The sequence below is a fragment of the Perognathus longimembris genome, chromosome 5 (assembly GCF_023159225.1).
Source record: "Perognathus longimembris pacificus isolate PPM17 chromosome 5, ASM2315922v1, whole genome shotgun sequence".
In the NCBI taxonomy this organism is placed as follows: Eukaryota; Metazoa; Chordata; class Mammalia; order Rodentia; family Heteromyidae; genus Perognathus; species Perognathus longimembris.
The window spans coordinates 2,839,965-2,944,229 of NC_063165.1; the positions used below are offsets into that span (position 1 = coordinate 2,839,965).

Below are 104,265 nucleotides of genomic sequence, written 5' to 3' on the forward strand. Positions count from 1 at the left end.
GCAGAGGAGGCCTGGGCGAGTCTCAGCCGCCACACCCTGCCGGGGCCCACGGGAGAGCCACGGCCGCGTACCACGCCCGCCGGCCCGCGGGGGAGCCCGTGTCCCAGAGCTGTTTGCAGGGCCGGGATCCAGTCACGGTCACCGGGCCTGGCTTGCGTCCAGTCCCCTCCCCGTCTCCTTACCCTCCGTAGCTAATGGCTTTACGACGTCTTGTTTACCCTCCCATGGTGATAACAGCCTATAACTGAAAATAGGCGTGTGTTTATGGTTCCTGCTGCTTGCCAGAGAGAGAAACGTAGCACTGATACCCACTCGTAGGCATTTATGATCCCTCGCTTGTGTGTGTGTGTGTGTGTGTGCGTGCGTAGCGCATGCCTGGAATCCCAGCACTTTGGGGGCTGGGGTGGGAGGAGGGGAATTCGAGGACAGCTTGGGTGACAGAGAGACACCTTGTACCATCGCCACACCCGAGCCATCCGTCCCTGGGCCTGGGCAGCGCTGGGCCTCGGCGTTGAGGCTCAAGGCTGGCGCTCCCCCTCTTGAACCACAACTCCGTTTCTGGCCTTGGGGTGGTTCCTTGGGGTGGAGCGTCTCACGGACTTTCCTGCCCAGGCTGGCTTTGAACCGTGATCCTCAGCCCTTACCTCCCGAGTCGCTGGGGTTCCAGGTGCGAGCCCCCGTTGCCTGGCTAGACTGGGTTACTCCCATGTCCTGTCTGGCTCCCGGGTGGAGGTGTGAGTTGGAAATCGACGACCCCCTGGCTGCAGTTGCGTGTGACGTTTCTCCGGGCTGCCCGGGTGCCTCGCCTCTCTCCGAGCAGTTTTCCAGCAGGATGTACCCCGCCCTAGTGGCTTCTGATGGACCCAGTGGAGGGGGAGGAAGCGGCACCTCTCTGAGGGCCTGTCTGGGTCCGAGCTGGGGGCCACGAGGGGCTCCGGTGCCCCCCCGCCCCGCGGCGCCGTGGCAGGCTCCGTGGCTTCTGCGTTCCCTGTGCGGTCCTGCCGGGCGTCCTCTCCTCGCAGGTGGGCGGTGCGCTGGGCGCGGGGTCCCCGGCAGCCCCTCGGGGGGACCGTGCCCTGCCCCCGGGGCACGGCCAGGTGTGTGCGGAGCCCTGCACGGAGCCAGCCAGGCCTCGGCAGGCAGGGTCGGGTCCACCGGGTGTGGCGTTCAATCAGCCCAAGCTGGCGCTGACCAGATCCAGCCGACCGGACGCCAGGCCTTCCGGGCTGGACCTACACATGGGGGTTCAGGGTGACTGGCTCTCAGCGATGCCGGGGTCACCCAGGGAGCAAGAAGAAAACAAGGCACCGTGAGAAGGGGGACCCCACTTGACACGGACCCCCCCCCAACCCCGATGCCCACATGCCCACTGGGCAGTGGGGAGGGTTCCCCAGCCACAAGGGGCTCCATTACAGCCATTCCCAGGGGAGGGCAGGGCAGGGGAGGGGAGGGCAGGACTCCGGAGCTCAGGCCCCGGCTCTGCTGGGGGTACCTGCGGGTATGGTGTCCCCACCAGGGCCTGGTTATGGCCAGAGCCCCGCCCAGCTCCCGTCCCGTGCGGTGTGACCGGAGATGACATTTTTGTGGCTCGGTGACCCCCCGGCGTCCCCGGGTCTGCTGCTGTCCAGTCTAGGTCAGACCCAGTGGGAAACAGCTCTCGTCCAAAAGGACAGTGTGACGGGGGACATAACATTGGCCCGCTCCAAGACGGGCCCTGGTGGCTCACGCCTGTCATCCCAGCTACTCAGGAGGCTGAGACCTGAGGGTCACGGTTCAAAGCCAGCCCTGGGCAGGAAAGTCTGTGAGACTCTCATCTCCCGCTGACCACCAAAGAGCTAAATGCAGAGGTGTGGCTCCAATGGAAGACCGTTAACCCTGAGCACAGCAGCGAAGGGACAGAGCCAGGGCCCTGAGCTCATGCTCCGGCACTGGTGCACGCATGCGTGCGCTCACATGCACACACACACACACACGCACACACACACACTGGCCCAGCCAGTGGCGAAAAGCTGTGGTACTGGCAGTGGGGCTGTATGGAGTACCACGCTCGGCAGCCCGGCCCGCCGCCTGTCTTACCTTTGAAGTTTGGTCACCTGGAAGGGTCTCCAAGTGAGAGAAAGGGAGCCCTGCTCTTGTCTGGTGCCCAAGCCCCGCCTGTCACCATCACCTCTTTTTGTTATTTTGCCAGTCCTGGGCCTTGAACTCAGGGCCTGAGCACTGTCCCTGGCTTCTTTTTGCTCAAGGCTAGCACTCTGCCACTTGAGCCACGGCGCCACTTCTGGCTTTTTCTGTGTCTGCGGTGCTGGGGAATCGAACCCAGGGCTTCACGCGTGCGAGGCGAGCGCTCTACCGCTAGGCCGTATCCCCAGCCCCTCCCATCACTCTTCCCTGCCCGCCTCACCCAGGGGCTCCTCGGGGATCCGTCACCCTGGCTTCGTGGGCTCTCATGGAAAGGGCCACCCAGCTTGTCACAGAGCCGTCTGCCTGGTCTGGGAACATGCCAGCGTCCCAGCCCCGGGGGGTGGGGGAGGGGAGCAGCCTCCTCCCTGCCCCTCCCCCCAGCGACGTGAGCCACGCCGGGCAGACTTCCTGGGGACCGGTGGGTGCGGCGGCTTCCCGGGGCCTTGAGAGCCACAAGCAGAGGCTCCCCGGCTGCGCTCGGCCTCGGCGGCAGGTTCCTGAGCGTCCCTCCGTCAGAGCCACAGGGGAGCGGGAGGAGGGAGGGAGGGAGGGGCGGAGAAGAGAGAGAGAAGCCCTGTGCCCAGCCCCCCCCCCCCCCCCCCGTCACCCCTGGAGGAGCCAGACGACCCAGAACCGGCCTCTGCTCAGGAAGTCTGCCAATGCCGTGCCAACCCCTGGCCGCCAGCCCGGCCCGGACAGGGGCAGCATGGCCGAGGACCGGCCAGGCCCCCGCCACCGCGGGCCTCTGCGCCGGAGAAGCCGGGCTCCCGGCAGCTGCAGACAGACACACGCCGCCGCGAGACAGACAGACACGCGCCGCCGCGAGACAGACAGACACACGCCGCCGCGAGACAGACAGACACACGCCACGAGACAGACAGACACACGCCGCCGCGAGACAGACAGACACACGCCGCCGCGAGACAGACAGACACACGCCGCCGCGAGACAGACAGACACACGCCGCCACGAGACAGACAGACACACGCCGCCGTGAGACAGACAGACACACGCCGCCGTGAGACAGACAGACACACGCCGCCGCGAGACAGACAGACCCACGCCGCCGCGAGACAGACAGACCCACGCCGCCGCGAGACAGACAGACACACGCCGCCGCGAGACAGACAGACCCACGCCGCCGTGAGACAGACAGACACACGCCGCCGCGAGACAGACAGACCCACGCCGCCGCGAGACAGACAGACACACGCCGCCGCGAGACAGACAGACCCACGCCGCCGCGAGACAGACAGACACGCCGCCGTTCTTGCTTTGTGTTCCTGAGGGAAGTGAATTTGCGTGAAGGAGCCGACTGACTTCCGCAAGTCTTGCGCGTTCCGGATTGCGGCGAGCGGGCAGGCGCGGGGGCGGACGCCGCAGACCCCAGCTGCCGGGGCCCGAGGGGCAGGGCTGACGCCGGCACCGGCGGGCGGGCCGGAGAGGGGCGCGAGTCCCGTCTCCCGTGAAGCGCCACCGGTCGGAAGCGTGCGGTCCGCGTGGCCCCAGCGGTCAAGCGTCGGCCCGGAGCAGAAACAGAAGCAAAAACGAGCTCAAGACACCGTCCAGGTCAAGTGGGAGCCCCGGGAATGGCGTGCACACGCGCATGTGCGCACACACACACACAGAAAGCTAAGCCGTCGGAACAGAAGCAGTGCTTGGGGAGGACACACTCCGACCCGGTGGGAGGAGGTGGATTGCGGTCCGACCGCCATTGACAAGCCCCCCCCAGGGCCGGCACGCAAGCAAGCATCCTGGGGCCCCAGGTGTGGAGCCGCCAGCCACCCCGGGAGGGGCGCGCCTGACCTCAGGAGCCCCGCGACGACCCAGCTGCTCCAGGACCCCCGTGACCGTCTGTCAGCCCGTCTGCGAGGCTCGAGCCGCTTCCTCCAGCGCGCGGGGGGCATCGTTGGGCCGGCAGAAGGCAGCGTGACCCTCAGACCCCACACTCCCACAGTGGGGTCTTCATGTCCTCCCCCCCCCCACACCTTGTAGAAAGCCCTAGCTGCAGGGCCCGGGCCTCCCGCCTCCTCTCCTCAGCTCCGGCCCCCGCTCCCCACGCCCCCTGCTGCGTGTGCAACCCCGGCTCGGCGCCCTGCCCGCCCCCCCCCCGTCCCCGCGGCCGGGTCTTCTGGGTTGTGACTCCCCTGATCCAGCCTTGCCCCCGCCGTCTTTGCAGAAGTCACCGGGCGTCCCCATCCTGTGCCTTCCAGAGTCCACGGCGTCCAAGCGGCCGGGCTGCCGTCTTCTTGGGCTTCCCGCAAAGCATGCTGGGAGGAGGCCGGGCCAGGCAGGCCTGGCAAAGCCTTTTGCGGTCTCCAGCAGCAGAACAAGACGCTTGTGCCACCTCACACTGACTCGACCTCCTCGCTCCTCCCCCGACCCCGCCTCGCCCACCCCGCCCCTGCCCCGGCCGCTCTGGCCTCGGCCTCCCTGGATGGGGCTCAGCCTCCAGGCCCCGGGCAGGTCCTGGGGCAGGGTCCCGGGAAGGGAGCTGCCCACGAACCCCCCTTCTCCTCCACGCCCCTGCTGCTCTGCCCCCACTACACCTTGCCCCCAAGACCCTGCGCTCATGGCACTGCCAACCCAGCTGTCCACACCCCAGCGCCTGGCCCAGGGTCGGGGTGCGTGGGGCGGAGTCACCCTCTCCACGGCTGGGTGAAGAGATGCTGGGGGGAGTTGGTGGGGGGCGGGGAGGAGGGCGATGGGGAGGGGGAGGCTGGACGGCTTGTGGCGTTCTTCCTCTGACAGCCCGCTCTCTGCCTCCTCGCAACACCGGCGAAGACCAGCTTCTCCACAGCCCGCCGCGGACCCTCGACGGCCTGGGCGGAAGCAGGGTGCGTGGCGGACCTCCTCGTAGAACCCCAGGCCTGCTCTCATCTGTAAGCACAGGTCCGGGGTCCCCCCCCACCCACCGGATGGCGAGGGACGCAGAGGGCTGGGCTGTGTGAGCCATCGCCCATGCTTTGCCCCTGGCGTTTAGCAAAGCAAGCGGCTCCAGGACGTAAACGGAGACGGGAATCCAAAGAGACGCGGCCGGCTCCGTTCCCGAGAGGGGCGAGGGCCAGCGTCAACAAAGGGCCGCGTGGTCAGGCGGGAGGCCACGGGCGGGGCCTCCACCATCCTGCAAAGCCTTGAATTTGGAGGCCAGAGGGTCACACCCGAGGGACGAGAAGCAAGCCGGGGTGCTCATGGGGACCCCGCCCTCCCTGCCCAGCCTCCGCTCACTCGGGTGGCCCTACAAACATCCACTACTGAATCTGTATTTAGGGGACCCCTGGCGGATGGCACCTCCAGGCATCGGGTGGCACCAGAAAGAAATCATCTCTGGACAAAGCTGGCATCCTGCCACGCTCCCTTCCACACACACTCTTGCACGCGGCGTCGGGTGTTCGCCAAAGACAACCGGAAGCACAAGGAGATGTGACCGCAGGAGAGAGAGTGGGCGGCGAGCAAGAGCGGACGGTAGCGGTTCCGGGACTCAGTGATCAGACATGGTGTCCAAAAGAGTGCTGCTCGTGTGGTTCGAGGGGAGGAAGGAGAAGGCTGGACACGTCAGTGCGGCGCTCTTCTCTGCGGCTCCCTCCCTCCCCCCCCCGGCTTGCCTCGTGCACGTGGGCCCCACTGTTGGGGACCCCTTCTGTCCCCTCTCCTTAGAGAGGCCTCCGGGACGGAAGTCTTCGAAGTGGCGAGGACAGGCCCGCCAAGCCGGCCTCGAGGGACCTGGCCCGTGGACTTTGCCACCCGCAATCCCAGCCATGACGGGATTGATATCTTGGCTCACCCTCCCCGCCGCTGTTTGCTCTGCTCGGCCCGTAAAAGTGAGCTTCCCCCCCACCCCACAAGTCTCTGTAAAGAACACAGTGAACCCACCCCACCTCGCAGGGCCTCGTAAACAAACCCGGCACCCACAGGTCTTCCTTGAGGGCGTGCCCAGGCCGTCCTGGGGTGCCCAGGCAGTCCTGGGGTGCCCAGGATATTCCGGACAGGCCGGCCCCCTGCAGCCCTCCTTCCAGATGGCTCTGTTCTTCCTGTGTCTTCTCGATGTTGGTGTCAGTTTGTCCGTGATGCACTGTTTCCATTTGAAATCTGGACGCAGTGCTACCAAAGATTAGACCAGCGAGCTGAAGGAGGGCTCGCCCCGGAAGCGCCGCGCAAAGCCACGCGCGCCAGATCCACAGCAGGGGGCTAGTGCGGGAACCCTAGGCGCACAGAGCTCCGGGGCGAAGCTTTGGCTGAGCACAGAGCCGAGGGCCGGGCGCAGCCCCCGGGGGCAGGCTGACCACCGGAGTCTTGGGGTTTGGAGACACTGGGGCCCCCGCTGGAGCCCCGGGAAGTTGGAAGGTACACCGCAGCGAGGGGCGAAGGTTTATTATTACTCTGGTTGTCGTTGTGATTGCTGCTACGCTCTCCTGGGGTCTTGAACTCGGTGCCGGGCTGTGGGTCTGGCAGGCACTCCGCCACTCCAGCTGTCTTTGGAGCAGGCTCTCCCGTCGCTGTCTGCGTGGGCCCGGACCACGGTCCTCCCGTTTAGACTGCCCGTGCAGCTGGGCTACCGGGCGCACACCACCCCCCTCGGGGTCTGTTGGCCGAGACGGGGGGGTCTTGTACGTTTTTGCTTGTGCCGGGGTTGCTCTCACACCGGGATCCTCGCAGCTCGTGCTTCTCGGGCGACCCTAGGACCGCAGGGCCCGGGCTCCCCGCAGCCCGGGAGCAATGTGGCCGTCGGAAGCCAGCTGCCTCTCTCGCCGTCTGCGTCCAGGGGTCAGAGCGGGTGAGCGGGTAATAAAACCCGCGCCCGAGTACGGGAGGCGGGTGAGGGGCGCCCTCGATCCTGCCCCGCGCGGGGCTCGCGCTGCGCACGGAAACCCGGCTGTAAGATTCAAGACGCGTCGTGGCTCACGGCCCGGCTGGCCTTCGCACAACCCATCGAATCTCCGTAAGCCGCAATTTCCGCAGCTATAAAACGAGACCGGGCGCGGCTCCCCGGCTGCCGGCGTCTGAAGTCCCCGCCGCCAGCCCTCGAGGCGCCGAGGACGGTGGCCGTTCAGCGTGGCCGGCGGCACCTGGCTGGGCCCGTGGCTGCCGGCGAGGGCGGGCAGGGCAGGGGCTGCGGGCCAGGCCGGGAGGGGCCGCCCCCCTGCCCCCCGCCCGGCCCCGGGGTTCAGCAGCCTTGGGATTCTGCGTGGGGGAGGGGAAGTGGGCTTGGAGCAGAACCGGGGTGTCCGCACCTCAGCTGGGGGTGGGGGGAGTGGGGGCCTGGCTCCCTTGCAGAGCCAGCACAGGAGGGCCAGACTACCCCGAGCTGACTGCGGGGTTGGGGGGTGCCTCCCGCCAGGGGCAGCTCAGGCATCCGTGTCCCCTCTCGCGTCACCCCTCGAGTCAGTACAGAACCGCTGTGTTCTCTGCCGGTCGTCACGGGCTGATTCCTGTAGTCTTGTAGGACGACGTGACACTAATCAAAGATGCTTCCGGAGCGTACAGAACGCGGCTCCTTCTTCTCACAACGCAGGTGACGCCAGCAACCCTGGGGTCTGTGCGGTGTGAGGGTGTCCCAGTGCCCTGGCGTGAGCTGTGACAGCTGCCTCTGTGTGTGTGTGTGCGTGTGCACAAGCGCATATGTGCGTATGTGTGTGCCCGTGTGTGTATGTGTATATGTCTGCATGTGTACCTGTGCGTCTGTGTCTGTGTCTGTATGTGTGTATGTGTATGTCTCTGTGTGTATATGTCTATGTGTGTGAGCACATGTGTGTTTGTATGTGTGTGTATGCATGTGCGGGTGTGTATGTATGTGTATATGTGTGTGTGTGTGTTTGTGGATGTGTGAGCCTGTGTGTGTGTGTGTGTGTGTGTGTGTGTGGTGCTGGGACAGAACCCCGTGCTTTCTTTGTACACCCGAGCCGGGCACTCTACCATTTGAGCCGCATCCCATCCCTTTTGGCTTTCTTAAAAGTTTGTTTCTGAGGGGCTGGGGATATGGCCTAGTGGCAAGAGTGCTTGCCTTGTATACATGAGGCCCTGGGTTCAATTCCCCAGCACCACATATACAGAAAACGGCCAGAAGGGGCGCTGTGGCTCAAGTGGCAGAGTGCTAGCCTTGAGCAAAAAGAAGCCAGGGACAGTGCTCAGGCCCTGAGTTCAAGGCCTAGGACTGGCCAAAAAAAAAAAAGTTTGTTTCTGAGGCTGGGAACGTGGCCTAGTGGCAAGAGCGCTCGCCTCCTACACATGAAGCTCTCGGTTCGATTCCCCAGCACCACATATACAGAAAACGGCCAGAAGGGGCGCTGTGGCTCAGGTGGTAGAGTGCTAGCCTTGAGCAAAAAGAAGCCAGGGACAGTGCTCAGGCCCTGAGTCCAAGGCCCAGGACTGGGGGAAAAAAAAAAAAAAGTTTGTTTCTGAGACAGAGTCTGGTTGCTACCTTTGCCTGGGCTGGCTTGGAACTGGCCATCCTTTTATCTTCACTGCCCCCCTCCCCCCCCAAGTAGCTGGGATTACAGGTGTGTGTCACCAGTCACCAGGGTCTACCTGCTGATGTTAAACCCAGCCTTTGGAGAGCACAAATGAAAATACACATTGACAGTTTCTTCAAGGACTGCACAGATATCCCACAATACCGAGGAGCTTGGATTTCACTTCACTGGATAAAGTCTTTGAAAACAAAGCTGGAGGTGTGAACACTGACATTTGCATAAATGCCGTCAAGAGAAGGCAGGCGATATTTGGTGAGAGGGTAGAGATAAGAGGGTACCAGAGAGAGAGAGAGAGAGAGAGAGAGAGAGAGAGAGAGAGAGAGAGGAGAGACAGGGAGGGAAGGGGCTAGAGAGGGAATGAGGGAGGGAGGGAGAGGAGGAGGAAGAAGAAAAAGAGAGGAGAGACAGGAGGAGGAGGAAGAGCTGGTGGCTCACACCTGTTATCCTAACTACTCAGGAGGTTGAGATCTAAAGTTCATGGTTCGAAGCCAGCATGGGCAGGGAAGTCTGTGAGGTTGTGAGGTTCTCATCTCCAGAACCTAACCACCAAAAACCTAGACGTGGAAAGTACTAGCTTTGGGCAAAAATAGATCAGGGACAGCACCCAGGCCCTGAGTTCAAGACCCAGGACTAGTACTGAGGAGGAGGAGGAGGAGGAGAAAATGCAAAAGCAGTTTCAGGACCATCGGCAGTTATAGGGAACGGGGAATAGCTGGTGGGTAAGGCCAGTTTGGGGGCCCGGGAAACCCAGGCCACACTCTGTTTGAGGCACCAGAGGAGGCAGGCCCGGAGCAAAGGGGACAGAAGGGGGCCCGCCGGGGAGGAGGCACGGGGCACTGTGACCCCTAGAAGTTGTTTGAGGAGGAAGCTATAAAAAGTGATTAACCGCTCAGCAACAAGGAAGCTACCGGGTCTTAGAGAACAGCACTTTGTTCTGGCTTCAAGAAGGAAGTGAAGCAGGAACCCAGCTGGTCACCGCCAGAAACCAAACACTTCCTTGACCCGCGGAGGAGACAGCTGGGTGGTGTCTGGGAGGGGGCTGCCCTGGGGTCTTCAGGCTCCTCTGTTCCCACCCCCCCCCCCGCACCTGCCACTCTCCCTGCCTGGGGAGGGCTTCCCTCCCCCGTCCCCCCCACTCTGGTTACTCTCCAGTCACCGTGGCCCCCTGGAGCGAGCTCTGGAGAGACGTCAGTCTGATGATGGGTTTACATCTATTTATCCTCCTTGCTCCTTAGGGGAATCCTTCCACTTGAAAAAATAAAAATCAAAAAACATGCCTTCCTTCCATTTTTCGGAAAACTTCCAAAAACTGGCCGCAGCCTCCACTTCCGGTGACGCGGGTGTTGGCAGGCGGCGTATTTTGCCCTCCACGGTATCTAAGGCTTTTCCGTATCTGTGACCGCGTCGGCCCTCTCCGGTTGGCGTGACTTCCTTGGTACAATCTTCCATTTCACGAATTCTCTCTCTCACTGAGCCGGTGTCCAGTGCTTGGTTCCCAGGATCCTTCGTTCCCCTTCTCTGTCCCCCCCCCCACTTTTGTGTTTCCTTTCCACTGCTCAAGTTACTTTGTAGCGGCGGGGTGAGGGCCACGGGAGCCCATGAGTCCCCAGGCGGTTTGCTCTGTTGTTTGGATTTCCTCGGGAACATTCTCCACTTGGTTTACTGTAAATATTTTCAAGGTATTGCTTTCCACCCTGGCGTCGTCGCAATGTTGATTTTCAAGTGGCCGTTGCTTAGTTTTCTCTGAAATGCTCTCTCCTGGCTGCCGGGTGGCACCTGGCAGTCCCGGTTACCTCCACCCGTTCTCTGCCGGCAAAGCCCACAAAGAAAGCCATTTTTTTTTTTTTTTTTTACATCACGATGCAGCCCTTTACGCCTGCAAGACCCAGAGACCAGGATCCCCACTGCGCAAGGCAAGCCGTGCCCGTCTGGTCCAGGAGTTGACCACGCGGGCCCGTGGGCATCAGCGGGCAGGTGAACCGTGGGGAGTGTGTGTGCAAGTGTGAGCAATGGGAGTGTTCACACTGCGCGCCCCCGTTTGCCAGATAGAGGGAAAGGAGGCTGGCTTACCCGTCACGGCAGCCGCGGTGTCCCGGCCCCCCGGCCCGTCTTCAGCCGTCACTGGGGGGTACGGGCCTCAGGTGCCCCCTCTTGGCTCTGTCTTGGCTTCCACGATGGCCGTCCCGGGGCCGCTGGAGGGCCTGGCGTAGCCCCCCGCGCGGGTGAGGCTGGGACCCCGGCGATCGTCCGTCCTGCTCCCGGGGACCCCGCAGCCTCCGGTGAGGAATCGGGGGTCCTGGGCGCAGGCGGCCCTCCCGGCCCCGGGTTCGGTGCTTCGGGGGGCCTGGGAAAGGGCGGCTCGCGCCCGGTAGCGGTGTCTTGGGAGGTTGAGATGTGGAGGATCAGCCGGAGTCCCATCTGGGCACAATGTTACCGTGACTGCACGTCAGTCCACGTCCGTGGGCGGGTGACCGGCCAGTGCTGGGCGAAGCACCGGGGCCCTCCCTGAAGGAGAAGCGACGTGGGGGGCTGCGGTGGGGGGGGGGCGGCGGGAGGCCCTCCGTTCCGACTCCACCCTAGGAAAGAAATAAGAAGCCTCAAGACGCGCCTCTCCTTGGGCCCGGGGGTTCGTGGGCCGCGGGGGCGGGGCGGGGCCCGTCTAACTGGAAAAACCCGCGCTCCCAGGCTCTGGGTGAAGGGTGAGAGGAAGCGGAAAACTGCCCCTGGCTGCAGCCAGCGAGACTTGAAGCCCGACCCTTCCCGAGCCCGGGGGCCCCCCCCCCCCCCCGGGCATGACGGGGCGGCCAGCCCGGCGGGGGGGGGGGGGCGGGGGCGAGGCCCCAGACGGCAGCCCAGCTCCCTTGGTAGAACGGGCTGGCGACTGTCTCCGTCAACCTCGCCCTGACAGCGCGTCCTTGGGCGGGGGGGGGGGGGGGGGGGGGGGGGGGGGCGGGCTAGCGAGGAAACCAGAGTTTTAGGGCAAAAAAGCACCCGCTCTGGCGGCCACAGTGGGGGTCTGGGCGCCCGCACCCGGCCGTCCACGCTGATCAAAGAGGAATTGTGGAGCGGCAGGGGTCGCGTATTGACGTAACCCCCGGGGTTAAGCAGGAGGAAAGCCGGGAGCAGGGCGAGGGGATGAAGTGGGTCCCGGGACCCGACGGACCGACGGTGATCCTGGCTAGGGGGTGGCTTCCGTGTTGGTGCGGCTTTTGTCACCGACATTTGCTCACCAATCCCGAGGGGGGAGAGAGGGCCGGAGAGGTTAAAGGACCAAGTGAAGTTGGGGGCCCCGTGCGGGTCCACCTTCAGAGAAGCCTGGAGCTGCCCGGAGCCAGCGACCCGCACGGGCTGGGTCAGCCGAGCGCGGGTGCCCCCGCTGCCGTGCCCAACCCCCCAGAGGAGGGCCGGGTCACAAGGGGGGGGCCCGGATTCACTCACCCAGCGGGGAGAGCGAGGTGACGCCGTTCACAGAGAAAGGAACGGGCCTGGAAAAGTGAGGCTGGGCGAAGTATGTCAGCGCCCCCCCCCCCAGCCCCCCACGACACAAAGGGTGTTTCCTTTCATCCGTGGAAAGTGGGGGAGGGCCGCTTTGGGGGGGGGTCCCCGAGAACAAAAGAAAGGTGAGGGCTTCTTTGGATAGGAACCGCCAACCTGGCAGCCCCAGCTGTGTTTGTTCCACCCTTGAAGATCCGGGGGTTACTTGCTAAGAAGAGCAAACGCAGCAGGGAGATTAGTGGGGCTCCTGTGGGAACCGGCGGGGATGGTCCTGGGCTGGCCTCTGGTGCCCGAGGATTTCCTCCTTGCAACCCTCCCTTCCCTTGCTTTACGTGGAATGGCTTAGAGACACCGTCCGCACGGACTGTCCTGCCAACCGGTGGTGGAGACTAACTTCTGGACTTGCACTCCTGTGTGCGGACACCATGCACCAGCTGCCGCCCCCCCCAGCCCAGCCCCCCCTACCGTCCCCAGCCTGCCCTGCCTCTGCCTTGCTTCTTTTGTGGGGGGAGGGAGAGCTGGGTCCTGGGCTTGAACTCAGGCCCTGGGTGTGAACCCTGAGCGTTTGCTCAAGCCTAGCTGTCGACAGGCTTGAGCTACAGCTCCACTTCTGGATTTCTGGTGGTTAACTGGAGATAAGAGCCTCATGGACTTTCCTACCAGGCCGCCTTCAAACTGTGATCTTCAGATCTCAACCTCCTGGGTGGCTAGGATGACACACTTGAGCCCCTGGCCCTGCCCCCAGCTTGTTCCGAACACAGCAGAGTCCTTGCCAGTGAGGACCAGTGCCTCGTGCCTGTCATCTGCCCAGGGGGCAGAGATCTGAGCATCCTGGTGTGAACGCTTCTGGGGCAGAAAACTCTATGGGGCTCTGGTCTCCACGGAACCACCAAAATGCTGGAAGTAGAGCTGTGTCTCAAGTGTAGTAGGGCATAGCCTTGAGAAAAAAAAAATCTTAGGGTAGTACCCAGGCTCTAAGCTCAAGCTCCATGCAATGTGCACGCTCGCGCGCACACACACGCACACACACCCCTCTGCCAATTCTTTCATTCCTGCTCTTTAGCCATGTTTTAAGTCAAAGCCCAATTAAGATGCAAAGACCCTGATCCAGCCTTGGCGGTTCTTCCGATGATCCCAGCTATTCCTGAAGCAGAAACTGGGAGGACTGTAACTCCTCCGGCCCAGCCTCGGCAAAAAGTTCAGGAAGACCCGTCTCAGGCAACAAAAGCTGGGTGTGTAAATCAGAGATCACTGTCCGTGCTGGAAATGTGAGGTGTGGCTCCAGGGGTAAAGCCCTTGTCTAGCAAGCGACAGCTCCGAGTTCAAATCCCAGCACTTGAAAAAAGGAAACTTGGGGCTGGGCTGAGCGCTATCAAGATCTGGCCAAACCCGCTGCAAGATGGGGTATGCACGGATAACCTCGCCAGGGGTTTATTCCAGCTCTGGTACAAATCCAAATAAATCTTTCACAAGACACTTGACAGTCGGCACTGGAAAACCGTGGTGTTAAAATGTCTCCCAGGGCCACGGGTGCGAGAGGCAACTCCTCCCTGGGAGCCCCCGTCCCTGCCCAGGGTGAGGAGGTCGCCCAGCCCGGCCCCCTCCTGCACCGCGCCCTCGCAGGCGGTCCCGGTCCCCAGTCCCCTCCGCAGCTACTACGTCTTCCCCTTGTTGTCTGGCTGACTCCGCGCCACAACCCCGACGGCTGCTGCCGCTCGGGGTTCTGCTCCCAGAAGCCAGGCCCGCTCCCCGCGGGAGCCCGGAGTCGAGGTGGAGCCAGGCATCCCGGGGCCGCCTCGGGGCCTCCTCCACCTCCTCCTCCAGACGACCCCGGCTGGCCTCTCCCCTCTCCCTTAGAGCAGAAGGCTCCGCTGCTCTCCAGCTGAAAGCCTCACAAAGCCCCCGACGGCTTCCCTTACTGCACTGGCTTTCCCGAGTGACGCCCATGACAGCTGAGCGCTACCAGACCTTTCCGTCCGTGGGTCTGTCACGGTCAGACACCTCACCCCCCTGGTTTAGTAAGCGGGGGAAGGCAGGGTGCCCTCCTCCCCAGAGCCCAGGAGTCGGAGCCCTTCAGCAAGAGGGGTGGGGGAGAGCTGGGGCCAGCTGGGCGGGGACTGAGGGGAGTCAGAGAAGCTGGGGGAGGGGGCGCTGCTGGGACCCCCCCCCCGACGGCCTCGTGGGTGCGTCCCCGTCCCCTTGCTGTTCCCCTGGGGCCGTGGGCGGGCCACGTGCCTCCCCGCGGGAGTCCCCGCCGTGGAGGGTTTGTGAGCCAGGCGTGGCACTGCCACCCCCGGGGACAGCACGCCACCACGTCCACCACACCCGCCGTGACCACGCGGCACAGCGACCGGCACGGGCACGGAGGGCCCGCACGCTCGGGCCCTGGGTGGCGGGCTCGATTCGTCCTGTCTGTGGCGGGGACGGGGCCCCGGGCCCCAGAGAAAACAAGCTTCCGTGTGCCAAAGCCAGCAGGAGGCCTGTCTACCCCGGTCTCCCCGGGAGGATTCCAACCCTCTGGGGAGTCGTCACAGGGTCTGTCCCCGCTCACGGGACCAGGGAGGGCCAGCGGGCCCCCTGAGTCCTGCCTGGCCCCTGTGCAGGGAGCTTGTCTGACCAGGACTCTGGCAGTCAGAAACTGAACCCACAGTGAGCCTTCAGTGCCAGGTGTGGGGAAAGCCTGCACCCCCAGATCTGCCCGGGAAGACCTGCGCCCCCCCCAGATCTTCCGGGAAGGCCTGCACCCCCAGATCTGCCCGGGAAGGCCTGTGCCCCCCAGATCTGCCCGGGAAGGCCTGCACCCCCAGATCTGCCCGGGAAGGCCTGTGCCCCCCAGATCTGCCCCAGAGATCCTGCACCCCAGATCTGCCCGGGAAGGCCTGTGCCCCCCAGATCTGCCCGGGAAGGCCTGCGCCCCCCAGATCTGCCCGGGAAGGCCTGTGCCCCCCAGATCTGCCCCAGAGATCCTGTACCCCCAGATCTGCCCAGGAAGGCCTGCACCCCCCAAATCTGCCCCAGAGAGCCTGTGCCCTTCCTGAGGCTGCTCCCCAAGGCCCGGCCAGGGCTTGCAGAAGCTAGAGGCGCGGTCTGACTCCCCAGATACTGGCGCCTTGAGGGGACAGGGCTGGCGACGGGCCAGGAGGAGCTCCCAGGACAGCAGGAGAGAGGCGACTTGCCGCTCCCCCTCCCCCTCCTTCCCGCCTCCTCCCCCTCCTTGGGGGCTGCTGGGCAGCCGGATTGCCACTCCGGGGCGTGGGCAAAGGGCCAGGGGCCCTGGAGGATGGGGGCTTGAGGGGTAGACTCTGCGCTTCACAGCCCTACCTGCCAGTGACACCATCAGTGCTCAATAAACGGTCGCCGCTGCTTTTACGGTGAACACCCTGAGCCTTGGAGACCAGCCCTGCGGCTTACCTAGACTGCACAAAAACCAAGAAACATTAAAAAAGAAAAAAGCTTTTCCTTATTGGAACAACCGGGGTCTGAATCCGTGTGGCCGGCGTATTACGGGAACTATGGTGTTTGCATTCATCTTTACTTTCCCAGCAGTGGCGCGGAGATTGAGATGTTATCCATTTCCCGGGCACGGGGCCCAAGGCCCTCAGCACACCGGAGATTTCCTGGGGGATCTTAAGAGAAGACCAGGCATTGGGCCGAGCGCCCCCACAGATCACTTCAGGGCTAGGAGGGAATTCTCTGTCTCCGCCTGTCCTGTGGGTAGTCCACACCTGCAGGGATCTGACCCGGTTCAACAGCAGAACCCAAGTGCAGCCAGGGGCCGGTGGGTTCACGCCTGTAATCCCAGCTACTCAGGAGGCCGAGACTTGCCTGTTCGAAGCCAGCCTGGACAGACAGATGGATTTCAGAGGCTCTGATCTCCAACTACCCGGCAAAGACCCACAAGTGGAGCTGTGGCTCAAGTGGTAGAGCACCAGCCTTAAGTGGAAAAGCTAAGGGACCAGTGCCCAGGCCTTGAGTTCAAGCCCAGGACAGACAGACAGATGCACACACACACACGTACACACACTCACACACACACACATGTACACACGTATACACATATCCTTTCCTTGAGGAAGGTAACTCCAGTAGAATTCCTGCTTCCTTCTCCCACCTCACTTTTAGGGTAAGGCTTCCCAGGGTTTAGTCCAGAGTCGGCGCTAAGTGTATATATACACACACGCACACACGTGCGTGTAAGCCCCACACCTCCCGGGGCTTGAACTCACATACTGGGTACACTCCCTTAGCTTTTCCACTCGAGGCTGGCGCTCTTCCACGGAACGGCAGCTCGACTTGCGTCTTTTGGGTGGAGAGGAGAGTCCTCATGGACTTTCTTGCGTGGCCTGGCTTTAAACCGCAGCCCTCAGATCTCCTCCTCCTGAGTAGCCACAGGGAAGAGAAGTCTGATATCCAAGCCAGCCGACCTCGCCTGGCAGACGCCCGTCCTCACCCACCAGACTCAAGAACAGGGCGACGGGGCGACGGGGGGCTGGGCTGGATTCCGCTCGCTGACCCTGGGCACCGCATCTGCCGCGGACGGCGGTCCCTGGCGTGACCGCCCACTCCGCCGCCCCCGCGGCCCACTGCCACGCCGGCTGGGGGCAGCGCTTGCTCTCGTTAGAACGGGACAGCGCTTGCGCAGGAGCTGCCCCACCTGTGCTACCCACACGAGAGCCTCCGTGTCCGGGTCACACGAGCCAGTGCCGTGCTGTCCACAGAGGGAGGCTGCTTCCACCCGGGACACCAGGATTCCACGAGTCAGCGCTGAAGTTGCCGCCTGCCCAACCAGCAGAGAAGGGCATGGCGGTGCGGGCAGGGAAGGACCGGACCCCTGTCCCCCCCCCCCCCATCCACCACGGAGGGGAGGCAGGGGAGGGGCCTCAGCACCGGGGCCTCAGGCAGCTCCTAGTTTGACTGGGCTTGCGAATCTGGTCGATGGAAATCCTTGAGGACCCAATCCAGGCGTGCCCACGAAGGGCCCAGAGTCTTCGGGAAGGAAGGTGCGTGACCCACAGGTACACACCTCCACACCCGGGGCGCTGGCTGAAGGCCGCGGGGGGGCAGGGGAGGGGCGTTGGGGCCCCACACAACCCGGCACAGGAAACGCCACGTAGGCATTTATTCCTCATCTTGTTCTGAAAACATTTTCAGCACATGCATGTGCCTGTCTGTCTGTCTGTCTATCTATAATCTATCTATCTCCACTTACCATGTAACAAGAGATGTACTAGCCACGTGCTAGTGACTCCCCCCTGTAACCCTAACTACTCAGGAGGCTAAGATCCAGACGACCACGCCAGCCTGGGCGGAAAAGTCCAAGAGATTCCATCTCTAAACGAATTAGTAAAACGTGTGCTTGAGACCCTGGCTCAAGTGGTAGAGGGCCACCCCAGCAGCCAAGCAAGCATGGTGCCCCGAGTTCAAATCCCAGCACCACCAACAACAAAGAGATACACCGGCTTTCTACCAGTGTGTCAAGTGTTGCTCATTTCATATCATAGGACTTATTATGGAATAGCAAACAGAAGCATACATATCACACTAGGCCGACATTCTAGGGGTTAGTACATTTTGGGTTGCGTACAAATCCTTGTCCTGGATTTGGCAGAATTAGAATGTTGTTATCTTATCATCTTTATTTGGATATCAAGCGTGGGTATCGAGTTGACAAGAATGGAATAACTTTGTGTGTGTGTGTGTGTGTGTGTGTGTGTGTGTGAAAGAGAGAGAGAGAGAGAGAACGCGCACGCATCAGTTCTGAGGCTTGAATTCAGGGCCTGGGTACTGTCCCTTGGCTTTTTGTCCAAGGCTGGTGGCGTTCTACCACTTGAGCCACAGATCTACTTCTCGATTTTGTTAGTCAGAAAGTGTCTTGGACTTTCCATTTGGGGCTGACTTTGAACCACAATCCTAAGATCTCAGCCTCCTGAGTAGCTGGGGTTACGGGTGTGAGCCACTGGCCAAGGGTGGGCTCATTTTACCTATCAAATTAAACAGGCAGGGGATGCTCAGATGGTTGGTTAAACACTGCCGGTGGACACGCATGGAGGGGAGGTTTCTGGAAAACTTCAGTGTTCGGGTGGGGGGGGGTGAGTAAAGCAGAGGTCCCCTTCCCCCAGTGAGTTTCTTCCCATCTGTTCTGGGCTTGAGTAGAACCAAAAGGTGGAGGAGGGCTGAACTTGAACTTGGCCCTCACTGCGTGAGCAGGAATCAGTCTTCTCCAGTCCCCCGCTTTCCTGGTTGGAAGTCCCCCTCGTGGGTACTAAATGCTGCACTATTGAGTCTCAGGCTCTGAGGCTCATGAGCTATCACAACACAGGCACATAGCAGCGCCCATAGCAACCATCGCAGGGCTTCTCTCTTCCCAACAGTGAGAGCCAACTCTATAATAAACATCCCAAACGCCTCCTGCAATCACATCTACTCGGGATACTGGGATTGCTCCTGTAATCCCAGCTACCTGGGATAGAGATCTGGAGGACCACGGTTCGAAGCTAGCTGAGGCAAAAAGGTAGCAAGATCCCAGGGCAACAAAATGGGTATGGTAGTGCACACCTGTAATTCCAGCTACTCAGAAGGAGGATCAGGGTCCAAGGCCAGCCAGGCAAAAACATCAGCTTCTATGAGAAAACAAACAAGCAAAACCACACCAACCACAGCAAAAGGAGGTGTGGTTCACAAGGTAGAGCACTGCCAGTCTAGCCTGAAGGCCTTGAGTTCAAGCCCCCAGTACTCCCTGACCCTGGCAAAAGGAAAGCAGAAATGGCTGGCAACAGTTTAGGTTTTCTTCACTTGGTTTTGGAGCAGTTCCTGTTGATTGCTGTCGCTTTGTGTCTTGTCTAGGGAGGAGAGGCCTGTGAGCTAAATCGACACAAGGCAGACTGATGGAAGACGGATCCGCATAATTTATGTGGGCATGGACAGATGTCCCGGGAAAAATGTGAGACTTGGGTGGGCACCCGTGGCTCGGGTCTGTCATCGTAGCTACTCGGGAAGCTGAGATACGGCCATCTCTGCTACAAGCCAGTGCAGGTACGGAAGTCTGTGATGCTTATCTCCAATGACCTGGTGTAGACTGAGTGGTAGACTGTCAGCCTTGAGTGAAAAGGCTAAGATGTAGTGTCCAGACCCTGCTGAGTTCCAGTCACACACACACACACACACACACACACACACACACACACACACACACACACACACTTAAAGAGATTGGAGAATGACTGACCCCTCACACCAAGCCGAGCCACAGGGAAACCAGGGTTCGTGGGCTGGTGGTGGTGGAGGCTGGTGTGGGAGGCGGAGGAGGAAAGGCAGGGCCACCCGGCAGGGCCACCCTGGCGGTGTCCCAGGAGAGGACAGTCTTCTGGAAGCCGCATGCTTCCTGGTGCAGACACAGCCGGTGACAAAGTCGGTACAAAGGGCGGCTTTTCAGGGCGATTCCAGCCCCTGCAGGTTCTCCAAGCCCCCAGGGAGCCTCTGAGGGGGCTGGCCTGGTCTCCTGCTGTCAGATTTGGGGGCCATGGATCGGGACACCGCACGGGTTCCCGCGCTGGGACCTCTCACGTCGGGGGAGGGGCGCTCCAGTCCGGCCTGTGCCCGCCCTCTCCCCCCCTTCCTGGGGAAGCTGTGTGGGTGAGCGGGAGAGCGCGGGCCACGGGCCGGAGGTGGAAGGCACGGGTGGGCGGCTGCCGGGAGTCCGGGGCTCGCCCCGGTCGGCACCCCGAGGGGAGGGCCGGGAGGTGCCCGGAGGTGCCCAGGCGTCCCGGCCGGTGTGCCGGGCTTCCCTGCGGGTGACTCCTCCTCCCGGGACCGCGGCTCGTGCCCGCCCCCTCCCCGTCCGAGGTGACCCAGGGCCCCGCGCTTGGGGGTGTCGCCCGGGGCGCCCGGGACGCCGCCTCCAGAGATTAAAGCGCGGGCGAGCCGGGGAAGGTCGGGGCTGGGGCGGCGAGCCGAGGAGGCGGAGACCGGGGAGCAGGCGAGGCCCCGAGCAGGTGAGGGGCGATCGCCGCGGCCCGGGGCCCCGGGGTCCCAGCGCGCGCGGTCCGGGCCGGGAGGGGCGGCGCGGGGCGGCGCGGGGCGGGCGCGGGGCGGCGCGGGGCGGCGCGGGGCGGCGCGGGGCCCGCCAGGTGCGCGCGGGCGCCGCAGGTGCGCGGTCGGCGGGCGCAGCGCCCTTCCCGGGCCGGCGGGCGCGGCGCGGCGGGGACCCTGGCCGTCTGGCCGGGCGCGGGAGCCCGGGCTGGTGGTCCCGGGAGCCCCCGATCGCAGGTCGGGAGGGGAGACGCCGGGGTCCCCCGGGGTGGGGCCCCCGGGTCGCCTCTGGGGGGGGGGGCGGGGACCCCCTGCCGGGCGCCGGGGCGCGCGTCCCCTCGGGGGGGCGCAGACGGAGACGCTCGCCCCCCCCCCCCCCCGCTCCTTTGTTCGGGGAAATCTCCGCCGCTCCCCCGGCCGTCACCTGAACTCCCCCTGCCCCCGGGTCCCCACCGAGCTGGCGAGAAACTGGAAACGCCGAGATGCCGGGCGATAGGGCCGGCGCGGCGGCCGGGATCGCCCGGGAAGGGGCTGCCGGGGACCCGGGCGGGGCCGCCTTGGCACCGGGCGCCCTCGGGCGCCGGCCGGGGAGCAGCTCCGCCTGCCGGGGCGAAGGCCTAGCCCGGCCCGGGGCGCTTCGGTCCACCGCGCCCCGCGGAGGAGCCGCCCCGTGGGCGCCGCGCGCGCGGCCCAGCCGGTCCCGCAGCTCAGTCCCCGGTGGGGCCGGCGGGGGGCTGGGTTAGGGGGTGATGGGGGGGACGGGGTCATCCGGGGCTGGGCCTGGAGATTGCTGCCCCTTCCCGGCCGGTGGCCCCCGAGTCCCCAACCCTCGGGACCCCGGTGGAACAGTGGAAAATTACCAAGGCGGCTGGCCTGGGAGAGCTGGAGTTTACCTGGCCGGGAGGTGAGGAAGGCCGTCCAGGAAGTGAGAGCCCGGGAAGCCGCTGCCCTCCCCCCACCCCAAGCCTGGGGGCTGGGCAGGTTTTCCCCGGGGTCCCCTACCCCCACCTCTCCACCCCTGGAAGGGGTCTCCAACCCCAGGCCCCGACACTGTCCTTTAGCGGGTCTTTATCACTCGTTCCACAGCTCCACTTGCAGCTTAAAAAAATTTTTTTTTCCCTAGTAGTTAATTACAGATAAGAATCCCACTGGCTTCCCTGCCCGGGCTGGCTTCAAACTTTGACCCTCAGATCCCTGGGTCCCATCTCCTTAGCTCTGCAGTGCGTCCTGAGAAGAGGGCGGGGAGGCTCCTCTGAAGAGTTGCTCCCGCCCCTTCCCACTAGAGGCCCCTGGGGCTCCAGGGACCCTCGGAGGAGGAAGGAGCCCAGGCCCCCGCGGAGGGGAGGGGAGGCCCCTTGGGCTGGGACCTCGGTCTGGAGATGGAGGCTCAACACTTCAGTCTCTGGGTCTTTGAAGCTGGTAAAGGCCGCCCCGTCGGCTTTATCTTCGGCTTTATCCCTCCCTGCCCGCGCTGGAGAGTTCAGCCAAGAGGGGCATCACAGTGCAAGTGGCAGGCAAGGCTAGCGCGCCAGGAGCCTGCCCGGTCTGTACCACCCAAGGGGCAGGGTGGCGGGCAGAGAAAGGAGACTGTTACGTGGTGATGCCACGGGAAGGTAGCACGTCATCGGCCACCTGCGGGGTACGGATAGGAATGCTAGGTTTAGATCGAGGAAGAATTAGGGGTCAGGGGGCGAAAGGTATGGATCAACAGGCCCAGATGCTGGTGTGTGCTGGTCGGTCCTTATCTCAATCCTGGCCACTGGGGTCTGGCCACCAGTTTAGGGGAGCAGTGTGATTCTCATGAGTTGATTCCTCCTTTTCTGGGGGTGCAGCCTCATCATTACAGGTCATTCTCCTCGCTTGGGGGTGGTCTGTCCTGCCGGGCCCTGCTGCTTGCTCTTTTGAGGTGGTTTCAGTCTCGGGTGGGAATGATGTTCTCGAAGTGACCGCAGAGCAGAGACACATTCAACGTGGAGGCGGGGACGCCAAGCTTCGCTGGTGCTAAATTTTGTGAGTTCTTCATGGGCCCAAGGAACTGAGCAGAGCTTTTCAGCAGAAGTCGTTTAGTCAGTACCTGTTGCAAGTATACTCTCCGTAGATTGAACCCTGGTCGTCTCCGGGGTGAGGAGCACAGAATAAGCGTTTGGGATTTGAGCCCTTGTTGAGTTTGCTTGTGAGAAATTCCTGCCCTAGGTACGGCCTACAAGGCTTGTGGCCTGTGAGCGGAAGTTGAGTTACTGCAGTGTTCTCTCTGAGTCCCTGTGTTCTCCGCCTCCCGAAACCACCAGACAGCTTATGTCTCTCCTGACAGGCTTTCCCCACTCGCTTTATTTTGTGCTGGTTCTGGGGCTTGAACTCAGGGCCTGGGTGCTGTCCTGAGTGTTTTGTTTCTGCTCAAGGCTAATGCTCTAGCCCTTAAGCCATAGCTCTACTTCTGGCTTTGTTTGTTTGTTTTAGTGGTTAGTTGGGGATAAGAGTCTCATAGGCTTTCCTGCCCAGGCTGGTTTCAAACTGCTGTCCTCACATGTCAGCCTCCTGAGAAGCTAGGATTACGATTACAGGTGTGAGCCCCGGGCTCCAGGGTTTATTCCCCACCCTGTAAGGACTGGAGGCCTGGAAGAATTTTCCATTTGAAGTTTTCTTCGCACATCTCACTGGTCCTGGTTAGCAGTCACTTCCTTCTCCGTATACCCCTAAGGTTGATTTCCTAAGAACAAAGTTGGTTTCTTGCTGGAGCCAAAGGCTGAGCTCTGGGGTCTACTTGCCCTTGGCCGCCTGACCTGGTGATGGAAGGAGCTGAGTTCTCTCACACAGGCCTTATAGTAATCACTGCAGGTATTCATTCACGCTCGATTTCTTTTGTCCAGCCATGCACCTTTATAATGTATTCAACTCAGTTATAGGGAAATCAAGGCGGAGAGGTTAGGTGACAGCACCCAGGGACTCCTAAGGAGCAGGGCGGGGGGAGGGGGATGGGGGGCTCCAGCTCCGTGATCCTCCTGTTGGGTTAGGAGTGGGGTGCAGGGAGCTTAGAGGGGATGGGTGACCCTTGCCTTAGCATCAGTCCCGAGGTCAGAACGGCACAGCGGGTAGAGAGGAGAGCTTGCGGGGGGGGGGGGGGGCGTAGCTGAGGAGGTCCAGGGAGTCGAGATTCAAACCCGCTTTCTCTGCAACTAGGCTGATTTTCTCCCCAATCTCAGAGCTGAGCCTTCCTGCAGCCCCACCCGGAGCCCCACCTGGGGCCTGGGCTGCTGCGGCGTGAGGACCGCGGGCCCCGGGGCTCCGTCGTGGGGGGGCCCGTGTGGCGTCCCAGGTGACGGGAACATGGGAACGGGCAGGGAGGCAGTGCCCTCGCCGGCCGGTCGCCGTGATCTCCTCGCCGAGTCGGCTGCCCCAGCTTGGGGGCCTCACGGAGGTTGGACTCTTCCAGACAGTGGGGATGAGCCCCCCACCCCCGCCTGCAGTCCCCATCCTGCTCTGTCTCCATCGGTGGGGTGACTCCTGGGGAGCTGGGAGAGCCTGGGTCAGGGACCCCTGTGCAGCCTGGTGGGCGGGGAAATGCCCTGCTGGGGGCGGGGGGGGGGCAGCGGGACGGGTGGTCTGGGGCTGTGGCGTCCCTGGCGGGGGGCTGCGGTGTTGGGGGGTGGGGGGCTCTCCTTCCTCTGCTGTCTCTCCTGGCTGTCCTGTCCCTCAGCCTACAGTTGCTAAACTCCTTCCCGTGTTCCCTGCCCTTCCTCCCTTCCAAGGTCACCCACCAGGAGCCCCCCCTTCCCCCCCGCCCCCACCACACACACGCATACTGGGTGGCCAGAACTAGCTGGGGGGGGGTCTTTGCCAGCTGGAAGGGGGTGGGTGCAGGAGCATCGAGAGCCCGACGCCAGGCTCAGCCCCGAAGGCTGACCGGGAGAGAGCTCAGCCCCTCGCCTGCCCCGCAGGTGTTGTGGATGGAGGAAGCTGGCTCAGGACCCCTGCCCCGGGCCAGGAGCAAGGAGATCAGAGACCCTGGTGGCCCCGAGGGGTGACCTGAGTGGGGCCGGCTTTCCCCACGGCCACTGGGCAATGGGCAGGAGAGGGGGCGCGGGTGGGAGGCATCTGGGTGGACAGCGGGGCAGCCCCGGGGCCGCCGTGTTCCGAGGGGGCGCACGGGCCGTGCCCTGCGTGTGCATGGCTGGGCGTTGAGGAGGGCAGGGCACGCGGGGACGGGCTTCCGCTCCCCGTGGAGGCAGGGGCAGGCCAGGAATGCTGGGCACTTTGCGTGTGTACACAGGTGAGCTGGCGGGGCGGGCGGCGGGCAGGGCAGCCATAAGGAAGCACAGAGGCTGGAAAGGCCGGCCGGCCCGCGTGCCTGAGCTCCAGGGGCTTCACGCGGGGCCACGGGCCCGGCAGATGCTCGGTAGGACTGAGGGGCAAGGCTCTGGCAATGGGGCAGGGGTGCTAGGAGCATAGTCCCTCCCTCCCTCCCTCTCTCCCTCCCTCCCTCCCTCCTTTTCTTTTTTGCTTCCCCCCCGCCACCATGTGTGTATGTGTGTATGTGTGTGTGCTGGTACTGGGGCTTGAACCCAAGGCCTGGGTGTTGTCCCTTGGCTTTTTCACTCAAGGCTGACGCTCAACCACTCGAGCCACAGTTCGACTTCCATTGTTTTGGTGATTGATTAGAGTTAAGAAGTATCATCGGCTTTCCCGCCTGGGCTGGCTTTGAACCTCGATCCTCAGATCTCAGCCTCCCGAGTAGCTGGGATTCTAGGTGCCCTCGGTGCCTGGGCCTGGCTAAGCCCAGGCTTTATGATGGCTTGTTTGTCAGGAGGTTTGAGACCTGGTGTCAAATTCCCCTGCAGGCCATTGCGTTCCCAGGGGCTGTCCCGGCAGGGGTGTGTGTGGCAGGGCAAGACGGAGGAGGAGAGATCTTTCTAGGGATGATGGAGTTAGAGATGGTCCTGGAGAATTCTGGTTACAGGATCAGGCCCTGACTTGAACTTCCTAAGTGTTGCAGACGGCTTCCTGAGCTCCGTCCAAGTCTGTCGTTCCGATACTTCCTGCTCCCGACGGCGGCGTCACCGCGGGGGGGGGGAGGGGGGGTTCATGGGCGGTGCTGAGCCCCTTGTCCACATAGCGCCTTAGATACGGATTGTGAACCGCGTCTGCTGTCGTGATATTCTCCCTGCGTGGCCCTCGGGCAGCGAGCACTGACTTAGGGAGCTTGTCACCCGAGCCGTGGTGTACCCAGCCGTGGGTACTGTCCCCAAGGAGCACTGGGACCGGGCAGGCGGGCGGGTGCTCACCCTGAGCTGGCCGCCTGGGCATACCAGGAGGTCTCTGTGGAGGAGCCGGGCACCACTGCACCTGCCTGGTGGTCTGGGCACCCATGCGGCTGGATCCGCAGGTGACCGCGAGGCTGGTGATGGGCTTCCTTCTTTTTGTTCTATTTCCTCTTACTCATCCAGGCAGGAGACAAAGAGAGAAAGAGAAAGAAGGAAAGAAAGAAAGAAAGAGCAAGCCAGACTTGATTCCTGCCCTAAAAAGTTGGTAATCTCCTTGGGACAATGACGCATTCATAGGAAAAGGAACTCGGATGGTACAGGTGAGCCTTTTGTGAGCCCCCCCCCCCCCGTTTTCCCCGCCTCCTCCCCTCCCCTCCCTCTTCTTCCTCCCTCCGCCTGCTCCTCAGCCCTTTCCTCAGTCACGCATGCCTTCACGGGACGGGCTCGTGCTTGTTCCTGTTGGACTGGCACCGAAGTCCCGCTGTAGTCTAACTGTAGCCCAAGGGGTGCTAGCCCCGAAGGGGAGGACTGTGCGCTGGGTTAGTGCCCTGGGGACACAGGAGGGTTCTCTTCAGCGTCGCTTTCTTGGAGGGGGGTGCTCGTGAGTGGCAGTTGCGAGACCTTGGAGGTGGAACTAAGGGCGCAGACCGGTGGCTCCCCTGTACCTCCCGCAACTTGAGCAGCGTCCGGTGCGTGGGCCTTGGAGGGGGGACAGCAGTGCGTGGGGTGGTGATGGGGGGTGGTGATGGGGGGACCTCCATGCTGCAACTCCCCCGTGCCCCCCACCCCAGCTCCGGTTGTTTGAAGTCTCCAGAAGAGTTCAGAGACCTGCGTAGGGAAGAAGCTACGGCCCGGAACTCTTCTTGTTCCGGGAGCAGCGTCCCCGCGTTGTGAGGGCAGAGTGGACCCCACAGACAGCTTTGTCCTGCCGCCCGTGGCCGGGCAGGCAGCCCCAGGGCAGGGCGGGCGGGCGGGCGGGCCGCCCCGGGGCTGGCTGCGTCCTACGGCAGGACGGCCCAGGGGGGGCCAGGGACGTCGGGAGGCAGCGGCAGGAGAGGCTTCCCGCCGCGTCTACCCTTGCCCTCTTGGCGTGGGGTTTCCCGAAGTGCTGCCCGAGGCTGCCCGTCCAGACCCCAGAGCAGGCGTCCGCCCTCCGAGTGGCCGCAGAGGGCCGCGCACAGCCCGTCTCCTCACACCCGGATCGAACGCTGCCCTTCTCCCAGACCCATCTGCGTGGCTGGGAAGCGCAACTCCCGCTCGTTTATGCATCGACCTGTTTAGTGTCACTTATTCATTCTGTTGTGCTTGTCTTTCACTCAAGGCTGGGACTCCACCACTCGAGCCCTGTCTCCACTGCCAGCTTTTTGCTGGTTAATTGGAGTTCAGAGTCTCACAGACTTGCCTGTCCAGGCCGGCCTTGAACCTTCAGCCTCAGATCTCAACCTCCTGAGTCACTAGGACGAGAGGCGTGAGCCCTCAGCCCCAGCCTGGAAATGCAGCTTTAAGACAGACGGGACGGAGGGATTCCCCGGGTGTTTGTGGTGCGCTTCTTGTACACCGGATTCCAGCGCAGCCCTCCCCCATTCCAGCGCAGCCCTCCCCCATTCCAGCGCAGCCCTCCCCCATTCCAGCGCAGCCCTCCCCCATTCCAGCGCAGCCCCTCGCCTCCCTTCTGTCCTCCTTGGCCCCAGGAGGCTGCCAGCTGCTTGCCCATGGGCACCGAGCTGGACGCACTTGGTATTTCTGGCCCCCCGTGTTTCGTGGGCCCTGGGGTCACGGGCAAGATGATGAGGTTGTCCAGTAGCTTGCTTCTGGATCCGGCCACGTTAGCCGGGCCGTTCCTGGCTGCGGCTCTCCGCGCTCCGTCCTTTCCCGGCTCCTCCTCGCTCAGTTAGGGAGTGACCGCCACTGAATAGCAAGCTTGGATTTTGAACCCCGAGTCCCCGTGGCTCTCCGAGGGCTCCTCCACTGGGAAGCCTGCCAGCGGGTCACATTTTCATTTCCTGAAACTTCAGCCCAACCTGTGACTGGGGAGACAGCGGAGCTGCGGGCGTGGGAAGGCTGGAGGGAGGAGCTGGTGTCCCCTCGCCGTTCGGCAAGATCGGGGGCAGGGGCTTGCTGCTGTTGAGGAGTGAGAGGGCAGGCCAGCCCCGGGGGCCAGCGGGAGTCCTGGCGCCACAAGGCAGGCCCAGGAGAGGGGCAGGAGCCCGGGCCTGGCACGCCGTTTTGATCAGTGTGTATGTTTTCCGTTTAAGTGATGGTCCCTTTCACCCAGAAAACCACTGACTTTGTTTGTAACCTTGAAAGTCATCTCAAGGCTCTCCACGTGACCTGCTGCTTCTATTTTATCTGCACATCAAGAGTCAATAAGGGGGCGCATTTTTACTGCGACGAGCTCAAAGTCATGCTCATATGCTTATTCTTCACAGGTTGTTGGTTTGGCTTGGCGTGTGTGTGTGTGTGTGTGTGTGTGTGTGTGTGTGCGTGTGTGTGTCTTTCTTTTCAACCAGAGCTTTTGCTTGGCTTTTGCCACTCGTAGTTTGTGTTCTACCATTTGCGCCATGCCTCCAGGCTGGTATTTTGCTGGCTAGTGGGAGATGAGCATCTCGTGGGCCCTTCTGCCTGAATTAACGTGGAGTTGTGATCTTCAGATCTCAGCTTCCTGAGCTGCTAGGATTACAGGCGGTAACCCAGCAGTGCCTGGCAGTTTAGGGGGTATCTTGTTGTTGTGTAATTATCCAGATATGAACTTTGGTTAGGAGATAGACTAGCAATGTTCCACTGAGCTCGGAGAGGTGATAGGTCCGTGGCCTGCTAGAAGCACGCATCACACGCGAATCTGCGAATGCCACAGATCAGCCCCAGCCCCAGCGCAGACTACTAGACATTCACCAGCTTTAGGATGCTGCTTATAGAACCAAGACGCAAGTAGCACTTACTGTACATACACACAGGAGGCTTGTTTCCTGTCAGTACCCATGCGATGCCTGGGCTGGCCTGCAGGAGGTGCTATTCCAGACTACAGTTGCAGGTGGAGGAGCCAGGGCCCAGGAGCAGAGCGAATGTGCACAGGGAAGGGGAGGATCCCACACGGGGGAAACAGAGTCACCACGACCACGGCTGTGGGGTGTGCCATGTGGCTTGCTGCTGTTTGTGTCAGGACTCTGCGGTGTGCCAGGCTCCCACAGATGGGAAGGTCCCAACCCCAAGGTGGCCGGCTGCACAGACCTTGCGCGGGCCCCGGACTTGCGCTGGGAACGTTGCCTTGGTCATGTGAAGATTTTCAAGCTCAGCTGGAGAAGTGGAGAATCCCTCAGGAGAGAGGGGAGGAAGAAAGAAAGAAGGAAAGAGAGAGGAAGGAGGGAGGGAGGGAGAGAGAGAAGGAAGGAGGGAGGGAGAGAGAGAGGGAAGGAAGGAGGGAAGGAAGGAAGGAAGGAAAGCAGGTTCCATATGCTTTGTTAAGGAAAGGAGATGCAGTGTTGATTTAGTGGGCTTCTCAGTGGTGAGCAGAGATGGCCGTGACTCCGAATTTGAGCTAAAGGGGTTTTCAGCCCGGAAGCAGGGCGGGTGAGCGGATGGGCCGTCACCAGGAGGTGTCCTGGGGGATTGTGCCTGGATGGCGTTCTTGTGGAAGGCAGGCCAGGGTGGCCGGGGGTCTCCCGGGGATGGGGGAGGCCGAGGAGCCTGCTCTGGGGGGAGTGGCCACGTGTCCAGGCGTCCAGAGTGGGGGTTCTTGGCCAGCTGACTGTGCGGGGCTCTTTCTGAAGCCAGGCTCTGTGGGGAAGCGTGCCCGGGGTCAGAGGTCGGAGCGCCCGGTGCCCGGCTGTCCTGGCAGGAGCGAGGCTCGGCTGGAACGCGGGTGGATGTCTCTGAATGCCAGTGGTAACTCTTCACACAGGGCTGTCGGCGGGGCCGTGAGGGCTACAGCTTTCCTCATTGCTGCTCGTCTTGGCTGATTGTGTGTGTGTGTGTGTGTGTGTGTGCGCGCATACACACACACGTGCCAGTACTGAAGCTTGAGCTCAGGGCCTTGAGCTCTCGGTTGGCTTTTTCTTCCCAAAGCTGGCATTCTCTGCGTGAGCCGTGTGTCCATGTCCAGTTGATCTTGTTTCTCCCGGCCGATTGGCGGGGTGACTCTCTCATCCTCAGGGCTCAGCCCCTCCGTAGCTGGGATTAGGGGTGGGAGCCGCCAGCACGGCTGCTTTTCGTTTTGCCAGTTCTCCTTTTGGTAGCTGGAACACACCCGGGAGGGGGGAGCGGGGATCACGTGGCCCCTGCTGGGGGGGGGGGGGACTCACGGGGGCAGTTGGTCCTGGAGACCTGGACTCAGCCTGGGTCATTCTTCTGGGTGCTGCTCGTGGTGTTGGGTGCTTGTCCGTCCCTCTTCAAGGTCAGGTTCTCCTGGACAGGCTAGTTAAGCTGGCAGCCCGGCCCTCACCCCCAAGGGCCAGGCTTCCTCGCAGAGGAGGACAGGGGTAGGGAAGGGGGGTGGGTTCAAGGTCAGTGGCAGGATTGCAGTTCGTTCTGGTGAGAGGCAACCTTTACGAGTCTTCTAGTTCCTTCCAGATTGATCTTGAAAGCTAGGCTGGGACGTAGCTCCGTGGCAGAGTGCAACGTCCCGGGTTCAATCCCCAGGACCAAAAAAGAAAAAAAATACAATGATAAAAACTCAAACAAACATCCTGCCCGTGTGGCAACGTTACGGTCTCGTGATTCTTTCTCCCAAGCAGGCTTCTGGGAGCCCGAGTCGCGTCTTTACCCCGATGCTGCTGTTGCTGGGACCAGGATGGCTTTAAACTCGGTACGTGGTTAATCATTACCTGGCTGGCATTTCCCCAGCTCCTGTTCCTCTGGTATTACCTGCCGTGGAGTGGATACTGCTCAGCACTTTTGAGAGCCAAGTCGGTGTGTGTGTGTGTGTGTGTGTGTGTGTGTGTGTGTGTGTGTGTGTGTGTGTGTGTGTACTGGTGTGGGCTGGAGCAGGGGTCAGGGGTGGAGCCAGGCCTGTGTGGAAGGAACTGGAAGTCCAGGCTGCGCGGGGTTAAAGTCTGCGGTCCCGGCCTCCTGTGTTCGCTTTGAGAGTCGCGGAGGGCGCAGGGTGCTTCCAACTAGCCTGGGGCGGGGAGGGGGGCGTCTCGAGTGGATGAGGCACTGGGCAGACCTGGCAGACCATTGTCCCTGTCCCCAGAGTTCACCCCCCGGGGAAAATGCAGTGTGGGCCTCCTGTCATGCCTGACCCATTCATCTGCTGCCTGAAGGAAGTGCACAGTGAGGGTATGTCCCGAGGTCCTGCGGGAAAGCGCACCGCCGCTGGGGAGTGCTCCCTGGCTGCTCAGGAGGCTGAGATCTGAGGATCCCGACTCAAACCCAGCCTGGGCAGAAAAAGTGCACGAGACGGTTGTGTCCAAGTGACCACCTCAGTCGGAGTAATAGAGCACCAGCGCTGAGCCAGAAAGCATAGGGAAGGTGCCCAGGTTCCACCCCAAGACTGTCCCTCCCCCCGAAAAGGGGGACTAGATAAATGAAGAGAGGAAGGGTGAGAAAACGCAGTCATACTGTTCCAGGTACATAGGTGAAAGTGGAACTAGGAAATAGAGGAGCAAAATTGATCAAGATGCACAAACTGACCTGGTGAACGGAAACCCCTTTGTGCAAATACTTAAATAGAATGAGTGGATGGCTGGCTGACTGGATGGATTGATGGATGGATGGATGGATGGGTGGGTGGACGAATGGATGGATGGGTGGATGGATGGGTGGGTGGGTGTATGTATGTATGTATGTATGGGTGGGTGGGTGGATGGATGGATAGGTGGCTGGGTGGATGGGTGGATGGATGGATGGATGGGTGGATGGATGGGTGGGTAGATGGATGGATGGGTGGATGGATGGATGGACGATGGGTGGGTGGATGGATGGATGGGTGGATAGACGGGTGGGTGGATGGATGGATGAATGGATGGATGGACAGAACTGCTGTCTGTGGGCCCAGTGCCTGCTGGGAATAGGTCACGAGCATGGTGTTGGGCCAGGAGGGCCATCGTGGAGGCAGGGGCCAGGAATGCATGGCAGGCCAGGACTCTTCTTCCATGCTCCCGTTGTACACACTTTGACCCAGAAAGACATACTGCCGGGAGGGTGGACTCTGTGCCCTGGGCCCAGGCACGAGGACCGGAAGGACGTTTACTCCGGCAGCACTCCTAACAACACCCTGGGCAAGAGGGATGGACCCACGCCAAGGAGGGCTGGGCTGGAGAGAGCAGGGCCGGGCAGGCTTCCCAGGGCGGCGTCTTCCCGTATCAGGGCTGAGATCTGGCACCTGCAGCCACCGGGAGACGCCGTGGTCAGGCTCCAAACCCGGCCTGCCCTGGGGCTGAGGGCTGCTCTTGACCGCAGTGAGATTCTGCTGGTCGTGGCTCCTGACCGGCTACCCCGCTTGCTCGCGCGGTCCTGCCGGGAAGGGCAGCGGAGAAACCTTTCTTTCTGGACATTTGCAATGTCATTTATAGGCCAGGACTGGGCTTAGGGAAGCAGACAAGAAACACTTGTGTCTGTCCTGTCCTAGACCAGGATTTCGGGAATCCTGTGCATCACGCCTGCGGGAGGAGACGGTCTTGTGGATTCAAGTCTAAGATCCTCCTCCTCCTCCTCTTCCTCCTCCTTCTCCTCCTCTTCCTCCTCCTGCTCCTCCTCCTCTTCCTCCTCCTCCTCCTCCTCCTCCTCCTCCTCCTCCTCCTCCTCCTCCCTCCCTCCTTCTCCTCCCTCCTGCCCTTACATTTGCAAGGCTAGCACTCTACCACTTGGGACACACCCCTTGTCCTTTCGTTGTATTTGTACCTTGTTTTCGAAGCAGGGTCCCATGCTTTTGCGTGGCCTGGGTTAGAGCTGCGGTCTTCCTGTCTCTGTCTCCTGTGTGGCTTGCATTACAGACATGTTCCTCACTAGCATACCTGGGCCCTATAATTATTTTTCCCTCTCTGCTGAATCCCAGTGTTTGTCGGTTTTTCTTCATTTCAAAGAGTAAATGGCAAGAAGGGGGAAACAAAAAAGGGCAGCCACGGCCCAAGGAGGGTTCTGGGTGGTTGGGAGCCGTGATCCGGCGGTTCTAGATAAAGTGACCGCATCCTAGGTGCGGCATTTGAATCCGCGGGGGTGTCACGCGGTGTCACAAACGTAACCCCTCCGCGCGAGCCGGCGTTTTAAGCCGTTTATCTTCCTCCCGCCTGTTTAGGGGCCACCACCAGGCATCGGGCCTTTCTACGAGAATCATGGCTACCAGCCGGAGCACCTGTACCCTCCGCCCCAAGCCGCGTCTCCCAACCCCTACGTGGCGTTCCCGGCTTCGTACTACCCGTCCCCCGTCCCCCAGTACACCCCGAGGATCCTCACCCGCGCCTCCAGCCCGGCCGCCGGCATGCAGCCGTCGCCCCCTGCGGGAGCAGGGCACCCCTCAAGTAGGACTCCTCTCCGTGTGTCTGTCCCACGCGGCACCCCGGCTTCTGGATCTGCCTTCTGCACTGGGCTCTTGCTTCGTCCAACCCGCTCTCTCGCGCCAGCAGCCGGCCCGAGCCCGCCCGGCCTCGCCTCCGGTCCCCGGGGCCTCTGTCCCTCTGTCCCTCTGTCCCTCTGTCCAGTCCTGCCTGGCGGGCCTCGGAACCCCGCGGTTCCCGGCCCCCGTCTGAGGCTCACGGCTGCGTGTTCTTTGGGATGCGGTAGAGCCCTCCCGGGTGGGAGTCAGCGGTGTAGCTCGCGCTCTGGCTCGCCGTGGCCCGAGTGCAGCGGGTCGGTTGTCACAGTGTCACGGCACTTTGGGGTCAGGGAATGGCTCAGACTGAGCGCGGTCTTGCCGCTGCGAGACTGCCCAGCGGAGCCTTCCGCAGGCTGGAGATGGAATTGCTCTTGCAGACCCCTCCAATCCTGCGTCTTCTTCCTTTCTCTCCATTCTCGGGTCTCTAGTGAGTGCGGGGTCCTCCGTCCGGGATCTCCATTTGGGCTGGCTTCTCTAGTGAGTACGGGGTCCTCTGTCCTTTCCTCATCTTCCTCCTCCCCCTCCTCCTTTTCCTTCTTTCTCTCCCTCCTCCTCCTTTTCCTCCTCCTTCCTCTTCCTCCTCCTTTTCCTCCTTCTCTCTCCTCCTTCCACTTCCTCCTCCTCCTTTCCCTCCTCCTTCCTCTTCCTCCTCCTTTTCCTCCTTCCTCTCCCTCCTCCTTCCACTTCCTCCTCCTTCCTCTTCCTTCCCCCCCTTCCTCTTCCTCCTCTTCACACTTACTTAAAGATTACAAGTATAATCTTCAGCTTTGAAACTATTCTCTAAGTTATTATTTCAGAATGTAAGTGGTGCTTTGTTTTGGTGTTGAATCCCTTTGCTCTAGCAAGCCCTGCAGCTGTTTCAGTTAACCGGCCAGGTTTAGACCTCGGGAAGCCTGCACTTGCACACTAATGCACACTCAAAAGTTCCTCAGTCCAGGGGTGCAGGTAGCTGAGGGTCGCCAGAGGCCGGGCTGAGCGGCGCCCGGCTGGGCGGAGCAGCGGGGGGCTGTGGGGACCGTCCCCTCGCGCCCTGGCCTTGCAGCCCGGGGCCAGGCCAGGTCTCAGGGAGTTCCCGCGGGCACCGTGAGTTTGAGAGCCCTCTGGCGTCCTGCCGACCCTGCCCGGGGCAGCTGGGTGCCGCCACGCTCGGCCCTGGCGCCAAGCTCCGCTCCGACGGACGCCGCGTGAGAGTTTTGGCTCCCTGCTTTTGTCTCCCTCACCCCCACCTCCGAGGCATGAAGCCCGGTGCCCGAGAAGCGAGGTCTCCCAGAAATGGGGGCCGCGGGGCAACCCCCTTCAAGCTCAAACTCACGCGGGGAACTATGTAAGAAATGCGCTCTCTTAGGCGGGGCGTGTAACTCGGGGGCAGAGCGCTTGCCCAGCAGGCGGGGGGACTTGAGTGCGAACCCCGGCACCCCAAGAAAAATAGAAAAATAAAAAAAAATAACGATTTCTGGTTGAGCGCTGGTGCTCACGCCCATCATCCTGGGATCTGAGGATCTCAGTTCAAAGCCAGCCAGGGCGGGGAAAGTCCAGGAGACTCTCATCTCGCGTTAACTGCCCAAAATCTGGGAGTGGAGCTACGGCTTGAGTGGTAGACGCTCAGGGATCGCGCCCGGGCCCCGAGTTCAAATCCAGCGCACGCACATAATGGACTGTCCTTTCTAAAGAAGGAATCCCGAGGCTGCCGGGTGCTCGGTGCCCCCCCCCCCCCGGAGCTGTGGCCTGCACCCCGCCTGTGTCTCCCAAGACGCGAGGTACTGAGCGGTGGAGTCCGCGCAGCCGGAGGTGGCCAAGGCCGAGTCCAGGTGGCGGGTGGGCCAGGTGCCTTCTCTCCGGGCTTGGGGGTGCTCAGCTGGGGTGTTGGGTGAGACTGCAGCGATGGTGGGGGCCCACAGGGCCGGGAGACCCAGAGGTGACCGGGCCCCGCCCTCCCCCTCTCTCCTCAGAGACGAAGACGGCGCTGCTCGTCACCCTGGGCCTGGCCGCCGTCCTGGTGGGGGCGGCGCTGGCCGCAGGCCTGCTCTGGAGGTTTCGTAAGTGCGGGCTCCCTGTGGGCGGGGCTGTGACCCCCCATGACCCTCCCTGGCGGGCTTGGGGCTCCGCTGACGCACCCCCCGTCTCCCTGCCAGTGGGGAGCAGGTGCTCCTCCGGGATGGAGTGCGGCACCTCGGGGACCTGCGTCAGCCCCGCCCTGTGGTGTGACGGGGTGTCCCACTGCCCCAACGGGGAGGACGAGAACCGCTGCGGTGAGTGGGGGCCCGGGGGAGGGGCGGGGACCCCCCCAGCCTGGGCCCCGGGGGAGGGGCGGCCCCCCCCCGAGCCTGGGCCCCGGGGGAGGGGCGGGGACCCCCCCCAGCCTGGGCCCCGGGGGAGGGGCGGGGACCCCCCCCAGCCTGGGCCCCGGGGGAGGGGCGGGGCCCCCCCAAGCCTGGGCCCCGGGGGAGGGCTGCGTGCCCCCCTGAGCCTGGGCTCCGAGGGGTCCAGTGGGGCCCCGGGGGAGGGGCAGGGGCCCCCGAGCCTGGGCTCCGAGGGGTCGAGTTCCCCACCCAGCACCACACGTGTCCTCCTGGCTGCCACAGTGCCAGCCCAGCCCCCCACACCGGGCCCAGGGTGCAGCGTGGCGACCGTTCTCCCTGGTCACGCCCGGCCCCTCTGTGTGTTTTCAGTGATCAATCATCTATCTGTCTGTCTATGTATCATCTATTAATCAATCATCTATCTATCCATCCGTCCATCATCTGTCTGCCTATTAATCATCTATCATCCATCCAGCCATCCCTCTATCATCTAGCTATCAATCAATCATCTATCTGGCCATCTATCATTTAGCTATCAATCATCTATCTATCTATCAATCAATCAATCATCTATCTATCTTTGTGCCTGCCCTGGGGTTTGAACTCAGGGCTGGGGTGCTGTCCTTCACTTCTTTTCTGCTCCCGCTAGCACTCCGCCACGTGAGCTGCACCCTCCAGTCACTGCTTTTTTGGGGATTAATTGGCAATAAAAGTTTGAGGGACTTCCCTGGCCCACTGGCTTCAAACCGCAATCCTCGATCTCAGCCTCCCTCCTCCTCACACCCGTGTGAGCCACAGGGGCCCGGCGTTCAATGAGTTATTATTACGTGACAAGGACGGCTCAGTGTGTGTGGGGTGGACAGCTCCTGTTCACCCTCGCCACCCCGTCTCACTGGGGATCCCCGAGCCCCTCTTGTCTGTCTGATTGAGTTTGTGTCCCCCCCACCCCCTGCCGTGAGGGTGACTGTGAGTGAGACCGGGCGGGGTTGGGGTGTCGGTTCGTCTGTGCTTTCGGTTGGCCGGTGTTGTGGCCGGGGTCTGAGCAGCGCGCTGTGGTGTCCTCTTACCCACGGGTGTCTTCTTGGGTCGATTCCTCGCTTGCTCTTGGGAGTGGCGCCTCTCCGCTTCCTACCGCGGCTGTCCGGTTCACCTCGCCCCTCGGCCTCGCGGCCCGCCTCCGTCCTCGCCCCGCTCGCTCTCCTTCGCCTGTCCGAGCTCGGGCCTGGCACTGGCTAGGCACGCGCTCCGCCATGGAGCTTCCTCCCCAGCCCCGCCCCTTTCTTCTGCACCGGTTATCTTTGGATCTAATGTCTTCTTGCATCTTGTCCTGGCACACGTCTGGGTCACCGTCCCCCCCCCCCCCCCAGCTGTATAATTCATTTTCAACAGAGCGTCTTCTGATGAGCACCGCCGCTGCATTTGCCCACCCTCCGTCCCTCCATTTCTGTGCCTCCCTCCCCCCCCCCAACAGAGAAGTGAACAAACAAGACAAAAAGACAACACCTGTTGTTTGCATTTCCTGGAGCCTGGTCTGTCTTCCTTCTCACATCTCCTCCTCTAGGAGCGGCCTCGGGCCTCTGCCCTCGGCCTCCGCCCCTGGGCCTCCGCCCCTCGGCCCCCCCGCCGCCGGGCAGGGGCTGCAGCCACGACGGCCCTGGCGGCCCAGCGTCCCCGCGGTGAGCGCGGCACTCGGCCCGTGGCGTAGGACGCCGCGTGGCTGCCCTGTGCACGACGCGGACCCGCGGGGGGCCCTCTGGAGCCCCCCCCCCCCCCCGGCTCGTGGGGTCACCCGGCGGCGGGGACCACGGCCCCAAGCTCACCGGCAATCTCGCTCCTCCCGCAGTTCGCCTCTACGGACCCAACTTCCTCCTTCAGGTCTACTCGTCCCAGAGGAAGTCCTGGTACCCCCGTGTGCCAGGACGACTGGACCCATGCCTACGCCAGGGCCGCCTGCCGGGACATGGGCTACCGGTGAGCATGGCGCCCCCTGTGGGGACGCGGGGTACCGGCGGGCACGGTGCCCCCTGGAGGGAGACGGGATCCCAGCGGGCACAGTGCCCCCTGGAAGCGCATCTGCTTACGGCCGTCAGACAAGGGAGAGAAGTGACCATCAGAATTACGCGTGGAAATGTCTAGGCCGGGCATGGGCGTCCATGCCTGTAAGCCCAGCTGCCCAGGAGGCAGAGGGAGGAGGTTTGCAGATTCAAGACCGGCCCCGGGGCCAAAGACTGAGGCCCTATCTGGAAAGAAAGGGGAGTGGCTCCAGCGGTAGCGTACTTACTTGGCAAGTGAGAGGCCCTGAGTTCGAACCCCAGCACCGCCAAAAACCAACCAAACAAACAGAAGCAGACACTCCGTCCTGCGCAGAGAGGCAAGGGAATGTGACCTGGGGCCCGGCCGGCCTTGCAGGCCCCCCCTTCCCCCCACCCCCAGCCACCCGAGCTCTGGTCTGGGTTTGGGAACTGCAGCAGAGCCCCTGAGACAGGGACTCGTGTGAAGAGCTGCGGTTTGTTTGGCTCGGGAGCTGGGAAGACTAGCAGCGCCATGCTGGAACCTGACAAAGCCCGGTGTGGCTTCAGCTTGGGGGGGGGGAGCAGGAACGCGAATGAGCGGCAGGGACAGAGGAAGCGGCCCTGCTTTGTCACACCTGCTCTTAAGAGAAAGAGCCCGCCCCTCAGGGAATGGCATTAATCCACGAGGACAGCGCCAGGGCCCGACGCGTCCCAAAGCTCTCCACCTCTTAATGCTCTTGACTGGGGTCCTGGGAACCTTGTCCTGGTGGTGGTGGTGGGGGGGCTGGCTGCCCCCATGCCTGGGGGAGGGGGTGGGGGGCCTGTTGCCCGTCTCCCTGGGGCGTCTGCGGGTGGGTGACTCTCTGCGGTCGCAGGGCACTCCGGTGGCACTGCTCGAGGCGGATTGCCGTTTGCTGAGGAAGTTGGCACCGTAGCTGGCGCGACGCTTCGTAATGCCAGCCCTCGCCGCACAATTTCCCCACGCAGCGCACGCCCTGAAACTCCTCTGCGCAGCCTGGGGGCGCCCCGCTCCCCGGACCACACGCTCAGGGCCAGGGTCAGGGTCGGTCAGTCTTGCCGGGGGCCGGCGTTGAACCTCCATCCCCCCACTTGAGCCTCCTGAGGCCCTCAGGGGCAGGTGCCACCACCCCCCCCCCCCGCACTAACGAGGGGCGCTGCCACACCTGCTCACGCAACCTGGTTCCTCTCTGCGTGTCAACCACACGGGCTTGGGAGCTGGGTGGATGGGGGGCTTGTCCTTCACCCCTCAAGGTCACTGGGTGATCCTAAAGGGTGTGACGCAAGGTTGCTTAGTCAGAATGCGTAGTCTGTGTTCCTAAAAGCTCACACGGAGAGGTTCCGCTGACTCAGAATGGGACTTGTGGGTGCTCTCGTGTTCACCCTGATTCGAATCCAGACGTCCTGCCTTTCAGGAACAGCTTCTACTCTAGCCAAGGGGTGCGGGATGACAGCGGAGCCACGAGCTTCCTGAAGCTCAACACGAGCGCCGGCAACATTGACCTCTACAAGAGACTTTACCACAGGTGCTTTCCCGCCCCCCCCCCGCCCCCCGGGGCAGATTGTGGTCACGCGAAGAACCGGGGACCCCACGGGCCTTCTTCCCGTCCTGGGTGGAGCTCCGGTTTGGGGTGTGTTTTGTGCCGGGTGGCGGCGAGCCCTCGGGCACGCGTGGCCAGGTCAGCTGCTCACACGTCCCGGGCCGGGCTCCGCGTGCGCAGCAGGCCGGCCTGAGCTTGGGTTGCGGGGCGCTCGGTGACGCTCGGGCCGGGGTGGGGGTGGAGGGCGCCAGGGCCGCCCCCCTTCCCTGCAGCTGTTGAAAGTGGGTGCAGGATGGTGCTTCTTCTCGAGTGGTTCCGATCTGAGAGATGCGCCGTCTCCGTCTCCTCCTCTCTGCACACAAGCCCCCCGCCCTTCCTCCCCGTCCCCTCCTCCCCCGAGGGAGCGGGAACGGGGCTGGTTCCCCGAGGTGTCCGGGGCTCTGGCTTCCGCCGCCGGGCCGGTGGGAGCCGGCAGGTGAACCCCACACCCCACTGTGGGCCCTTTATGCCAGCTGAGTGGCTCTTTGTCCCACACAGTGACAGAGTCAGGGAGCCCAGACAAGTGGAGGAGTCGGGATGGGAGCCAGGCGGTGGGGGGTGGGGGTGGGGGTGTGTGTGGGGGGAGAGCAGCGAGCAGGATGCCGCCCCTGGCCAGAGCCTCGGGAACAACTCCCAAGGTGGCGGGCGGGTTGGAGGGAAGAAGAGAAGGTCACTGTCTAGAATGTCGCGGCTGTCCGTGTGGCGTGGGGGTGGGGCGGCCCGCAGCCAGGCTGCACTTCCCAGACAGTGAGGGTATGAGGGACTCCTGGACATTGTCCCCCTTAACAGGAAAGTGCTTGTTAATGCCCCCCACCCCCCCACACCCCCCCGTAGCATCCAGTAGCTGCTAAGGTGCCCGGCTGAGCCCCAGGAAGAGGCTTTAGGAAGTACCCCACCTTCTGGTAGGACCCAGGCTGGTGTGGGTGAGGTGGGCGGGTCCTGGCGGCAGGGCTCTGCTCCCATTGGATGTTCTGGAGGTGAGGGGATGCTGTGATTGGCTGCCTTGGGTTTTTGTTGTTACTGTTTTTTGTTCTAAGAACGGAGGCAGGGGATTATTCTGTAGATGGCCATGTTACTCTGTAGGTTAAGTGAGACCCTGCTGCTTGGTTCAGATGTGAGGACCTGGGGGGAGGGGCTGGTGGGCTCCTGCCTCCCCCCCCCCCCCCGTCATGGTCTAGTCCAGCAGACCTCACGGCTGCTGGTCAGCTCCGGGCCCCAGGCCCCTCTGTGTGTCGAGGGGTCTTCTGTAGAACACAGCACACCCACAACTTCTGTTTCAGTCATCACCTGGGAAGTTCGATTCCCAAGCGATTAACTCGATTTTTCCCTTCCCAAGCAAAGTATGTTATATTGTGTCTTACTGTCTTCTGCACTACCCGCGAAAAGCCAACACACAAAGACCAGGCATTTCCCCTGGCATGGTTGGCTCACGTGAGCCTGTCATCCTCGCTACTCAGGAGGCTGAGACCTGAGGATCGCGGTTCAAAGCCAGCTCAGGCAGGAAAGTCCGTGAGACTCTTATCTCCAATGAATCACCAGAAAAGTGGAAGTGGAGCTGTGGCTCACTTATGCTCAGTGAGGTGGCTTGGCCTGGGACCCAAGTCCCGCGTGAGGCTCACCTGTGTTTCGGGTCACCGTCTGCACAAAGCTGGCAGGAAACTTTAGATGCTTTAACACACACACACACACACACACACCCATGTGGCTTGCCACCTTCCACCTGAGGTCAGATCAGGCCTCTTCCACCTGCGGCATCATGGCCACAGGTGCTCAGAAAGTTCAGATGGTGGGGAGCACCTTGGATTAAGGATGGTTTACTTGCATCGGTACCCTGTTTTCCCCACAGGGGAAGCAGGAAGAGAGAGGCTAAGTAACTTTCTCGAGACCACAGAGCTGGGAGGTGAACCTGGCACTGTCCCCGGAGACAGGAGATGGGGGGAAGACACCCTTGGGTCTCTCTGCTCTCTGTGGACTGGTGACCAGACTCCCCACTCTTCCTTTCCAGCGACAGCTGTTCCTCGGGGTTGGTTGTCTCCCTGCGCTGTATAGGTGAGGACTTCCGGCCTCCCCCTGGGGGGCCCAATATGGTCACCGTTAGCTCCAGACAAGAGCTCCCCTGGGGATCTGGGCACGCAGCCCGGGAAGGACGCGGGGGACAGGTGGCGATGTCCCTGGAGGCCTATTGCTCCCTGCCAAGGGCTCCGTTTGGGACTTTGGGAGGACCTCAAGCCTCCCTTGGAGGCCAGAAGCCCAGGAAAACCCAGAGGCCCCAGCCTTCGTGCCCCCTGAGCTGGAGGCCAGGTGGGGAGGGTTCCTTCTTGGCAAGTGAAGGGGCAGGTGAGGGAACCCCAGAAGCTGCGGGGAGGAGGGGGGCTTGTCCCCGGCAGGCTTGCCACGGCTCTGGAGCTGTGATATGGCAGGCTACGTAGCAGTCAGTAGCTGTCAGGACCGCTTCCCCCCCCCCCCCTCCCGCCCCACTGGGAAAGAGAGCTCAGAGACCAAGTGTGCCCTCTCCCAAAGAGGAGAGGTCGCTGGCATGGCGGCTCTGGCTCACCCTGGGGAACCCCCATCTCTTGAGTGTGAACAGCTCTAGGATCCCCAAACTGTTCATAAGCCTGGCCATGTGGGTGGGGCAGGCCAGTGGACAAGGGGGCTCATCTCACGTGGGAAGGGGCGAGACGAGCCCACTGCAGCTTCCTGCAGTCCGCTCTCTGTAGGTACCAGGTAGCCGTCCTGCGTCTTGCCTCCACCCCAGGGGGCAGGAGGACCCCACAGGAGGCACACAGGGACACACAGAGGGTCCCCAAAGCCTGCCCATGGCCCAGACAGAGTCTGGGACACCCCAGGGCTTCAGGGACACACATGCCCCATTCTGGTTCTCGGGGTCCCTGCCCATAGAGAACTGACCTCATGGCAGTGAAGCTTCCAGTCTCCTCCCAGGGGCCGCCGTCCCTCTGTTCCTGCCCCTGACCAGGGCTTGTGTTAGCTCAGGGGCTGCGGGAGCTCTTGGCCCCCATCACCCACGGTGGGGGGACCCTGACCGGCGGGGCCGGCCCCCCCTCCCCCGCCGCGCCCCCCAGGCCGCGCGTGCTGTTCCCCGCAGAGTGCGGCGTGCCCTCGGCCAGCCGCCAGGGCAGGATCGTGGGCGGGTGGAGCGCCAGCCTGGAGCAGTGGCCGTGGCAGGTGAGCCTGCACGTGCAGGGCGTGCACGTGTGCGGAGGCTCCATCATCACCCCGGAGTGGATCGTGACGGCCGCGCACTGCGTGGAGAAGTAGGTCGGCCTCCCGGGAGGCCTGGGGGTGCGGGTGTGGGGGGGGACACCCACGGTCCCGGGACGTCCTGCGCCCTCGGACCTCCTGGACGCGCGGCCCTCTGCCCGCTCAGAACGGCATGGCCCACGTGCTGAGGGAGGGAACCCAGCGCGCAGGCGCCGGCGGCCCACCGCGCACCGCGCACGCGCCGGCCGCCCCACCGCGCATGTGCACGCGCCAGCTGCCCACCGCGCACGCGCCGGCCGCCCCACCGCACATGCGCACGCGCCGGCCGCCCATCGCGCACGCGCCGGCCGCCCCAGTGCGCATGCGCACGTGCCGGCCGCCCCACCACACATGCGCACGCGCCAGCCGCCCACCGCGCAGGCGCCGGCGGCCCACCGAGCATGCGCACGCGCCGGCCGCCCCACCGCGCACGCGCACGCGCCAGCCGCAGTGCCCATTAGCGCACGCGGACGAAGCGCCGGCTGGGTGCCCGGAGGACCGTGCTGCGGCCCGCGGGGGTCCGGGAGGGGGGCGTGGCGTGGGGTGGGTCACGGCCTCCGCCTGTGTCTCCCAGGCCTCTTGACAGCCCCCGGTACTGGACGGTGTTCGCGGGCATCTTGAGGCAGTCCCTCATGTTCTACGGCTACGGCTACCGCGTGGAGCAAGTGATCTCCCACCCGGGCTACGACTCCAAGAGCAAGAACAACGACATCGCCCTGTTCAAGCTGCAGAGGCCCCTGGCCCTCGGCGGTGCGCGGCCCGGGCGGCGGGGGGCGGAGGACCGGGCTTCCCCCTGGGGGAGGGCTGGGCACGCGGGGGCCCCATATCTGTTCCCAAAGCGAGACCCTCCGAGATCAGGATTTAAGCAGAGGTGCCGGCCTTCACTTGGCATTGCCCCCCCCTTCCCCCCACTCCCTTTGAGGGAAGGAAGGTTCCAGCCCCATGGGGGTTCCAGCTGAAGCAGACGACGGCCTTCCCCCGGAAGTGCCTTACTCAGGCTGGGAAACGGCCTCCTGCCCTGGCCCTGGCACCTTCCCCCCTCCCACCTGCCCTGCAGGGCCCAGGGTTGGCGGGGAGGAGGGACCGTGCCCGGCCGAGGCAGGCACGCCAGGACCCATGGGAACCAGGTTTCCTGGGCAGGACGTGGCAGGGACACACGAGGACAGGCCGGGGAGAGCCTCCCCAGAGGCTGACACCCCCGCTTCTCTTCTGGAGACAGACAGGGTGAAGCCGGTGTGTCTGCCCAACCCGGGCTTGATGCTTGACCCCAAGCAGCAGTGCTGGATTTCTGGGTGGGGCGCCACGTACGAGAAAGGTGAGTCCCGGGGTGTGCTGGCTAGTGGGGTGTGTGCCGCCGGCCCGGCTTAGCGGTGGGAGCCCCAGGGGAGCGCGGGGGGCTCACGCCCGTCACCCTGGCTAGTCAGGAAGCTGAGATCCGAGGATCACGGTTCACAGCCATCCCAGGCAGGAAAGTCCATGAGACTCTTCTGTCCGCTTCACCACCAAGAAGTGGAGCTGTGCCTCAAGTAGGAGAATGTCAGCCAGAGGAAGCTCAGGGACAGCGTCCAGGCCCTGAGTTCAAGTCTTAATATCACTTCCTCCCCCCCCCCCCCAACCCCAAAGAAATGGGAGGTCTCGGTTCAAATCTGGCAAGTCATGCGGCTCCGTGCCTCAGTTTCCCTGTCTACTTAGTGGGAAGCCTTGCTGTATAACTCGGTGGTAGAGAAGGGAGAGGGGAGGGAGTTTGTGCTCCGGGGGGGGGGCACCCCCTCTTCTGAGAGCTGCTGGCCGATGCCCCCTGTCCTTAGGGAAGACCTCGGACGTGCTGAACGCCGCCATGGTGCCCCTCATCGAGCCCTCGGACTGTAACAGTAAACTAGTCTACAACAACCTCATCACGCCGGCCATGATCTGTGCAGGGTACCTGCGGGGCAGCGTCGACTCCTGCCAGGTAACCCGGGCGCCATCGGCTTCCGAGCCGGGGACGCAGAGCCAGCGCCGGGCAGCCCCGGCCAGCGCAGGCCGCCAGCAGTGGGAAGGCGGGAGTTCCGCACGCCACGGCTCCCGTAGAGGCCGGCAGCCGTCCCCGCAGCAACCGCCGGCCGATCCCGGCTCAATCCACCAAAAGCGCCGCCGCCTCAGGGCGGAGACCACTCCCGCCGTCCCCGAGGGAAGAGCTCCACCCCGCTCTGCGGCACACGGCCTTCCGGCTCTCAGGAGCTCCCTGTGTCTCCTAGGGCGACAGCGGGGGCCCGCTGGTGACACTGAAGAACGGGATCTGGTGGCTGGTTGGGGACACGAGCTGGGGGTCGGGCTGTGCCAAGGCGTACCGGCCCGGCGTGTACGGGAACGTGACCGTGTTCACAGACTGGATCTACCGACAGATGAGGGTAACTCACCGCCCCCCCCTCCCCGAGCGCCCGGCCTAGCTCCGGCCGTGGAGCCGCCCGTGATCCGCCCGCTCCGCCCGTGATCTGGGGCAGATGTTATGCCACCTGCCCCATCCCGGTGTCTCCCCTTCCTCGGGGCCACCGTCCCCCCGCCTCCCCTCCCCCAGCCCCAGCGGCCACTGCTTTCCTTTGTGGTTGTGACAAAGCACTTGAGCAAGTCAGCGTAAAGGAGGGGAGCTCTCTGGGGCTTTGGAGGTTTCCGGGGCTCCATTTCTTTGGGCCTGCGGTGAGGCTGGACGGCAGGGCGGGGTGGGAGCCGGAACCGGGCCGTCTGGTGAGGCAGGAGGCTCGGGCACCGGGGCCCGCGGGCACGGGGAGGAGAGAGCTAAGCGCGGGGCAGGGCAGGCCGGGAGCCGGGGCCCCCAGCGCCATCGCGAGGCCGTCAGAGCCCATGGCAAGTCCAGCCCTCCCGCCCCTGACCCGCTGCCCCGGTCGGCCTCAAGACGCGACTGCCTTTCCCCTCCCGTCTGCTGAACAGGCGAACAGCTGATCCTCGGGTCCTGACCGACGCCGCGGCCTCCGCAGACACCGCGCACAGAGCAGCAGGGGCCGATCTGAGCGCGCTCGGCTCCCGCGTCCCGTCGAGAGGCTGGCAGGGCCCTGCGCCTTCATTAAAGAATCACTTGTCTGGCTGCGCTGTCCCCGTCCTGTCCCGCGCGGGGCCGCTGCTCCCCGGCCGCTCTCCGGGCCTGCTGCTCCCCGGCCGCTCTCCGGGCCCGCGTGGGGAAGGGTGCCCGGGCGGTGTGCGGGGCCGGCGTGGGCCTGGCCGCCGAGGCCGTGCTGGGCCCCCGTGGAGGCGGGTGGGGCGGCGGCCGGGAGGGAGGAGGCCACGGGCGCCGGCCCCCAGGGGCTCGGGGCTGCGCAGTCGGAGGCCGTGTTTAGGCCCTGGGTGTGCGCGGGCGCCCGCGGCCTGGCTCTGCTGCCCTTGTGAAGCCGGCCTGCCCCGGGCCTTTGGAACATTTCGGGCGTGGCACACGCATGTGCACACACATGCACACACACACGGGAACGGCGGGAGGCAGGGACACGCGTGAGGAACATGGGGGTCCCCGCGCACCCCGGTTCCTCCCCGAGGTGCAGTTGAGCCATTGCCCAGCCCCGAGCCCCTCGGCCCATCCCGGGGCCCATCCGCGCCCCCCCCCCCCCCGTATGTGGTCTGTGGGACCGTGCAGGTGCGCTAGCCCCTTGCCACAGGGGAAACGTGCCCGCCCTGAGCCGCGGCCACCGCCCCCCGCTGGGCGCTGAGCCCGGGGCTTGCGTTTCCGGGGCTCTGGGGCCCGCGCCGCCGTGTGTGGCGAGCGGAGCCCGGCTTCTGATGCCGTGCGGGGTGCCGGCTGGCGCCCGGCCGAGGACTCGGGTGGAGGAGGGGTGGGGGGGGGACTCGGGGTGGAGGAGGGGCGGGGGGGGGCCCTTTCCCTGGAACAGGGAGGGCAGCGCCACCTGCGGGCGGCGGCTGGGTGGGGGCTCCGGGCCAGCGCCCCCATTCCCTGCCCCATCCACATCGTGGACCCTGACCTTGTCACAGGCCACCTTGCTCACGGGGGCCCCCCTGATGTAAGAGCCCTCTTCACTCGGGGCGAGTTCAGGCCCCACGGCCGAAGGGCGTCCGTCCAGACCCCGCACAGGCTTCCGGGTGGCGTGACCCCAGCTCCCGCCCAGGTGCCCGCGCCCGTGCGTCTAGGGAGGGACCCCGGGGCCCTTCCTCGGTGGCTGCTGCCTGTGGGAGGTGCCCTCCCCCCCCAGGGGCTGCCGTCCGACTCCCTGGCGGCCTGGGGGAGGCGGGGACGGTGGAGACCCCGCGGAGTGCCCGGCCCGGGGCGTCACGGGGACGGCAGGCCTCCTCCCTGGCAGGGGCAGGCCGGGGGAGCCTGTGGGCCCCCCAGGGGCCGTCCCTCGCCCCTCTCTCGGCTGGGCGGTGGCGGAGCCCCTTCTGAGGAAGGTGGGTGTGGGGAGGCGATGGGGGCCGATGGCACAGGGGCTCAGGTTCCCGGGTGCAGGGGCCCCACACGGCGCCCCAGGGCTCCTAGACTCCTGAACACGGGGCAGGACAAGGCCTGCTCCCTGGGGTGGCCCAGGGGGGGGCACTCCGTCCCCACAGGGGCTCCCGCACGAAAGCCCCTTCTCGGGGGGGGGGGGCAGACCCACCTCCCGTGTCCTCTTCAGGTAGTGCAGGGGGGCAAACATGGCGCGCGGACCCCCAGACAGAGCCTTACTGTGCCTGGGGAGCAAGGTGGACCGGGCAGGGGGGGCGAGCGTCCCTCGGGCAGCCACAAGATGGCGCTGCCCGCTGCAGGGCGGTGAGAGGCCTGGGCTGTGTCTGCCCCGGGGTGGGAGTTGGGGGGGGGGCTCTTGACCTCCCGGAATCCTCCGCCCGCAAGTCCCACCCTCCCTCCGGCTGGAGTGCGGTGCAGGTGTGGCCAGGACTGGGCCGGCTGTGGGCGGGGCCTGTGGGGCATGGCGTGCTCCGCCCAGCCGGCTGCCCCCCTCTCTCCATCGTGGGGGGTCCACAGGTGAGCAGAGGTGAGGGGACAGAGCCCAGAGCCGGGGGTCCAGGCCCCCCCCCCCCCCCCCCGCCCGGCAGCCTGTCCCGCGTGCCGTGACCGCGGCCTTCCTGGGCGTCTCCGCGGAAAGGATGCTCTCCCGGAGGCGGGTCCTCCTCTGCACCCCGTCCTCATCCCTTTTATTTCTGGAATGTTCTGAGCTCAGGCCCCTGTCCTGTTATCTGTCCTCCAGGAGGCCTGGCCTGGGGGGTGGGGGGCCCTGCCTTGAGGCAGGAAGGGGCTGCTGGTCTCCGTCTCCAGGTTCCACCGAGCCGTGGGGCTGGGCGGTGTTGGCGCCGGTGCGGCCCGGGCTCTGCGGCCCCTGGGCTGCGTGTCGCCCTGGGCCCTCGCCCCGGCTCTGCGGTGGATGGAGCGGCTCCACCTTCAGGCCAGGGGAAGCCCGGCACGTCGCCCAGCCTGCCTCCTTCCCCAGCAGGCCCCGGTTCCCCGCACTGCCCGGAATCGCCCCCCCCCCCTTCCTCCGGACCCCAGGAAGGCCGGGCGGCCCGGGACCTCCCCACTCACAACACAAGGAAGTGTGCAGCAGGGGGCTTCATTAGGACCAGAGACACGCGGGCCACACAGCCACATCACGGTGGGGGGGGGGTGGAGGGGTGTGATCACGTGACGGGAAGTGCAGCGGGGGGGGGGGGGGAGGGGAGCTGAGCCCCGTCCGTGTCTCCCGGGAGGCTGGGGACATCTGGCCCCCACAGTCTGACTACCGACTGCCGTGGAGCGAGCGTCGGGCCGTCTCCCCCCGCGGCGGCCGCTCAGCCGGGGAATCTGGCCAGCCGGGCTCGAGCCTTGGCCAGGCGGGCCAGCTTTTCCTTCAGGTTCTTCCTCTTCTCGCTGGTGTCGCTGCACTCGCGCAGGAGCCAGCCGAAGGACTCCCTGTCCTGCAGCAGCAGCAGGACGGACTTCTGCAGCCGCTGGCCGAACGTCTGCAGCACGAAGTACTGGATGGCCAGCGGGATGTGGCTCGCCAGGCGGTTGTGGGCGTCCTGGAAGGAAGGGGCGGGGGTCAAAGTTCAGGAGGGCGCCGACGACGGGGGGCGGGGGGCGAGGGCGTCCTCTGTGCTGGGAGTCAGGGAGCGGCCGGCCTCCGTTCCCCAACTTCACCGGTGAAAAGGGGGTGGAACGTGCTCTAACGCGGTCAGCAGGAGCACCCCCGGCCCATCGCGGCACCCCCACCCGCTCCCTGCTCAGGGCTCCCCGCCCCCCCCCCCCCCGCCCCGCCGTCAGCCCTCGCTGGACCAGGCCTGAGACCGGCGGCGCCCGGAGTGCAGAGCCCTGCTGTCCCTGGGTGTTTCAGGAGGGCGTGGGACTGGGACAGACAGCGGGGGAGGGGAGGGGGGCTGCGGCCTGCTGTGTAGGGTGAATGCTGTCAGGGGTCCGTGCTGACCCCCCCCCGCCCGCCCGTGGAGCGGCACCTTGTCTAAAGATGGGCCCTGCGCGGGGGGGGGGGGGGGAGGCCGGGGTGACCCTGAGCCCCAGGGGGGACGGCAGGTTCTCCTCGAAGGGGAGGCCTGCACTGAGAGGTCTCTTAGAGACTGACGATGACGACAACAACAAACTCCTTCAAAGCCCAAACAGAAGTGACAGGCGAGCCCAGCCCACGAGTCCAGAGCCCCTCAGCCCCGTCTAGAACCATCTAGAACCACCCATTTATTTATTTATTTGCCAGTCCTGGAGCTTGGACTCAGGGCCTGAGCACCGTCCTGGCTTCTTTTTGCTCAAAGCTAGCACTCTGCCACTTGAGCCACAGCACCACCTCTGGCCGTTTTCTGTATATGTGGTACTGGGGAATCGAACCCAGGGCTTCATGTATACGAGGCAGGCACTCTACCACTAGGCCATATCCCCAGCCCCTCTAGAACCGCCCAGACGGAGCTGCAGGGCCCTCCCACCAGAAAGGCCTTGTGCCTCTCAGCTGGCCCTGCAGGGAGGGAGCTTGGCCCCCGGGGAGGTTGTGGGGCGGGACGGGAAGTGACGTCACGGCCACGCGACCAGCCCCAGGAAAAGTCACAGCGCGGATGACCGTCCGAGGCCAGGGCGGGCCGACGGCGGGTGTGGGAGGGTGAGCCGGGCCGGGCGCTGTCCTGAGGTCCTGTGGACAGCTGCGTCTCCCGGGCGGGGCGGGGCGGGGTGCTGTGTGCCCGGGGCGGCCGCGCCGTCCTGTTGCCAGTTCCGCATCGAGGCTGCCTCACGGTACGCGAGGGCGGCAGGTGGCCAGAAGCTAACGTGTCCCTAACAGAGGGCCTCAGGCACCCAGGCGGCTCCGAGGAGACCACCGGGGGCCGGGCGCTGCGGCCTGCGGGCTCTGACACGCGCGGTATTGGGGTGAGCGGGCACGCGTGCCCACGGTCAGCCCTTCTGCCGGCGGGTTCCGTACCCACGCAGGCCTTGTGCACTCTGAATGGCCCCTGCAGCCCCAGGGGCAGCCGGTGTGGGGGGCGCAGGGGGCTCTGGCCTCCCCTCCACTGGCCTCGTTAGAGTGACAGGGGCTGGGCTCTCCGCTGAAGGCCCTACTGTCTGCCCCCCCGTGGCCCAGGCCGATCCTGGGCGCTGTTAGCCCAGATATGCCGCAGAGAAACGGGGGGGGGGGCGGGTGGCGTGCAAGGCCCGGATGGACGGCCCCAGCCCGCAGCGGCCAACGGGAGGAGGGCGGGCGTCTGCAAGCCAGAAGCCCTCCGGGGCCCCCGGCCGCTCACCCCCGTCCCACGTCCTGCCCCTGAGCAGACCCGGGAGAGCCGGGCAATGCTCACAGCAGGGGGACCCCGTTTCCCAGACGCCCTGGCTCAGGCGCTCGGCGAGGGCCAGGCCGCCAGGCAACGCCGCTGGCTCTACGCTGCCCCGGGACCACCTCAACACTCGGGCCACGCTGCGGATGCCATCACGCCATCGCTACCCAGAAGGGCGCGGGGGAGGGGGAGGGGAGGGGGAGGGCCCCGGGGCTGGGGCACGCGCACACACTGGTGGTAGGCTCTCAGGTGCTGTAAAATTTCAGCCATAGCGGAGTTCTTCGTAGCGTGATCGTTCAGGTGCTTTGGTTTCCTCCTGTGATCGTCCTCGTCCTCCTCCTCCCCGTCCTCCTCCTTGACCCTCCTCAGCGCCTCCCTGTACACGTGGTCCTGGCAGTAGACGATCTGCTCCATGCGGAAGTGCAGTCGAATGCACTCCTCGGCCGCGTTCTCCTGCTCCACTCTGATGTCTTCAATTTTGTTCTGTGGCAACATGAACGCCCTCTGGGAATCCAGCCCCAGGACGGGGAACCCAGGTCCCCGCAAGCCCAAGAGAAGGGGGTCGCCCCGTGGGAACAGGACCACCGCTCCCTTGGGGAACGGCCCTGGCTGAGCTTCTCCCGGCTGGGGAGTGGACCCAGGCGAGCTCCAGCTCTTGATATCTGGACGGGGGGGGGGGAGGGGCGTCCACACGGTGCGCTCAGGGACACGGTGCGGGCAGCACCCCCCTCCCCCTCCCCGAGCTCACACGGGGGGGGGGGGGCGGGACCTGGTGCACTGCGCTCCGGGCCTGGAAGAGCCGGGGGGGGCTGCACCTTGGCCACGCCCTGCCCGCAGGCCTCGTGCCCCGCCGGTGCCCCTCCTCCATCACAATCTACTTGGATCCCTTCCGGGACCCTGGCAGACCCACTGCCCCTCTCCTCCCCCCCCCCCCGGCTGGGGCCCCATTTCTAGACGAACAGCCTGGTCAAGGCCAAGCCCGGCCCGTGGATGGGGTGGGCTCTGGAGCACCTACTTAGTGACCTGGATTCAAATCCAACGGCCCCAAACACCCCCAAACTCAAGAAATCTCTATTTTACAGTCAGACATACTTCTTAGTTTTTAAAAACAAAAAAACAAACAGAAATGGGGTTTACCTTGGTCGTTCGGTGGAGGTTGAAAAACTTGTCGAAAGTCTCATCAGAAACCTTGGTGAAGGCGCAACAGACCAAATCTGATGTGGGAGAAGAAAGTTCAACATGGACAGGACGAGGGCACTCTGCATAGATCACAGAACTCCCGGGGACACAGGGCCAGAGAGGGGGCTCCAGTGGGCTCCTCCTTCCTGTCCCTCCCTCCCCATGTGGCTGGACCCACTTGAAAACAGCACTACCTCCTGCCTTACACCTCCATCACAACCGAGTACAGACGGTTATCCACACAAGCCAAGGCCAGCATTATTTGACAAGAAACCCAAGAACAGTTGTGTGACACAGAAGGAGGCATCTATATACTGATTTTTTTTGGGGGGGTGGGGGTGGGTGGGTGCCGAGTCTTAGGCTTGGACTCAGGGCCTAGGCCCTGCCCCTCAGCTTTGTTGCTCGAGGCTAGCACGCTACCATTGGAGTTTTCGCTTGTTAACTGGATATCAGAATCTCATGGACTTTCCATCCCGGGCTGGCTCTGAATCACGGTCCTCAGATGTCAGGCTCGTGGGCAGCTGTGAGCCCCTGGAGCCTGGCTAGATACTGACTTTTCGGGACCTCTGTGCTGGGGCGACCAGGTCCAAGTGTGACAGATTCCCTCCGGGTTGAAAGAGAGGAGCAGAGTTTAATCCGAGTGTAAGATGAAGATGGCCTCACGGGATTCAGCCACAAGGCAAAGGTGAAGTTTGCCGAGGGCACCCCCATTCCTCCGCTTCCCTTAGCCATGGAAAAAAATATTATTTACAGCCGAGATGGGAGTCTGGAGAAGGAGGTTTAGTAAGTGGAGGCTGGGCGCAGGAGGAAACGGTTCATGGAGGAATGGCGCGTGGGTCTCCCCTCCGGACGCCACCTGGGGTCCCCCCTTCTGTGCCTGGCCACGGGGACACCACCCCTACCCACCCGCATGACAGGGATGAACCCCGGCAGGGCACGCAGGCATTTGCTTCTTTTTTTTTTGGCCAGTCCTGGGCCTTGGACTCAGGGCCTGAGCACTGTCCCTGGCTTCCTTTTGCTCAAGGCTAGCACTCTGCCACCTGAGCCACAGCGCCGCTTCTGGCCGTTTTCCGTATATGTGGTGCTGGGGAATCGAACCGAGAGCTTCATGTGTAGGAGGCGAGCGCTCTTGCCACTAGGCCATATTCCCAGCCCAGGCATTTGGTTCTTGACCTTGCTTCTTTCAGATGCCAACATGGGGCATTCTGAGCCCAAGCAGAAGCACGGAGGTGGAGGGGGCAGAGGAGGGGGCAGGGGAGAGGACAGAGGCGTCCAGTGACTCAGGATCCGCCGCACGCCCAGAGCGACCTGAGGGCCGCCTTGGATGGAAGGCCGCAAGCGCCGAGACAGGGCTGTGGGCTGAGGGCATTCATCCCTGCCGCCCTGGCCTCCAGCGTGGGGGACGGGGGGACGGGACTCGTGGGGACGGGACGCCTGCCTGGCCGCTGCGGTGCAGCCTCCAGAGACCAGCCACAGGCCCCAGTGCAGGCAGACGCTTTCGGGCCGGTGACTGCAGGGCCACCCGCCCGCCCGCCGGGGAGACCCCATCCGCAGCATCCGCCAGGGAGCGGCGGTCTGGTCAGCTCTGGGCCCCGTGATTGGCCAGCCAGGAGGGCGGGGTCCCGCCACTCACAGCCTGGACCCGGCCCTGGTGATTCATTTCAGATAGGCAGTGTCAGGATACAGCTAAATGGCTGGGCACCAGGTTGGCGGCTAGAGAGTTAGAACTGGTGGTCGGCATGGAGAATAACCCAGGGGGCACGCGGCAATTTGGCTCTGACTTTTGGTTCAGAAGTAAAATGTCAGGAGGAGGAGGAGGAGGAGGAGGAGGAGGCACCCACCGCTGATCTTATACATCATGTCCACGGCCGGCCCCTCCAGGCCTTTGATCTGCTCTTTCGTGATGGACTCAAACATCCTATAGTTGATAAACCCCGGCAGCTCTCGGCCTCGGTACTGCTGCTCATAGGCCCAGATTTTCTTATGCAAAGTGTCAAAACCTACAGCAGGAAAGAACCACTTTCAATGACTACTTAACAAAATCCTGAGCAACCCCACTGTATTCTTTCCGAAAGGAGAAGAAAAAAGTGAAGGAAACATGAAGTGACTGTTGGTTTGCCGATTAAAAAACACGGTGGATGGTGCTCAGGAAACGGTGATTGAGCAGGATGGCAGGATGGGCAGCGAGAGCCGGAGCTGTGTCTGCAGTCAGCCAAGGCAGACACTGAAGAGGAAGACACGCTCCTGAAACACGGGCGGGTATGGAGCTGTACGGATCCTGCCTGTCGCTATAGGAGCACAGGTGTCGCCGTGGAATACGCTATCCCCACGACCTCCCATCCCCGCGGGCCTGCAGAGCACCAGGGGCCCCGAGGTGCAGGGGGCACGGCCCACGCTGGGGGAAACCGGAAGTGACCTAGGCAAGAGACAGCAGGCACCCTGGCTTCCGGATGACACGGCGGGAACAGGCTTTGTGAGGGGCCCTGGCCCCCTCGGAGGAGCCTGCCGCCTGCTGCGTACCCCTTGTAGGTGGGGGCTGTTTTCTCGAGGTGAATTCACCGACAAGTGGGCAGCCCAGTACCTCTGGCATATTCCCACAGCTGTGGGGCTGTGGCCGGGTCTGTCCCCCATCCACAACAGTCCCTCTCCTTCCTGCCTCTCCAGTCCTTCCGAGATTGCCGGCCTAGTCTGCACACTATTTAGGGCCAGTCACATGACGCACGGTCCTGTGCTTGGTCTCTCTCGGTGTCATCTATTCAAGACTCTTCACAGGCTGGATTGTGTCTCCCCAAGATTCGTGTGTTAAGTTCCTATCCACACAGTACCCCGAAGTGGTCCCCCCCCCCCCGACCCTTTAGTTAAGGCTTTCTGAGAGTCCATCTCCCAGGTGACCGTCACTCACCCCGACCGGGCCAAGCCTCCGTGGGGACCGTGCTCCTCCCAGTGCCGCGGAGAATGGCGAAGGCCTTAATTCTTTCCGTTATGAGCTTAGCTGGGAATTGCTGGGCCATGCACATTCGCCTTTTCTGAGGAACTGCCAACTGACTTTCCAGTCAGCGGCCAACCACCTCACGTTTGGACTAGCGACACGCGAGCTTTCACGTCCTCTGCCTCCTCTCCCAACTGTGTTAGTCTGAGAGACACTCACCTTTTTTGAAATTATTTTCAATCCTAGTACTCCATTCTCGGAACTCATTCCGGAGTTTGGTAAATAGCCGGGTATTTTGGTCCTTCACCATTTCCTCTCCTTCCATCAAAGCAGTGATGTCCCGGTTAAATGCATTGAGTTTCTGTGCAGAGGAAAAGCAGCAGCAGAAGTGGAGATATTTCAAACACAGGCTCAAGGTGCACTGAAGGTGAGTGAGTTGCTGTTCTCTTAGGGACTACCAAGGAATTATGGGAGAGAAGCAGCTCTGGCAACGGGAAGTCCCACCCTTCCTCTGTGCACTTCCTGTATCCTGTGGTAGAGTCCATGAGCTGAGCGGAACTTTCCTCCCCAGGGAGGCCATCCGCATGTGCCCACCACTCCCTGGCCAAGCTCCATCCCTTTAGTAGCAGTAAGTAGGCAGAAGGCACTTGGATCAGTCTTTGGGGAAATGAGGACAGAGTCACGAGGCAGGGATCCCAGTGTGGACAATGATAGGGTTCTCCCACAGGGAAGGTGATGTGTGGCCCCTCCCACACGGAGGATACGGCCCCTCCCACACAGAGGATGTGGCCCCTCCCACACAGGAGAGGATCCAGCCCCTCCCACATTTGGTAACACTCACTTCTATCAGGTAGAAAGTTTTCTCATTTTCATCATCTGGTATGTCTATGCCGTACTTTTGTAATTCCTCTGTTATTCTTTGATGATTTTCCTTTATTTGTTCCTCCAATAGTGGCAGAGATTTCTGAAAAAAAAAAAGAAAAAAAGAACAAAACCTGTGAATTAGGACGAGAAGTGAAACGGAGGCCCGGGGCTCACTCTGCCAAGAAGCTGTGACAGCAGGTGGCAGTCCGTGTCCCTCCAAGAGTCTCCTGGTTCATGGGGAAGACTTTGAGTGCTGGCACTGAGCAAAGGGATCAGATCCTCCTCAGAGCCTCTCTGCTCCCCAGTCTGGAGGAGGCTCTGCCAGCGTCAGACAGGCGGGAATGCTGGAGAACTCGGAACACCAGCCCGGCCTCCGGGCGCGACAGGCTCCAGGCTCCCAGCCTAGCACAGCTCCGTGTCTGTACCGGGCAGCAGGGCTCCAGATGCTGGGATCCAGATGTGCCCCGCATGGCCCGATCCCGCACAGACCGTGTCATCAGCGCCTGAGCCCAGCCCTGAACTCTGCTTTCAGAGGACGCGTGGCCGCCCGCACTTACACAGATGTGAGCGATGAGCTCAGAGGTCAGCCTTCCCGCCAGGCAGGGCACCGTGGCCTTCCCATCCTCCAGCAGAGCCCTGGAGAGAACACGAGACACACGCCCAGTGGGGCAGGCAGCCCAGGCGAGGCCCGGCTAGCCACTGCCAGTGGAGTGGAAAGCCCTGGGACTGGTTACTGGCACCCAGCAGAGGGCCTGCACGGGAGTGGACACGATTCTAGCCACGGGCGAGCAGCTGGATATTGCCCCAGCACCCAGAAGGACCCTTCCCAGCGAGAGGATCACCGTCTCCAGGCGTCTGATTGCAGAGTCCTCCAATCTTGGTCACACGGCTGTTGCGCCATCTCTCCATCCAGCCGTGCATCCACGCATCTTTCCGTTCACCCACTCGTGTGCTTTTCCATTCACTTATCCCTCCATCCATTCATTTGCGCGCTCATCCTTCCATCCATCCACAGACTCATTGTGGAGCAAATGTTTCCAACTCAAAAATCGTCTTGCCTCAGCCCCTGAGGACTGGGCTGGGGTTGTAAGTGTGCGCCATCATGCCCTACGGTCTCCTTCCCTGTGTGTGTGTGTGGTGTGTGGTGTGTGCAGTGTCTGGGGCTTGACCTCAGGGCCTAGGCCCTGTCCCTGAGCTTTCTGCACAAGGCAGTGCTCTACCACTAGAGTCACAACTCCACTTCTACCTTTTGGTTGTCAACTACAGACAAGTCTTACAGATTTGTTTGTTGAACCACAAATTTCAGCTCTTATCCTCCCGAATCGCCAGGAATACAGGCACGAGCCATGTGCACCTGGCCTCCACTGTCTTATTTTTAAATCAAATTAGTGATCTTCTTTCAAAAACAATTCGCCTGGGGCTGGGAATGTCGTCTAGTGGTGGCGTGCTTGCCTACCACGCATAAAGCCCTGCGTTCGATTCCTCAGCATCCCATACGCAGAAGGAGCTGGGAGTGGCGCTGTGGCTCAAGTGGCAGAGTGCTAGCCTGGAGCAAAAAGAAGCCAAGGACAGTGCTCAGGCCCCAAGACTGGCAAAAAATGAAACATAAAAAACAATTCGCCTGTGGTATGAAGGTCTGAAGGCCTTATGTGGCCTGCAATTGTAAACTGTCTTCCCTACATTCTTCTGAAATGCTCGCTTATTACTGATGTGCAGTTTTAACCCGGGCTTTTTTGTTTTTGTCATTTGTTTATTCAGCAGGTGGTTTCGTGCAGACCCTGTGCCCAGCAACGGCGACGGCGCCCAGACCCGGTGCTGCACGGATCCGCAGCCCGCCCGGGGACCCGAGGCTGTCTCTGGGCTTCCCGCCTTTCCTCCACTCGCTGCTCTCTGCATCTGCTTCCACAGCCACACTGCTGATGCGCGGCAGCAAGTTCCTCCCCGGCGCTCTCCATTGTTATTTCAGCCAGCAGTACAAACTGCCTACGGCGGCAGGCAAGTTCAGAAGTGATCGCCAAGACCAAAGCCGCGCATCACGGTGCACGGAAGCTCACAACGAACATGAACTCACCCCCCCCCACCTTTTTTTTTTTGCCAGTCCTGGGGCTTGAACTCAGGGCCTGAGCACTGTCCCTGGCTTCTTCCCGCTCAAGGCTAGCACTCCCGCCACTTGAGCCACAGCGCCGCTTCTGGCCGTTTTCTGTATATGTGGTGCTGGGGAATCGAACCCAGGGCCTCATGTATACGAGGCAGGCACTCTTGCCACTAGGCCATATCCCCAGCCCCCACGAACTCACCCTTGTGCACACATATATACCCTCACACACACATACACAAACCCACACCTTCGCTCACACACGCAGTCACTCGTACACACTCAAACACGGAGCCTCACCGAGGTATTCACACCCAGACCCACTCCCAACGTCTGCGCTGACCGCCGATTTTCCCCAGGAAGGCGGGACTGGCATGCTTCGTGTGGCCACACCTGAAATGGGGGTGATCCTCAAAGAAGGCGCGCTCCTTCTGCAGGGCCTCGGCCGGGCTGGTGTGGTTCAGGATGTCCTGCTGGCCCCGGCACTTGACGACCATGTAGCCCTTCTTCAGGTGGCACACGAGGTTGTGCACCACGTCGACCACCTTGTCTTCCGTCCCTTTGTCTACCAGGTCGGGCTTGGTCAGGATCCCTGCGGGCCAGAGGCGTGCGGAGTGGCCGAGGGGGCCGTCCCACAGCCGAGCGCCTCTCTCTGTGGCAAGGAGGCCCCGGAGAACACTGGCACCAGCACCCCAGAGCTCCCCTCCACCCGCGGAGAAATCCTTCCATACCGGGTGGGCCCCCGACGCCATGGCCAGGTGGGGGGTGAGGGCGGACGGCACCCACACACAGACCCCGGGGACAGGCGGGGGCAGGCAGAATCCGTGGACGGAAGGACCGGGCGGGAACCCCAAGGCCCACGTGACCGAGCCGTCCCCTGTGTAGGGTGGAGACGGGGAGCCTCTGCTCACCCCCCGCCCTCCCACAGCCTTCCTGAGCTCATTCACCTGGCGGCCCCAGACCTCGCTCCACCTATCCCTTCCTCCCCCCGGGTGGCCTCGGGGGACAGGAGGGGGACAGGCGTTGCTTCCTCGGTGCACCTGGGCCTTTCCTAACAGGAAGCTAAGCGTACAAGGGCCACTGGTGTCGGGCAGAGTCCCGTGCGGGTCGCTTCCTCCACCTCAGGGGCCACCCGGCCTGCTTCTGCGGCGGCATGGCGCCCTGCCTCAGGGGAGGGGGGGCGGCCGCCGGTCCCCCCCCCATCGGGACCCCCCCCCGCCTCGCTGTTGGCGACTCGTCCTTCTCACCTATGGTCCTGTCTCCCTCAGGGTCCACTTCCTGGGCCATGCTCAGGGCCTCCGTGGTGGCGATGTCCACGTTGCAGGGCACCACCACCAGGTTGATGGTCTCCTGCTTCTGGATGTACGTCCTGATGAGGCGCTTGATCTGCGGGAAACCGCAGGCTCGGGCACCCGGGGGCGGCACGGGGAGGACGCCCCGGCCCCGCACCGGCCGCCACGCAAGGAGAGGGTGCCCGGTAGAGTGGCCCTGGGTCCCTCCTGCACCTCACCGGCCCCCTCTAACAACCACAGGTGGCGGTAGTGAGCGGTGGGCGCTCGGGTCACACGGGGCCTCCACAGACGTCCCCGGCAGACACAGCCCCGTCCCCTTCCTAAGGACAGAGTCGACGGGGCTCTACCTGGTGCCCGATGTCAGCGGGCTGACTGCCCACAGCCACCCTGGTGATGCCGGGAAGGTCGATCAGGGTCAGGTCTGGTACGTGTGGGGCGCTGACCTCCAGATTAATGAGCTCATCGCTGATGCCCACCCCGTGCCCGGCAATGACCATCTGGGCTGGTGGGAGGAAGAGGAGAGCCACGGGCGTCAGAGACCAGGGGTGCACGTAGGATTCCACAAGTCCCGGATGCCCGCCAGAAGGTCCAGCGGGGCTCAGTAATGGTGTCACCGCGCAGGCTGCCGGCAGGGGCAGTCCCTCCTCCACGGTCACCGACTCGCCCAACCGTGAGGAGCCGACAGGCCCCTGGATGGCGGGAGCGGCCATCTCTGTGCACGCACGCCCGCGCCAGCCTCAGATGCGGGGCTGCACAGGAAGGGCGTTACTCTTGGTTTGTTCTGAAGACCTTGGTCTGGAGGCGCAAAGGAGTGGGAAGCCCGTGTGCGTGGGAGAGAGCCCCAGAGAAAGGGGCGCGTGGAAAGACGGGGGGGGGCGGCGAATGTGGGAGAGAGCCCCAGAGAAAGGGGCGCGTGGAAAGACGGGGGGGGGCGGCGAATGTGGGAGAGAGCCCCAGAGAAAGGGGCGCGTGGACAGACGGGGGGGGGCGAATGTGGGAGAGAGCCCCAGAGAAAGGGGCGCGTGGACAGACGGGGGGGACGAATGTGGGAGAGAGCCCCAGAGAAAGGGGTGCGTGGACAGACGGGGGGGGCGAATGTGGGAGAGAGCCCCAGAGAAAGGGGCGCGTGGACAGACGGGGGGGACGAATGTGGGAGAGAGCCCCAGAGAAAGGGGCGCGTGGACAGACGGGGGGGGGCAAATGTGGGAGCAGGCACCAGGGCAGGCCGGGGGGCAGGGGGGGGCTGTGGGGAGGGGAGCAGGCACCTGGGCAGGCCGGGGACGGGGGGAGGGCTGTGGGGAGGGGAGCAGGCACCTGGGCAGGCCGGGGGGCGGGGGGGGGAGCTGTGGGGAGGGGAGCAGGCACCTGGGTAGGCCGGGGGGTGGGGGGGGCTGTGGGGATGGGAGCAGGCACCTGGGCAGGCCTGAGGACGGGGGGGGGGGGGGCTGTGGGGAGGCCCAGCGGCCCCGCTCACCTTTGTTGATTTCCTTTTCCACGTGGGCAGCGTCGGTGATCTCCACTTCGTTGTTGTGGTAGCTGATCTTGGCCCTCCACGGCTCCTCCTGCCTCAGCTTCTTCAGCCGCAGCACCAGGGGGCACCTGGTCACGATGCCTAGGAGGCCACCCGCATGTCAGTCCTGGGTCTCGCCCCCCCCCCCCCCGCCATGGCTGAAGCCTGTGTGTGTGTGGGGGGGGGAACGGGAGCCTCGGCGACCTCACTTCCCGAGCCCTCCCGTCCGGGCCGCTTCGGCCGCGTGCATCTGGGGCGATCTTCACCCGGGGCCCTGGGGCTCGTGGGCCACACGGGAGCCGCTTCTTCCCTGGGCTGTGGGGGCGGCGTGGGAGAACCCCCCCACTCTCTACCCACCTACACATGCTAACCCGCCGGCGCCCCCACGTGCCACAGACCCCACTGGGAACGCCTTCCACCCCCAGCCCCCCCGCCCACGGCACCGCCTCCCTTTGCGCGCGCACAGGAAGGAGGGCGTGGCGGGCTCCCTGGAGTCTGTCCGCCTGGGCTGTACAACTCAAACAGCGCCAGCAAGCAGGGCGCCCATCTCTATCTCCCGGGCGCGCCGGCACCTCTGGAGAGGGGGCCTGGGGGAGACACCCCCGTATAGACACATAGTCCTGGGAGAAGAACTCGATCCACCCGGCGAGACGCGCCCCCCCAGCCCTCTGGAGCTTCCATTCAGCCCACAGGAGACTCTGCACTTCCCGTGGGAGGGGAGGCCCGCCCCCCATGCCCCCCCCACGCTGCAGCCGGGCCCCCCGGGATAAAGGGCTGCTGCTATAAAGGAGCCAGCGAGCCGGGGCCCAGGGGCTCTCTCCTGTGATCCTAGCGAGTCAAGACACCTGAGGATTGCAGTTCAAAGCTGACCCTGTGGCAAGAGACTCCCATCTCCAAAAAACCCCCCAAAACCCAACCAAAAGCCAGAAGCACAGGTGTGACTCGAGCGGTCAAGGGCCAGTCCGGAGCAATGCTCGAGAAAGCGCGCAAGGCCCTGCGTGCCAGCGGCACTGCGGGAGCAACGGGAGCGGAAGGAGGCCCCCGTGGCCAGTGTGCCCAGTCTTGATGAGGAGTCCTGGGATCCCGCACAGAGTAGGGGCCCCAGGAGAGCAGGCCGGCAGCCAGGTCCTCACGGGCCAGGGGAACAACCCCGGAGGACACGGGCGGCCTCCTGCCCTGTGGGAGCACCTGCTTCTGCCATGGGGCACACCCGCCCCGGGCCGCCCAGCAGAGTAGCAAGGGGCGGGGGAACCTCACCGCTGCCCCTGGGTAGGGCCACTCCCGACAGGGCCTCCAGCACCGAGCTCTTGCCCGAGCTCTGGTCCCCGATGACGGCGATGGCCGGCAGGGCCAGGTCCTTCTCCACGCCCAGGGCCCGCAGGGAGTCGATGAGGTCTATGCAGGGCCGCACCCGCTCTTCATACTGTCTGCAGAGGTTGCTGTCTGCCACCTGCGGGGGCAGACGCGGAGAACCAGCTGTGGCCGATGTCAGCGTCCAATGACGGCCCGCGTCCAGGCCCCAGTGCACGTGCCACCGGGAAGGGGCTGCAAAATCCAGGCCAAGGAGCCACAAGCAGGACCTCTGTCTTGATGGAGACTCTACAAACAAAGGCCCCGGAAGCAAACGGGAAGCCCAGGACACGGGAGGAAGCCACCGCAAGGCACCGAGGGCGGATGCACCCAGGGACCAAGGCAAGCTTCCCAGCAGCCGGGGGCCACATGCATTCAATTACTCCTGCTCGCATTTGAACCCAAGTACTGGGAGATTAAAAAAGAAAGACCACATCAACCTGGGTTATATATTTCGTCTAGGAGAAAAAAAAATTCTAAAATTAGAAGAAAACAAAGGAAAAACTCTATGCCAGGAGCCGGTGGATCATGCCCGTAATCCTAACTACTCAGAGGCTGAAATCTAAGGATCGTGGTTCAAAGCCAGCCTGGGCCACAAAGTCTGTAAGACTCTGATCTCCAATTCAACACAGATAAAGGAGGAAGTAGAGCTGTAGCTCAAGTGGTAGAGCACTAGCCTTGAGAAAAGAAGCTAAGGGACATTTGCTCAAGCCCCGAGTTCAAGCCCCAGGACCAGCATACAGAAAAAAAACAACAACCCCCCCCCCCCCATAAATCCCTGCAGAGATGGGCTACACACTGGCTTCTTAGCTATGACCCCGATCACGTAGTCCACGAAGGACCAAGTAGACTCCTTCAAGATGAGGAAATTGACATGCTTAGTTCTGAAGTTCAAATTTCAAATCCTTATTAAAGAATGAAGAGAAGTGACAGTCAGGACAGAAGTGACAGTGTACAATGTATGTACGGGGCTGACGAGTTACGCGAGGCCCAGACAAATGCTTACTGGTGCTGTCCCGGGCATCTGTGCAGGTGCAACCACCCTCCTTTTGCCCTTTCTTTGCCGTTTACCCTGATGGATGACAACAAAGATTGGTCCCTCAGTGGCAGGCCTCCAGCTCAGCCGCTGCTGCCCTGTCCCTCCTCCCTGACGCCTCGTCATGGCTCTCTGCTGATTGCTGGCTGTCCGCTGTCCATCAGCACCTGTCTGAATTGTGTTGAGTTTATCTCCCTCCACTTCTGCTAGCCTCTGGACTCCACCACAACCTTCTGGAATGCATGTCCTGCCCTGGAGATCAGGGTCTGCGGGACCCCCGACTCTGTCCCTTTCCAGCCTGGGCTGATGCTGCACGGGCCAGGACGCCCTTCACAACCCCGGCGCTCTGCCTGGAAGCGGAGCTGTCGGATGAGCGGCACCTGTGGCCTGTGGCACCTGTGGCCCTGGCCGGACAAGGCCAGCACCTCCCACAGCAGGTGGGTGTGAGTGGATACCGCAGCGTGACTCCAAACGTCCCCGAGGGCCGAGGGATACCCGTGAAGTCCCCCAAACCCGGTCTTGGGAGGTGCGAGACATGAAGAGGCAAGGCCTACTGGGGGCTTTCTGGTTGTGGGGTCCCGGCCACATGGTCCCACTATGCGCTCCTGGGAAGGCCCACACCAAGAGACTCCACATGACATGGCCTGAAAATTTTCAGATCACTTTCCAAACAACCCTTTGCTCTTTACGAGTGGATCATCCCACGAGTTTCGTCACAGTCGTGGTCAGGTCATGAACACGGAGGCCGTGAGCCAGTCCTGTCCCACGTCTGAAGGCAAGAGCCGGGCTAGACAGGGATGGGGAGGGGGCCAACAGTGAAATGTGACCCGGGACTACGCGCCTCCTTGCTGTGACCGCCAACATTGCAGTTAATACTGCATGAAAAATTGGGCAGCATGCCTTAAAAAATGTTCCATCCCAGAGCTGGAGAACCCGCAGGTAAAGGAAGAAGCAGCCCCCAAGTCCGCCAGCGGACGGGCTCGGCGTTGGGACCCCGCGAAGGCGGCGGATCACACGGCCCGTGCTTGCTTTCCACCAAACCCAGCCGGCGTGAGGCTGCAGGGACAGGGCGGCCTCCGAGGGTCTGCAGCAGGACACTGAGCCACGGCGGGACGGGGACAGCAAGCAGGGCTGCACGGCTGCAGGGCCCAGCTAGCTCCGTGTCTGCTGATTTCCCAGGTCAAGATGGGACCTTCGGCTCTGGCACAAGGTCGTTTGGTTGTTCCTCACCCCGGCCCAGGGCGGGGGAGCATTCCCGGGTTTTTGTGTCATGACCCCGGGAGGTCAGAGCGGCTACCAGCAGCGTCTGGATAAAGCGGCAGCCCTCAGAACCACAGCCCCCAGCCACGTACCGTGTCCCGACTTTCCTCTGCTGCGCTAGCATCTCCACGGAGCGACAGAGGAGCGGGCTTTGCACTTGAAGTCATGGCCTGGTGCAGGTGGGGGTGAGGCATGGAGAGTCTCAAGTCACCGAGTCTGGAAGCCTCAATGCTGGCTGCTGTGTTCCTGGGTGAACAGCAGGCTGGTCATGAATATTCATGCGCCCCCTGCCCCCCCTCCACTCCATGGCTATTCACAAGCCCTCTCCTCTGCAGCCCCCCCCCCCCCCGCCCCTCCTCAGGTTTACTGTCCTGCACATCATCATTCTACCAAGGAACAGGGAATGGGCCCCACTCCTCTGCAAGCAGGGAGGGCCACTATACGAGGTGACCTTTTGTGTGTCACTCCTGCAAGGTTGCCCCCCTCCCCATTTACCGAGGAGCCTGAGAAGGAGCAGATCCCTTGCCGGCCCCCTCCTTCCTACTGCTCTTTCCTCCCTCACTGAAGACCCCACAGTCCAGGACCCAACATGCGGTCCATCATCGGCTCTGCCTCACCCCGAGGTGGTGGTCAGCGAAAGGCGGGTGCCCACCACCCTGGGCGCCTTGCCGTCCACAGACCTGCACACTCGGGCTCCTGCTGTGCCTGGGTGGGTGGGTGGGTGGGAGGTGCTTCTCCACTGCAGAGCCAGCCGCTGGGGGGCGGCATGGGGCCGGCAGGGAACACCCACCCATCCTCTGCCCGTGCCGGACACGAGTCCACAGGGTAGGAGTGGGGCGTCCTCAGGGAGCCCCTGTGGTTCTTTACCCATGAGGACGCTTGCTGAGCCAGGCTCAGAACCGGAGCAAGCCACCCGACTTCCTGCCCCCACCTCACCCAGGGCCCGGGACCTTGCCAAAGGGGATAGCACTGGAGGACGCTCCTGTCCTTCCCGCCTGCGTGGGGCTCAGCTTCCAACCCTCTGCCATTTCATGTAGGAGCCCAAGGAGCAGATAGGCCTCCCCCCCACCCCAACACCGCCCTCCCCAGCTGACTGAGGGCCCAGAGAGAGGTCTCCAAGGAGGGAAGGAGGGCGCTGCCGGCCAGCACCTGAAACTGCAGGGCAGAGAGTGATTACTCCCTGAGAGGTTTTGGGAACGTACAGGGGACTGACACGGGCAGTTAGCACCATGTGATCCTGTTCCCCCAAAGCCTGAGCCACATTTTGAGCAACTTCAAGAATCCTACAGGAGTGGAGGGGGTGGGGGGCTTCACCCTGTGAGTTTCCTTCATCCTTAAGGACCGCCCTGACTCCCCCAGGCAGGGGGCCTTTCCCCAGCTTCCTGATCCCGCCCCAGGCCCCCCTGACCCGCACTTCCGAGGCTCCTCCAGGGCCTGCCTGAGCGGGGGAAGCACCCAGGGGCAGCACTCACCGGTCCACGGCCACAGATCTGCAGGGGAGGCGGGTCTGAGGCGCTGCTTTATGCAGCAGAGGGGCGCCAGGCCCCGCCCCTGGCTCCCGGCCCGCCTCCGGCCCCGCCCACCGCCTTGGTTCAGCAGCCCGCTTCGCCTCTGCCCGCCCCCTCCAGGCCCCGCCCCTGGCTCCCGGCCGCCAGGCCCCCGCCTCCGGCCCGCCCCCGGCCCCGCCCACCGCCTTGGTTCAGCAGCCCGCTTCGCCTCTGCCCGCCCCCTCCAGGCCCCGCCCCCGGCCCCGCTCGCCCCGCCCAGCCCCGCCCCCGCCCACTCCGGGCTCTGGTGGTGTGGGGGGAAATGAAAGTCTGGGAAACTGAAACTCAGCTGAGCCAAGGGGGCAGCGCCGGCGGCCGGTGGAGAAATGAAACCAAACCACCAAACCGAGATGGATGAAGGGCTCTAGCAAGCCGGACGGGGGGGCTCCCTCCCCTCCCCCCACCCTCCCCCTCCTCCTTTCTGCTTCCCTCTCTCCTCAACCTCCCTGCCCCCTCCTGTCACCACCTGCCTAGCTCCAATCCTGGGGCCAGGAAGTGCTGGGTGGGGTGAAGTGCGGGTGAGAGGTGTGGGTACCGGGGTGTGGGGTGTCTGGAGGTCCCCAGTGTACGGTCCACCCCGGGAGGGCTCCAAGCAGATGCCCCCACCTGCCCAGAGTCTCCACCCAGCACCTGCGTCACCTAGGTAACTGGCGGCCACCTCCCCTCCCCTGGCCACATCTCCCTGCCCCCGCCCTAGGTAAGGTTTATTAAAGTAGGTAGCTGGTAAGACCTCCACTGCGGTATTCTGGCGGGAGAGCAAGGTTTATTCCTGAACTGCTGGCTGAACTGATGCCTGGCTGGAGAGAAGGGGCGACCCCCCCACCCCCGGCCCTGCCTCATCTGGGGCGGTCACCCCAAGGGCGGCGGCAGTGTGCTGGGGCCAGGAGAGCCAGGGGCTGGCTGGCCTTCAGGGGCAGAGGACGTGATGCACTCTGGGTGAGAGCAAGAGGCACAGCCTCACTGAAAACTGAGCGGGGGGCCAGGCGTGGGTGTGGGGCTAAACAAACTGGTGCTCCTTGTGGTAGAGGGGTGCGCAGGGTCCCCCCGGAGCCGCTCATGACTTCCCTCGGCACCCCCCAGCCCCAGTGCTCTGAGCACAAGCACCCGCGTTCAGCCGTGCTCTGGTTCTAATGGACCAATGTTGCACAGTCGCCCGGTGCCTAGAGTCGACAGAGGGTGGAAGTCTTGGGGACTGGGGCCCCGCTGGAGGCTGGTTCCCCACAGTAGCCAGAACATTGCCCTGGATTTCCGTGGTGGCTTCTGAACTCCGGGTTCCGCCTTAATATCTGCCATGACCTCCTCTGGGTATCGAGTCCCTTCCCCCCAGTTACCAGGCACTGGGGACCCAGCACAGCGCCAGGTTCCTCAAGTCCCACAGTGCTCTAGGACTGAGCGTGGCTGACCTCTGTGGGTCACCCTAGGCCCGTGATTTGCTTCCCCCTGCACCCCATCAGCGCCTCCCCCAGTGCCCCTCAGTGGTCAGCCTGACCTTTCCCAGTTAATTAAGGTTTGGTTTCAGTTTCCTTTCTTCTGCTCTGCTGGAGGAAAGGAAACTCGGATCCCAGCAGAGCACAGGGCAGGCTGCTGGCAGAGGGGAGAAGATGCCTGCTGGCAGATACAAATGAGTAGTGGAGTTGGGAGGAGGGCCTGGCATTGTTTTAGAGGAAGGGGCCCTGGGGTCAGTGGAGGGGAAGGGGCAGCAGTGTGGGTGGATTTCCACCCTGGGCTGTGCCTTGAGGTAGAGGAGCCTGGAGGGCTCTAGGCGGCGTGGAAGGCCTGTTCTTGGAGTGGGGTGAAGGGAAGGGGCCTGCTTCACCAGGGGAGGGGGGCAGGGGTCTACAGGCACCCAGTGAAGGAGCACCCAGGGTCCTGCCGCACCCTGGGCTGGAGCCCGGGGCCCGGAGCCTGAATGTGCGCTCTCTCCTGCGGGGTGACGGGGACTCTTGACTCCTCAGAGTTGGCCCTGGAGGGTCAGCCCTGCCACCGCCCGGGGCTTGTTAGAGATGGGCGGAGATGGGCCCGGGGTTCTTCTCAGCACCACTGTTTCAGGATCTGCTTTTTTTTTTGCTGGTCCTGGAGCTTGAACTCCAGGCTTGGGCCTGGGCTCTGTCCCCGAGGGTCTTTGTGCGCGAGGCCAGCGCTCTGCGACTCACAGCTTCACCTCCTCGTATCTTTAGAGCAAGGCGTTGCCTGTCACCCCTTTCCGCACTCAGCCCCCCGGCCCGCCCCTTCCCTCGCTCAATTTTAGGTTGTGGATTGACTGTTACAGCGGCTGCGTCCGTCTCTGGTCCTCCAGGGGAGGGGGGAGGGGGCAGGAAGCCCTGGAGCCTCAGTCAGACTGTTGTACACTTCTCCCAGCCCAGAGCGGCTGGTGTGCGCAGTCCGGAGGAAGTGAGGTTGGTACCAAAGGGGGGGTGCCTGGGATGGGTGACACTGAGAGTTAGTGGCATCTTAAGGAATTGAGCACTAAAAACGCACAAGAGTAATGAGAGGAGCACAGGCGGACCACCACGAACCTGGAGACCCCTGCTCTATGACGTCTGTAACCCCCACCCGGCGTGAGCGAGGCCGGTTACTGGGGGAAGGGACTCGATACCCAGAGGAGGTCATGGCAGATATTAAGGCGGAACCCGGAGTTCAGAAGCCACCACCCCAGGCTACTGTGGTGACCAGCCTCTAGCCAGGCCCCAGGCCCCAAGCCTTCCACCCTCTGTCCCTGCCCCCGCCCCAGGGGATTTCAGAAGAACAGCAAGGCCTGAACTCCAGAATTTTGGGGGGAGGGCCTCTTTCAGGCCCTCCTGACAACTGCAGTGCAGCCCAGATCCAAGAGGCTGACACAGTGTTGGGGATCACCATGGTAACAGGATCCACGCCCAGAGCTCAGAGTCTGCTCAAGAGGGTGCCCCTCGAACCACAGCTGACCAAAAAGCCGCAAGAAGCAAAAAGGAGGACGACGGCTCATGTAGACAGCTTCAGAGGTGGCAGGCCCCAAGGTCTTGAGGGACCTTTGTAATACTCAAGTGGTGCGTGTGCCTGCGTGTGCGTGCGTGTGCGTGTGCGTGCGTGTGTGTGTGTGTGTGTGTGTGTGTGTATCATGTCATCCTTCTGGACTAAATCTCAATCCTGTTCTATGAATTCAGGGCTTGTCACCAATTCCTCCTCCTTTTAAACAAAAATGCCTTTCCCCTCCTACGCCTGGAACAACAGCCCAGACCTCACTCAGTCCATCTGAGAGTCTGACCCCCTGCTGGACTGGCCAGTTCCAGAGACCACAGAATTTACGTGACTCCCTGTAATGAATCCCACACCAAACCCTGGTCACCATGCCCTTCCCATGGCTCTTTACTTCTTACTATATACCCAGAGACACACGTAGGACGCCAGGGCCTTTTTGCAGTCCTTGGCCAGATCCCGGTCCAAAGGCATGATGGGACGGACGCGCTCACTCGTCATGCCCGGATGCTTCCAGAAGCCCAGGGTTTCCTTTGGGTTTTCCTCAGCCTCTCCCCTACTCAAGCGGCTCATCGACAGGCCATGATTTATGTCTTTTGCTTCCAACCTATCACCCCTGACTCAACTCGTGGTATAAGCAAGATGTCTGCCTTTCTAAGAGAACTGTGAGGGAGGAGACAGGACCACCCACAGCAAGTGAAGTGCTAAGTGGCCACAAAAGTAGTCATTACTGTTTGCTTTAAGAAGAGCTCATGAGAACTGGGTGCCAGCGGATGTCACTAACCCACGGTGAGGGACGCGGAAGGTGACTGACAGGTGGGCGATGACTGACGTCGTAGGATGGAGGAAGCCCCTGGACCCTGCACTGTGGGCGCCTACCATCCAAATTACGACACCTGCTAAATAAAATATGCTGGTGACAAACCTTCAGGCTAGAAGCTCCCAAGTTGCAGGGAATACCCCAGGGGCCATGGCTGCTGGCCCTTTTACTTAATAGAACAAAAGGAAAACCTGGTAACCACCATGCACCACGAGGAAGCAATCTAGCCGAGGCCCCCACGGAGGGAGATGCGTGTGAATGCCTTCATTGGGGGCAGCAGATCTCCAGCGCGTCAGGTAAGCAGAAGGAGCAGCATGGTGAGAGCAGATGTCCGGGGCCCGCCTATGCCCTCTTCCACCCCAGACACCCCAGCAGGAGCCAGGAGGCGGGAGCCGGATGGCACCGACGCCACTTCAGGTCCGCAGGAGGTCAGGGCCGTGAACTGCTGCAGAATGAGAGGGCTCCTCGGAGTCCAAAACAAGATCTCTGCCCCTTGCCTGGCCTCTGGGTCCTTATCCCTGTCCTCTTAAAATAGATGAGGGCCTACGGTGCCATGCTCTGTGACTACAGCAGGGATTTCCACTGCATGAAAACTTGTCCTCCTTTTTAAAATACAGAGGCGCAGGGGCCCCAAGATGCCCGGGTCCCAGGGGCCTGCCGCTTGTGTTCAGGCCACCACAGAGCCCCGAGACACCAAGGCTTTTTCACAATGGCGGCGTGCTGTTTCAGCTTCAACCCTCAGAAAGCCGAGACGGAAGCTGACCAGGGCACGCTCACCCGCGTGCCCCGCCAGGGGGGGCCTTGTGAGGGCGTGTCTCCAGGAGTCCGAGGTCCCTGCTTGGCAGCCCGGCTCCTGGGAGTGGACTCTGTGGCTGTGGCGCAGTGACCCCTCGGCCCAACCCGTGCCTGACCAGGAAGGCAATGGTCCAGAGTGAAAGGGAGGAATGAACCTGCGGCCCAGAGAGTTCGAGATCACAAGGTGGGCTGGCCGGGGGTGCCAGTCAGCGAGTCCCGTGAGTCCCCGAGGCGGCTCAATGGAGACTGGACGCCCCTACCTGGTCGTCTCGGCAGAGCCCCTGGGCCCCCAGGGAACCTGAGCGCCATGCTGCCCGCGTGCCCAGATGAGCACAATGGTTTCCACCACCCTTTCTCTCCAGCTTACACTGCTGCCTTCCTTCCATAGTTCCCAATGGTTTCTGACCTGATTATGGTACCTGCACTAGGTAAATACCCAGGTAATGACAGCGTGTGTCCCTAGCACGTATCCATCCATCCCCATACACAGGGGTAAGATCCCTTGGCCACCCCAGCTCCATTCATCTATACAAAAACAGGTTTATTGAGGACCACAGAACACTCGCTTAGCTTAGTCCTTCCGGTATGCAGCCTTCGATCTGGACCTCTGCCGGCCAGCCGGAGTATCTGTTCTTCAGTTCATCAGAGTGGTTGATCTGTGTAAAGAGAAAATGGTTTCACTTATTCATGAAGCTATCGGACACATATTTAACTCAGTCAAAGCCAAGTCAACAGAACCAGTTCCCAAATTGGGATTTTTCTCCAAACCAGGCTGGGTGGTGGACACTGCTTGCGTCGCCGTGTTTCCTAAGGATACTGGCGTGCAGGTCTAGACTTTCCCACACAGACGGGGATGGTCCACAGCCAGCGTTATTCAGTAGAGTGGCCACTCCACCCGGCAGGCTAACGGCACAAGGTGGCTAGAGCAGCTATAAACGGGGTTCTACATGCCATTCAATCGGGATCTATTTGAAGGTAAGTGGAAGTTGGCTTTGTGCTGCACAGCCTAGCACTACAACAGTATAGTATCTGCACTGGGAACAGGACTATAGATTTGTATTCTTCATAGTGCTTCAGAGATCCTAGCTTAGCAAGGGTGCTTATATCGGAGTCCTTCCTACCTTCAGTGGTGGCCACCTGGGACTTCAATAAAACAATGCCCTCCTAACTGTGACATTATAGTTCTATATTCCTCATTCTGTGTGACAGCTTAATGACAACCGAATTTACAAACTATGAAATTCACCCACTTGAGATGTTCAACTTTCTGGGGTTTCAGTGTATTTATGAGAGCCCCAGCTCCTGCTATGTCTCCGTTTTTGTCACCTCGGTGAGGAGCTTCATGCCTTCCAGCAGCCTCTGTCTAGGCCCCCTCGCCCCCTAGACAGCCATGAGCTTATTTTCTGTTCTCTGGGTCTGGACATCTCATACAAATGAACTCATCAGACAGACAGTAGGGAGACTTCTGTGTTGGCCTTCTGTCGCTTAGCACGACCTGCTGGTGGGGACAACAGCTGAGGAATGACAACTGCAGCAGGGGCCACATGATCCGGTCACCGCAGGCTCCTGGGAGGCTGGCCGTTCTTGCATCCTAGAGGACTGTGGCCATGTGGGCACACTCCACACAGCAGGTGGAAAGGGCGCCCGAGCCCTGGCCAAGGCCATTATCACTTACCGTTGAGTCTGGACACCTGTGAGCAGTGCAGACCAGATGGGACTGCCCTAGCAAAGGGGGTGTTTGCTGGCTCTTCGTGGAAACTCCCTGGACTCCCCCACTGTCCACACCCACCCGAGGCGGAGGAGAGCTGGGCACCGGACTGGTGACACACCTCGGGACATGGGTGATGTTGAGTGCTACCTCTGGACTTCAGGCTTCCTGGCGCTGTGACCACACGGGACAGCAGGGAGGGGATCGGGACCAATGTCCTAGTCTAAACCAGAAGCCACCTGACTGAGTGGACCTGGAATTGGCAGGTGTCTGCCTCCTTGGTTCTTTAAGTAGCCCTTCCCTGGAGGGTGCAGGGTACAGCCCCTCCCTGCAAAGTGGAGCAGGGCAGGCATGATCATCCCCAGGCCCTGCTGGTGATCTGATCTGACCCAGGCTTCCAGAGCCTGCGCTTGCGGACCGGAGCCACAACCTCCTGAGACCTCTGCAAACCGTCATACTTCCCGCGGCCACTGCCCGGTGGGAAGGGACGCGGAAGCCCACTCACCTTCTCCCGCTGAATCCCCGGAGGGAGCTCAAAGCCTATGGGTGCAAGGAACACCCAGCTGGACCGGAAGCGCAGGTTCCTGATCTCCTTGCTCCCGAGGGCTTCAATAACATCCTTAGCCTTGGCCTGGAGTCTGGGGCAAGGAAGGAGTGTGTGAGACTGTAGCTGCAAATCCAGACATGGGGGTCTGTGTCAGGCACTCAATTCCTTCTAGTGAGTGTGTGTGTGTGTGCGTGTGCATGGGGGAGGGAAGGAGGCCATACATGTGTGTGTACGGGGTCACGCGTGCAGACACACACGTTTGTCCTGCTTCCCTTGCTCCCTCTACAGAGAAACGCCCTCCATTTCCTCTCTTCCTTCTCCAAGTCCGCACTGGGCCTCTTCCTATCCTGGGTCCAGGTGTGGCTTGTTTCGCTCTGTCAAGGAGTTCTGAGGAGTTCTAGAAGGACTGTTCCGGAGTTCTGAGGATTTCTAGAAGGACTGTTCCGTCCGTCACACATGAGCATCCATGTTTTGTTTTGTTTTGTTTCTGGAAGCAGTCCCTGTGTTACAATCTTTCATTCTGTTCCCTTGGGCCTCCGTTCCCCAGAGGACACACGACTCCTCCGTCCTGGCCCACGCCCAGCCCCCCCCCCCCCCCCCCGTGCCAGCGCACACACTCACCGGAGCTCACCCCCCCCCCCGTGCCAGCGCACACACACACCGGAGCTCACCCCCCCCCCCGTGCCAGTGCACACACACACCGGAGCTCACCCCCCCCCACCAGCCGCACACACTCACCGGAGCTCACCCCCCCCCCCGTGCCAGCGCACACACTCACCGGAGCTCACCCCCCCCCACCAGCCGCACACACTCACCGGAGCTCACCCCCCCCACCAGCTGCACACACTCACCAGAGCTCACCCCCCCCGTGCCAGCGCCCACACTCACCGGAGCTCACCCCCCCCCCCGTGCCAGCGCACACACTCACCGGAGCTCACCCCCCACCCCGTGCCAGCCGCACACACACACCGGAGCTCACCCCCCTCCCCCCGTGCCAGCGCACACACTCACCGGAGCTCACCCCCCTCCCCCCGTGCCAGCGCACACACACACCGGAGCTCACCCCCCCCGTGCCAGCGCACACACTCACCAGAGCTCACCCCCCCCGTGCCAGCCACACACACTCACCAGAGCTCACCCCCCCCACCAGCTGCACACACTCACCAGAGCTCACCCCCCCCCGTGCCAGTGCCCCACACTCACCGGAGCTCACCCCCCCACCCCGTGCCAGCGCACACACTCACCAGAGCTCACCCCCCCCGTGCCAGCGCCCACACTCACCGGAGCTCACCCCCCCACCCCGTGCCAGCTGCACACACTCACCGGAGCTCACCCACCCCGTGCCAGCGCACACACTCACCGGAGCTCACCCCCCCCTCCCCCCGTGCCAGTGCACACACTCACCAGAGCTCATCCCCCCGTGCCAGCGCACACACTCACCGGAGCTCACCCCCCTCCCCCCCGTGCCAGCTGCACACACTCACCGGCTGCTTCCATCATCCTGGGTCACCATGAGCAGCAGGGATTTGGGAGCTGCCCTCTGAATGAACTCGATCATCGGTCCAGAACCATCTGCAGGAGTGAGGCAAGTTAGTGTAGTGTCCTCTTAGTGAACAGGGCTCCCCGCTGCCCCCGGCTCGTCCGCCGCCCCAGCCCCTCCCTCCTAGAGCGGGTCGCTGCCAGTGGAGAACGGAACGGCAAGGCACAGACAACTCGCAGGGCTGCTCAGGGCAGGGTGAACAGGAGTCCCAGACAGGGGGCGCTCTGGCTCCAAGACACAGAGGGAGCCCCATCTGGGGACACGGACTCCAGAGCTCCGATGAGACAAACTTGTCACCTGCCGGCTCAAGTGGCAGGGGGCTTGCGTGAGCACAGAGAGGCTCAGGGGCAGCTCCTGGGGGGGGGGGACACGCAGAGTGGAAAGCAGCCTCCCGACGGCAATGCAGACCCCACCCCAGGCCTTAGATCCCACCCACACGGGCGCAGGAACTGTTTCTTCAGTTGCTCCTCGAGTCCACATTATGTTTACAATTCATCTTCATTCCAGCAGGAACAGAGGTTTCTTACCGCTGCCATACATATCAAAATGCTGTGCCGCTGTCGTCTTCCCCGTCACATCTGCAAGCGGAAACACTTTTGAAAAGCGAGTTCATGAAGCCAGGAGGCCCCCCCGGGACCCCCGCCTCCGTGGGTGACGTCCGGCTTCAGGGTTTCCGCAGGACACGTGACCGGGGTCTGCGCACGGCCTGAAGAGGGCGACATCCCTGTCACCTGCACAGGTCACGAGAGCGCGCCTTCCAGCCCGCCTCCTCCTTCCTCTCCTCCTGCTCTACCCCCTTGTTCCCCCTCCCCCCGCCCCAAACACCAGGGCCCCGCCTCGGCCCGTTCCACCTCCTACTTTTGTTTCCTTGGGGACTTTAAATCAGGGTATTTTGCCCCTCACCCTCCAGCCCTGCAGTCACTGGCTCATGCTGTCATTTCACTGGTAGGGACACTGCAAGCAGCCTCTTTCTAGGGACACCAGAAGGAACCCATTTTACATGGATACCTCAGGAACCTCTTTCCTGGGGGTACTGCAGGGACCCTATTTCCCAAACCCCTCCGGTTCTTGCCAGGAGTCCTTAAAGGCAATGGGAACGGAGAAGCAAGCCAAATCTTCCTTCCGTGGGGTTCCTGCGGCTCTTGGGTCACCGCTTGTGTCACGCTCTGCTCATCTGGGCATCACTGCCTGCCTCCTGTCTTGTCTGTGTGTTCTCAAAAGACTCTAGTTTTTAGTTACTTTTGGTTGTCATTGGAGCCACAAATAGTTTGTGAAGCTAGGCAGGTTAAAAATAATCAAGTAGGGGCTGGGAATATGGTCTAGTGGTAAAGTGCTCGTCCTGTATACATGAAGCCCTGGGTTCGATTCCTCAGCACCACATACATTGAAAAAGTTGGAAGTGGTGCTATGGGTCAAGTGGCAGAGTGCTAGCCTTAGCAAAAAGAAGCCAGGGACAGTGCTCAGGCCCTGAGTTCAAGCCCCAGGACTGGCAAAAAAAAAAAAATCAAGTAGGGCTGGGGATAAGGCCTAGTGGCAAGAGTGCCTGCCTTGTATACATGAGGCCCTAGGTTCGATTCCCCAGCACCACATATATAGAAAACGGCCAGAAGGGGCGCTGTGGCTCAAGTGGCAGAGTGCTAGCCTGAGCAAAAAGGAGCCAGGGACAGTGCTCAGGCCCTGAGTTCAAGGCCCAGGACTGGCAAAGAAAAAAAAAAATCAAGTACATAGTCTGTGATGTATTAAAATACAGATCTAGACTAGATTATAGGCTTAAATCTTGAGAACCTAAGGTTTGTGGGAAAACCCAGTGTCTGAGCTTCGAGGGGAAGTTCTTTCCGATGATCATTTTTTATTATCATGAAGTAGTTGCACAAATGGTCTTCAGTCCCACAAATCAGTTTATCTTGATCAGTGCCACCCCTCCGTCACTCTCTCCCACCTTCGGGGAAGCTCAAGGGGAAGCATTTAACTTACAGTTGATGATGGCAATGTTTATTCCTCTCGCACGTTCCCAGACTTCTGCCTAGAACCCTGAAATACAGCTGGGCATCAGTCGTGGAGCTCAGAGCTGCTCCCGAGGAGGGCCGAGCCTCCAAAGGAGCGGCCTTCCTGTGCTCTCCTGGCTGAGCGGGGCCAGCGGCACGGGCTCCTCTCCTCCCCGACGCCTTCCAGCCGTGCGCTGGCCGCAGCTCCCAGACCTCACCCCCGACCTCCACGCGCGTCTAGAGACCTCAGCTTACTACAGGCTCTGTCTCCCGGGCAAATTCCAGGTTGTGGTTTAGACACAAAGGAGACAAACTCACTCTTGTTTATTTAGCTTTGCAAGTTTGTTCAGCTCAGCTCCCGAGCACCCACTTCTCTGTTCCACAGGTAAGAGGCGGGAAGAGTGAGCCAGTGGAAGGCCTTGCGACTGAGCCCATCTCCTTTCAGGAAACCCACAGAAGCTTTGCTTGACCCTTGACTCTTGGACATTCTTTTGCCCCACCACCAATTATTAACCCAATTACTAACCCAGTTATTCCCTGCGAGTGGATACTGTGTCTCATCACTTAACTTTTACCTTAAATCATAGAACGTGACAGGGCAATTCCACGAGGATCATACCCTAACACTAGTAAGACTCTCTTTCCTGGAGATGGAAAGCTCACACACAAATTGTGTGTGTGTGTGTGTGTGTGTGTGTGTACACTCTGCATCACTATGGAGAAGAGAATTTGCAAGGCCTCTTCTTTCCCCACGCTTTGTGGCAGTGAATCTGCACGGACAAATCTGCTCTTGGACATGCTGACCCAAACTCCCCTGTGTGCCTTCCAGGTTTGGTGCTCTTCACAACCTTAGAGACACTTCTATAAGAACTTGGAGAAAAGAAGCAAAGGTTTCCATTTCTGACCATGGAAAAGATGGAGAATCTGGATCTACTACCACAGAGAAACCAGACAAGACAGGGCACACTTTAATGAGATCTCTGGAGGTGAGCTGGAGCCTCAGGCCTGTGGAAAAGGCTCCTCAGCAACATCTCAGCAAAGACTCAGTCTCTGGCGTGTGCCTGGCCTTTCACCCCATGTGTGTCCTCAAAGAGTTGTTTGTGGTGGCAGGAAGGTGGGAGAGGAGGCGCTGAGCACTGCAAAAGCTGTGAGAGGCAGGGGACAAAGGCAAAGCCAGCGTGAACATCCCGCTAAATCCCGTTGGTTTTCTTGGGCTAGGTTCCCAGAGGGCTGAGTTCTTAAAGTGAGAGCAAGCCAGGCACAAACTAATACTTATGTGGATTTCAACTTGGTTTTAATTCAACTAAGCGGCCAAGAAAAGAAGAGAAAAGAAAAAAAAAAGGCAGACAATTATGGTTAGCTGACTTCGTAAAAGAAACAATGGGAGTCACTGTAGGATGGAATAGCACCCCAAATTCAGTGAAAGACACTACAGCCCCCACAACCATCATCTTTCAGGAATAAAGGAGCAACACAGATATTTCAGAGAAATATGAACTGCAAGAAGTGGCTGTACCTTTTCCATATGTCTTTTACATTTTTTTACTTTTGTATTATCTGAAAAAGATATATAGTATTGCTGAGATTTTGAACTCGAGATCTCATACTTGTAGGCCAGTCCTGCTCTGTGTCTGTTGCAGTCCTAAACCCTATCTGTTCACGTAACCTGTTACCGAGTCCTATGGCTCCTTCTAGAGAATGAGCGAATTTGAGGCTGGATGTGGGGTCCTTCCATCCCACCCAAGCCAACACTGAACAGAAACATATGTACATGTGCACCAAGAGACAAAAGCAGAGGTATTCCAAAACAACGGTGGATGTTTCAGCTGTCACTCCACAGTAGAATGGAAAAACAAATTACTGTGTATTGAAGCCACGCAGTATTACACCAAAGTGCAAACCCATTAAAAAAGTCACACTCGATAACAAGGAGAGATCTCACAAACGCCATTTGGAGCTAGAAAGATCAGATATGATAGGGTATATGGTTTATGACTACATTATCCAAAGCTCAAATACATAAAATTGAGCAAAGGGGTGTGCACGAAGGTCAGGCAGTAAAGCCATCAGGCAAAGCAAGGGAGTACCCACCGCAGGAGACACCAGAGTGCTCTTCCTGGGGAGGAAGGAAAGAGAGAGCTGGCTTGCAAAAGGTACACAGAGGGCTGAGCAATATCATCCATTGGGGCTGGGAATATGGCCTAGTGGCAAGAGTGACTGCCTCGCCATATCATCTATTGCTTAATCAGGATAGAGGCTACACATGTGTATAATTAATTAAAAAACACTACCTACTTATAAGGTTATTTGCCCTAGCATTATGTGTAATATTAAAAAATTCTGTACACTAAAAATGCACACCAGTGTAAAAGTAGTGGAATAAACAGACTATGGGAGGGCCATGCTATCTATGTACCCATAAAATAGAGTTTCCTACCTTATCTGTAAAAAAGGGTAGGTACATAAACACATTCACATGCTCATATTCATATATACTCACATATACATGCCTATGTAATGTGCATAAAATACATATATAGGTATATACTAATTTTGCATAAGAAGCTTATTCTTCCATTACAAAGAAATCACTGACAAGATCAATCAGAAACTAAGAAAAATTGTCAGATACTGGCAGCTTACATCGTAATCCTGCCTACTAAGGAGGCTAAGGTATGGAAGATCATAGTTGCAAGGGCATACTGGGCAGAAAAGTGTGAGACTCTACCTCAGAAGTAACTGGAAAAATGCTGGGCTGGAGGTGTAGCTAAAGTAGCAGTGTGCCTATTGAGCAAGAAAGCAAGCTGAGAAAACGTGAGGCTCTCAGTTCAAGTCCTAGTACTGCCAAAAAGGAAGAAGAAGAAACGAAGGAAAACAAATGAAAGCCAAGAGCTGGTGGCCCACGCCTAATATCCTAGCCACCAGGAGGCTGAGATCCGAGGACCCTGGGCCAGCCTGGGCAGGAAAATCTGTAAGGCTCTTATCGCCAACAAACCACTCAGAGAAAGCTGGAAGAGACACAGTGGCTCAAGCGGTAGAGAGCGTGCCTTGTGCACAAAAAGGCTCAGGGACAGCCCAGGCCCTGAATTCAAGCCGTAGGGCTGGCAAAAACAAAACAAAAACAAGTGGAGATGGACACAGGGGAAACAACTGGAAGCTGTACAGAAGATATCTGAGTGTGTTTTGTGATGTGCATTGTTAATTCTGAACCCTGCAAATGTACTGTATGTTCGAAAATTAAGTCCAAGAAGGAGAAGAGAGAGAGGAGTGATGACAGACCCAGTGCCCCTGCTTTAACCCATGTCGGTGGGGGCCACGGGCAAAACTGGACGCAACAGTCAGGTGACACCGTGGCTGGGTGACACTGACGTTCCTTGACACTTTCCATTACCAGGAAAGAGCAAAATACAAGCTGTGGTCAAGCGAAACTGAGTTTGACAAGAGACACAATCCTCAGAGAGAGAGAGAGAGAGAGAGATAGCCTCAGAGAGAACCAGCGGCCTCTCCTGGGGAGCACAGCGGGGCTTCCTCAGCCTGGGTCTGAGGGTCTGAATCCGGGCACCCTTGCGGAGCAGCCTCCTGGGAGCAGGAGGCAGAGGCAAAGGGGAGGCAGCACCCTCCTCCTGAATGTGGTACTTACAGCTCATCCTCAAAGCAGATCTTGGCATACTTGTCTCTGCCCCCGCCACTGAGCAGGCGGTAGGCATAGGAGTTGGGGGGACATGGGGTCCAGTGGTCACACTTTTGCCTTTTGGGGTCTGGTGCTGTAATGAACAGAGGATTAACAGTTAGCATCGCAACATCTTAGTGGACGGACTCCAAGTATGACCATTCCAGCTCCGTGCCAACTCCCAGTGGAGAAGGGGCCACCCAGAAGACCACTTTCAGCTGCAGTGGAACCACTGGAAGGCCCTCAAAGATGCTTCTGTCCTGAGGGAACAGACATGCAGACAGATGCGGAGTGGGGACCACTGCTCATGGCTGCCGATCAAGGCTGACATTCTTGGGGGCCCCCCACATGTGCAGTACAGTAACAGACAGATCCAGGAGTCTGGAGGGGAGAGGCGACAGAGGCAGGCCTGGGTAGAGAGACACAGCTTCTGCCTTGATATGGCCCTGAACACACACATACACACACACACACTCACACACACACACACACACACACACTGCACCAACAGGGCAACAATTACATCCAATATAACACACAGACTCAGATGGACCCCGTGCCACATACACACACCAGATACCACGCTACACAGCACACGCATACACGCCACATATACGGCATACACAACATGCATAATACCACACACATACACACACTCTACCCCCCACGCACATCCAGCACACACACACATCTGACCAGCCAGAGGAACTGAGATTTTCTGCTTGGGATGCGACGGTGTTAGTGTGGGCCGTCCCTGGAGATGGGTTCAGGCTGGCCTGAAGCTGAGAGGTGAGAAGGCAGCCAGCCCGGGGGGGGGGGGGGAGGGGGGGCTCCAGCACCAGCCACACCCTGCACCACCGCCTCAGGTGTCTCTCCTGCGGGTCACAGAGTAGGACTGCAGGCTGGCACTTGGCTCAGATTTAAATCCCAGGTGCCCAGCGGAGAATGCGAATAAAATCCAGAGAACCTCAGTTCAAGGACAGCCTGGGAAGAAAACTCCTTGCAATGCTATGTCTAAACCATCAGGAAGTAGAGCTGGAGGCACGGATAAGGTGGTAGAATACCAGCCAAGTAAGCAAGCAGTGAAGTTCACGCACTGGAGCCCTAAGAAGGACAAAGAGGAACAGATAGAAGAGGAGGAGGAGGAGAAAAAAGATCTAATTACAAAGGAAGAGAGCAAGATAGAAAGACACAAAACAATCAGAAAAAAATTATATCAGAAAAAAATTGTTAATTGGCTAGTATAGTAGTAGGTCTCTACTTACCAGGGTTATTTTAAGCTGGGGGCTCACACCTGCAATCCTAGCTACTCAGGATCTCAGTCCAGATCCAGTCCAGATGGAAATAAAGCATAAGACACTTAGCTCCGATTAACCAGGAGACAGTCAGAACTGGAGGCGTGGCTCCAGGGGTAGAACACCAGCCTTGAGCACAAAAGCCAATTGAGAGCATGAGCTTTGAGTTCAAGCCCTAATACAGGCAGCACAGGCACACGCACACCTGCGCGTGCACGCGTGCACACACACACATTACTCTAAGTGTAAACAGATTAAATTCTCTAGTTTAAAAGACATTGAATAGCTGAATATACTGTAAAAACAAAAATGACCCAACGATACTCTGCTGATAAGAGAGTCATCGCCCCTGAAAGAGCACAGGTGGAGGGGAAATGAGGACGTGGAAAAAGACTGCTGTGCAAATGGCCTGGAGAGAGGGCGATGGGGGACAGCTGGCATGGTGGCCCTTGGGGCTGCAAGGGGAGCTGCACCCGCATCAGATCCCACAGACTTCAGATCAGACTGCCCAAGGAAGCATGGCATTCAAACCACGTGCAGGGGTCAACTCATGGAGGAGGTGCGGCGCTGTGAGTATACACTTACCGCACGTGGAAACACCTAACACACACACAGCAAATATGGAGGGTGCTGTGGGAAGACGGAATGCAAAGCAAGAACGCGACTTCAAGAGGACACCTGCCACAGTGGACAGATAGAAAACGGAGACAGGAACAGGGAAAATTGTCTTAATTCGTAATTTGTTTTTGTTGTTGTTCCACTCTAAGGCTTGAATACAGGGCCTGGGCACTGTCCCCGAGACTAGTGCTCTACCCGCTTGAGACGCAGCTCTACTTCTAGCTTTTTGGTGGTTAGTTGAAGATACAAGTCTCTCCAGGGCTTTCTCATGAGGCTGGCTTTGAACTGTGATCCTCAGACCTCAGTGTCCTCAGTAGCTGAGATTCCAGGTGTGAGCTACTAGCACCCAGCTACAACACCTTAATTTGTGAGCCAAACGGTTTCTTATGCCCTAGAGGTCATCCAAGGTGAAGGCGGCAGCAGATGTGGGGCCTGGGGAAGCCATTCCTTCTACGTGCTGCCTTGTGGCTGACCTCATGTGGTGGGAAGGGAGAAATGTGTGGAGGCGCCAATTCCACTCCTGAGGGAAAAGTCTCCATGGCTTAATTGCTCCCCCCACCCCCCGCCCCCGAAGCCCCCCCTTCTTCACTGTCCTGCACGGCTGACTGCATTTCTACAAAATGAACCTGAGTGGACCAGAGCATCCTTGACCTACACTTTGGTCCACGTGAACTGGTGTTAGGGCTCACACTTGACACAAGCAGAGCACACACGCTCACACACGGGAGGCTCTCCACAGTAAAGCTATGTTGAGCAGCCAAAAGATGACTAACAAATGTACAAAAACCGAAACGTGTGTTTCTTGACCCTCAATGTATTGAAACTAGAAGTCAATCATAGGAATGATTTCTCAAAGTTTACAAGTATGTAGAGACTAAACAATAATGCTGCTGAGCAGCCAGTGGGTCCAAGGAGAAATTAAAAAATAAGCCAGGTGCTGGTGGCTCATGACTATAATACTGACTGCTCAGGAGGCTAAAATCTGGGGATTGCAGTTTGAGGTCTGCCTGGGTAGGAAAGTCTGTGAGCCTCTCTAGCCAACGAACTATCAAAAAGCCAGCAGTGGAGCTGTGACTCAAGTTGCAGTGCTAGTCTTGAGCAAAAAGAGCTCAGGGACAGCGGGACTGCCATACACCTAAAAAAATCAACAAAAACCTAAAACAATTAAAAAAACTATTACAAGATAAAGAAAACAAGAGTCCAGGATAGCAAAATGTACAGGGTATAGCAAAAGCAATTCTAAGAGGGACATTCATAGTAATAAATGCCTATGGGAAAAATAACGAGAAAAAGTCTCAAAGACTGATGTTACACCTCAAGGAATTAGAGAAAGAAGAAACCAAGCCCAAGGGCAGGGGAAGGAAGGGGATAAGAAAGATTAGAGCACAACTTAATAAAACAGAAACCAGAAGAATAACAGGAAAAGTCAATGAAACCACAAATTCTTCTCTTTAAAAAAGTGGGACAGGGGAGACAAAATTGACAGCAATTAGGCTAAGAGAAAAAGGAGAAAAATCAGAAATGGAGGAGAAGCTACAACAGATGACACCACAGGTGTCTCTTATGGACAATAAACTGGTTGATGTAGACAAACTCCAGAACTTCCTAGAAATACAACCTGCCAGGCCTAAATCATGGAAGACACAGAAAAAGAATATGAAAGTAGACAGATAACCACCAAGGAAACAGAGCCAATAATGTTTCCCATAGAATAAAAAAAGCTTAGGACCAGATGGCTTCATTGCTCGATTCTTCCAAACATTCAAAGGTGTACTAAATCAATCCTTTCTAAACTCTTCCAACAAACTGGATAAGAAAAATACTTCCCAGCTCTTTACAGGTGGCCAGCATTGTTACCCTGACACCAGAGCCAGGCCATGGCTCTACACTGAACTAAAACTACAGGCCAACACCTCCAATCAACACAGATGTACAAATGCTCATCAAAATCCCCATAAACTAACTGCAGCAAAGCGTGAGGGTAGTTAACAATGATGGAGTAGAATCTGTCTGGGGGCAGGGGGTGCAGGATGGGTCAATGAATTCAAGTCAAGCAGAGCGCCCAGTGATTCACATCTCTAACATTATTAGCTACTCAGGGGTCTGAGATTTGAGGATCCTCGTCTGAAGCCATCCCGGGCAGGAAAGTCCGTGAGACTCTTATCTCTAATGACCAAAAATGTCAGAAGTGGAGCTATGGCTCAAGCCTTGAGCAAAACAGGTTAGGGGCAGCACCCAGGCCCCGAGTCCAAGCCCTTGGACCAGCACAAAACAACACTAAAAATCTGGAATGATCAGCTGATTATATACAGAAGGAATTTTCTTATTTATTTATTTATTTATTTATTTGGCCAGTCGTGGGCCTTGGACTCAGGGCCTGAGCACTGTCCCTGGCTTCTTCCCGCTCAAGGCTAGCACTCTGCCACTTGAGCCACAGCGCCGCTTCTGGCCGTTTTCTGTATATGTGCTGCTGGGGAATCGAACCCAGGGCATTGTGTATCCGAGGCAGGCACTCTTGCCACTAGGCCATATCCCCAGCCCCCAGAAGGAATTTTCTTTAACACAGTAAAGCCTGGGTAGGAAAAGGCTACGGGCGACACTGGATTCAATGCAAGGAATGAAGGCCAGGAACAGATAAAGAGCCCTCTCATCCCTTCTGTCCAACCTAGACGAAGGGTTCTCATACATCAGAATACCCGAGGTGATGGACGTGAACTCTCTTGGCCTTTCCACCATGTCTGTGTGGATCAGAGCATCCAGCTGTACCGTGAGGAGGTGGGATTTTCACTCTGAGGTTACACTGTGGTACATTAGGGCGGACGCCAGTGGTACCGGAAGAAGCTGCTGCAGACGCAGGTGCTGAGAACCGCCCTGGCAGTGCTGGCCATGCTGGCTGTAGCCCGGCTTGGCGGGGAGCACAGGCCTCCGTCCCCAAGGAAACTCTGAGATCCCAGAATGCTTCCAGAGCAGGACCCTGTGTGACCCCTCCTTCAGTCTCGCTTGGTCCTAGCCTCCTGCCTCTCCCATCTCCTGCTCCAGCCCAGCCCTGCCCTGCCCAGCCCTACACTGCTCTGACTGATCTCACTTTCTTGTATTGTGTTAGCTCAAACCCCTCTCCACTAGCCTGTAATTGCTTTTCCTTCTTTAAAATTTCTCCACAACAGCAGGGATTTTGTTTTCTGTTCTCCATATCCTAGCACCTACACAGTACTGGTGGAATAGTGAATGAGCGAAGAAAGAACAGCTGGAGCCTTGCAGCATAGGTGTGTGCCCAAGCTCGAGAAAAGAATCCCTGCCTGCCTGCCTGCCTGCCCCATGAAAGGAGCCAGGGGAGGGGCTGGGGTGCCGCCCAGAGGCAGAGCATGCGCTGAATGTGCATGATGTTCTAGCTTAATCCCCAAACACAAAGCAAAAGCAACCAAGGGCCAAGGAACTGAGCATCAACACCTTCTATGCTCATCCCATGAAAACTCGGGTCAATTTCTCCTAACTTCCTATTGATTCTCATTTTACAACAAGAATTATGAGATATGATTTGATTCCTTAGGAATGAAAGGGAAATAGTAAGAGAAAACAAGGAGTAAAAAATAATCCTAGTGCTTATTTTCACTCTCAAAAACCCTTATTTTACTCTTGGTACATCATATCCTTCTGGATTTTTCTATGGATATGGAAGTCATCTGTAAAGTTGGAAAACAGGTTAAATATATTTAAACAGTATATTATGTCCCTTAAATTTTCAAGTAATATATTTGGCCTAGGTGTGGTGGCTCGTGCCTGTAATCCTAGCTCCCTGGGGGGCAGAGATCAGTATGACTGCGGTTGGGAGGCAAGCCCTGACAAACTGTTAGCAAGACCCTCTTTACCAACAAACCAGGTGCAGTGGAGTGTACTGTCATCTCAACTACTCTAAGGACTAAAGCCAAAACAGGATGGAGGTGCCAGGCGCTGGTGGCTCATGCCTGTCATCCTAGTTACCTAGAGGCTGAGATCAGAGGATTGCAGTTCAAAGCCAGCCAGGGCCCAAAATTCCATGAGACTCTTGTTTTGTTGGTTATGGAGCTTGCACTCAGGGCCTGGGCGCTGTCCCTGAGCTTTTTTTGCTCAAGGCGAGTGCTCTACCACTTTGCGTCACAGCCCCACTTCTGGTTTTCTGGAAGTAAGAGTCTCACAGACTTTCCTGCCCCTGCTGGCTTCAAACTGCCATCCTTAGATCTCAGTCTCCTGAGTAGATAGGATCACAGGTATGAGCCACCGGCAGAGCCCAGCAACGAGACTCTTATCTCTAATAAACTAGTCAGAAAAAGCCAGAAGTGGCACTGTGGCTCAAGTGGTAGAGTACTAGCCTTGAATAAGAAGCAGCTCAGGGACAGGTCCAGGCCCTGAGTTCAAGAACCAAGACTGGCACAGAATAAAAAGGGTTGGAGGCATGTCTTAAGTGGTAGATTAGCTAGCTTGCAAATGCAAGAGTTCAAATCCCAGTACTCACCAAATCTATCTATATATACTCGTAATATTTTTGTTAACCTTCAGAGGACCAAGGCCAAGAAATATGGTGCATCCTAGTATCTCTAGGTTTTTTAAAATACTGTAGTGTATTTTTCTTCTCTAAATTTAGTAATGATATGTATTACCTATTCATCTGAAAATACATCTAACAACCATAGTTGAAAATATCACGAATGGATTCTCTATTATCTTTTGTGTGTATGTGCATGCGGGGGTACTGGGGCTTGAACTCAGGGCCTTGTATTCTCACTTGGATTTCTTTTTTTTTTTTTTTTTGGCCAGTCCTGGGCCTTGGACTCAGGGCCTGAGCACTGTCCCTGGCTTCTTTTTGCTCAAGGCTAGCACTCTGCCACTTGAGCCACAGTGCCGCTTCTGGCCGTTTTCTGTATATGTGGTGCTGGGGAATCGAACCTAGGGCCTCGTGTATCCGAGGCAGGCACTCTTGCCACTAGGCCATATCCCCAGCCCTCACTTGGATTTCTTGATCAAGGCTCTGGTTCTACTTCTTGAACCACAGCTCCACTTCTGACTTTTCGGTGGTCGGTTGGAGCGAAGAGCCCCTCAGATTTGTCTGCCGAAGTGGGCTTTGAATTGAGATCGTCAGATCTCATCCTTTTGAGTAGATAAAAACGACAGGCATGAGCCACCAGTGCTTACTCTAGCCTAGTCTTTAAAAACAGGCCTCTTCTAACTTTGCAGACCCCCTGCAGATGCAAACTCAGTGCACAGAGATGGCCCCTCGGAGGGGACAACCTTGCCCCCTGCGAGCCTGTGCTTCCCGTACCCAGCTCAGACCCAGGGCTTTGCAGCATTGGTGCAGTCCTCTGGGAGGTCCTCACCATGGCTGCCCAGGCTCACTTCCCAGAGACAGACGCTCCCAGGTTCTAGCACTGCCCGGACACACAGGGTACAAAGGCCCCTCAGCTGAAGAGGACTTGAACCCATGAAGAACCCTGTGTATATCAGAGGTGCTATTTACCCGGAGCAGGGATCAACCCCACACGCCCCTGGCCCTCGTAACAGTTCTTCAAAGAGAAGTCCCCCCGAAGATGAAGCCTTAGAACAGAAGCACTGGCAGGCTACTAGGGGGTGCTGAATTAATAAAGAGGTTATGCAATTGTCATTTCCTTCTGCAACAACTCCTTCACCCTTGAACTGGGAACAGTTAATTAAAACTAGTATCAGGAAATGGAGAGCTCAAAGACCTATCCATAAATCTGATTACTGATAAGCACGTGCTGATGAGTAAGTAAACGGCTAGGAAAGTCCAGCTGCGATAACTCACTTTCCTGAAACTTTGACTTGGGGGAGGGACTGATCTCTCCCTGGTGCACTGTTAGAACACTGTTTATACTAATGATAAGCCTTTAGATTTTTCCCTAATTGACAGCTGTCAGACCCTTCCTGGGTATCCCAAGTACCTGGAGGGAGGTCACAGCCCAGCAACCACCTGGACAGCCTTCACGTCAGCCAGGCTGCTTCGAACACGAATGGACACCTTGCGGAAGCCATAGGACAATCAGTTGCTTGGCTGCTAAAGCACAACTCAGATCCTGAAGGACAGACAGATTCAACAGCTCACATCACGCTACTTGCCCACACTAGCCTGGGTGACCTTGATATGATGATGCAGCTGGGATGGGTGCAGTCCTTCATTTGCATGAAGGATTTTGTCCTGATTGGGCAGCTATCTTTGCCACGCCCCTTTTCCAATTAAATAAGCAGGCTGTTACCTTTTCCAGCCAGCTCCCTCTGATTGTGTGACACAGACCCAATGAGGAGTTCTCTCTCATCATCGTGTCTTGTCTACTTTTGCTCTTGATTATGAATAGAGCAGGCTGAGCTGGCAGCACAAAGAAAGACAAAGAGGCAGAGGTGTCAGAGCGGGGACAGTTACAGAGACAGTGTAGAGCTGTCCCTAGCCACAGAGGCAGCCATCACCCGGGGGGGGGGGTGGTACTGACAGCAGCAGAGGCAGCCGCCACCGAGGCCGGGGCAGTGGTGATAGTGGCCAGGGAAAAAGTGATGGGAACAGAATTGGCAGAGACAAGGAGGGATGGCAGAAGCAGAGAGAAGGTAAGGAGACGGAGAAGTGCGCCTGAAGACGGAGGCTGTCAAGAGAGCGCAGAGCCGAGCAATGCCAGCCCCTGGTCCCCGGAGGAATTTTAGGGAGCTGTCAAGGACCAAGGCCACATCCTAGGCCGTGATGGTGGCCACAGGGCCAAGGTCCCTGCTGCCCACGGCTGCGCATTGAGAGGCTCCGCCCACTGCTGCCGCTGCTGCCAGAAGCCCGGGGTTTCACTAACTGCCGAGGTCCTGGGATTATCAGCAGTAGATAAACATCTCACCACTCCTCATTCCTACCTGGACACAGCAGAAGGACGCAAGCCAGTTGATCAGTGACATATGAGCATTGCAAAGAAAATCAGGATCAGAAAATGGCTCAATGAGGAGACAGCCTTGTCCTTATGTGCGGACTCTGCATTTATGTCTTTAGACGATGCCCAGGCCAAACTAATTCTATTTCAGTGGCTCAGATAGACTGGACCTGATGCTTTAAATCCAGCTTATCAGGACCCCTCAGCAGTGTGCCCGACTCGGCCCTTGCTTTACTGCAGTCAACTACTGGGTGGCCTATCTCTTGGGCTACTTGCTGTGTCTGCTCAGCCTCTGCCTGAACTGAGACCAGAGCCCAGGCTGCAGGCAGGGCTGAGTCCTATAAAGAGAGGCCCATGTGCCTGAGGCTGTCACTCAGGCCACCGTGTCCCAGTGGGAATCGTGTTAGCACCACAGAACACAACATGAAGTCACGTCTGCTCCCCAGGACCAGGAGCAACAGCTTCTGAGAACATGGCCAGTCCGCTGGAAAGTTGAGAACGGCTTTTGTGCAGGATCTGGGCCCCCTGAGTTTCATGCAGGAGGAAGCTGAGACTTGCGGCCCACAGAGGATAGTCTGCAACCAGCGCACAGGCTCAGGTCACAGCTGAGCCACCTGAGGGCGGAGGGCGGGGCCACCCGCGGGCACGTGCAGTGGCACGAGCCTCGAGCTGCCACGGGGCCTGCACGGGAGGACACTGGCGGAGCCGCTTTTCCATCCTCACCTCGCCACTCACCCTTGAGGATGGGCCTCTCGCCGACGCTCCGGAGGCTATAGACGGCACTGGACAGCGTCATGGCAGGAATGAGCTCTGCGAGCAGGTACCCCGAGTACCAGGCGCACATGGAGGCAAAGATGAAGAACATCGCCTTCAATGCGCCTAGAGACGGAGGAAACCGACACTGTGGATGTCTGGGCTGTGCGGGGTAGGCCATCCTCACCCTCTGTCTCCCCCCTCCGTAGCCTCCCCCCCCTTCTGTGGACCACTCTCATTCTTTGCCCCTGTCATTGTCATCTCCACCCAGTGATGGCAAAAGGGCGTCCTTGCTGGGAGTCAGCTCCCAGCAACGCAGTCCCCACCCCGCAGGGCTGGGTGTGGGAAATAACCAGAAGCAGACAGCACAGGTAAGGATCGGTGGCTGCTCACTGCTGCCCTGGGTCTCGGCGCTTCCTCGGTGCTAACATCAGGGATTCACTGAGCATGTTCTGAACACACCCACTGCAGGCAGGCCTGAAAAGACTGGCACTGTTTGTTCTCTTTGTGAATTTGCTCCTAGAATGAGACGCAGACCTCCCAGGATGGAGTCATGGTCCATTCTCTCTGCATCACCATGTTGTGACTGGCTTTTGGGGCCAGAGGGTATAAGCAAGGATCACAACTGCAGACCACAATGCTGCAAGCTCTGCATCTGTTCTACCACAGGGAGGTGTCCGCAGAGGCACCAAGGACTCACAACAAGGGCAGAGTGAGAAGAGGAAGGGAGAAGGGAAAGAGAGCAAGGAGAAGGGAACCTGAGGAAGTTGCAGGAACTCCACCTGCTCAGGTAGAAAAGCAGGCAACCTCACACTTGTGGAGTCTTTTACTTCCCATCCAGAGCCCCCATCAGAAATGAGTACACTGTTCTAGAAAAACCTGTTTGCCAGACAGTGGCTAGACAGCAGACACCAATAGTTCTCCATTTCCTGGTGTGTCAGGTGACTGCTGGACAATTTTACCCAAGGGGCCAATGTGAAGAAAACTGGTAAACCTGACAACATTGAGACTCTTCTAGACTCCGTGCTCCACTGGAGATCCTGAGCCATGATTGGGATACAGTTTGATGGGAGATGCAAAAGAGCGTGGTGTCACCCTGGGGGGGGGGGGTTAGCCGTCAGCTGCTTTAGTGAGGAGACACAGGACAGGGCAAATGGTGGGTGTGACAGGGATGAAGTGGCGAGTGCACCGAGAGCCACGCATCTGCACAGGAAGGGCCGCTTTGTGAGGAGGCAGGGAGCGGCCGTCTGCACATTTCTCAGAGCTCCGAGGAAGACACAAGTGTCTACAAGAATCCTGGAAGTGTCTGTGACACACGTGCTGCCCAGGAGATGCATGAGGAGCCTGCGCTCCCAGCCCAGGGAGGCTGTCACAGCCTCGGTACTCGAGAGACCCTCCTTCAGTGTGTCTGCATGCAGGTGGCCGTGCGCATGCGCACACTAGCCCATTCCCACCGTCCAGTTCATTGGGCTTGGGCGGTGCTGGGCTGGTCACTGAAGAGCCCAAAAGGAAGCCACCTCCAGACCAACTGCTAGCCCAGGGCCCACATAAACAGGACTCGCAGGACCATCTCCCACCCCCCCAGTTCTTAGTGAATTTCCTCCAACCTGAGCGAGCACAGAGAAGCTGTTTGTTCCTGGTGCTTGCCAACGTGTATTCGAGTCACCAGTGACACCGCGCCTCTCATGGGGGAGACCAGGGCTGAAGCGGAAGGCTACACACACTTCAGGGCTTGGCTGGCCTCCAGGCCACTGCCTTCCTGGCCCTGTGCAGAAAGGATAGAGACTACCGCCAGAGCTCCACAGCGGGTATGCACTTGCACTGTCCCCGGCTGAAGGGTACAGCATCCATCAGTAGCCCCCAGGTAGAGGGATGGCTCCAGCCCAACTACTTCATCCTTCAAGCAGCTTGACCATGACCAGCTGGAACGAACTAGGCACGGGAATCAAGTGCCCAGGACAAGGTCACGTACAAATCATTAGCTCACAAAATCAACAGTGGCACAAATCTGACTTCTGGGTTGGGAGAGGACTTCTATCACACTCATACACGCCCAGATAAATACAGCCCTGCTATTATTATGGTGTGTTATATAAAAGGACCTCACAGTGCATGAATGATTCATGACGTCTGTGTATGAAAAGGTTGTAGGTCAGAGAGGGAACCTGATCACACCAGCATTTTCTGTACATAACCAGCATTTGACATAGACAGCCTGGAAGTAATGAGGGCTGAGTGCAGGGGCACACCCGTGTAATCCCTGCTACACAGACAGTGGAGGTAGGAGGAGCTCACTAAGGTTGGATGGCAACTGGGAAGGGGTTCTAAGCTGCTATATGAAAAATAAACTGAAGCCAAAAGAGCTGGAAGCATGGTGTAAGTAGTAGAGTGCTTATTCAGCAACGTGCAAGGCCCTGAATTCAAAACTCAGTACTGCCAAAAATAAAAAGATTGAATTCTTCCAAAATATCTATAATAAAAGTCAGCGCCCTTAGGAAAGTCTTGGAAGTTTGTGTGTCACCCGATTACAGGGACTCCTTCTGAGGTGATCTGCATCTGGGTGCAAACCACACAGACTATGAGGACTATGACCTCACAAGGAGAGAGAATATTGACCTTGTACAGATATTTACACCCATTTGCCCAATAAGTCACACCAGTCAGCAAAGTTCACCTTCCTCCATGAATAGCTTTTAAGCGCACTGCAGGAGTGTCTTTCTGACCCTTCCTTCTGTTTGCACAGGACGTGGCAGGGCTGCTGCTGTGGCTCTGGGAGGAGCCGGCTTCCCCATACTCCAGCGAGAGCCTGGGCCGGCACAGCAAGGACACGGGCTCCCAGGGGTGAGTGGACACTGAAGACGGGGTTCGTTCCTTCTTCGCTATTTTCCCAACTCTCCTAACAAGATCAAGTCATTTGGAAAACCCAAACTGTCTTATAGAAGGACACTAGGGGACTCTCACTGGGGGGAGGGGGAGGGGCGGCTCCCTGTGCTCACTGGTCCCCACTTGTACCTCCCGAGGCCTCTCCATCCCTCCATGCTTTCTCTCCAAAAGGGAACAAAGTGGCTTCCTTTCCCCGTCACAGTTCCATTCCCAGTTCCATTCCCAGGCAGCTTGCGACGTGGCCCCCAGTCCTGGCCGGCAGGACTTCAAGGCGGCCCACCCGGCAGGCAGACTCGCCCTGGGAAGGCCGGCACGGTCCATCGCTGCCCATCCCTCCTATTCCCTGCCCTCCAACACGTCATACCCACCCCCCCCCCAACTCCCTCGCACCTCCACCCAAACAGGACAGTGCTCAGGAGCCTAGCCCGGTTTGCTCAGAAGCCCTTCCTCTCACATTCCCTGATGACCCCGACCTCAGGTCAGTGTGGTGGGCAGGAGGGAGTGGGCAGAATACGCCTGTGCTCTGGCCCCTTCTCACCCCCCCCCCAACCCCGAAGATGGCCAGGTTGGGTCACACTCACCGGTCGCCACTGGACGCATCTTGCAGGTGCATTTCCCTTCTGCCTGGCTTGGCTCCTGGTAGCAGCTCTGGGTCCCTAGATGACTATATTCCGCATGGGGACCCGCCCTTGGGATAGGCAGGTGTGGGCGGGCCAGGTACTCAAAAGCAGAATGACCCACAGGGCAGGTTCAAGGGGCAGCGGTGAGGAATGCACGGGGAAGGCTGCTGGGCTGCTCTGGCCCTGGGTAAGTCTGGTCGGTCAGAGCATGTCCCGCCTCGCTGATCACCTCAGTGCTCCAGGGCGCCGCCCAGCAGTGAGGCCAGACTCACCCAGGGCCAGAGCAGCCCAGCAGACTGATCCAAAGGGAGCACACAGGATGGCTTTCCCTTATGGTGGCCAGGGATAGCGCCACACCTCATTCTGGATCTGGGCTGTAAACACCTCTTTGGGAACCGATTGCTTTCAGTTGTTTTGAATACGGGCTCAGAAATGCAATTGTGCGTAGCCCAGCGATTCCATCTCTGACCTTCCGGGGGAGGTGCCAGATACTTTTCTGGAACACCTGTACCACTTTGCAATTGCGCATAAGTGTTTCAACGTCTCCACATGCTGGCCAGCTTATACTTCTTGCTGCTTCTGTGTGTGTGTGTGTGTGTGTGTGTGTGTGTGTGTGTGTGTGTGTGTAGGGGTTGTTTTGTACTTTGTTAGTTATCCTGATGTGGTGAATAACTCTTTGTGGTTTTGACTTGAGTTTCTTTATTAGTGATGAGCTATTTTCCCCCCTTATTTTTGTTGGCTCTATGCATATCCTCTTTACAGAGATGTCTGTTCACATTGGCTCGTTTCTAGTTGAGTGACTTAGTTTTATTGTGGAGTTGTTGATGTACAGTTTTTCAGCTTGATAGAGTCTCTTTTATCTATCTTTTGCTTTGGCTAGCTTCATTTTGGGCACCATACCTAAGAAATAGCTGTCAACTCCAAATGTCTGGAGGCTTTTCTTCTATGCAGTTTATAGTTTTATGTCTTACAATTAGGTCTGGTGGATCCAAGTGGGCAATCCAGTTTTCCCACATGATTTGTTGATGAGATTGTTCCCCCCGCCAATGGTCTTGGCACTCTTGTGGACGATCATAGGCATGGAGAGTTTATCCCTGCCTCTCAACTCCATTCCAATGGGCTAGATGCCTATCTTTGTGCAATACCGAGTTCTTTGGGTCACTGTAGCTTTGTAGTAAATTTTGAGATCAGGAAGTATAATCTCCAGCTTGGATCTGATGCTGAGGAAGGCTGGATACAAACCTCTTACCCTTCTTCGTAGTGTCACCAGGTTACAGAGTACCCCAAGAGCCTATGAACTTGGCCTTGGCAGGAAGCTCTGATGTGGCCTTGCAATCTCTGCATTGGAAGGAGCCCAGCAAGGTTGAAACTGAGCTGTTTATCCTTCAATTGAAAGATGGAGACTTGCCATCTAGGGTGGCCAGAAGGAATGCAAATATCAAGTTTCCATGTCCACCCACAGTGGCTGAGTTTCAGAGCACTGTTTCTAAGCTCATCCAGTGTCCTGTTGGCTCCATTTGCTTGGCTTGTGCCTGCACACCAGTTCTCTGCACCACACCAGTTCTCCTGCAGGCCCGATGTGTCTGTTCAGCAAGCTCACAGGCACTCGGAGGCGTTCTGTGGAAAGGGGCTGCCAGATGGAGTCACGCTCTAAGCTGCCGGCAGCCACACAGAACAGACTCCTGAACATGGGCTCTCCGGATCCCATAGTTTCACCTGGATCTTACGTTCTCTGCATCATTGTGTTGCTCACAGCCAGTGTGGTAGGGCAGGGAGAAGCTGAATTCAAGCAGAATCGCTTCTGGTCAAGGTGTGACTCATTGGGGAAGAAGGCGGCTCTCTGTTCTCACAGACTTGAGCAACACAAAAGTGAAAACAGAGCTGCAAGAATTGGCTGCAGGACTTGTCCACTCTGAAACTTCAAAGAGGTTCTGGCCAAGACAGCTAGGAATGAGTGCTGTGGCAATGGGAATCATGCAGGTGACCAGCCCTGGACACGAAACATGCTGTACTCTCCTTGGTCACATTCCTTTTTTTTAACCACAGGCAGCTAAAGTGTACCAAGAGTCCCTCAGTAGCCCATAGCCAGTCAGCTTGAGCACTGTCTCCAAACTTGGGGTACGGCACGGAGTGTCCCAGGTGACTTCCAGGCCTCTTTCTGAAGGTGAATCCAGGCCAGGATGCCACCAGGCCCTCAGTGGACAAGGAAAAGCCCACATGCCTCTGCCGAGGTCTCATCCCAACAGCTCTTCCCCTCCTGTCTGTCCTCACCATCCTTGGTGAGCCAGGGACCTTCATGGTTAGAGTGCAGCTCACTTGGAACACAAGGATGTTTGTATGCTGAAGCCAGCCCAACACCACTCCCATGCTCATTTCCTCTACGGAGAAAGCAGTTTTTTGGTGGTCCCAGTGGCCTTAAGGGTGACCAGATCCAGCCCTAAAGTTGGATGGTCTGGGAAGAGCTGTTGATCAGGGCTTCTGGGACCACCTCAGAGTATGGCTGCGTAGATTAGGTGAGAAAATAACCGGGAAGGGACCTCGAATACTGCTGGATGTCAATAAAAGAGTCACCCTATGAGTGGTTACCATTATGGTTTTATTTGATTTTGTGTGCGTGTGGGCTGGCATTGGGCCTTCAACTCCAAGCCCCATGCGCTCACTTGGCTTCTTTGGTCAAGGCTGGCACCTGACCCACGTGTCTTAGGTTAGCATTTTGCTGGTTAATTGGGAGATAAAAGTCTCAAACATTTCCACCTGGGCTGGCTTTGAACCACGATCCTCCGATTTCAGCCTCCCAAGCAGCTAGGATGACAGGGGTGAGCCGCCAGTGCCGGGCCCCATTATTATTTCAAATGGATTATTTTGTCACTCACTGCCAGAAGCAAATGTGAAAAACAAAACCCTCCAAACCATCTGAATTTCAGCGTCGATACAGTATTACACAAAAGACCATTCAAGAAAAGCTGTAAGACGCTCTTCCTGAACTAGCCCAACAGCAGAAGATGATTTTTTTTTTTTAGTTTTTTTTTTTTTTTTTGGCCAGTCCTGGGCCTTGGACTCAGGGCCTGAGCACTGTCCCTGGCTTCTTTTTGCTCAAGGCTAGCACTCTGCCACTTGAGCCACAGCGCCACTTCTGGCCGTTTTCTGTATAAGTGGTGCTGGGGAATCGAACCCAGGGCCTCATGTATAGGAGGCAAGCACTCTTGCCACTAGGCCAAATCCCCAGCCCCCAGAAGATGATTCTTAAAGGTGAATCCTCAGAGACAGAAAGCACAAAAGATCTCAGCTTTACAAAGGAGACCAAGATGGAAGGAAGGAAATGGAAGGTTCTTTTGAACCTAAGTAGGATCCCGAGGTTAGATGGTGTTGGAGTTGTTGGCAGTTGTGGGCCGGCCTGGGGCTGCTATCCCGACTGACCGGGGTGTGTGTGTGTGGGGGGGCTTGGCCAGCTGGGGACCTCGCTCCTCCGAACTGGCCCCCTACCTGCGGTCACCTCTCCTTCCCCACGCCCGCTGTACTGGGCCCCGGATGAAAACCCATGTGTTCACACGGCCACCATCTCTAGGCGCTCGCCTCTCCCCGGTGGAAGGTTCTGGAATCCGCTCCCGGGCCTGAGGTGTCCTCGGTTCCCCTCTCGGTGGTCAGGCGTCCTCTCTCCATCCAGATGGACTCCGAGGCCTCCCTTCACCCGGCCCGCCCGGCCCCTCGCCCCGCCGGGCCTGCCTGGTCCTCCTCACCGGGCCGGCGTGGTCCCCGCACCCGGGCCGCCCGGCCCCTCGCCCGGGCCGAGTCCGCAGCTCTCACCTCTGCGCATCCCGAGGCACCGACTTCGTCCAGCCATGAGCGACCCACCTCTCCGCCTCTCCGCCTCGGCGTCTTAGCTGGAATAGGCCTTCCCGCCCCTCCCCACGTGCGCCGGGCACGCCCCCCACGTGCTCTGGCTGGACACGCCCCACCCCTCGAGCGCTGGGCATGCCCCCTACGTACGCTAGGCACGTCCCCACGAGCTCTGGCAGGACACGCCCCCCATGTGGGCCGGGCACGCCCCTCCTCACGTACGCTGACGCTGGGCACGCCCCCATGAGCTCTGGCTGGACACGCCCCGCCCCTCGAGCGCTGGGCACGCCCCCTACGTACGCTGGGCACGCCCCCCATGAGCTCTGGCAGGACACGCCCCGCATGTGGGCCGGGCACGCCCCTCCTCACGTGCGCCGACGCTGGGCACGCCCCCATGAGCTCTGGCTGGACTCGCCCCGCCCCTCGAGCGCTGGGCACGCCCCCTACGTGCGCTGGCCGGACTCCTCCCCGCCCGGTCCCGCACAGCGCCCCCTCGGGTCATCAGTACTAGGTGCTGGCTCCTCTGTGCCAACAGCTACGCGAGCACTGTGCGTGTGCGTGTGCGTGCGTGTGTGCGTGTGTGCGTGTGTGCACGCGCGCTCTCACACACCCGTGGGCCGCTCCACGTGGGTGCCTCGGGTGGCGGCGCCGTTGTATCCGAGCGCGGACTCTTAGGAACCCCAGGCGGGTTCCACGGGGAGGGAAGGCGCTGTCTCCGGGGGACGCCGGCCTGAGGGGAGCCGGGGCCTACGGATACAAGAGGCCCGAGCCCCGGCCTTGTGGTGTGGAGAAGCCCGAGTCCGGACGCAGGGAGGCCCGAGTCCTGGCCTCAGTGCCGAGCATGGAGGCCGGAGTGGCTGAGCTCTGGGCCGGCAGAGAGCGGAGGCCCGAGGAGCAGAGCCTGAGGCCTGCAAGGAGCCCGGAGCCTCGTGCCTGTTGAAGGAGTGGAGACAGAGCAGAGCGGGGCAGAGGAGCTGAGCCGAGCCAGGCCTGCGCAGGAGCCCGAGGTCCGTGGGGAGGTCTGGAGCCCGAGGCCCAGGTGGAGATCTGGAGCCCGAGGCCCGTGGGGAGATCTGGAGCCCGAGGCCCGCGGGGAGGTCTGGAGCCCGAGGCCCGCGGGGAGGTCTGGAGCCCGAGGCCCAGGTGGAGATCTGGAGCCCGAGGCCCGCGGGGAGATCTGGAGCCCGAGGCCCGCGGGGAGGTCTGGAGCCCGAGGCCCGTGGGGAGGTCTGGAGCCCGAGGCCCAGGTGGAGATCTGGAGCCCGAGGCCCGTGGGGAGATCTGGAGCCCGAGGCCCGCGGGGAGATCTGGAGCCCGAGGCCCGCGGGGAGGTCTGGAGCCCGAGGCCCAGGTGGAGATCTGGAGCCCGAGGCCCGCGGGGAGATCTGGAGCCCGAGGCCCGCGGGGAGGTCTGGAGCCCGAGGCCCGTTGGGAGGTCTGGAGCCCGAGGCCCGTGGGGAGGTCTGGAGCCCGAGGCCCGCGGGGAGGTCTGGAGCCCGAGGCCCGTTGGGAGGTCTGGAGCCTGAGGCCCGCGGGGAGGTCTGGAGCCGGAGGCCCGCGGGGAGGTCTGGAGCCCGAGGCCCGTTGGGAGGTCTGGAGCCCGAGGCCCGTGGGGAGATCTGGAGCCTGAGGCCTAAGGCCTGCGGGGGAGGCGTTGAGGCCTGCAGGAAGAAGGAATAGAAGGAAGCTTGCTGGTCTGGAGGTTTGGGGTTGGAGGGTAAGGAATGGAGGTTGGGAGGTCAGGTCAGGTCTGGGTTCTGGGTAGTTAGCCCAGGGCAAGGTAGTCGCAGGACAGCATTTGGAGGCGGAGGGCTGTTCTGGTTCTGGGTTTCAGGTTGTGAATAAAGCTCCTTTGTAAATAAAGCCCCTCCGCACCTTAAGTTGTACCTCCGTGGATTATTGTCGCTCTCGGAATACAACACTTGGCTTCCTCCAACGACTGTAGTTGAGTTCAGGGCACAAGAATCAAGAGTGGTCAGTGCCATCCCATTATAACTCTTCAGCGCAGGATTTGGCTGGAGAAGAGTGGTTCTCTTAAAAAAAAAAATTACAAACACTTAAATCTCCCCTCCTGTTTGGTTTCCAGTCTGGCTGTGGAGAGTAGAAGCCAGAGCAGGAGTGCGGACTGCAGTAGAAGGGGCGGGACCCTGAATTTCTGGATCACCTTGCATTACAGAAATCACCCCTGAGACCCTCAGTGACAGTTCTTACAAGAGAAGACATCTCTTTTAGATGTGAGCAAGAGAGATTTTCCGAGGGGCGGGCGGCTGCGCCAGGCTGCAGGAGAAGATGGCGGTCTCCACAGGAGTTAAAGTTCCTCGTAATTTTTGCTTATTGGAAGAACTTGAAGAAGGACAAAAAGGAGTAGGCGATGGCACGGTTAGCTGGGGCCTTGAAGATGATGAAGATATGACACTTACAAGGTGGACAGGCATGATTATTGGGCCACCAAGGACAAATTATGAAAACAGAATATATAGCCTAAAAGTAGAATGTGGACCTAAATATCCAGAAGCTCCTCCATCAGTTAGATTTGTAACAAAAATTAATATGAATGGAATAAACAATTCCAGAGGAATGGTGGATGCACGGAGCATACCAGTGTTAGCAAAGTGGCAAAATTCCTATAGCATCAAAGTTGTACTTCAAGAGCTGAGACGTCTAATGATGTCCAAGGAGAATATGAAGCTTCCACAGCCACCCGAAGGACAAACATACAACAATTAATTGTAGTGAATCTCAGATTTGTCTTACATCAACAACCTTCTACTCATATTAATGTCTTGATTAAATATCACAATGCAAAATACCTACACATTAAGTAAGAGAATTCCAGCTGGTAAACATGACCTGGACACTTGTAAGAATATATTTAATATATGTACACCCATTATATTTTCAGGTTACAGGAGGAAAAATGCAGCAGAATTTTTCTTTCTCTTGTTAAGGCACTGTCACTTAAACATGAACCTGGAGTACTCGAATTAGAACCCAGGTTTTCAAGGTGAAAGTATGGCGAGAAGAGTCAGATGGCAGTGGAAAATGAGTGTGCTTCTGAAACAAAATCTCCAGAAGGAAAAACGGAGTGGCATGCTTTATCCATCTTACTTAGTGAAAAAGCTGCAGTTGAAATTGGTTAAAGTAGCAGGTACAGTGAATATTGTCACAAATTGTGTTAATTTTTGAAATGGTGTGGGTGCTGACTACTAGTAGTATCAAATATGTTCAGGATTGTTTTGATACCTGTATTTATAATAAAAAGATGTTGGGGGGGGGGTCGATGAATTTCTGTTAAAAGCTGTTCCTGTGTGTTACATGTAACAGACATGACATATTTGTTTACAGTCTTTGTTTAATAAACCATGCATTTATGTTTAAGTCAACAAAAAGGAAATAAGTGTATGGATATGTGATTTTGAGATTAAAGGTAGTCTTAAAAATGTAAATAAAATGTGGAACTGTCAAAAAAAAAAAAGAGAGATTTTCCTACATAGGATGACCGACACAGACACATGCCCTTGTGAAAAAGGGACTGTATTTCAAAAAAAAGAAATAAAAACACCTGCTGGTTATTTCCAGTTCGCTAGCAAAGAGCTAGACGTGGAGCTATCGCTCCGATGACAGAACACTGCCTTGAGCAAACGAGCCAAGCAAGCACATGAGGCCCCGAGTTCAAAGCCCCAGTACCAGCACCAAAACCAAAGTAACAAACATCCCACCAGGCGGCGGAGGACCACCAGAGGACTTCCCTTCACTGTGCTAAGTCCGCAGCTGGAGGGAAGAACAAACATTTACTCTGGGCCTGCTCTTTCAGGGACGGAAGCAATCTTTTATAACCGCAATGGGGGAGAGGGTGAGGCTGTTGTACACACATGCTTGTCTTTGAACAGCAAATTTACTGGAGCAGCACAGAAATAGACTGTCACAATCAGGTTGTTGCACACTGGGTGTGGACGTGTCAGGATTCATGACAATCTGTCCCTGTAGAGGGACGGAGATAGGGCCTTTCTCCTGGGTCTCGGCAGAGTTGAGTTCTTCCTGCCAGTACCCAGGGGGGAGGTAAGAGCTGGCAATTCAAGAACGATAGAAATGTAGACTTGCTGAGTACTGGGTGGTGCAGAAGCAGATCTGCACATACACACATGCACACACACGTACACGTGCACATACAGAGTGTATTTGCACTTTTACTGGCTGGGGAATTGTTTTTTAATGAGATTGCAGAAGCCATAGAAAACATACAAAAACGGGCTGGGAATATGGCCTGGTGGCAAGAGTGTTCGCCTCGTATATATGAAGCCCTGGGTTCGATTCCCCAGCATCACATATATAGAAAATGGCCAGAAGTGGCTCAAGTGGCAGAGTGCTAGCCTTGAGCAAAAAGAAGCCAGGGACAGTGCTCAGGCCCTGAGTCCAAGTCCCAGGACTGGCAAAAAAAAAGAAAACAAAAGCATACAAAAACACAAGCACCCACTCACTGTCTTGGGCGAGTGGTGGCGTGTTTGCCAGGAGCCCGGCGGCGCAGGCAGGATCCTGGTAGAAGTGGAAGCCAGGCCCACTGCCCGCTTCCGGGAGGGGACTGGCAGCTGGGATCCAGAGCCCACTGGCTACACCCAGAAGGTGAATGCTGGGTGGAGATTTTCCTCCTTCAGGAGGATTTGTGCGGATGCTGGGGAAGATGAAGTCAGCTTGGGCCACAGGTGACTGGAAGCTGGGCCAGGTAGGGGTGTAGCCTAGACCTTGCCAATGGGGCTCATGGCCCTATTGTACAGATTGCTGTGCATTTTAACAGCTTCAGAGAATCACTGTGTCTGGTTAGCCCGGAGGATCCAGACCTAGGGAACTCTGTGCAGAGAAATTTCTAGAAGCTTGGGGGAAACACAGTGTATGTAGGCAAGTGAGCAAGAATGAGGTGCGAGAAATTGGGAAGCCTTCTGCCTATCACTGGAGAAAGGGGAGGTCGAGCCGGACCCACAGTGCGATAGAAAGGGAAAGAATTCCTTGACTCAGATGCCAGATTTCCACACAGATGACAGGAACTGGATATTCATAACAGAAAATGCATTAAGAGGAGTCCAACAGTAAGAGAGAAACAGCCAGGCACTGGTGGGCCACACGCGATCCTAGCTACTTGGGAGGCTGAGATTTGAGGATTGTGGTTCAGAGCCAGCCCGGGAAGGAATGTCTGGGAGACTCTTATCACTAACTGCCAAAAAAGTTGGAAGTGGAGCTGTGGCTCAAGTGGTAAACCACTAGCCTTGAGCAAAAGAAGTTCAGGGACAGTGCCCAGACCAGGAGTTTAGTTAAGCCTTAGGACTGGCACACACACACACACACGAATTTCACAAGTAGAAAAGTAGTAAGGTCCACTAAGCAGTGAGCAGAAAGATAAAGGGAAAAAAGAGTCTCTCCCCTTACTTACATGATAACCAGAGGCTGGTGGTCTTAAAAAAAATTCCCACCCCCCTACAATTTCAAGAGAAAACAACCAGTTTGGGTGAAAAATTTTTTAAAAGGAAACAAAAGGGTTGACATACACTAAGGATTAACAGCTCACACGCACAATTACAGAGGATTGAAAGAACACTGACAGAAATCAGGTGACCAAACTTGCCATCCTCTCTGGCAAAGTAACCAGCCAGGCCCAGAGCGGGTGGAGCCCCGGGGCTTGGATGCTCCCTGCTAACGGGGTTGTCTGAGATACAGAGAAGGGCGACGGCAGCAAGGATCCAGATAGCCCAGGAACGGAGAGATGCTGCTCAGAACACCAAACTGTGAACTGGACATTGCGGCAACTGATGGCCAGGGACTCTTCTTTTTGAAAAAGTCATCTCTACCCAGCAGGCCTTGCGACGGGCTCTGTCTGGACAGGAGCGGCAGGCAGAGCCACCTCCTCCAGGCCTGGGCAGCCCAGCCAGGCGGGCTGAGCCCCTGTGAGGACGGACCGGGACGGCCTCAGCAGTCCACGGCAGCCGGCACGGCTTCGCTCGCTCCAGCCGCTCCGTCGGTCCTGGGCCTGTGAGTCCGCGGTTGTCAGAACCCGGGGCACACGGAGGCTGGGAGACGGGAGAGGCACCGAGACTCGCGTTTGGATCGCTCCCTGCGGGCTCGGAGCGCACAACGGGGGCCGAGGCCCGGCCTGGCATGGCCCAGAGAAGGCGGCCGTGAGTGGGCGAGGCTGGGTGTGCTGGATGGACGAGGAAACCAACGGGAGAGCTTCAGAGATCACCGGAGGCCTGTGACCCTAGCTACGCAGCAGGCTGAGCTCTGGGGACTGAGAGCCAATGCCAGAAAAGTCCGTGAGTCCATCTTCAGCTCACCAGCAAAATGCTGGACGTGGAGCTGGGCCTCGAGTGGTACAGGGCCATCCTTGAGCGAAAAAGCCCCGAGTTCAGGTCCCACTGATGGTACACACACACACACGCACACACACACGCGCCCGCCCCCCCCCCCCCCCCACCACACACAGGAAAGATCTTAATGACAGTGGAATCTTGGAGCCACTGAGAAAACGGAGCCCGAGATTGCGGGACTGCTGGGCTAGGAAATGAAGGGCAGGGACACCAGCAGCCCCGTTCACCTCACCCCTAGTCCACCCCCCGAGGCCACGCCCCCCTGGAGGGCAGATAATGGGACAAGGGTCTGGAGATGGACGGGCCTGAGACATGAGACATGCCCGGGCTCGGAACATTCTGGAGATAAAGGGTGAGGACCGGGTGCGAAGAAGAGACCTGCCCTAGCTAGGAGGCTGGACGGAACGGTCCCTTCTGCAGAGATGCCCAGGAACGGAGCGATCGAGCCATGCCCTGCACTCCCAGGGCGGGGCGGGATTCCGGTTACTCGAGACAGGCTGCCGGGTGGGGGCGGGGCGGGCCTGGACCACTGGCTCTGTCCCCTCCCGTGCGGACCCCACCCCCATCCCTTCTCACCTGTGGGCCTCCGTAGGCCTCCAGAGTTTCAGCTCACGAGAGAGCAGGGCAGCAGGGCGGAGCACACCGCACCCGCCCGGGTCGGGGGCTGCCCCCCCCCCCCGGGGCCCCTGTGCATGGTCCGGGGACCCACGGCACCCGCACTGCACTCAGTCACGAAGCCCCCAGAGGCTCCCGGGGGACTTGAACCGAAGGGAGGACGGGACCTGCAGGCAGAGGATTCTGGGAAAGCCAGGCCACAGGCTGTCAGGTGGCACCGCGGATGGCCCAGGTTGGGGTGCTGCGGGGGTCCCCACGCTGAGCAGCGACCGCCGCACGAGGAGGGCTCGCTGTGACGCTTCCACACCCGTGTGCGGCCCGTCTGGATCAACCCCGCCCCTCCCTGTCTCCCTCACCCTCCTCCCGCTTCTTAAAGCAGTTCCAGCGGAGCTGGGCACGGGTGGCCCGCGCCTGCGAGCTTAGCCGCTCAGGAGCCGGAGATCCGAAGGTCCCGGTTTGAAGCCAGCCTGGTGGAAAAGTCTGTGAGACTCCTGTCTCCAATTATAACCGAGCAAAACGCCGGAGGCGGAGTGGCTCAAGTGGTAGAGTGCCAGCCTTGAGTGGAAAGCTGAGCCACAGCACCAGGCCCATAACAACAGTTCAAGTCCAGTTCAGGTCCAGCTCAAGCCCCAGGACCAACATACAGGCACCCTTCATTGTTCTGTGTTCATACGTGGGAATAACAACTTCAACCCTATTCAGCCTCATTCTCCTTCCTCCTCCTCCTCCTCCTCCTCCTCCTCTCCTCCTCCTCCTCCTCCTCCTCCTCCTCCTCCTCCTCCTCCTCCTCCTCCTCCTCCTCCTCCTCCTCCATGCCTCCCCCACCCTGCCCATGAGAGCCAACTTTATAAAGGCTAAGTGGCATCATGGGTGAAATCTCAGGTCCTATAGAAAACCTATGGACGTGGACCGCCCCGTGACGATCAACCTGGGGACCCGAGGGAATCACTTGTGCCTCGGTTTCCCTCTCAGCGTGATGGCCTAGTGGACATGTCCAGAGAACATTTGGAGACAGACAGATTCCGGTTTTAAAAACCTAGGGCAGGCCTAAGAACTGTGTGTGTGTGGGGGGGGGGGGTGCACTTGGAGCCTTACTACATTTCTAACCAGCGAATGTTGCAAATTGTAGAGTCCTGGGGCTCCATAAAATGAGTAAGAGCAAGGAGAGGGACCGCAAAGCTTTGCCACAGCTCCACCTAGCGACCGACACACAAGCTACATGCGGGAGGCGACCCGCCACTGAAAGCAAGTCCCCCCCCCCCCCCCCCCGCCTTTTATCAGGAAGTGAGGGTGTCTAGTTTCTCCAGGAAGGGTTGTCCATGTACAGTCACTGAAGGGGCCTGCGCCATCTACACTGAGTATGTCTGCTGTGTTCCGGTGCGGCCCCCCACCCCCCCCAGACTGAAGCCCTAAGATGGAGGGACAAGGCACCTGCTCTGGGTGGCGTGGCTGTAGACGCAGGCCCA

At 59.8% G+C, this 104,265-nt stretch overlaps 5 protein-coding genes across 6 annotated transcripts; 2 read left to right on the forward strand and 3 right to left on the reverse strand.

Moving 5' to 3' along the window:
• Positions 1-6,369: 6,369 nt before the first annotated feature.
• LOC125351653 (WAS/WASL-interacting protein family member 1-like) lies at positions 6,370-14,093 on the reverse strand. Its single transcript, XM_048346545.1, has 8 exons — positions 13,757-14,093; positions 12,303-12,354; positions 11,682-12,027; positions 10,825-11,029; positions 10,722-10,772; positions 7,155-7,417; positions 6,793-6,933; positions 6,370-6,681 (listed from the first exon to the last, which is right to left on the reverse strand). The coding sequence occupies exons 1-8, from the start codon at positions 14,091-14,093 to the stop codon at positions 6,370-6,372; spliced, it is 1,707 nt and encodes a 568-aa protein (XP_048202502.1).
• Positions 14,094-21,047: 6,954 nt separating this feature from the next.
• Tmprss2 (transmembrane serine protease 2) lies at positions 21,048-45,076 on the forward strand. The gene is given in 16 exon segments (XM_048346212.1): positions 21,048-21,078; positions 25,616-25,752; positions 30,159-30,233; positions 32,664-32,886; positions 34,910-34,996; positions 35,093-35,209; positions 37,104-37,165; positions 37,167-37,231; positions 38,706-38,816; positions 40,876-40,919; positions 41,974-42,142; positions 42,703-42,878; positions 43,348-43,443; positions 43,937-44,079; positions 44,366-44,518; positions 45,057-45,076. Coding segments are annotated over 15 exon segments (1,542 nt in total). The 5' UTR covers positions 21,048-21,078; positions 25,616-25,743; the 3' UTR covers positions 45,069-45,076.
• Positions 45,077-47,783: 2,707 nt separating this feature from the next.
• On the reverse strand, positions 47,784-63,615 carry Mx1 (MX dynamin like GTPase 1). 2 transcript variants are annotated; one of them, XM_048346210.1, is made up of 13 exons: positions 63,467-63,615; positions 60,986-61,178; positions 59,693-59,830; positions 58,566-58,720; positions 58,174-58,312; positions 57,320-57,518; positions 55,389-55,467; positions 54,809-54,931; positions 54,187-54,328; positions 52,880-53,038; positions 50,997-51,073; positions 50,095-50,342; positions 47,784-48,123 (listed from the first exon to the last, which is right to left on the reverse strand). In XM_048346210.1, the coding sequence occupies exons 1-13, from the start codon at positions 63,566-63,568 to the stop codon at positions 47,889-47,891; spliced, it is 1,989 nt and encodes a 662-aa protein (XP_048202167.1). In that variant the 5' UTR covers positions 63,569-63,615; the 3' UTR covers positions 47,784-47,888. The 2 variants fall into 2 exon arrangements, with proteins under 2 accessions (XP_048202167.1, XP_048202168.1); XM_048346211.1 differs by having other exon boundaries at positions 47,784-48,119; positions 50,091-50,342.
• Positions 63,616-70,031: 6,416 nt separating this feature from the next.
• Positions 70,032-92,007, reverse strand: Fam3b (FAM3 metabolism regulating signaling molecule B). The gene is made up of 9 exons (XM_048345882.1): positions 91,956-92,007; positions 88,474-88,617; positions 78,909-79,032; positions 78,173-78,182; positions 75,258-75,306; positions 73,811-73,861; positions 73,228-73,315; positions 71,702-71,834; positions 70,032-70,144 (listed from the first exon to the last, which is right to left on the reverse strand). Exons 1-9 carry the CDS (start codon positions 91,972-91,974, stop codon positions 70,055-70,057), a joined length of 708 nt encoding a protein of 235 aa, XP_048201839.1. The 5' UTR covers positions 91,975-92,007; the 3' UTR covers positions 70,032-70,054.
• A 6,107-nt stretch (positions 92,008-98,114) lies between these two features.
• LOC125351172 (ubiquitin-conjugating enzyme E2 variant 2-like) lies at positions 98,115-99,293 on the forward strand. The gene has a single exon (XM_048345883.1). It carries the CDS (start codon positions 98,121-98,123, stop codon positions 98,556-98,558), a length of 438 nt encoding a protein of 145 aa, XP_048201840.1. The 5' UTR covers positions 98,115-98,120; the 3' UTR covers positions 98,559-99,293.
• The last annotated feature ends 4,972 nt before the right edge of the window (positions 99,294-104,265 follow it).

Bases quoted from the DNA above. Each gene is read 5' to 3' on its own strand.
- LOC125351653 (XM_048346545.1), bottom strand. From the start codon at position 14,093: ATGGGCGTCACTCGGGAAAGCCAGTGCAGTAAGGGAAGCCGTCGGGGG. The intron at 10,773-10,824 runs GTGGAAGCCAAG...CGTACCCCCCAG, and splicing joins GCGGCCCCGGGACGGCCATC to TGACGGCTGAAGACGGGCCG. The intron at 7,418-10,721 runs GTAAGCCAGCCT...CCCCACCCCCAG, and splicing joins CACCGCGGCTGCCGTGACGG to CTGAGGTGCGGACACCCCGG.
- Mx1 (XM_048346210.1), bottom strand. From the start codon at position 63,568: ATGCCTCACCCCCACCTGCACCAGGCCATGACTTCAAGTGCAAAGCCC. The intron at 57,519-58,173 runs GTGAGAAGGACG...TCTGGCCCGCAG, and splicing joins TGAGGGAGACAGGACCATAG to GGATCCTGACCAAGCCCGAC. The intron at 51,074-52,879 runs GTGGGTGCCTCC...CTCCCACATCAG, and splicing joins CATGATGTATAAGATCAGCG to ATTTGGTCTGTTGCGCCTTC.
- Fam3b (XM_048345882.1), bottom strand. The intron at 71,835-73,227 runs GTGAGTGTGTGC...TCCTTGCCCCAG, and splicing joins CAGGATGATGGAAGCAGCCG to ACTCCAGGCCAAGGCTAAGG. The intron at 70,145-71,701 runs GTGAGTGGGCTT...CTCTTTACACAG, and splicing joins CGGGGATTCAGCGGGAGAAG to ATCAACCACTCTGATGAACT.
- LOC125351172 (XM_048345883.1), top strand. From the start codon at position 98,121: ATGGCGGTCTCCACAGGAGTTAAAGTTCCTCGTAATTTTTGCTTATTG.